Source organism: Chionomys nivalis, chromosome 8 (genome assembly GCF_950005125.1).
Source record: "Chionomys nivalis chromosome 8, mChiNiv1.1, whole genome shotgun sequence".
Classification (NCBI taxonomy): Eukaryota; Metazoa; Chordata; class Mammalia; order Rodentia; family Cricetidae; genus Chionomys; species Chionomys nivalis.
The window spans coordinates 15969329-16111533 of NC_080093.1; the positions used below are offsets into that span (position 1 = coordinate 15969329).

Consider the following 142205-nt stretch of genomic DNA (forward strand, 5'->3'; position numbering starts at 1 on the left):
CTCACACTGCACGCCCCCAAGGAGGAGTGTTTTCTGGCCCCTCCACAGAGCTGCTGATATTTGATGGCCTCAGGAAGGAAGCCCTGCTCTGACTTCCTCACGGGCAGAGGCCTGGCTCACTCCTCCACCTTCCTGGCTATTCAACTCCAGCTCAGCTCTTGTTGGCTCCCAAGACCATGAACCGCCCCTTAAGTTACATTCCCTTAAGCACTGTGGATTTGGTTCTCCTCATCTCTGCACATAGGGATTTCTGCGTACTGCTTTAGAATGTGGCTGTGTATTTTCCAGTTGTTACATTGGATAGATTTAAAGCTGTTCTAGGTACAATCATTACTCCATAATGTTTCTATTTCAAAGGCAAGATGTCACCCTAGTTACCTGCCGTCCCCTCAGACTTCCACTAGTTTATGAAATCCTATAGGGGCTGAACATACTCTTATCTCATTCAAGTACCTAGCCCCATTCTCTGCAGTGACTGGATCCAGCAGTAAATAGTCACCATGGTTCACATTGCTATTGTTTTATTATTTTAAGCCCTAGTGTTCGGGGTGACAGATAATCTGATTGTCTGGTCTGCTATGAGCACTCGAAGTGCACAGTCAGGCAGCTGCACGATGGCATCACTCATCCGAGTTCCATTATTCACGAACGGCACCTTCCTCAATCACCTCCAAGGACAAATCATCTATTAGACCAACGCTTCTTAAAGTACAGGTTGCAATCCATTAGCAGTCATGAAATCAATTTAATGAAAGAGAATCAAATAGAAAAATCAAATACCAAGGTGCATCATGGAGGTAGCAAGGGACCGCTTAACAAAACTTTTGGGGTGTGCGTGAGTTTGCTCAGTCGCCATGCAACATGTACTTCACAGTACAGCCAGGACTTCCTGCGTATCCAATAGTCTCCTTTTCTCTGAAGTCCTCATCCAACCCATCATCCGTTTTTATCTAGAAGGCCCATTTTTAGGATCAAAGAAATACACAAAGCCAGTCAGGAAAACTCACAGCCTATAGTTTCTTAAAAGGCATTCAAGCCCCAAGGTGGGTGAAGGCTCCCACGAAGGTCCACACAGGCCTAAATTAGAAAGATCACGCATGGTCAAGGATACTCAGACCTGTAATTCACACATGTTCCCTGTGCTCTGGACTCCCAAACTATTATTCTGTCTTCCAGACCTTGGATGAGTCTTAATTTTTTTTTTTTTTAAAGACAAAGAACAACCAAACCCTCCAAACCAGGGTCTTACATATCCCAGCTGGCCTTGACCTGTCTGAGGATGATCTTAGACCTCTGGTCCTCCTGTGCTGGCATTACAGGTGTGCCGCACCACAAGAGTTTAAATAATGCTGAGAATCAAACCCAGAACGTTATGAGTGCTCGGTAAGCGCTCTACTGACAAAGCTGCAACCCTACCCCTGGCATAACCGGTCCACGGATGTTTAACAAGCCTCTGAGATCTATAAACGCTGCTTCCAGAGGTTTTTGTCCTCACAGGCTGCTCTCAAGGCCACCATATGATGTCCATTGGGAGGACACCTGGAATGACACCCTTGCACTCAGCTCCCAAGCAGTTGCTATCTGTAGAACTCCCTACACAGACTAGAAGGAAGAAGTGCCAGGCGTAAATGCTTCAGGTTGAGCAAGAGCCCCGTAGCCAAGAACTCCAGCCCTCACCCCTCTCAGCACCACTGCAAGCTGCGCAGGGACGCAACCCATTTCACATACAATGAACCCTGTTATGAAGGGATTTGAGCCTCATTTAACTCCTACTTTCAGTGTATCCCACACTGCCAAAACATGAGGAAGCCTATTTTCTCTCTTTAAACATGGAAATGCCCTGATATTTGTTGGGTTCCTACTATGCATTGGATACACTAATCTCCATGGTCCCATCTGACTGTCGCAGCCACCCCATGAGTTAGTGTGAGCAACCCATTTTACACCTGAGGGCATCAAAGAGGTTTAGCAGCTTGGTTGGAGTCACCTGACTGGATTTGCCAAGCTGGGCTCTAAACGCCTGTTCTACAACCTTTTAGCCAAAGCGGTTAAACGGTGTCTCGTACAGTCCTTCGCTAAAGTGCTTCACTTCCAGCAAGGACCTGGACTCTAGGCCTCAGCCACGAGGAGCTAGTGTGTCCTCTCCATGACTGGTCTTGGAAGTGCGGTCAGAATGTAAATGCACAGCACTTGGGAGGCAGAGGCAGGCGGATCTCTGTGAGTTCGAGACCAACCTGGTCTACAAGAGCTAGTTCCAGGACAGGCTCCAAAACCACAGAGAAACCCTGTCTCGAAAAACCAAAAAAAAAAGCACTGTGAAATCTTGGGCAAGTTATTTACATCTCTGAACCTCAGATTACCCATCTGTATCAATAGGACTTTGTCACCCAGAGGGCTGCTGCAGGAGAGGCATAAAGTGACACTGGGAAGATAATTTATAAAGTGCCACATGATGGGACAGCTTAGGCTACAAAGCCGTGTAACTGACCAGCTGACTGAGACTGCATTTTCTGTCAGATTAGCAACCCCCTCTGCTCTTAGGGAAAAACTCGAAATGTCAACTTGACCTTGTGCGTCAGCATGATGTGGCTTTTGTTCATTCTGGGTCTTCACAGTGTCCCCACCTCCTGGTTCCCGTGCTCTTGGTGTTCTTAGTCAGAGCATTTGCATGTGCTGTTTTCTGCTCCTGGACTGTTCTTTCATCTGTAGCTACAGCCCCACCCCCACACTCTCCAACCCCACTTTGCACACTAATTTGCTCATTCTGTGGGTAGCAGATTAGTTTTGTGAGATCGGCCACACTGGAGTAGGTTTCTACCGTATTTCACACTCTGATAGCACGGGCTCTGTCCCTTCTACGGCATGAAGAACGCAGTTACTTTCTGTGCTTCACAGGAGTGGTTGTTATGGTTTAATATGTGTCTTCGCTGCCCCCAACAGCGGGCAGAAAACATGATATAAAGTAAGGGCTGCCCAGGTATTTGCTGAACACGCTTTAAGAATCCAGTAAATATTTTTGGTTTTAAGCCTAGACTTTAGCAGTTGTCATAAGCATTATCAACAAGACACACACATATACATATCATATCATATCATGTGTATGTGTGCATGTATGTGCATGTGTGTGGGTGTGTATGGATGGGAAAAAAGAGAATCCAGGAAATAGCTAGATGGTGGCACATGCCTTTAATTCCAGCACTCAAGAGTCAGAGGCAGGTAGATCTCTATGGTGCGAAACCCAGCCTGGTCTTCAGAGCTAGTTTCAGAACAGTCAGAGCTACACAGAGAAGCCATGTCTTAAGGAACCAGAAAAAGAAAAAAAGAATTCAATAAATATGAACAGAAACTACTTTGTTCCTATTATCCCCTCTTACAGACATCATGTATTGTATTGAATATGCAGCAAAAACTATTACCTTGTTTCCAATCCTATGTTGAAGCAGTCTCAGAAGCTGGGTCCTTGGGTGGGGTGATTACATCATGGGGGCAATCACTGATCTAGTGTCCTAATGACAAGGGAAAGGAGGAACTGCTGCCAAGCCTCCTGCCACACAACGTGACAACACAGCACCAAGTCACCACCTCTGTTTTTGTTGTTGTTGTTCTAGTTTTTAACACAGGGTCTCCTGCAGCTCCGACCGGCCTTGAACTCCTGATCTTCCGGCCTCAAACTCCTGAGTACTGGGGTTCAGATTCACCACCATGCCTGGCACAAGGCACTACTATTGACACACAGAGAGAGCAGCAGGCCCTCATCAGACAGGGAAGCTGCAGGCAGCCTGACCTTGGACTCTGTAGCTTCCGGAACTGTGAGCAATAAGTTTCTATTGTTTATAAACAGTTCAGGCTTGGGGGTGGCCTGACAGCAGGCTGGATAGACCAACCAGAACCGGCCTTCTGGACAAGAGAAAAGGCCTCTATGCCCAAAGACTTCATTAAAAAGATGATGGAACAGGTATAGACAGGTTTTAAATTTTTTTTTTCTTGCTGATTTTTTTTATTAATTAATTAATTTAATTATTAAAGATTTCTGCCTCTTCCCCGCCTCCACCTCCCATTCCCTCCCCCTCCCCCAATCAAGTCTTCCTTCCTCCTCAGCCCAAAGAGCAAGCAGGTTTCTCTGCCCTGTGGGAGGTCCAAGGACCACCCACCTCCATCCAGGTCTATTAAGGTGAGCATCCAAACTACCTGGGCTCCCACAAAGCCATTACATGCAATAGGATCAAGAACCCATTGCCATTGTTCTTCAGTTCTCAGTAGTCCTCATTGTCCAGGGTTTTAAATTTTTTATTGAATTTAAAATATACTTATTCTTTGACAATTTCATACATGTGTACAATGTATCCTGATCATTACCCACCCCACACTCCACCCAGACCCCTCCATCACCTCCTCTCAGCCTTTTTTCTTCTAATTCATTGAGTTCTCTTAGTGCTGCCCAAATAGGCATGAGTGAGGGACCACCCACTGAGCGTGGGCAACCTACCAGCAGACACACTCCCAAAGGAAATTGACCTATCAACTGCTAACAGTGAAGCCAGCTGGGGGTGGGACCTCATTGGCCCGGCACCCATCTGTGTTGGAGAGTTTGATCTTATGCAAGTAAGCTGAGCTGTTGAATTGACAGGAAGGCCAGCCTGTCCCGGAGACAACCTCTCAGAGCAGCTTTCTGTCTGCCTCCTCTTTCTCAATGTCGCCTGAGCCTTGAGGAGGAGGTGATATCCATGTCCCAGGGCTGAGCATGCACAGTCACTGATTCTCAGCAGTTTGATCAGTTACAAGCTTTGGCATTAACCACTGACCGTTTAAAAACTAAAAGCTTCTTAGACCAAGTTTGATAGCAGTACCAGTCATAAGCATCAATATTAAGAAGTCAGTCTGTCTTCACATGGCCACCACGGACAAAGAACATTTTCATAGTGGGAAATCTATGGAAACAAGAAGCCAGGAGATCTCTGGGAACCATGAAGGATGTGCCCATGGAGAGCACTGAGGAAACGGGTGGCAGGGTGGCAGCAGCTGTTTATCCACAAGAGTCAACCTGCTCTACACGCAACGCGGGGGAAAGACCCTCCATCTACAGTGGATGAAATGCTCTGGTTAATAGCTTAGGCCTCCCAAACCCAAAGAGGCTCAGTCACTGATTGACTAATAATAGGAAAGAGCATTTGCTTACATAGCAAACCGCTCTAGGTGCTGACGACACTGTGGTGAGCAGACACTGGAGCTAGTACCACCGCCAGGCCCAGGGCAGACAGAACTTACCCAAACCTTAGCCAGCTGGAAGCCCAGCTCTCCCAGACACGGGGCTTGGACCGCAACCAGGTGTCAGGTCATATGGCCTAACAGGGCAGGAAGAAATGGGCCCAGGAGGGAACGCAGCCTCGAGTGCAGTGACTGTCCTCTGATAGGAGGGCGGAGGGGTTGCACACCAAGAGGATGCGCCAGGCCCTGATGTCGTCTTCCTGGGAGTCTAGGACAGGGCGGCAGCAGCTCTGAGGTGGGAGGGGGGTTAGCTGCCTAGAGGGTGCATACTCAGCAAAGACAGTTCAAAAGGAAGCTTTGATGGGGCTTGCTGGTACAGCTAGGATGCCAGGCTAAAATTGCTGTACCTGGTCTACTCTGCTGGTTGGGCACCAATTCGTTGTGTGAGGTCGCTTGTTTGTTTCCCGCTGCTCAGCCCTGAGATAATCACACAGAAACCATATTATTAGCAATACTGTTTGGCCAATAGCTTAAGAGTATTTCTGACTAACTCACATCTTAAATTAACCCATCTCCATTAATCTGTCTATCGCCACATGGCTGTGGCTTACCGGGTAAAGTTCTGGCATCTGTCTCTGGTGGGGCTACCTGGTTTCTTCCAGACTCCACCCTCTTTCTCCCAGCATTCAGCCTAGCTTTCCCCGCCTAGCTCTACTCTGTCCTATCCAAAGGCCAAGGCAGTTTCTTTATTAACCAATGGTATTCACAGCCTGCAGAGGGGACTCCCATATCAAGTGTGCAAAGGCACTTGCTGCCAGTGACAACCTGAGTTCAACCCACAGGGACCCATATGGCAGAGGGCAAAAAGAACTGCCTACTTGCCCTCCAACTTCCATATGTGTACAGGGAACAGGCCACACACACCCAATAAAATCAGCAAGTGTAACAACCACCACCACAACAAAAGTTCCAGCCTGATCCTATTGAAATAAAAGCAGACAGAATTGAACTAAAGGAGGCCACTGCTGACTGAGCGCAGACTGTGCTGACGCGACCCAGCGCCAGTGTGGGCCTCCTCTAGCTCTTGCTCCAGGACTTCTGCAGCCTCTAAGGACATCAAGACCTCTCCTTCACACTACTCAAAATCAGGAGTGTGAAGTGTCTTTCGGGACACTTCCCTGACTGTGGGAAGCTGTCCCCCGACTTCCAGCTCTTCCCCGCCCTCTGCATTCCTTTTTTCACACTAGGAAGAAACAATGCTGTGAGTAAAAGTGCAGCTTGAAGTCAGACAGAAACCTGAGATGTGAGAAGGGTGAATCTCCCCTGAGCCCCCCATTTCTTATCTATAAAATGGGGCCAAGGAGACCTTCTTCAGTAATTAATTGAGACGTGTATAGAAGCGCCTAGCAGGGAGCCTGGAAGAGAGTAGCCTTCAATGTTTTAGTCAGCTGGGCGGTGGTGGCGCACGCCTTTAATCCCAGCACTAGGGAGGCAGAGGCAGGCGGATCTCTGTGAGTTTGAGTCCAGCCTGATCTACAAGAGCTAATTCCAGGACAGGAACCAAAAGCTACGGAGAAACCCTGTCTCGAAAAATCCAAAAAAAAAAAAAAAAAAAAAAAAAGTTTTACTCATTATTACTGATATCAAGACAACTTTGAGGACAACCTGTACTTACCTGGCTCACTGGCTTAAGTGACACCATCCATCCTGTGTAGAACATACCGCCTACACTCATGGCTCATCAAACGCTCACAGCCAGGACGCTGTGCGCCATGCTCCCCTCGTTTGGTTGAACTGCATGCTCACCAAGACTCATTTGTTTTTACCTCAGCCTGTTTATGCCAGCTGCACATATTATTCTTAGATAATTTAACTAAATGCTACAGAAGCCAATAAAATATGCGGGAAAAACTAACATTGCTGCTTCCAAAGATTTCACAACAGTGGGTTGCTTAGAGTTTGTATCAAATCACGATTGCACACTGGCGAGATGGCAGGGAAATAAGTGGGAGAGCAGAGAAGACCCAGGGCGCTGCACTCACACTGCTCCCTTAGCCCTTCCCAGCTTTCAGTTCCTGCTGACCAAGTCAAAGCTGAAAACCGGGGAAGGAGGTGGGGAGCTTTCTAAAATTAAAATGTGTATTTTTAAAGACAGTAAAACATTTAAATTTCTTATGTGAGATCAACAAGTACAAAGCTGTTTTATTTTTATTTTTTGAAGCTGAAGGTATTAGTCAAGGCATTGTGGATGTACACCATGGACCAGGGATGATGGTGTTGACAGTATAGACATGTCCAAAGTCTGAAAAGTGAGGAGAATTTTTGCTTTATTTTATTTCTATTTTAAGCTAAAATAAAACATTTGTGAAATTTGATGGTCAACTAGAAAGTGATCCCAGCCTTTAAGAACAGAGGGAGACAGACAAGCTGCCAATCACTGTGGGCCAGCGTGGAAGTTAACAGGGCAGGTGGGAATGGGTGCTCAACTCAGACATCTGTAGAAGCCTGCTGGGTGGACTGGTCCTGAGCTGGCTCTGCCTTCCCTCACCTCCCTCTCTCAGTTCCTTCCCAACCCTCCTCCATCATAAACAGGCAATCACTACAGACGTTGTACACATCAAATGAACTGCCAAGGTGCGAGCGTGGTGGTCAGTGGACAACCACAGGAGTCGGTTCTTTCCTCCCACTGTGTGGGTCTTAGGGACTCAAACTCAGGTCTCCAGCCTTGCTGGCAAGCACCGTCACCCACAGAGCCACCTTGCCAGTCCTGTATGTAACGTTTTCACACTATTGCCTTATGTATTAGAGCCATAGTCCGATTCATCCCTAACGTCGGCAGCTTGCATCTTCTTCTATCAGTGTTGTGAGAGGATTGTCAATTTTACTGATTTTTTTGTGTGTTACTGATTTTCTCTACTGTCATCGTTTCCAATTTCACTCATTTTTCTGTTCTTGTCTTTATTATTTCTTTCTTCTGCTTACTTTGGAATTATTTTGCTCCCTCCACCAAGCCACTACCCAATTCTTGAAACAAGAGCTTAGATCGTTGATTTGAAAGTTTCCTGCTCTCCAGTATGTGAGTTCAGTGTATACACTGCCCCATCCACCACTGTTGAGGTTTGTGGCCCCCAAGCTTTGACATATTGTATTATTATTTTATTTAATTCAGTTAACTGTGAGTGTGTCTGCATCCTTGCATGTGTGTATACATGTGCGTGTGTCCGTCCACACATGTGGAGGCTAGAGGTTGACATCAGGTGGCTTCCCTAGTCACCTTCCACTTTATTTTTTAAAAAACCTTAAAGATCTATCATTTCATTTCATATTATGAGTGTTTCTCCTGCATGTATGTCTGTGTACCACATGCATGGCTGGTGCCCACAGAGGGCAGAAACTGGAGTTACAGATGGCCGTGAGCTGCCATGTGGTTGCTGGGAAGTACCTGGGTCCTCTGAAAGAGAAGCCAGTGCCACCTCTCCGACCCCCACTTTATTTTTTGAGACAGGATTGCTGTCACTGAACCTAGAGCTTGTCAGTCAACTGCACTGACTGGCCAGCCAGGCCTGGGCTCCTCCTACCTCCAGCTCTCCAGCTCCCCAGGCTGGGGTTACAGACACTCCTACTCCACCGGCTATGTAACCGGGGTGCTGGGGAGCAAGCTCAGGGCTTCACGCTTATCAACAGGCACGCTGCTGACAGAGCCATCTCCATGGCCCCTAACTTAGCATATTTTAAATTTCCCTGGTGACTTTCTCTTTGACGTCTGAATTATTTACAAATGTGTTGTTTTGTTTCCAGTGTTCAAAGATTTCCCTGTTATCCTCTGATAGCAGTTTCTAAAAATAATTTCTGTTTTGTTTTGGTTTTTGAGACAGGGTCTCACTATGTCAGCCTGGCTAGCTTGGAACTTGCTGTGTAGACCAGGCTGGCCTCGAACTCATAGAGACCTGCCTGCCTCTGCTTCCTGAGTGATGGGTTAAAGGTCTGTACCACCAAACATGACTAAAGTTAAATATTTAAAAATTCCACATGTAATTGAAAAATGCATTCTATATGTTTTTAAATGAATTTAAAAGTTGTTTAGGAGTCGGGGTACAGGCCTTTTGGAACTGAGGCAGAAGGATCACAGGTTCAGCACAGGCATGGAAGGACAATTTAATGAGATGATGTCTCAATGACTTCTAAAGGGGTTAGTGGTGTATGCTTGCTTGCCTAGCATGTGTGAGACCCTGGGTTCAATCTTCAATACTGGGTAAAGAAAAGTTCAGTTTGCGTAATGGCCCAGGATATGGTCTATCGTGGTGTATGTCCAGGAGGAAAAAAAAAATGTTCATGGGGTGGGGGCAAGTGGGTTTGTGTGTTACAACTGACTTGCGGAAACCAGAAGACAACTCTGTGGCTGTAGCTCTCCTCCTCCATCTCTATGTGGGTTCTGGGATCAAACCCAAGTCAGGCTTGACCAGAAACAGAAAGCGCCATCCCGCCAGTCCTACCTATAGGGGATGGGAAGGATGCGAATTTAGCTCTTGCTGGGTCAGTCCTTAGGTCAGTCCTGTTGGCTGCAGGCATTGCTCAGCTCTGGTTTTCCATCCTCCTGAGTGGGGGCTGCTGAAGTCTTCAGTGGCTAGCGTTTTCCTGCTTCTTCCAGATCTGTCAGGTTCTGCTTCCCACCCCACAGTTCTGCAGCTCGCTCCACAGACATTTAGGATTCTTGGGTCTTCCTGCTGGGTTGACCCTCATTATTCCACAATATCCGCTCTGTCTCTGATAACTTTGCTCGACCGCCTGCTTTGCCTGATGTTGATGGAGCCATTCCTGCCTTTGTGATTGACACTTAGGAGATGTACTTTCTTCCATCCTTTTGCCGTCAACCTGGCTTGTTGTGTCCTTATATGTGAAGTGAGTTTCTCATACAAGCTATGGTTGGATTGTTATTTTATTTTCCTTTTTTGTTCTGCTAGGAGTTTAATCCAAGCCTTGTATATATTAAACAAGTGTTCTGCCTATGAGCTATGTCCCCAACTATGGGACAGAATTTTTAATTCTGATTTTTTTCTTTTTCTTTTCACTCTTCTTCTTCTTCTTCTTCTTCTTCTTCTTCTTCTTCTTCTTCTTCTTCTTCTTCTTCTTCTTCTTCTTCTTCTTCCTCTTCCTCTTCCTCTTCCTCTCCTCCTCCTCCTCCTCCTCCTTCTCCTCCTTTTCCTCCTCTTCTTTTTGAAACAGAACCTCACTGTGTATCCTTGGCTGTCTTGAACTCACAGAGATCTGCCTGTCCCTACCTCTCAAGTGTTGAGATAAAGGTGTGTGCCATCATGCTCAGATTTTAATCATGATTTTTATTCAGTTGTGCTAAACTCTGCCTTTATGGATATAAATTACTTATATTTAAAGTAATTGTTGACATCTAAGGGCCTAAATTTGTCATTATTTATTCATGTGTGTGTGCATGCTTATGTTTGGAGGGGTGTGCACATGTGTGTGTATATGCTTGTGTGTTGGTTATATGGATGTATATGGTTATATGCTTGTATGGGGTATAGATACACATGTGTGTGCATGCTTTATGGGAAGATACATGTGTGTGTATGCTTGTATGTAGGGTATATGTACATGTGTGTCTACTTGTGTGGAGGTATATGCACATGTGTGTGTGCCTGCTTGTGTGGATGTATATGCACATGTGTGTGCATGTTTGTGTAGGGGTATATGCACATGTGTGTGCATACTTGTGTGAAGGTATACGCACATGTGTGTGCATGCTTGTGTGTGGTGTGTATGCATGTGTGCATATGTGCTATATGGAGGTATATGCATGTGTGTGCATGTTTGTGTAGGGGTGCACATGTGTGTGCATACTTGTGTGAAGGTATATGCACATGTGTGTGTGTGCATGCTTGTGTGGGGTGTATATGCATGTGTGCATGCATGCTTGTGTGGAGGTATATGCATGTGTGCATACTTGTGTGGTGTGTACATGCACATGTGTGTACATGGAGGCCAAAGGCCGGTGTCAGGTGTCTTCCTCTATTACTCTCCACCTCACACTTTTGAGCAAAAGTCTCTCACTGAACCTAAAGTTTGGCTAAGCTCGCTGGCTAGGGGGCTCTTGGGATCTTCCTGTCTCTGCCCCTCAATGCTAGGGTGATAGGCATGTTTGGCCACACATGGCTTTTTAATGTGAGTGCCAGAACTTTGAACTTGGGTCCTCATGCTTGGACAGCAAGACTCTAACCTGCTGAGCCGTGTCTCCAGCCAGTGTTTTACCTTTTGCTTGTGTGTGCTTCATTTTCTGTGAGTAACCTGAACACTTTTAAGAGTTTTGCTTTCATTTTTTTTATAGTTGTTTTGGGCAGACTCACTTGGTATAAGTTTTTAAGTTTAAATATCTCACCTTGTACACAGAGCCCACAGGTCACCATAAATTATCAGCACAAATGAATCTTTCTCCCTTTAATTTCCGTTATTCTGCTTCTTTGGAGCGTGGTTATCTTAAGTGTGGCTTCTACATCCACCAGAGAGTATTTCAGCTTTTGAGTCAACAGTTAAAAGTAATTTGGAATATCTAAGAGGCAAAGAAGAATCTCTGTACTTCTACAGAGTTTCGCTCACTGTGTCTTTCTTCTTCCTGTTCCAAACGGTCCTTCTGTGTGTGTGGTGTGTGCATGTGTGCACACGTGTACAAGTGCCCGTGGAGACCAGAGGTCATTGTCAGGTGTCTTTCTCTATTGCTTTCTAATCTTTTGAGTCAGGGTTTCTAGTTGAAGCTGGAGCTCATTGATCCTAGACTAATTGGCCAGTATCCTCCAGTATCCTTCCGGGATCCTCCTGTCTCCACTTCCCCAGGGCTAAGACAACACCCCCTCTTTTCTTTTTTCTTTCTGTTTTTTTGCTTGTTTGTTTTAATTTGTTTTTTGTTTGTTTGCTTGTTTGTTTTGTTTTGTTGATACAGGGCTTCTTTGTATAGCCCTGGCTGTCCTGGAACTATCTCTGTAGATCAGGCTCGCCTCAAACTCACAGAGATCGCCTGCCTTTGCCTCCCGAGTGCTGGGATTAAAGGTGTGTGCCACCACGGCCCAGTCACTGTACCCAGTTTTATAGGTGGGTGCTGGGGATCTGACCTCAGGTCCTCATGCTTGCAAGGCAGGCACTTTAACAGCGGAGGCATCTTCCCAACCCCCACGTTTCCTTCTTTGACCATTTTCTTTTCACTTAAAGAACTCCCTTTAGCCACTCTTTCCGCAGAGGTCACCATCTGCTTTTCCTTCATCTTGATAGCATCCTCATTCAATTCACCTCTCTCTCTCTTCCCTCCCCTCCCTTTCACTGATGAACCTGCATTAGGCACCATTACCAACTAAAGTCTGACATTTACTGGAGGGCTCATTCTTGATGTTGTACATTCTACGGGCTTAGGCCAATGGATACTAGCATGCATCTGCCAGGATAGCTCCATATAGAGCATTTTCACTATCCAAAGAATCCTGTGCACCGCCTACTCACCCTCCCCTCCGCATATCTCCAGGAAACCAATGATATTTTTTTCTATTTCCAGCTTTGCCCTTGCCAGATCATCATATGGCTGGAAGCTGATGGTACACAACCTTCCCACAGTTCCTTTTGTCACATCACAAAACCTACAGCAAATCTTCACAGTGACTTTGTTCGTATCACCAAAACTTAGAAGTAATTAAGATAGTCTTTAGGCGGTAAGAGGAATAACCTGTGCAGCAGATGGAGAACTAGTCCGCACTAAACAGTCAGCTACTAAAGCACGTATGTCGCCTCCATGCTTCCTGTGGCTTTAGTAGCTGACTGTTTGGTGTGGTTATAATGTTCACTGCTCCCCCTCCCCCGCCCCCTCACCCCCCATCCCCTCACCGGACAAATGGAAAGGAATGTATGGTAAGAGTATGCTGATTCTGTAAGAATTACATTCCAAAGTGACTCTCTCTTCTTCATTTCTTATGGTGATCTGAATGAGAATGGCACCCATGGCCCATGGCTTGGCCCACAGTTTGAGTGCTTGGTCCCTAGCCTAGTTGGTGGGCGGATTAGAAAGGATTAGGAGGTATGGCCTTGTTGGAGAAGGTGTGCCATTGGAGTGGACTTTGTGGTTTCAAAAGCCCAAGCCAGCCCCAGACTCCTCTCTCTCTCTCTCTCTCTCTCTCTCTCTCTCTCTCTCTCTCTCTCTCTCTCTCCCCTGATCACGGTGTCTCCTCAAAGCAACACAACAGTGACTAAGACATTTCTGAAAAAAGATTTTTGATGGATTTTCTGCACTAACAGTCCTTTACTGTCAAAGTGAAGCCACTTCCTTCTGGCCTCTATGGTTTCCTTCCTCCCTCCCTCCCTTTCTCCCTCCCTTTCTCCCTCCCTTTCTCCCTCCCTTTCTCCCTCCCTCCCTCCACTCCCTCCCTCCTTCCTTCCTTCCTTTCGATGTTGGCGTTTGAACCCAGAACCTCACACAAGCCAGGCAGGAGCTTCATGGCTAAACTGCATCCCAGCATTTTAACTTCCCCAGTGCGGGAGGTCCAGCCCAGGCTCCGCCATGGAGTCCCATCCCCAGCACCTCTGAAACATTTTTCTGCCTGTTTCAGCTGCTTTAAAGTCTTCGTTGGATAATCCTAACATTTTTCCCACTTCTCCGTTGACACCTATTGACTGTCTTTTTAAATTCAGTTTGAGATTTTCCTGGTTCTTTGTATGAAGAGTGATTTTCAGTTGAAACTCAGACATTTCGGGTATGAGATAACTCTCCATCTTATTAAACTCTCCCTTTTAGCTGAGCACTTCTAACAAGGCTGCACAGTTAGGGAGGTAAGATCATCATCTCTTGTAACTGCAAAGTGGGGGAGACATGGATTTCTCATCTGCCCTCCAATGACCGCTACCCGAGAGTTCGAGAGTTCGAGCCCCTCCTAGGCCCCCAGCGACATCATCCTGGCAGCAAGGGCTGTTAGCCAAGCCTCCCCTACTAGCTCTCCAATGCAGAGAGGGAAGAAGGGAGGGGTGTCTCGCTGCTGCTGGGCCTCCACATACCTCCAGGGAGGGTTTTGCTACCACTGGGGAGATGAGCACCCAGCCTCCCCAGTTGCCTTCTCTAACTGTCTCATGTAGTAAGGACTAAAGTGCAGGCTTGCTTCCCCATCTTTTGTGGACTTGGGTAGGGAGTGGGCTACAGTGTTTCCTGGGGAATTTGCTGGAGTGGAACTTTTATTGTCCAAAAGGTGTCTCCTTATGTTATCCATTTCCTAACCCTTTAATTAGAGAGAAAAGGAAAGAAGGGGCAGAAGTATTTGTTTGTTTGATTGATTGATTGTTCATTCGTTCGTTCGTTCATTCATTCATTCATTCATTCAAGTTTTCTGCACATTGCTGGTTTCTTTAGCTTTGAGCCTAGGATATTGGTGTGAGACAAAAAGAAAACTTGGACAATTTACCAGCAAGATTTCCCTCAGATTCTGTGGCCTCTGGCGGATCTGCCTTCACGTCACGTTTCAGAGTCTTTTGTTTGCTTTATTTGGAATATGCACCAGCATTAATCAGTTTGTGGAGAAATTGAAGTGTGTCTATCTTCCCAGGAGAGACAGCTTCCTTTTGATCGTTCTGATGCTAAACATTCTGTGGAGACTTCCGGATACAGAGGAGACTTCTAGATACAGTGTGTAGGTTCTGTGGAGTGAGCAGAAATAAACCAATCACGGCTCCTGAATGCCAGGTCCACGACACTTTGTAAGAAAGACAGCATGTCTCAGCCAGCCTAACTTGAAGTTAAGGACACGTCTTGGAATCAGGACAGATTCCCAATTCTATCTCTGCCTCTTCCAAGTTCGTTCCATGACCTTGGACAACTTAGTTAACCTCTTCGGATCTCGGTCTCATTTTTAACATAGGGGGCAGGTACCACCAACCTCGTGGGCTGCTGGGAGCTTTGATGAAATCGTGTGTGTAAATCACTTTGCATCGTGTCAGCACATAGCAAGTGCTTAGTAAATATTAGTTGTTGTTGTTCTTACAAGGCAGCCTGTGCCAAGTGTAATAATTCTCCCTTAGCCTTGTCCTTTCTAGACAGAGGCAGCCTCTTGCCTTTGTGCATGTGCCTCTCTCTTCTCTGCTCTCAGCTATGGAAACCTTCTTAACCTGCAGTCTCCTTGGAAGGGTGAGACGGATGGATGCACAGGACGGAATGTTCTGCGTGTTTTCATTCCTGCACCCATCCACGCGTCACTTCAGCAAATCCCCACTGAACACTAACCCTGTGCTGGTCACTTTTAGTCACGTTTCCAGTGTGGCGAGGAAAGCATCTAAGCAGTGGGCAGAGTCTAGGTGCTAAGGAGACAACCAAGATACTCTCACATTAGCAAGAGGAAAAAAGTCGCATTTGGTTTGCAGAGTCAGCAGAGGGTTAGTGGCAGCGAGGGCATTGGAGTCTGATGTCAATCAGTAAGAAGCGAAGAAAGCACACACTATGTGTCTATGCATTAGCTTTAAACAACAGGAGGTAAAGAGTTTAAAATATTACCACTTACAACAGCACAGAATTAGCAATGTCAAATACTAGAGATTAGTCAGATCTGAAGTATGTAAGATCTATGCTCCCAAACCCACCAACCAGGGATACAGCTCAATGGTCTCATACTTGTCTAACACGAACTAGTCCCTGGGTTTAAGTCTCAGCTGGGGAGGGGGTGACATTGCTGAGGCTGAGGAGGTTCAGCTGGCATAAAGTGCTTGTTGCACAAGCATGAAAACCTGAGTTCAATCCCTGGCACACACAGTCTTAGTGCTGTGTTCCTGTAAACACGGCACTGGGAAAGCAGAGATAGGAGGAGCCATTAACTGGTGAGCCCTGGGTCCCAGTGAAAAACTGTCTCAATAAGCAAGGCAGACAGCTCCTGAGGAACATTTGCAGTTAACCTGTGGCCTGCACATGCACATGTGTACTCATCCTACACACACACACACGCATGTGCACACATGTGCGTGCGCGAGAAACAAGCTAATTCCAATACAAGAAGAACATGGTTGAAAGAAGACCCAAATAGCCTGAGAATAATCGTATGTCTATTCATTGTAAGACTCATTAGTGTTAAAATAGTCATAATTTACAAATTTATATATAGAACCAATGCAATCTCACAATCTCAGCAGATTTTTTATTTTTAGAATTTGATACACAGAGTCTAAAACACATATTGAAATCCTCAAATAGAAAAAAAAAAAAAAAAACCAAGGGCTGGAGAGATGGTTCAGTGGTTAAGAGCATTGCCTCATCTTCCAAAGGTCCTGAGTTCAGTTCCCAGCAACTACATGGTGGCTCACAACCATCTGTAATGAAGCCTGGTGCCCTCTTCTGGCCTGTAGGCATACACGCAGACAGAAGATTGTATACATAATAAATAAATAAACAAATAAATATTTAAAAAAACAACTTTGGGAAGGAACGAAGTTGAAAGGCTTTCACTACCTGATTTCAAGCCATATATACCTGATATCAGTATAAAGACAAATAAATCAATGGAAGAGAATACAGTCTTGAAATAGAAACTGCATAAATGGTCAATTGATTCTTGACAAAAGTGGGGGTAATTCAGTGGGAGAAGGATAATCTTTTCAACAAATGACACTGGGACAACTGATGGCCACTTGCAACAAGAAGAAAGATGCAACAAAGCCGGGCGGTGGTGGCGCACACCTTTAATCCCAGCACTTGGGAGGCAGAGGCAGGTGGATCTCTGTGAGTTCGAGGCCAGCCTGGTCTATAAGAGATAGTGCCAGGACAGGCTTCAAAGTTTAGAGAAACCCTGTCTCAAAAACAAAACAAAACAAAACAAAACAAACATAAGATGCATCAATTGTGAGCTGAAGGTGGACCTCAGGCGGTAGGCACAGTGCATGTCTGGCATGCATGAAGCTCTGGCTTTGCTCTCCAATGCCGCATGCACCAGGTGGTGTGGTAGCACATGCCTGTCGCTTCAGAACTCAGGAAGAGGAACTGGGAGGGTCAGAAGTTCAAAGCCATCCTCCTCATACCAGTGTGGGTCCAGACTGAAACACATGAGACCTTATCTAAAAAACAAAAACCACCACAACAACAAAAGCCTTCCATAAGAAGGCAAGAGAAAAACCTTAGTGCTCAAGTTTGGTAAAGATTTCCTAATTAAGACCAAAATATAAACTAAAATCAATGAATTGAATTTAATCTGATTAAAAACGTTTGTTCTTCAGAAAATACTGCTTTTAAAAACGGTTATTGTGGCATGGTGGTGCACACTTATAACGTCAGCACTTGGGAGATGGAAGCAGAGGCTTGAGTTGGAGCACAATTGTACTGCATAGTCAGACCCTGTCACAAACAAAACAGGGGTGAAATAAAACTGAAAAGCTGAGCCACATAAAGGAAAAAATTCTTTGCAAATACACACCCAGAAAACAGTTGTTAGTACAGGAACACAGTGAGGAACTGAGAAGACGGCTCAGTCAATAAAGTTCTGCTGTGCGAGCAAGGGGCCCTGAGTTCAGATCTTCCATGACCACAGAAAAACCTGGGCGCAACACAGTATAGCTAACCCTACTGCTGGGGTCGGGGTGGGCGGTGGATATCTGCAGCTCACTGGCCAGCCAGTCTGGACTGAATCAGTGAGCTCCTGGCTTGGTGAGACGCTCTGTATCAAAAACTAAGGTGGAAAAGAATCTAGGAAGATTCACAGTGGTACCCGGGGCATCCACGTACATGTGTGCACAACTGTGCAAGCACATATGCACACACCCATATACACAAATAGATACATATGCCCCCCCACACACTTAAGATGCACACACACACACACACACACAAAGAGAGAAGACAGTAAAATAGCAAGACAACTCGTTTTTATTATTGTTCTGAAGCAGGGTTTCATGTATCCTAGGTTGGCTTCAAATCCTCTACATAGTCAGAGAAAAGACTATGAACGGGAGCAAGGAGAGCTGCCTGTGGGGTGAGGATGTTCTTCATCTTGCCTGCAGTGTTGGTCTCCTGGGTGTGTTCACACCTCAAAACATCCAACTGCGAACTCAGCAGTCTCTTGTAGGCCAGTTCTTTCTGCCACTTTGGGAATCAAGCCTAGGACTTTGTGCCTCCAAGACCTTGTGCCTCTACTAAGTGAACCATGCCCCTATCCCCGGCCAGGAGGATATGAACAGGGGTCCCTGATAAACCTGGAGGAGAGGAATAGAAGGGCAAGAGACATGAGAAATAACAGCAAGACAGGCTTTCTGATCAAGCTACACTTTATTATTTATTCCTCAGAAGCTGTTATATAGCAAAGGGGCAAGGGAGAGAGAAGGGTGTCAGTTCTGCTGGAATTCAGGTTCGGAGACGTCCCTAGCTGATAAGGAAACACTGAGGGTCTGTGATTGTTCACTAACAAAGGAAATGCTAATTGTTTCTAAAGCCTGGGGCCTGCAGGTCTCACTAGGCTAATTTCTTAGGTCTTGAACTTGCCCTGCAAAGGTGAATAACTTACTTGTGAACTTAAGATGGCTGTAAACAAAATACAGATGTCAAAATACACGCAGGTCTTCCTCTGCTTCCCACACTAGCACACTAAGCACAGCAGGACACGCAGGTAGACACGCAATGCCTAGATAGACAACACAGCCTGCAGGTAAGCCTGGCAGGTAAGTGTGGCATCCCTACCTCCACTTGTGCATGTTGATATTTAGGCAAGTTCCTCAAACAGTTTTCATCCCTTTTTTCAAAATGAGGACAAATTCACTCACTCACAGAATAGAATCCTTATGACCCATAATACCGCCCCCTACCTTCCTTGCTGTCTGCGGCATGGAAGCTGTGCTGGATGGTACCTCTCCTTCTCGCCCTGGTGTCTGTGTCAGCAGCAGGTCTGTTTCCTCCTCTCCCTGGCATCTCTTCTATCTCCCTTGCCCGCTCCATGGAATGATGGCACCGGCCACAGTTCCCTACTTCTCACACCCCCTGGGGATCACACCCAGGTTCACAGCTGCCCTGTACCCCCAGATACAAACACATTTCTTCTTGCAGAGCTCAGAAGTGAACAGTGAACCGGCACTCCCTCAAGAGGTGCCTCAAAAACCCCAGCTTCATCTCCCACAGGTGAACTTGACCCTTCACCCTTCCTGGTCTCAGTCACCCAAGAGAGGCGAACTAGGGGTCACTATAAGTGCCATCCTTCCCATCACAGCCTTCATCCAAGCTATCACCAAGTCCTGCCATTTGGGTCTCTTAAAGGTTTTTAAACTGACCCTTGCTGATTCTTCTGCCCTTACCACATCTTTCTCCAGTGCCTGTTGCCACCAGCTGTGCCCTGACGTCTCACAGTCCAGTCTGGGATGGTGTTGGCTTTGTATATGAAGTCTCTCCCCCAAAGGCTCATGTACTGAAGGCTTAATCCACAACACAGCACTCACAGGTAGAGCTTTAAGGAAGTCTTTGCATTATGGAGCTTCACTCTACTCCATCAATAGAGTCATAATTAGGCTCAATTACTATTGGGAGATGGTAGAAGTCAGGCGGTGGGACCTTGCTGGAGGAAGTAGATAACCAGCAAAAGTGCCTTGAAGGGTGCACCCTGTCCCTCCTTCTCTGCTGCTTACTGTGTTTGTCTTCATGCTATGATGTCTTGCAGAAACATTGGCATTATCTCTATTTTATAGAGAAGGGAACTGAGGCAGAGTATGGTTGAATAACCTGGAAAATAGCCACAGAAACTATTCTAACGCACAACTTGCAGTTACAATATCATGCTTCTCCTAAAACCCCCTTAATCAGAGACACAAGCTCTTCGGTAGAGCAGAGCAGCAGACCTTTGTACCCAGCTGCGCCCCTCTTCTGTGACACCTGGGCGTCTGAGTTTTAGCACATGCTGTCCTTTCATTGGAAAGGTCTGTTCCCTGCGTGTGCTGCTCCTTCCTTGGAAGTAAGCCCAGGCAGTGTCTCAGATGGAGATCTCCTTGCATCTGCCCTGTTCCAGCCAGTTTTGAAAGGCGATAGTGAGAAACGCTAACAGCTCTCCCAGATGCCCGTCCTGATGGTTCTTAGCCCTGGTTATTGGGAGCAGCAGGACAATGGTGCTCCCACAGAGAATAGCTTCAGCTAAAGAGAGATGACCTTGCCCAAGATGACTCATGTTTCTGTGGCTACCACATCCCATCATCCCTCTGTGTGGGATACAAAAGTGAGCCTTCCAGCCCCAATTTGAGAAACAGCCGGGAGGTTGTTCTGACTCCACCGCGCCAGGGCTCGGTCCTGATTCCTTCCTTTCCCTTCCACAGCTTTTTACCCAGGGTTTCCTTCATATTAATCTCCATCTAGCAGCTGACCCTGGAGGGCCATCAGGGCCTGTATCTCCCCAGATGGGCTCTGAGCTCTCCAAATACTCAGAGACTCCGGACTGGGCATTCCTGAGAAAGGCAATAGTCCTCATGGGATCGGAAGGCAGGTATTCCTGGGAGCCCCAGCCCCAGGGGCACAGTGTGGTAATAAACCACAAAACCCCGGCTCCATTGATTCACCCGGTCATGGCTTCTTAACCAGATAATTCATCTCCAGGTGGCCCTGGACTTCCTGACCCCAGGTGAGTCATTAATTTGGTGATTGTTGTTCTCCTGTACTCAACTGAACCCCTCCCTCTGCAGCCCCCAAACCACACTGTGAGGTCAGGGGATTGATTTCAGCTGATGGGAGGCAGGGTGCGCGGCGCTGGGATTTCAGCACCCTGTCTGTCAAAGGCCTGTGACCGCTCAGAGAACACGTTACTCATGCTCAAATGGCTTTTAGCCAAGGCAACTTCACACCTGAGTCACAATGTCCAAACGCCAGGTCCCAGTCCTTCAGCCAGAAGGGCAGTGCCGGGCCTGGAACCAGAGCAGACACAGCTCAATCCGACATCTACTTCCTGTCCCTTCGGCTACCAAAGGTTTTTCTCTCTCTCCTGGGTTTCCCAGTGACACCACAGAAGGATCCTTAGCACAAAAGAGCCACTCAGTACCAATGGCTCCCTTCTCTGAATGTGAGATCCTGACTTTGCAGACTAGAACGCAACAGAAAAGCAGCTAACTTTCACATTAGAGGCTGTCTGCCAGGTTGTTCTAAGCACCCCACTTACACTTCTTCCCCACAATTCTGTAAAGGTTGCACAATCAGTAATCTCGTTTTGGCAGATGAGGAAACGGGGCCTGGAGAAGTCACACAGCAAGGTAGAAGTGGGGTAAAGCTAGCCTGACAGCTGTGGGGGTGGAAACAGCAGAGCTGGCCCGTGCTGGGCAGAGCTTGAATGCCACACTGATCCACACTGACCTTACTGGAACACTATAGGAAGAAACACCAGCCAGCAGAATGGGGCAAAGATGAGGCCTGAGGCTCTCACGGGAGGACATGCAGGGTGTCTTCTGCCTGCATTCTTGTGAAGTCTCCTCCGCCACTCCCTGCCCCTGACAGGCCTGTTATCCTGTGACGAGAACCAGGGGACCTGAGAATCATCTTGGGATGGCCTCCTGAGATGGCCCTGGGAAGTAGCCTGCTTAAAACACCAGTTCTCTCTCTCTTTTTTTTTTTTTTTAACACCAGTTCTCTTGATGCCTGCAGTAGGATCTAGAAGCTGTTAACTCTGGCAGCTAGAGGGAGGATTAGGGAGGACTGAGGAGCTTGGCGGCATGGAGATTTCTGCATGAACATTCCGTGACAGATTATCTAAGAGAAGCGGAAATACCCCAAGCAGGATCCATGTAGAGAAGAGGAGGAACCCTCCAGAAGAAATGGGACTCAACTGGTTTGTCCTCAGAGCACCAGCTGGTCCCTGGTGTGCACCGGGCCTCAAATAGCTCATTACTGAATTACAGACTTGGAGGACACTCACAAAATGCTCAGGAACTGAGGTAGGCACAAACAGGGAGGGGCAGGCTTAGATGGGGAGGGTGCACAAATATAGAGGTGGCGGGCTTAGGTGGGGAGGGCACACAAATATGGGGCGGCAGCAGCAGCAGGCTCAAGTGGGGAGGGTGGTGGGCCCGTCTCTGCTGCTTACAGCACTGGCTTGCAACCACTTCCCTGTGACCAAGATGCTAGACTGAGCATGCTCCCAGTTCAGTTCCGTGTCCCGGAGTTGAACGGACACAAAGGCAACATCAGGAATCTAATCTCAGGTTCTTGGACTCTTGGCAGGAGAAGGTAGGAGAGGCAATCAGGAGGAGAACCATGGGCTGAGACTTAGTTTCCAGGTGGAGAGGACGACCTGGGGTGGCCAGAAGGGGGCCAGGGGGTAGACAGATGCTCCCTCCCACGCAACTCAGCATCTCACGCTCAGGCCCTGCTCAGAGGCTGCGCTTGTCACTGGGCAGCAAGCATGCTATCTGAGTGCTGGGGGAGGCAAGGTTTGAGCCATGGCATGGGGACACTTAGAGACATATGAGGACAGGGAATGGGGGAGAGGTGACCAGAGGAGAAGAGAGAGGCAGGAAAGAAATTTGGAATAGACAGAGGAGCTAGAATGATGTTTTTCCAAACAAGAAAATGCCATGGTTAATAGAAATCTTCAATAGGCGATACACCTGAGCATTGGGATCTGTGGGTTCTGGCGAGCCTTCCAGCCCTCAGCTCCTTGGTTTCTCTCTCTACCCATGTGTGAGTCCATACAGTCACGTGTCCTTGTCTCTCCTCTTGCTTTTTAATTGGTCTAACTAGCCACATATCTACAGTGGCCAGTTTGACTCTGTGCCTCCCTTTGTCCATCTGCCCACTTATTCTCCTACCTGTTCTCAGGTCTACTTAACCATGTGGCTGGACACCCATCCACCCATCCATATACATCTGCCTGCCTGTTAGTGATCTATGCATCTATATTCATCCTCCCACATCATGCTTGATTTATCTGTAAACAGATCATCCTGTTTCTTCATCTGCCCCTATAAAATTGACATGTAGGTACCTACATGGTCTAGCATCAATCTACCTCCCTGGTGGTCTGCCAACTTCCCCGCCAAAGTATCTGTTCATCCGCTGCTCTCTAGAGCATTCTGTTCATGTTCCCATTGCTTGGCCTTCCCTCCCTCCTTTCCTGCAGCCCCTCTTCCCTATAGCTACAATCCTTCGTTCCCAAAATGAGCGAGCGCTTCATAAATTGGGAGATTTCTATCCTCAAGGAACCTGTGGTGGTTTGAAAGAAAATGGCCCCCAAAGGGAAAGGCACTACCAGGGGGTGTGGCCTTGTTGGAGGGAATATGTCACTGTGAGGATGGGCTTTGAGGTCTCTTTTGCTCAAGCTTCCCTCGGTGTGACAGCCAGTTGACTTCCTGCTGCCTTCCAGTCAAGATATAGCACTCTCAGTTCCAACATCATGTCTGCCTGTATGCCACCGTGCTCCCTGTCATGATGATAACAGACTGAACCTCTAACACTGGAAGCCAGGACCCCAGTTAAATGTTTTCTTTCTAAGAGTTGCTGTGGTCATGGCGTCTCTTCACAGCAATAGAAACCCAAACTAAGGCAGAACCTATCATGGAACAGAAAGGCAGTGATTAGGGACAGACGTAGGAGTGTGGACAGGTGCGCACAGGTGCATGCAGGAGAGTCCTCTCAGACTGAAGGCTTCCAGGAGGCAGTGGCAGTGCCCGGATGGCTACCCATGCCCCCCATAGGTCAGTCCTTCCATTATGCGCAAGTTCCAGTCCACATTGTGATTCCTCTGATACACCGTGGCTTCTCCACCCAGAATCCCTCTATTTGCTGTCTCTCTGTCGGGCCTGCTTCTATGTTTTGTGGTCCGTCTCCTTACTAGTCTACCGTTGGTCATCTTCCTCCATGTGTCTTTCCCTAGCCTCATTCACCTCTCCATTTTCAGTTCTCTGCCAAACTGTTGGTGTGGGCACGGGGACACGGGCATGCTACAGCGCACATGTAGTAGTCGGAGGGCAACCTTGGGCCATGGTCTTTATCCTCCACATTGTTTGCCGCTGTGTGCCAGGTAGCTGTCCTGTGAGCTTCCAGGGGGTGTTCCAATCTCTGTCTCCTATCTTGAACTAAGAGCGCTGGGATTTCTGATGAACACTACCACTTTGTGGTTCTAGGACTCCAGACTCAGGTCTTCACACTTATGCAAAGTACTTGACCCCAGCCCTAGAACATGGACATTCTGAAAACTGAGGTAGAGCTTCTCAACAGACTCCTAAATTGACACCCTCCCAGGAGCCACAAGTCAGTAGTCAGAAGTTTATCATTTCACTTTTTTTTTTTTTTTTTTTTTTTTTGCCGGGCGGTGGTGGCACACGCCTTTAATCCCAGCACTTGGGAGGCAGAGGTAGGTGGATCTCTGTGAGTTCGAGACCAGCCTGGTCTACAAGAGCTAGTTCCAGGACAGGCTCCAAAGCCACAGAGAAACCCTGTCTCGAAAAACCAAAAAAAAAAAAAAAAAAAAAAAAAAATTTCATTTCACTTTTATTTATGTATTTTTGTTTGTTTTGGAGCACAAGGTTTCACTATATAGCCCTGGTGTCAACCGCCTTGGTGGGTCATTTAGTCTAGAGATTGTAACCCGCCTGGCTGGTCAGTTATTCCAGGGTCATGGAGAGGTACTACCTGAAAGACATGGGCTGGTGAGAAGGAGGAGGCTAGGCAGATTTGTCGAAGCCTCCGTTTATTAGAGTCATGGTTACAGCTTATATAGCCCCTGGATGAGGAGCTTGGGGGGCTGGGGCACAGGATCTTGCCACGTGGTCCATGCCGGTCACGTAGGCCAAGAGGTTACGATCAGTCAGGTCACGATTCCTCTGCCAGGAGTTCACAAGTTGACACACCTAGTTCTCTAGATAGTTAGAGTGTGAGGAGGGTTCCGCTAACAGATAGCTCTCTATTAACAATTTGGGTGTGGGATAGGCTTTGTCAATAAAACAATTCTCAATACAATTGGGAAGTGGAGCCCTCTGTAAACTTCTCAAGGCAATGATCCTTATAATAATTTTGGGGAGGGGGGGACATGGCTCCTGACACCCTGGTTGTCCAGGAACTAATAGACCAGGTTGGCCTTGAACTCACAGAGATCTGCCTGACTCCTTCTCCCAAGTGCTGGGATTAAAGGTATGCCCCTACCTTGCCAGACTTATTATCCTATTCTTAATCCCTAGCAAAAGAAACAGAATTATAAAGATACTCCAGTGAGCTGTTAGGATTCATCTTTGGGACAAGGGAAGAGTTCAACCTTCTGCTAAGTACTTGGACTCCAAACACCAAGTGAAAGTGGGTTCCATCGGCAGAGAGATGCTGGGAAGTGAGGCAGAGCAGTTGGGCAGGCCACTAGTACGGCCTGCTCCGTTCTGTATACCAAGTTGTATATTCACTCTCTGGGAAATCAGCTGTCCATCTATCTATCTGTCGATTGATTAGTCTGCCTTGTCAGTTGTCCAATCTGTCAGTCAGTCTTCAGAACTGTCTCCCTGCCTACCTACCCATGTCAGTCTGTGTGTCCATCTGCACATCTGTTTGTGTCTCTATCTTTTGGTCCTATCTAGAAATAAATGCACTCATCAGTTTGTGTTTAGTCAGTGTGCCCATCTATCTGCTTGTGTTTCTGGCCACTATTGCCCTTCTTTCTTCTTCCTGCCCCACATTTAACATATAGACAGCTCTTTTTTGTTAATATTTATTTATTTATTTATTATGTATACAATATTCTGTCTGTGTGTGTTTGCAGACCAGAAGAGGGCAGCAGACCTCGTTACAGATGGTTGTGAGCCACCATGTGGTTGCCGGGAATTGAACTCATGACCTTTGGAAGAGCAGGCAATGCTCTTAACCACTGAGCCATCTCTCCAGCCCTAGACAGCTCTTTTGTTTCTTTTTTTCCCAGGGAACATTTTAACTCACAAAACTCATTACCCTGGACAGACCACAGGGCCCAAGCAAGAAGGACAGCAATGGGTAGAGGCAAGGTGCCATAGTTATCTCCCTACCAAGGAGCCATCACTCCCTTCTGGTTTTGCCAGAAGCTGAGCTTTTGTGGTCTGGCCATGTCCTCCCAGGCTGAAGTCCCTTCTTCCTTCTTTCCTTCCTTCCTTCCTTCCTTCCTTCCTTCCTTCCTTCCTTCCTTCCTTCCTTCCTTCCTTTCTTGTTTTTTGTTTTGTTTTGTTTTGCTTTGTTTTGTTTTGTTTTTTGAGACAGGGTTTCTCTGTAGCTTTGGAGCCTGTCCTGGAACTCACTCTGTAGAACAGGCCTCAAACTCAAAGAGATCCACCTGCCTCTGCCTCACAAGTGCTGGGATTAAAGGTCTGGGCCACCACCACCCAGCTCTTTCATTTTTTTTTTTAAATGGGAAGGGGGATCTGGAATTATTTATTTTATTCATTTTTAATTACTTTTCCCCCAAATAATGAGTTTCATCATGACACTCATTTATTCTTTTTTTTAAGCCTGCACCACTAGTGCCTGCTTGTTTTTTTTTTTTTTTTAATTTATTTATTAGGTATATAGTGTTCTGGGCACCAGATCTCATTATAGATGGGTGTGAACCATCATGTGGTTGCTGGGAATTTAAACTCAGGACCTCTGGAGCAGCAGTCAGTTCTCTTAACCCCTGAGCCATCTCTCCAGCCCCCTCCACTCATTTATTCTTAAGTAAATATTTATTGGGTGCCTACTGTGTGCCAGGCCTTTGTTAGACGATGAGGACGCAGATGTGAGCAGAAGGGTACACGCCTACTTCTCTGAGCCTCAGAGTCTATACATAGATGCAACCCCACTTCCACAATCTTATGACTGTCTTTTGAGGCAGGATCTGTATAGTCTAGAACTTCCTATATAGCCCAGGCTGGGCTTGGAGTTATGATCCTCCGTGTGCTATGGTTAGTATGATTAGTTTGGTTCTTACACAGCTTTACATATCAGCTTTTCAGATATACACTTATACATAGACAGTTGTATCCACTCTGTAGCAGCCTCTGCCAACATTCATGGGGCTTCATATATGGATGGCATTTTAATGCTAATCTGAAGCAGCATATCTTCACACACACACACACACACACACACACACCATTCACTTCCATGGGACCCCTCCCAAACAGGGTATGGTGATATTCTTTATTTCTCTTCCCACCCCTCTATGACCTTGAAGAGCCATTCCTGACCACGTAGTGTTTCTGGTATAAACATGGCACAGAGATGGTCAGAAACACACCCCCTTCTATTCACATCCCTTTCTGGCACAGGAGTTACTTCCCATCTGTCTCTCGCTGTGCCTGCGTCTTTCTTCTTCCTCCTGTCTCTGGCCGCCTGCTCCACATGTCCCTAGTGACTCTTCTGAGTTTTGTTTCCATGGAGGGGAGGGAGTGTGTGGATCTAAGAACGGCTCTCTGTTGATGTGGGGTGTTTTAGTATTAGGGTGAAGTGCTTGGGGTCATGTCAGGATGTACATTTGAACTGCTGTGTGTTTGTATGTCTGTCTGCTGTGGAACTCTGTGTGTTTTTATTCAAGTGCACATGCACACACACACTCACACATATATACATACACGCACGCACATGCCTGGCTCCCCTAATATGCTGAACGGGCCATTACACCTCTTGCATGCGGGGCTGAGGGTGGGTGGGGGACAGAGGGAGGCAGCAGGATTCTGTAAGAACATTAAATCCCAAATAAAGTAGAAAATATTTTTTAAAATTACCGACTTCCCGTTTTCTCCGAAATGGAGTGAAACGAGGCTGGTCCCGAGGCAGGGGCTCCGCAGGGCCAGCCACTGGAAAGGGGCAGTGCTTTATTTTTTATTTTTGTAATAAGAGGAACTGAATTAGAAAAAACGGGGAAGGAAGAGCAGAGTCAGATTGTTAAAGGATTCAATGAGCTGTGGCCAATGTATTCGAAAGGTGCTTAAGGCAGCAGAGCCGTTCACCAAACACACGCTCGAGCTCGCACACGCACACACACTGTCACATCCACAGGCACACACAGCCACACCAAGCACCACACACGGCCATCACACTCACACGACGGAGACAAAGGCACATTCGGCCAGATTCACACTGGGATGTACAGCCAGGGACACAAAGACACACTGTCTCACACCTGCCCTGAATGGCCAACATATCCTCTGAGGTGTGCATGTCCATCGAAGGCTCCAGAGCATTCAGATGTACCCCAGGAGACGCAAAGGAATCTCACAAACACACACCCACGGTGACAAGTGACGCACACTTCTAGTCACATACACTCACCACCCACACACGCTCACCACACACCCACCCACCTACCCACCCCCCCACACACACATGCTCTCACCACCCACACACCCTCACCACACACACACACACACACGCTCATCACCCACACACGCTCACCACCCTCACCACACACACACACGCTCACCACACACGCTCACCACTCTGGATCTTCCCAAATCTGTTCACACAACCCACAACAGCCATAATATGAACATCTACACACCTGTACCCCCTCACAGACTCACCCCAAAGAGCCCACAGCCCCATACCTCCTTATTCTCTTGGTCAGGTGCCCCTGTGACTGAGCCACAAAGACCCCAGACCTCCAAGCCCTCCAACACCATCACTCACGGTGACCCACACACCCCACATGTGATTATTAGTGATGATGCTGGGGGGACAGGGGTGGGGTTCAGCGGTAGCGTTCTTGCCAAGCATGTTCAAGACCAGTACGTTCATAGTGAGTTTCCATCGGACATCCATTTAAGCCCAAGTCTCCTGTGAAACAATCATTTCATCTCTACCCTAGAGATGAAGCAACGGAGCTCAAGTGGGCTAAATAACCTGCCCAGGGCCGCCCATGAGCAGCAGGCCAAGCCGAGACCCGGAGTGGTTTCAAATTTTAAATTCCAACCTGCAGTGACATGTGTGGTTTTGCTCACACATCCTCATGAACTCAGCCTGCTGGGCATTTGTCTACTCAGGTTCCGATACATCCACAGACAGTAACCTGCAAGCGTGTCCCCACGCCCTCCACAGAGCCCTCTGCACTCTGCTTCTCCTTTTCTCCAGACAGAGCAGCCCAGTGAAGTCTCAGCGGGGGTGGGGGTGGGAGCAGGGGCACGAACAGGGCTCTTCCACCTCCAGCCAGCAGCCTTCTTCTCGCCCCGCCAAAATCGCACCTCCTGGGGCCTGGGAAAGGTGAGCCCCAGCTTCTCTGCCCCGCCCCTCCTTCACATCCTCACCGAGGGGACATTAAAAAGTGCTGACAGCGCAGGGGAGAGGCCACCTGCCTACCCGCCAGCCAGGCCACTTTCATCTTCTGGGCCTCCTGCCTGCCATAGCCACAGCCGCCTGCCCCGCCTTTCCCTCCTCCAGGTCCTTTATTAATCTGTCCCATCTGACCAGCCAGACCCACCCCTTTACCCCCATCTTACCTCCTCCCCAAGTGTCCAAGAGGAAGTTCCCTCTCCTCAACATCTCAGAACTGCTAGGCAGAGGCTCCTCTGCCTCCATCAGTCACCTCCCTGGGAGCTCACACTCTTCTGGAGTGACAGCAGAGTGTGACACAAGGACACATCACCCAGACACACTGACACAGTACAGCTAAACACACACCTAGCCACTCCTTGAGCTACTATCAATATCACATGAAGTTACAACACATCACAACACTTGTAGAGCAACATGTTCACACACAATAACATAGAACACTACCACCGCATGGAAACACAATTACCAGAGATGCTGGCTGACTATGTAATGTAAACGTGTCTGGCTCATATTCACAGAGTAGATAATAGCAGCCACATATCTGCACACAATGATACGCACATTATGGTAGGCAAGTGTGATGACCATTACAGTATGCAAACACTCAATATGCATGTTAGGAATCACATATATCCTAGAACCAATATACATATCCCACAAACATCTAGACAAGTCCAGCTAAGAATGCCCTAAACAGCATGTTACTGAGGGCAGAAAAACAAGAGACTAGAAATAGAAATAATGGTACTTATCTGGGGCGGTGGTGGTCCTTGACTTTAATCCCAGCACTTGGGAGGCAGAGGCAGGTGGATCTCTGGGTTTAAGGCCAGCCTGGTCTACAGAGCGAGTTCCAGGACAGCCAAGGCTACACAAAGAAACACTGTCTTGAAAAATCAGCCTCACTTCCTTGCTTCACCCCACCTCCAGGGGAGGGAGGAAGCCTAGCCTAGACAAGATATTTAGTTATCTTTGCCAACGACTTTTTTGTTTTGTTTTTGCTTTGTTTTGTTTTTGTTTGATTTTTCAAGATGGGATTTCTTTGTGTAATAGCCCTGGCTGTCCTGGAATTCACTCTGTAGACCAGGCAGGCCTCAAACTCAGAGAGATCTGCCTGCTTCTGCCTCCCAAGTGCTGGGATTAAAGGTGTGAGCCACCACTACCCAGCCTACCAACATCTTTTTGAAACATAAACTTAATACTAAAATAAAACCCCCTGACTGTCATAGCTCCCAAGCTCCAGACTCAGTGAATAGGCACATGTTTTTCTTTTCTGCTCTCCTAATTTACCCTTAGTTGTGAGTCACTTCCTAGCCAGGTGAGATCCACCCCCACAAGGCTTCTCTAACACATACTCAGCTTCCCTCAATGCTGCTTCTCACAGACATAGCTTTCCTAATGTCCCCAAGCACAACACACTGACCAAAAATGCCATGGGGTCCCAGAGTCTGCCTTTGCTTCTCATTAGTTGTCGGAATGGCACCAGGTATTCCTAAGAGAGCACACTGTCTATTGGAACACAGCAGGTCCTTGAAGACTCTGTTAGCTGCATGAATGGCAAACACAATGCACATAAAAGAACAGTAGAAACTGGGCAGTGGTGGCACATGCCTTTAATCCCAGCACTAGGGAGGCAGAGGCAGGTGAATCTCTGTGAGTTTGAGGTTAGCCTGGTCTACAAGATCTAGTTCCAGGACAGGTTCCACACAGAGAAACCCTGTCTCAAAAAACAAACAGAGAGAGAGAGACAGACAGAGAGACAGACAGAGAGAGAGAGAGAGAGAGAGAGAGAGAGAGAGAGAGAGAGAGAGCGCGCAGTAGAGTGCTTGACCGCAGGCTAAGTCCTAGGATGCTAGAATCTGACAGTTTAGTGAAATCCCATATTTGCTCTTGGTGCTCTTAAGCAAAACCCTTCACTTTTGCAGGCTTCAGTTTCCTTGCCCATCTGCAAAGCACTTGGCTTCTGGCGGTGCTCTGCGATGCTCTAGGGGTCTCTCTCAGAGCAGAGCGGTGCATGCAAGGATGGGGCAAGGGTGAGCACGCTTCAGCCACGGCACTTCTGTTATTACCACCATTTATTATTGTATAGTCTTGAGCCTTCTGCCTCCTCCTCCCAAGTGCTGGGATCAGGCCCCGACACAGGCAGCCCTTCCGCTATCATGTGTCTGTATGTTGATGCATTCAAAACTACACAGAAGGCTCCAAAGTTAAACGTAGCTCTGGAGCCTGTCGACTAGGTGATCTCTAGTTCCCCCCTCTGGGGTGCTGCCATGCAGTGGAAAGAGTGGGTCAAATACAGACTCTTACCCTCTCAGTTCTCTAAGTGGACCCCAATCTGCAGACTCAGCAGAGGAAACGAGAAGTAAGCACGGCATGAGGCCAGTTAGAGGAGGATTCCTAGGAGTTTTCAACATCCCATGCAGATTCCTAACTCTCATGGCAGACTCGAAGAGACCAGAGACCTGATAGGCAGAGGAGGTAGGTCACTACTTACCGGAAGGGACAGTGATCAAAGCAACAGCTAAAAAAAGCAAGCAGGACTGAACAGGAGCTGCAGAGGATGGGGAGGGGTGGGAGCTGTGAACTATTTGAAAAGCCCACACACACTGAAGATGACAGACAGGACACACTCTTAAGATCATGCACCTTAGGGAACTGAACTTTATCCTGGAAAGGCAAGGAAACATCAGGAAAGCCAGATAAATGAGGGTGGCCACAGGACGCTGGCTGCTTTCTCGGAGTTTCTTGAGGCTGGGGCAAAAGAAGTAGCCTCAAGCTGGGTCTGAAGTGTGCTTGGGGTAGGAGGACCCTTGTATTTTTCTCCTCTAGCCTCAGCATCTACTACTCAAACATCTGCCTTCTGGGTTACAATTCTGTCCTGCTTATCAAGCTACTCTGCAGCCCCCATCCATCTTCTCCCACTGCTTCCTCCCCTCATTGGCTCAGCTCCACTGTTGGCAGCACCATTCTCTCAAGTCACCGGCTCTAATGGCAGTCAGTTCCTATGCCCGTCCTGCAGCAAGCAGGCTGGTGACAGGGAGCTGCTGGTAGAGCCACAGGAGCCCTTCTTGAGCCTCTGAATGAAGAAGCGTAGGCTCAGTCTGAAGGTTTTCAGCTCTCCTATAGCCAGCTCCTCGACAAGCAGGACTTCAAACTCAACTATCAACTTCACCATAGGAACAGTCTTCAAAGGGGCCCTATTTCAAAAGTCTATTGAGCATGGGGTACTCGATGAATGTGGATTGATGATTCCCAAATTGGTACTTCGGTCCTGGCTTCCAACCAGGAGCGTCTGCTCCCCACTGGACATCTCCCCCTCCCCCCCAGGGGACTTTTCATCCTTTAAATTCAATATGATCACCTTGAGTCCCAAACTAGCTCATCTCTCTCTAGCCACACTCCCTTACCTTCCCACCATGCACCTGACAGATCTCGCCCTGATCCCACCCCCATTCCTTTGTGCTCACACTGGCCACCTTCCTTCAAGTGTCTCTATTGTTGTTTCTCTGCACATGGATCCAAACCCCAGACCAACTCAGGAGTCCTTGCTACTTCTTCTCTATGAATGGGTGCCGGATCCACCCCTTTAATCTGTCCTCTTCCCCAGCTGCCTGAGTCCTCACCTAGAACCCTGGGCTTTCCACTTCTGTTCAGTGACTAAAGCCTGACCTTCTTGGACCTGACTTACCTTCATTGTTTTGTTCTTTCTACAGCTGGGTACCATTTTTCCTAGTCTCTCTTGGATCCCAAGTTCATGTTAATGGGGACCTTTACCCAGGCAACCCCAGTCACTGGGGTTGGTACTCTTCCAGGTGGCTAATCCCAGCAGCCTTCTCATGTGCATCTCAACTGCTCACTAGCAGTCCTGGTTCCCACCCTTCACAGGCTCCTCCTGGACACTGTGACACAAAAACGTCCTTGGTTGATAACACCAGTGGGTGGCTCTCTTCACCTTTCCCGTGACCCTCTTTTCACCTGCCTCTACAGCCAGGGGTGAGATCATACACAATTGGTGGCAGTCCCTGGAACAGGAGCTTATTGCTGCCATCTTTCTTTCAGAGGAGGAAGTGGAGGGAGAATTTAAGCAACCTGCCTAAGGTCATGTATAGACTTATCAAGTGTTGGAAAAACCTTGAGTATCGGTTCTGTGTGATCTTGGCCGGGCTACCTCCTGAACTTCGCCTTCCTTATTTGTAAACTGGTCAGAATAGGATGCCATCTGGGTCATGGGTGTTAGAATTAGTGACACAGGACAGCACTCAGCATGAAGCAGGGGGTCCCCTCTGCACCGCTCCTTTTCTTCTGTACCCCAAGCTGCTCTAGGCTATACACCCTGGCCCTACCTTCCTGCTAGTGAGGGACCAACTCAGACCATATACATCCAACTACATTCCACTCCACAGTCCCCCAATCCTGCTGGCAATGAGGCCCACATCAGGGTTACTTCTCTGTCTCCCAACCAGCAGTTCTGGCGCTTCCTCCATAACCCTCTAGCCTCAACCTGGGCTACCTACCTCTTAACTGCCGAGTGTCTGCAGCTGCAGGAGCCTTCTTCTGTAGAGCGAATGGCTCGCCTCTCACTTTTGTCAGCAGACTCGTGACTTCTCTACCTGACTACTGTGCCTCCCTTTTCTGTGGGTAACGTGTGCATCTCACCTCCCACGCTAGGCTGTGGGATCCCACAATGCTGTGCATCTTACCTCCCACACCAGGCTGTGAGATGCCCACAGGTGTACAACGCTGTGTCTCACCTCCCATACCAGGCTGTGGGATCCCACAATGCCGTGTGTCTGCACGGGCATCTACTGCTAGGACTAAGCCGGAGTGACTGTGTAGGCGGTACACAAGTCTACTACTCGGCGACTCGGAAATCGAGAGTTCTTTCCGGGATGTTCCCCTGCAGAGGTCTTCGGAGTTTCTTGAAGGTAGTGTCAGTTTGCAGATGTGTGTTCATGAGCTGCTCACAACAGTGCTCTTCTTTCAGAGTGCTGAGCCCCACAAGAAACTAGAAGAGTTAAATGACCTGGGGGTGGTGGGCAGAGGTGATGGGAGCGCCCTGGAAACCAATTCATTTGCCTGGAATCCATCAGGAAATCCAGAAAGAGGCTTTTGGAAATCTCACATAAGCCAGCCTTCTTGTACACACACACAGTAGCTTCACTTACACTCCCAGGGAACCAGGGGAGTTCTCCTAGATGCTCTTAAGGAGCTTCTCTGCCCCCTCTTAATTCAGAACATCAAATAGTATCTTGGGGCTCAGGGCCTCAGCACAAATCACAACGAATGGCTGCCCCCATGGGGCAGGATATAGCAAGCCTTCCTCTCCAGTCCTCCCACGGACTCCTCACTTCCAGTCCTGCTCTTCCCTCTTCTCACCTAACGCACCCTGACCGCACTTCTTCCAGGAACTCATTACTCAACACTAGCACCATCACTACCGAGTGTCCCCCACTCTGAGCTGTCAACAGTCAAGTCCCTCTACGGCTGCTTCCTCGGGGCTCAAACATCCCTTGGGAGGTTACTGTGTCCCCACCCCGCAGACTTACCTTCCTCCCCACCTTCTGGCTAGTTACTTGGAATGCAAGCCTGTGTTCCTTTTGCCAGCCCAGACCCCTGATGGCCACACTGTTCCCAGCTGGGCTCTCAGAAAACATAGTCAGAGGACATCAGGATCAGCTGGGGAACTTGGGAGGCGTTGAGACTCCTAGGCCCTAGGCGGAACTAAGTGTTTTCATCTCCAGCCCCGGGCCTCGCCCTAGGTGAAGACTGTCAGCTTCTCAGCAGTGTTAGCCAACTTCCATGATTAAAGACTCCAGGACATAACAGAGCTGAGGTAAACTAGTGCCAGCCACATGGCCTGTGAATGACCAAAAAGACGGCCTTTCATGACCCCACCACTGTGGTGCTTCCGATCTCTGGACTCTTGTGTCAGAAGAGTGGCCCTGGCATGCTGGGCTCTCCAGAACAGAAAACAGGCCACGAGAAATGTAGCTCAGACTGAGAAGCATGGCGCCAGCAGGTGCCACAGCCAGAGTCCATGAGTGTCCGGGCTGTGAATTCATCTCCAGACTTTTGTCTTCCTGTCACACAGAAGCTGGCCTGTGCAGTGTGGAGCTCGAAGGCTCCCCGCAGTGGGCAGTGTGGGTAGCACAGTTCTACCCAAGTTGGCCTGGATCCCTGCATGGAGCAAGCACGCCACGCTGTGGCCACAGCAGGCGGCTCGGCCCATGGGAGCACGCTGGAGATGTCCAGATTCCCTCCTACTGCCTTATGGCCTCCCACACTCCCCTCTGATTCCTAACCCTGACGCGTCTACTCAAAGGAAGTAAGGGAATGTAGGCTTGCACTATTTCCCTGAATCTCAGGAAGGAGCTTCAGTGCCTTTGAGAGACTCGGAATAGACTCGTGTCCATTTCCCAAACCTCAGCACCCAGAGCTTCAGGCAAGCTTCTGACGGTGTCCATGCCCACCATCCTGCTGCCTACCTATCAACTCAATCCCTTCATTTGTGCCCACTCTTTAAGAATGATCCTAAAACTGGACTCTGTATTCCAGAGGTGGCCTGACCATCCCAGCAAGCAGTGGCACACACCTCCACTGTTGTTGGTTAATGCTGCACATGACTATATTAGGGTGTTAGTAATCACATCACACAGTTGACTCATATTGAGCTTTCAGTCAGCTAAACCCCCCCAGGTCTTTTCTCCAAGAACTGCTGTCAAGCCGGGTCCACCCCCCATCTAGTACTTATACCATTGATTTTGTTTTAACCTAAGTGCAGGCCTCTACATTTATCCCTGTTAAATTTAATCTTGTTGGTTCCAGCCCAGTGTTCCGGCCTGTTGAAATCGTTTTGAATCCTGACTCTTTCATGCAAAGTATTAACTGTGTCCCCACCCCCACCCAACTCCTGGCTCTATCACCTGCAAATCTGATGACCCTGATGCCTCAGTCAGTTGTCAATAAAAACGTCAGACAGGACACAGGCCTAGACTGAGCCCTAAGGTGTACTTCTGGAGACTTCCCCCATATCCAGACTGATGTGGCTCCATTAATCAACTCCCAGAGAATCTGCCAAAAGAATCTTCACCGAAGTTTCATGGCCATTTAGTCCAGATGTATCTGCCCCATCTGCAGACAACATGAGGCTTCTGTCAGTTGCTCTGGAGACATTTCCTGCCCTCTTCATGTCCTCAGAGGAATATCTATTCAGTCATAACTTCAGGGGATTATAGACTTCCAATGGTGCCCCCTCCTGCATGATCAAAGCTTCAAGATGTCCCTGGGAGTATCTGCTATTTTTATATCCTTCTGAGCATCAGACTTTCTGTGTGTCTGATATTTCATACTCTATCACTCTGCACCTCTGGAGACTCCTCTACTTACAGCTGCGCAGGGGCCTCCCTTGCCTACAAACTGAAGAGCTCTCTGCTAGCTGCCCTTACATGGTGGTCGGCATCTACCAAACCCTTCCAAACCCACTCCTAAGGCTTCGGTGGCTGGCCTGCCTTCTAAACTGGGTAGGACAGTGGAATGTGATGACAGAAACAGAGACTGGAGATTCACAAGCCTGGAAAGACCAGGTAGGTCCAGGAGCTTCGTGAAGTGAGGGTCTGTTACCGCTCAGTTCAGTCCGGCTGCATCAAACTCAGCAGGTGAAGAGAAGTCCACTGGAATGGGACAAGGTCAGGGACGGCAAAGTACCTGGTCATAGACTGGAACAGCACGAGTCTAAACAGGATTTTCTCACGTTTCCTATATGGACTGGAGGCGAGAGGTGAAGTGAAGACAGCCTGGCTGGAGACAGAGAGTGGAGAGGAGTGCAGGGCTTGTTCTCCTCCTGGGCCCTTATCCGCAGCTACACGGTATCAGCTATTAGGAAGCCCAGAAAGCCTCAGGTTCAGAGGTCACACCCTCAAGCGTCCACATGGGCACACAGGTCACATGCGACAAACCAGGTGCTAAGGCCTGATAATGAAGAACGGAGACTGACCATGGGAATGAACACAAACGGGGGGGGGGGGGGAGGACAGCAGCGTTTTAGCTCCAGCCAACTGCTGTCGTGTAGGAAAGCTGACTTTATTGTTATTAGATTGGCTGATTTTCCAGTGAAGTCAGAAATCTCTTTAGATGGGGATTTCAACCTCTAATGCTATCAATTTTGAAAGACGTTTAAAGCAGTTATTGGCCAAACAAATCACCTGTGTTCTGACTGACCATGATGGTCCCCTTAGCTGACAGCTGCCTGGTACTTGGAGAGGCCAGGTGACGTGGGCTGAAATCTTGCTGTGAGTTGTTTTTAATGCCATGGGGATTATTCTTCTGCTCTACAGAAACTACTCAGAAATTAACTCAAACCCTGTTCTTCTATAAGCTTTTAAGTTTAGCTCACAAGTCTCTGAATTTCTTTGCTTTTTGGACAGAGTATCCCAATTACATTTCAACTCCTTTAAGGATGAAAATGGCAAATATATTTGATGTCTTTTCTTTCTGTTTGTTTGAGACAAGGTCTTGTTATAGCCCAGGGGGCCTCAAACTTTCTGCAAAGCCCAAATGCTGGGGGCACAGGTATGTGCCACCACACCCATATCTGATTGAAGTACTTCATTTATCTGACCCAAACTTTCATAAGGATTTAAGGCAAATCTTAGTCATTTTAAGCACCCCCAAACTACACAGAAACAAGTAAGATTTCAGCTTAAAAATCAATTTAAATATTCAGTACTTTTTAAATGTTGTATTACATGGCAAACCTACTTATCTTAACAAACTCTCTTCCATACGTCAAGGACTTAAAACACAAATTGAGAGAGCGTGTGACAATGCACGCCTTTCATCCAGGACTTAAAGGCTGAGGCAGTAGAGCGGACAGTGAGTTCAAAGTCAGCCAGAGTTACATTGTAAGACAATTTCAAAGAAAAACACAAGTCAAAACAAAAAAGATCTCCAGACCTACAGATTATTAGAAGCAAACAGTAGTGATATGGCTCTGATACACCTTTATTCTAAGGCCTCCGTCACAAGATGCTTACCTAGCAAGGAAGCAATGAAGTCGCCCCATGAACTTGGGGCTACTGTGTGAGATGCCTGAGATTACAAAATAGCCAGAAACTTTGGTTAGGCACCAACAGGATTCTGAAGGAGCCCAGAAACTCCTATTTATGGGTGTGTAAAGCAGTCACAGAGTTCCTGCCACAAATCAAAGTGTCAGTCAGTCTACATGCTGGGTTGATTTTTCTGCACCTAGTTGTACCTGATCGCTTAAGTCTAGAACCCAGCTTAGATGATTCGGTGCCCAACTTGACTGGGTGGTACATTTTCTTGGCTCTAGAAAAATTAAAACCTCTTTCCACTTTGATAACATCTGCTTTCTAGTTCTTCTCTTAGTGGAGACACTCCAAGAACTCTTCAATGAAGCCAGCTGGCTGTAGGATCTCCCTCGACTGTGACCTGTGGTCCCAAATTCCTAGGGTTCTGCTGACAGTTCTCACTCCTCACTCTTCGCTGTGTTCCAGATTTACCTGACTTTCCCCTACAGCACTCAGTGGTACCCTCTTTCCTAAGACTTCACCGCTAGGTCTACTATATGCACCCTATCCCCACGAGGACTTGATCAAAGAACCCCATGTTCAATACCATGGAGTTCCACCCCAGCTCCCCATGGCTCTATTCCCTTGGGACCATAGAGTTCCCCAGAAGAGAGAGACAATTTTGGCATTGTTCATGCTAAGACAGAGACAACCAAGCCTTCCCTCTCCTGCAGGACAAACAAGCCGTCTCCAGAGGAGGGAAGGAAACTAATGTTTGGTGAACACTGAGTCAAAAATCTCACTTGTCTCATTCACTCCTGGTAGCCACATGCTGGCACCTGTTAAAGGAATCAAACACAGAGATAGTAACTTGACAGACAATGAAAGGCAAAGGTAAAACCAAGATTCAAACCTAGTCTACACAACTCCAAAAGGCTCTCTTGTACACACTGCTTTTAGTTCTTAAAGACAAGTCCAGCCCGTCAAACGTGGCAGAAAGACAGTATTTTGATGGAAATGTGGCCCACCTCTCTATCAAAGTTCTCAGGAAGAGCTCAGGATCAAGTGTTTGCAGTGTTCGTGTTCTCTAACGCTTTCACCAGCAAAGGCCGTGGTCGTGTTCATGACTGTACAGATGAGGGACTAAGGCACAGCAAGACTGGAGTCACCCACTCTGTGCTTTAGTCTGTCCCTGAAACTTAAGTTCTTCCCACTCACACACACTGACCCTCTTGCCCCTCTTCCTTTGTTCGGGGGCTGCCTGGCAACACAGGCTAGGCCTTCATTCCTACTCCTTAAGGTCTTGTCCTAGCAGAACCATCTATGACCCCAAAAGGCCCTGTCTTTTGGATTTCGGTCCCCTCCACCCCTTATCTTTTCCATTTCGCTTCTTCCCCTCTTCTGTGAGTTCTTTGAGAATTGTACCTGGAGAATCAGGGTAGAGCAGTTACGGAGAGGTCACGTATAGGCAGTTCATCCAAAGTCTGGCAGAACGGCAGACCCAGTATGTACTCTTCACTCTCACCTCCGCTGCCCTACACACTATATACTCAAATGGATAAAAACCTAGCCCCCCCTGCCCCCCACACACACTGATTTTGGGTTAATGTACAGAGCTTCCCCAAAGACAGGATTGACCTTAATGATCAAGCGAATAGGGCTTAAGCAAACAGAATAAGCCAATAAAATTTGGCTGGTGCAATAGAGAGCCAAGGCCCAGGGCCAGAGTTACATAGAAAGTGGTGACTGCAAGGTGACTCTAAATGCCCTGCAGCCCAGAGGGATGGCTTGGCATCAAGCATCTTCCCCTATGGGGCCAGTGCCAGAGCCTTGGGAAGGGGAACTGCCGAAGTTTGGCACCATGAGATAAAGCGGGGGTAGAAGCTGGGGGATGATGCAGAGAATCCCACCCAGTCAAGTGTATCTCAGGCTGAAGTTTGAGTAGCCTGGTTCAACACCTTCTCCACAAGGTCTGCTTCAGAGGCTGGACTGTGAGGACAGTGGAGCCCTCGATATCTATCTGCCCTTCACAACAAATGTGGGCCCAGCAACCAAACATATTTTCAGATTCCCAAAGCTAACCAAAGGGTTTTGTTCTTTTGTGTTCCAACACCCAGCCTTTCTCTGGAAGGATTCAAGGCAAACCCTCTGGATTATGCAAGAGAAACCCAGACAGAAACATGCCGTCTACTTTTCCTGCAAGCCCTGGGTAGCTACTCTCTTCCAGTCATCAGCTCAGGCTGGATCACTTCCTGCAGAAGGCCTACCCTACTGTGAGTATCCAAGTGGAGTGAGGAGCTTGTCCTTGTACATCCCTAACTCCCCTACTGAACTGAGAGCACTCAGTCCAAGAAACTAGCACAGTGCCTGGGACAAGAGCACTTAACAAATAGAACCCATTTTTCTCCATTTTAATTCCTTTTGCCACTTAACACACTTGTAATTTAAACACACTAAATGGCATAAAAGTAAACCAAAAGGGCCTTAGCTGCGATACATTCTTACTGAGTTTAGATGAGAGTGGTGTCAGGTTCTTATGACAGCCAGATGTGACCAACAAGGGGGAGGGACTGATATGAGCAGGGGTGGGTGCCAGTGCCTCAGTTATGCGAGGGACGATTCTCCAGGTGGAACGAGGAGCCATGGTGAGATGCTCAGAGATGACAGCACCTCCCCAGGCCCAGGCTGCTACGAGCAGGAGTCTGGCCAACCAGGCTGAAGAGGAAGCAGAGCTAGGTACCGGGAAGACGAGTCACTAGAAACCTGTCACACACCACTGAAGCAGTAAGTCGCATACTATGAACCACCACAGCCGTTTATTTAGTGCTCGCCAGCACCGTGCTAAAGCTTTACAGACATCATTTCAGTTAATCCAGCAACCCTGAGGTAGATATTTTCAAACCCCCACCCCCACATATTATTATAATAAAGGAAACTGAGACTCAGAGAGGTTAAAGGAATCAACCAAAGTCAAACCCAGCTGGTAAGTAGCAAGCTAGAAATGTGTACTGAAGGTATCAGAGCCCAAAACGCATGCTTTTAAACACTAGAATGTTTCCCCTTGAAAGTTAAAGGACACACATTCCTTCCCCAAACAAGGCTCTACGGAGGAGGGAGGGCAGTTTTAACTGACTTCTTGAATCAGTCCTTGTACTTATTCTTTTGGAGGAATAGAGTGCCATCCCATGAGAAGCTGACCACTGGGTCCCTTTCTCTTGTTCCCATACCATTCCAGTCCTCCTCACGGGAGGCCTCCGCTCCTGACACCAGCCTACTATGCTGCTTCCTTCTAGCAACCTCTGGCACACAGGGGTCTGTCAAACTTGGTGACACTGAACCAAAGACCTGAGAGAAATTAGGAAACATTCAGAAAATGTCCCTCATCCCTGAACTGCTGGACCCTAAGGCACAAGAACACATTCAGATGGAAACACCAAGTTCACTCTTCCAGCCTGGCTCCCAAGCCTGGCCTCTTTCTAGCAGTCTCTCCTCACCAAGTTCTTTGCCTCTCTAGGTCCCTCCCCAATTGTCTCCAAGGTGTCACTACTCACAGGCTATGGGCATTGCGGACACCAGTTTCTGAGCCTTTGCTCCTCCAGAAATGTCCCCAAAGTGCTCAGCTGGGCTCCAATCAGGACCCCCTGGATCTTTAATTACACAGAGTTGACTGAGGACAAGCAGAAAGGCCCACCAGCCTGAGACAAGCTGACCAGCATGTAAAGAGGTAATGGCAAGAGGACAGAGCAGACAGAACACAGACTAACCAGGAACATGTCAACAGAGCTACCTGAGGTCAGAAACTAAGAGGGAACAGGGAGAACCCTGTGGAGAGGGACCCTAAGCTAAGCTGTCCAGCACTTGTAACCAGAGAGCTTCTTCAAGGAAAAGAGCCTTGGTAAAGAGGCCACTAAAAGCCTGGGAAGGAGCAAGCTCAAAGACCCACCAGAGGTACATTAAGAGGACACCAAGAGCAATTGTGGGGAAACTGGAAAGGCCTGGGACTCTAGAACCTCTGAGCTACTTCTATCCACACCTACCCCATCTAGGCAAAACTGGTCAGAGAGTCACTGCTGGTAGCCCTTGCTAAATTCTGCACCAAGTTTTGAAGGATGAAAGACAACAGAGGTAGGGAACTTAGCAAGGAGTGAGATAGCACCATCCTTGAGAAGTTCACATCATGGAAGCAGACAGAAACCCATCCCAACCCTTGAGGGGGCCTGGGACCTAAGAGATACTCGAATGACAGGGATTTACTTCTTGGTGCAGATTGATATTGTCTTAGGCATTTGAAGGGACAGAATGTTGAGGTAAAATCAAGGACACTGGAAGATCTAAGGTGTATTTTCCACACCTTATTAACAGTTAGCTGGGTCACTGTCACTAGTCTGAGCCAGAACCTCGATGTCCACATAGCCACCACTGCACTGATCCAGAGAGGCTTGAAGGGTGAGTGTCTTCCTCAGGGAGCCCAGTGCTGCGCATCCTCTTCCTCACAACAGCGCCCACCTTGCACGGATCTGAGCTCTGCTACTTTCTGGGAGTTTCCTCTGCAATTTCCAGTCGTTCCTGGGGTTTGGTAAAGATCAGGTTTCCTGCCCAACCTGAAGTGCCGGAATGTGACAAACACTTGTCACAGCTGGGAGACCAACAGTGTTGGCTATTAGAGAAACATTGCCCATAACAGTAAGCACACACCAAACTCCCGCATTGTTATTCTTCGCCCTAGGGCTTGTATTTAGTACTCACTCATCTATCTTCAACTTTGTTGGTTCGTGCAGGAAAATCTGTTTCTAAAGCCACCTCAAGCTGGGTTGGACTCTTAGTCTGTGAAGGCACGCATGCTCCACCCACACTTGTGGGAACTCCAAAGGTACTGGCTCAGAAGACTCTGAGGGTCAGAGACAGGGAGTGTCTCCTCATACGGGGTCGGCCCACTAGTAAGGCTCCTTCCCTCTCCGTCTCCTAACAGATTCAGATTAATGATGGCTCATTCCTAATTGTCAAATTTCTTTTCCTTCATCCTGTGTCTAATCACCAGTGACAGAAACCATTACGCAAATGAGAGCAGACGACTTCCCCCAACTGTTCGCGTTGGTAAAAACCTTGTAATTTAGAGCTCTGATTTGTAGGGAAGCTGGTCTCCCCCAGGCATCCTGGGCATCTGCTCCACTGATGCCCAGGACAGCCCCTCCTCCACCCCACAACTCCAACCCCCCAGCAAATATTTGACTTCACAAAACAGTAGTTTTCACTGTACTGCTGGTACGAAAACAGAGTCTGCAGCGTGGCTGACCCCTAGACAAGCCCAAGTCTCCACCTTCCTTGGCACATCTGACTCCCACGCTGCTGGTTAGAACGGTAAACTCTGTAGCAGCAATGCTTCCTGCGTTCCAAGTAGAATCTCAACCTGAGCAGCCCCAACCTAGATGAGGGAAGGACGTGCATCTCCTCCCCAGAAGGAGGTGACCCAGCAGAAGAGGACCCCAGTGGTCTAGAACTCCTTCAGCTCTGAAGCAGAGGCATGCTGACAGGAGCTATGGGACCTCCACTGAAGGGTACACAGTACCCTATCTCCAGCAGAGCTAGAACTCACTCCTCTACAGTTGCTTCCAGGCAGTTTCTGGATGTCTCTAGCTAGAGCCCCCACACCCTCTTGCCTGAGTCTGCCTGCACACTGCCTAGGAAACAAGACCTGAGGGCAGGCAGAGAACTGAGAGTTTGGAAGAAACGGAGGAGGAGCAGGAAGAGGGGATAGGCTTATAGCCAAACAGACTAGGTTTGATCTTGACTGCCACCCTTCATCTACTCTTTGAGCTGTGTGAAGTGAGAAGCTTCCATGCAGGACTGGGAGGGACAGAGCTAAAGGCAACAGCACACATCAAGTGTCTAAGACCAGGAGTGGCTATTACATCATACCAGCATCAAGACCAATCCTGTGACGGTCCCAAAGTTTACCTTCTCTCTCCTTGCCCCCAGTCACCCTAGGTCAGACCTGTATGAGGCACAGTATTCTGAAGGATAAACCAAGAAGACCCAGATTCCCTCCTACACATCCCAACACCTTTGAGGGCAGTGGCAGGACATTCTACTGAGAATGAAGACAATCTGCCACGATGGCCAATCTAATCCTGCTTTGCCCTGCTCTCTTGCTGTACTCCTCTTTCCCAAAGGAGATGGAGGCCATGCAGTTTACTGCAGCCACACCACCCAGCGCTGGCTGTATTTGAAGAGCTATACCTGCGAAGGTACCAGTTCTGCATACCCACATTGCATCAAAACCCCAGAACGGGGTACTAAAGACCCCTCCCCAAAACATGTACACAGGTGCACGCAAGCATCGGCATGCATCTTCTCAGTCCACGGGGTACTGTAAGCTGAGCTTCGGGGCAAAGAGCCACAGCTCAGAACTAGAGGTCAAACTTAAGAGGGTGGAATTAAAAAAGTGGAAGAGAAGGAAATAAAATTATATTTCCAACTCAGATTTTAGAGAAAAAGATGATGGAGCAAGGACTTGAGGTAAGTGGACACAGGGTCACCACTCTGCCAAACTACAGGGGCCCCTTCCCTCCAAGCAGATGTGAATGATGGCACTCTGAGGTGTGTAACACTGAGCTGCCCAGCCATGAGCTGCTGCCCTCAGGAGGTCCCACACATAGCTACCAACAGAAAAGTAAATTCTATCTCCACTCGCTACCAGTTGTCCTACTCTAGTTATGTGACGTATGTTGGGTCTGGCAGAGGCGCTGGCTCGAAGAGGCAAGAGGACACGTTTGTCCTTGCCCTGAGGTGGATGAAAGGTATTGAGTTAGCTGCCTAAGTCTGATCCCATTTCATCTACTCAGCCAGGAAGCTCAGCAGAAGCAGGGGATGTGGCCTGGACAGGGAAAGACATGGGACCCAGAGGCTCAAGGTGTCAGCTTTAGGTAGGCTGCAGTGAGATCTGATCAAGATAGGATGGCTAAAATCCGAGTTTGAAAGCTATAGGCTAAATCAGGCAGTATCTGGGGTTCACACTGTACTGTCACATTGGACAAGGTAAGCAGTAGAGAACCTTGGTAAGCAAGAAGATGGCAAGTGTGTACACACACATGCAGAGGTTTATACCCCTGGAGCCCAAAGAAGTCAGAGCTAGGAGAACTCCCTCAATACCTAGCGCAGGGGCAAGAGCTGGTACTGATAGAATAGCTGCATGTGTCTGTAATTTGGAACATACGCACAATCCTCTATTCCTTGGTTCCCAAGGTTTCCTTCAATGTATGGCTTGAGTTTGTAGTTCTCAACCAGAACCCTATCTAATCTTCTTCTACTAGAAGGCTATCTAGGCTCCCAAAGACAAGCCTCCTTCTCAATGTCCACATTAGGGACCCAGCAGCTATTGCTATCGGCCTATAGCCTGACTATGCTGCAAAAACTGGCAGAAGGCAGACTGATGAGCACATCCACTCTGGCACCACAACCCAGATGTCACAGGGATACAGGAGCATCTCCTCTCTCAGGCTGAGGCACTGAGGCTTCAGGAGACAACAGCTGAGAGCCAGAAGTGATATCCTGACCCAGGAAGAGGGAACAAGGAACAGATACATGCATGTGTGTATGTACATATGCATATGCACACATGTACACACACACACACACACACCCTGAGGTTGACAGACTAACACAGACATGATGACAACCAGAAGCTGGGACTCCACACACTGAATGCAGGATTTTAGGGGAGCAAAGAGGGAAGGTTCTGGTGCTCAAAAGGCAAGGGTGAGAAATCTTTCCAAATGGGAGTGGAATCAACTACCCTGCCTTGCCCCAACACCTGCCTCCAGGGCCACAGCAAGAGTCCAGTCCATTAAGTGCAGCGTGCAATACTAGTGCTTGGAGTGTCCTGTCCTCATCAACGAAGCATGTGGACGAGAGAGCAGTCACCTGGCAGGAGGCCTGGACCTCTGGCAGGTTAGTTGTAACGGCCTTTAATCATGGTGTTCAACAAAGGCCCCACCTGTAAAGAGAGAGGAGGAGCCCATCAGATCTGCCTGTCTCCTGATCCTGGAGACATTCAATATTCAGCCATGGACAAGGATAAGTGATCACTGAACCTTGTTAATGTTCTAATCAAGTTTCCTGAATGTCAACTTAGTATTCTAGGGCATGACCTTTTGGCGGTCCAGTTTATTTTTCCTTCCTTTTTACGATTCCCTGTCTATCTACAAGCATCACCCATCAGACAGAAGATGATCTGAGGAGCCAATAAGCCCCACACACTTGAAAGTGTGTCTACATGTTTCTCCAATGTGCCTCAAGAATTTTAAATGCTGGGGCTGGAGAGATGGCTCAGAGGTTAAGAACATTGCCTGCTCTTCCAAAGGTCCTGAGTTCAATTCCCAGCAACCACATGGTGGATCACAACCATCTGTAATGGGGTCTGGTGCCCTCTTGTGGCCTGCAGGCATACACACAGACAGAATATTGTATACATAATAAATAAATAAACAAACAAATAAATAAATATTTTTTAAAAAAGAATTTTAAATGCTTCTCCATTCTAACAAAAGGCCACCTGCAGTTAGTCTTGGTGCTCTCAACCCCACAGGCATCTCTGATGCTGAGGCTGGCCACAGGAAGGAGGTAAGGCAACTAAAATTCAAACCTCCTTCTTTCACCCCCTTGGGACTAGTGATATACCTGAGTGAGAAGCAGGACTAACACTACCTAGAGCAGCCCTGGCCCAGCTGGGAGAGCATGAGGAGAAGCTTTATTACGCACTTCCTATTCCAGAAGAATCCTCTCAGGGGTCCCCAGATGGCACAGATGCCCCGAGGCAGACATTACTACTAGCATGGAACGGATTATAATAGCTCCGCCAGTCAAGCCCAGTTCTCATCAGAAAACAAGATTTCCTAAATATACAAATAAAGTCTATGGAGAGGACAGTAGCTGCCGAAACAAGAGGAGCTGCAGAGAATGTCACCAACCCTTACCTCTTGTGGATTCCCCAAGGCCTCTCCAAGCATCTTCTCAATATTTCTCATGATGGCTACTTTCTGGTGAGCTTTGAGAGGGTACTCAATTCTCTTAGGGGTAGGAGCCCCCTACAAAGGAAGCAGTAGCTCAGGAAATACCTTTAACACAGGCTTTCAGTTCTAGCTGCATATTCCCTTCTAAAACACAGTTTAATTGTATTCTTTTCCATCTCCCTGAGAATCACTTCCAGGGATAATCAATAACCCCATCCCAGCCAAAACCACTTATGCCTCCTTCACTCCAGCCCCGGTTCCATATGGACACATGTACAAATAAAATAAAAATGTATGTGTGTGTGTAAACATATATATATATATATATATATATATATATATATATATATATATAAACAACCACAAAAACAAAACTCCACCAATATTCACCTTGTACCAGAAGTTCACAGTGATGGTAATTCCCCCATTTAGTAATGACTCTATGTGGTGCCACCTAGTAAAAAGAAAAGAGAGAAGGGGGGGGCTCTGTTTACTCTCCAGAGACGAGGATGGGAAACTAGTATAGTCCAGCTAAGGAAACAGTGAAGACAGGAGTTGAAGCTCATCCTGTAAAACACACAGAGGCTAGAGGCTGTGGTGTTCAGTCTCCAGGTACTGAAGAGGTAGATACAGGAACACAGATCTCTTCTTAAGAGACAGAGCTGTCCTCTATGCTCAGTATGCTCATGTCTGGACATGTTCATCTTCCTGCAGGTTAACCCTGCCGCAACTCAGAAGGGACACAGATAAAGCTTTCTGGGAACAGAAAAGAAAGCATTCCGAACAGGCCCCCATCCCTAGCCTCCTCACCAGTACATTGGGATGTAAAGAACATCACCGGGGCCAACCACTGTTTCATAACCAACCACATTTCGGAAATTGGGGAAACTTTCGTAGTCAGGATTGTCAAAGTCCACCTAAGGGTCAAGAAAAAGAAAAAAGATCAGTACAGTGATTGCTTGCTGTGGCAGCTTTTAAAAAAAAGAGAAAGAGAAAGAGAAAGAGGGACTTAAAAATGATTTCAGAGTTTGTATCCAGAAGATACAATGGATGTGAACTGTTCCTGCTCAGAGAACAACTTAAGGAAGTCCATGCTCATTTGTTACACAATAACTACTTCTAGACTTCAGTGCCCCCGAGCTCTGAAGAACTCCTCAAAAGCCCGACGATACAAGGAATTAGGATTCATCCATCACCCAAACCTTTCCCAGTGTTTTCTCCCAAAGTCTAACCAGAAGACTCCTATATGAAGTAGCAAGGCATCTTTCTCCTCAAGAAGAGGATGTCAGAAGCTGGAGAGATGGCTCAGCAGTTAAGAGCACTTGTTGCTTTTGCAGAGGACCCAGGTTTGATTGCCAGCACCTACATGGTGGCCTCACAGCCATCTGTAACTCCAGTTCCAGGGGATCCAACGTCCTCTTTTGACCTCCACAGGCACCAGGCATGCACATGGTGCATATATATGCATGCAGGCAAAACACTCATACACAGAAAATATTTTATTTACCTATCTCCCTATCAAAAAGAAGTAGCATACATGATAAAAGAAAACAATTATTAATGTCAGTGGAGGCAGTCATATTTTAATGAAACTGAGTCAAAAAAGAATCAAGCTAAGTAATCTGAGTCTACCAACATTAACGATATTGTTCCCCAACAATTAGCTCTGTTTATACTACAGATATCTGGGGTTCATCACTGGAGCCTGGAACATGTAGGCTACACTGTGACATTATTCTCTGAACTTGTTTGTAAGGCAAGACCAGCCAATAATGCAGACCTGATAAACCCCCAAAGGGAAGGGCAACTGTATTCCAGCCTCTGATCTCAAAGGCATTCTTAGAACCTGGAGTTCTGCACCCTCTTCAGATCACATAAGCTCACCTGGCTCTGCCTGTCACAGGGATGGTGGACAGGGTATGGATAGAGGCACTCAAACTGATCTGGAGGAAATAAGATGCATCGCTTATGGCCTTTTATCTGGGCAAAGAAGTTCTGTTGCTCATCATAGTGAGCAGGAGTCACATTTCCTGTAAGAAAAGACATTTTCTTAGCTGAGATAGCACAGGTGAAATGCAGGCAGAGCCTCGTGCTGGAATGAAGTCTAGCTGTCCCCTCAGCTAAAAGTTAAATCTGAAACAGGATCAGGACATTACAATTACAACTCTTAGTAAATCAGGTGTTATCGATTTTCTGAGCAGCAAACTCTAGCAACCACCACTGTACGGTAGGCATCAGCTAGCAGACGGCCCTCAGTGTTGGCTGATGCCCTTACTGGCAGGAAGAGCTCATTAAACAAGCCTGGCAGGCAACAAGCTTGCACTCTTCCTGACTATGGCAAGAATCCAAGGGCAGCAGAACAACGAGAAACGGCTGACATGACTGGTGCCACCAGTGCACGCGATCTCCTCTGAGCTGCTAACTAGTCACTCTGGATTCTAGGAATATGCCCTTGCTTCAGGGGAGCTCTTCTGGAGCCCAAAGGTTCTCAACTGCTGTTCTCACTTCACCAACACCTACGGGATGCAGCATTGCTCAGAGCAACACTGGGGCTCACTGAGGCTGCTGACTCCTGATGAGAGAAAGATTACTAAACTACTGTAGAAAGAGTTGTAGAATTTAAGAGAGACTGCTTAGAATGTCACCTTGGCAAGGCCTTGGAGTGCAGGCCTGTAATTCCCACTACTTAAGAGTCTTAAGCAGGGATATCATAATTTCAAGGACAGCATGGACAATTTAGTGAGACTCTGATTCAACATGAAAATGTTTTTAAAATGGCCGGGACAGCTCAGTGGTACAGCACTTGCCCAGCAAGCACAGGCCTACGTCCAACGCCAGGAACCACAAGTTTAAATGTGTACACACACGTACATATATTGCTACCTTGAATTAGTTTTATCCTAATGCACATTCCATCTATTCCTGTATAACTAGGGTCACATCTGTATCTTGTATAATCTCTGAGTTTAGAGAACATTCCCAGATGGACATGGTGGTACACACCATAATCCTAGCACCAGGGAGCTGTGGCTGTGAGCTACCCTGAGCTACACAAAGTTCACAGTACACCTGGGGTATATAACCTGACACAAACAACACAAGCATCCTGGAGGACAGCCAAATAAGCCAAAGCAGCTGTCTCCCACTGCTGACAATCCACCTACGTCCTCAAACAAAAGCCTCACATCTCTACAAGAGGCATCCGCTTCCCTGCACCTGGCCCCAGGAAAGGAAAGCAATGAGATTAGCCCAGTATCAAGGAAACCGAAACTGTATTCCTTCTGCAAAGCCAAAACTTGGTTTTAAAGAAGCAGATAAGTGTCAATTCATCAGCTGCATGTGGGGAACCTGGTTACCATGTTAGCAGCCATCCAAACCTGAGGAAACAGCAACGAAGGAAGACCGAGGGGCTCATTTTAGGTCAATGATATCAAATAGTTATTCTTTGTTCAACGAAGTTCACCCACCCCTTATGACACAGCTGTTGATGGTGCTGGAAATAAATAATAACCCTGCCCTGCAAGCAGGGTTCCTTCTCCTGAACAGCACTTAGACACTTCTTTCTACTGAAAACAAAAAACAAGGGGGCTGGAGAGGTGGCTCAGCGGTCTGGAGCACTTGTTGCTTTGGCAGAGGTCCAGGGTTCGATTTCCAGCGACCCACGTGATGGTCTACAACCATCCTCACTTCAGTTCAAGGTGACCCATTGCCCCCTTCTGATGTCCACCTGCACCAGGTACACAAATGGTATACATACATGCACACACATGCATGTAAGCAAAACATTCATACACATAAAATTAAAAATTTAAAAACCATTAAAAAACTCAGAACACATTTAGTTATGTGCATATAAAATTCCCCATGAAGTATACCATGAAGTGCCTCTAGGGAGGGAACCTGAGAAACTGGGAATAAAGGAAAGACTGATGGCAAAAACCTATTTATAGTCTTCCAACCTTGAACCCATAAAAGTGTATTTAAGAGATAAGGTTTTACTATATTAGAAAAGTTTCTGCCAGGCATGGTGGCACATGTCTTTAATCCCAGAATTCAGGAGGCAAAAGCAGGTGAATCTCTGTGAGCTAGAGACCAGCCTGGTCTACAGAGTGAGTTCCAGGACAGCCAGAGCTACACAGTGAGACCCCGTCTTTAAAAAAAAAGTTTCCATTTTTACAGGGAAAAAAAAATCTCTTCATTATACTGTAGAGCAAAGGAACACAGTGACATTTCAAGGAGACCTCACTAGCTTAGTGTCTGTGCTCACACAGCAACTAAGAAAAAAATTTTTTTTCCTAGACAGGGCTTCTCTGTGTAACAGTCCTGGCAGTCCTGGAACTCGCTCTGTAGACCAGGCTAGCCAGAACTCAGAGATCTGCCTGCCTCTGCTTCCAAGTGTTGGGATTCAAGGCATTTGCCAAAACCACCTGGCGAGAAAGGAAAAGAACTTACTTAAGATTGTTTGACACTACCCAAGAGACTTAAAATTATCTCATTTAATCATGGTAGCCATTTATAAGACCTTGTTCCTCAACAGATGAAAAAGTTCAGTGACATGTTCACCGTCATGGAGCTGGTAAGTGGAGGGTCAGCACTCACACCTGCACGATGTGACACCATGCTTTCAGAAGCACTCTTACCTTCCATGCCAATGAGCAGCAGGTTAGAGGTCAGCTGCCCCCAGCCACGCTTCCCCTGTTGCTTATTAATCCAGTTCCAGTTAAAACCCAAGAAGTCCATAACGATCTTCCTCCCCACAGTGTCATTGAGCGTTTGCTGCAGATACAACCTACATTCCCCAAGGAAAGAAATTCCATCAGTCCATGAGCTCGATCCCTAGTATGACCCCCACGTCTGGGAACCCAGTCTGTCACTAGATTCTCCAAAGAGAACAGCTGCAGTCATGCAGGACTTTAATGCAGATTCACAGACAGGAATTCTTTCTCCCTATCTGAGCTCTGCTCCACAAGTTCTTTAGAGTTGAGAGTCTTAAAACCTGGGTCACAGTACGGATTCATTTAAGAATGTGCACACACAGGGAAAGTCACACGATTTAGCTTCCTGGAAGCCCATCCACACAGTCCATGATGAATCGGCCTTCCTCCAGACTCTCCTTGATGGTCACTGTGGCTGATCCTAACTCACCAGGCCTTCCTTGAGGAAAGTTAACTCTTGGTGTCCACTTATTGGTGCCCACAGTCTTATTTAACTTGCTTTGACCAATGAAATGTCCACAGAGGAACTTGTGCTGCTTGCAAGTATAATTCAAGAAACACTCCACACTACCAACGGCAAAATTTCAGATTGTAACTACTGGGACAATTTGTGTCCAAGACGCAAGGAGATGGCGCGACCCTTGACAAACATGTCTGAGAGTGAGAAATAAGGACTTCACCGCCTTAAATCCTACCTAACAATTAAGGTGAAATTCATTAGAAATTTCAGGAACTTGGAAAAGCTAGCTACAAGGAACCTTCAAGACTCTCTCACAATTACAGAGCCTGGCCTTTAATTCCTTATTTTTCTGCCTCCACCTCCTGAGTGCTGTGATTATTACATGGACCACCATGCCTGGCTATAACACACATACCTACAAAACAGAAAGAGCTAGAGAGCTAGAGACACTCCCAGAAATGAATATAAACAACATTCCTATTACAATTTAATAATAAAAGCTCAAATATCTCCCAGCATACATGTGGAGGTCAGAGGACACTTTGTGGGACTTAGTTCTCGTCTTCCACCATGCTGGTCTTGGGAATAAACTCAAGCTGACAGGCTTGGAAGCAAGCACCTTTACTCACTGGCCCAGACATTTAAAATCTACTCACTTAGGTACATACTGCTGACAGGAAGTCAGGAAAGAACCAAGATAGGGGACTCTTTAGAACTCCAGACATGGCCAAATGTAGGATAGTCATGCACTATCAAGTACTCCACAAAAGAAATTCTCCAGGGACTGACTGGAAGCTACATAACTGGGCTGTCCTCAGAAGTGAAAATAAAAACAAAGAGGAAGAAAGAAGCACTCCAAGTGATGATCTGATCGATCTTCCCAATGCTAAAAGATCTTGATACCCCTTAACCCCAATCCATACCAAACACTGAACTGCAGACAGTATGCTAGAACCGAGACTGCAAACTGTCAATTTCAGGCGAAATCTAACAAAAAATTATTGTTTCTCTCTCTCTCTCTTTCTGAATATGTGTGTGTGTGTGTGTATGTGTGTGTTAAAAGTCAGAAGTGGGGCAGGAGAGATGGCTCAGTGGTTCAGAGCACTGAGTTCAATTCCCAGCACCCATATGGTGGCTCACACCCATCTCTAATAGGACCTGATGCTCTCTTCTGGCTGCAGGTATACAGGCAGAGCACTCATACATAAAATATAAATAAATAAAGTTAAAAAAAAAAGTCAGAAGGGGCTGGAGACATGGCTCAGCAGGTAAGAGCTCCTGCAGAGAGGTCTGGGGTTCGGTTCCCAGAACCCTCATGACAGTTAACAATTGTCTGTTATTCTATTTGCAGAGAATAGGGTACCTTCTTCTGGCCTCCATGGGTACTGAATATACACAGGGCACAAGACATACATATGTGCAAACACCCATACACGCCTTTAATCCCAGCAGTCAAGGCAGAGGCAGAAGAATCTTGATGAGTTTGAGGTCAGTCTGGTCTGTATGGCAAGTTCCAGGCCAACCAGAGATACAGAGTGAGAGCCTGCCCCACCCCCCAAAACTAAACCAAAACCCCAAACAACTAAAAACAAAGACCCATACAATGACTTCTTACTTCCAACAGGACATATACACCTTCAGCCTTTTTAAACTTTCTGCCTAGACATAGTCAAGCCTTTCTTTCACAAGGCATAACTGTCACTCTCACTACCCAAGATAGGAAATTAGATTCACAGTTCATGGCTAACGCTATTCTCATTCCTCAAGCTTCTAGAAAGAACCACCAAAAACTCAAGGCCCTTACAGGATAGTAAAGAGGGATATTCATTCGTTAGTAATGGAACACAGACGCTGGCGATACCAATCTCTTCTTACCCAATTCCACCACACCTTCAAACCACTACAGGAAAGTGGATGCCCTAATTCTACCAACTGGGCAACTTACCGCTCTTCTCCTCCCCGCTGCTGTATGTCCTGAAGTTTCTCAACGAACTCATGGAATTTAATTTCCTCCCTGTTGGACCTTGGCTTAAAGTTCTGGAAATTAGCCATCTTCTTTTCATCATAGTATAAGAATTTATGGGTGCTGGCGCTGTACACAGAGAAATCCCCGTTGCCTATATTCTCTTGCAGGTAGTCTAGGTCCCACTTTAGAGCGGGATACACAAGGTTTGTGTCGGTCAGCACCACAGGCTCCTAAGTAAAAACACCCGAAAAAGATCAACCAAGTGATACCAAGGAGCTAATCATTTCTTTTCGACGATATTTGTACTTGTCAAATTCCCAACAATTTCTCCTGTCGAGCACTCCTGACACACCATCTCTCCTTCCCGCCCCATAAGTCTCAGTCCACAACCCGGCCAGTTTCCCAGCGCACCCCCTAACTGGGTCCCTTCCTCCACCCCTTCAGCAGCAGCCCCGCCCCCCACCTCATTTTCGATGAGCTCTTCCGCCCGAGGGTCACTCTGGCTCAGACGTGGGATAGGCCGGGTCGGGAAGCTGTAACTTCGCAGTTGGGACTCATCCCAGGCGGGGCCCGGAGCTCCCGCCTCTTCCCGGGGCTCTCCAGATCCAGAGGCCGCATCTTCGGCCGCCGTCGCCGCCATCTCTGCTCTAGGGACGGCCCCGCCGGAAGCGGAAGTTCCACCCTTTCCGGAAGCAACCACAGCGTACACCACTAGAGATGAACTGCAAGAGAAACCGGTACAGACCCTTTAAGAAGGTGGGGACCTAGGTTGAAGGAGCACCCCCTAATGGTGACCGGCAGCACTACAGTCTAGGCTCCACTCTGCCGTTCTCCTCAGTCCTCCAGAAAAGGAACAAACAAATAATTATCAAAATATTAAAAATAGTACAAAATGTCGCTGCCTAGGCATGCTCAAGCTTACAGAGGCAAATATAATTGCGCTTTAAACTTTGCTCTCATGAGTACCGAGAGAAGCCAACGTTAGACCCACTTAAGGAATCACTAGAAAAATCAATTTTCACATATGGGTAGAGCCATCCTGGAAGCTTAGGCATATGATAAATGGCAAGCTGAATTCATTCAGAATCAAGGGAAGACCAAGGGCTTATAGTTCCAGCTACTCCAGAGGCTGCAGCAGGAAAGAAGATCACTTGAATTCAAGAGTTCAGAACCAGTCTGGACAACAAGGCAAGTCACCATCTCTTTAAAAAAAAAAAAAAAAAGTAAAATAAAATCAAATCAATGGAAGAATTCTTTTGTTTAGTACCACCTGAGTTTTCTGAATCTGTAACCATCTCTCCTACTTAAATCTATCCTTGCAATGAGACCAGTGTGATGGAGATCCTTCCCAGTAAGCCACCACCTCATGGAGCTACACAGATTATTAGAAATGGGTTAATCAAGATGTGAGCGTTAGCCAGTAAGAGGCTAGAGCTAATGGGCCAAGCAGTGTTTAAAAGAATACAATTTGGGGCTGGAGAGATGGCTCAGAGGTTAAGAGCATTGCCTGCCCTTCCAAAGGTCCCGAGTTCAATTCTCAGCAACCACATGGTGGCTCACAACCATCTGTAATGGTCTGGTGCCCTCTTCTGGCCTGCAGGCATACACACAGACAGAATATTGCACACATAATAAATAAATAAATATTAAAAAAAAAGAATACAATTTGTGTGTTGTTATTTCGGATATAAAGCTAGCCGTGCAGGAGCTGGGCGGAATGCAGCCCGCCGCTCATCACTACAACTTAGCCTTAAAAATGAAATATTAACACATACTATGCTGTATTCACATTATGTGGAAGAAGATAGACACAAAAGCCACGTATTGTATGATTGTGTTTCTATAAATATAGGCAGAAGCGTAGAAACAAAAAATAGGTTCGTGGTTGCCAGTGTGTGGTGGTAGAAGAGATAAGTTAACAGGGGTGAGGGTTCTGGGGAGCGACAAAGCGCTGTAGAATTGGACAGAAGAGATGGTTGCACACCTTTGTGAGTGCGTTAAAAGTCATCACACACCTTTGTTTTTGAGACACAGTATAGTGTAGCCCAGATTTGCCTTCAGTTCATTATGGAGCTCAGGCTAGGTTTGAACTCCTGACTGTTCTGCCTTTACTTCTCAAGTGGTAATATTGCCAAAGTCTTACACCATCAGGTGAGGTTTGTTGTGGTTTCTGTTTGTTTGTTTTTTGTTTTGTTTTTTCTTTTCTTTCGAGACAAGGTTTCTCTGTAGCTTTGGGGCCTGTCCTGGAACTAGCTCTTGTAGACCATCCTGGCCTCAAACTCACAGAGATCTGCCTGCCTCTGCATCCCAAGTGCTGGGATTAAAGGCGTGCACCACCTTCGCTGGGCGCTTGTTGTGTTCTTTAGAAGAATACTTTGTCTCTCTTGGAACTGGAGGGGGCTTGGAGGAGCCGGAGGGAAGTAGGAGAAGGGGAGGAAGTGGAAATTTTGATTGGTATTATTTATAATGTAATAAAAAATCTGCTGGAAAATATGAAAAAAATTAGAGTACTTTATGGGGCTGGAGAGATGTCTCAGAGGTTAAATATACTGACTGCTCTTCCAGATAACCAAGGACGCAGGACCAGTGTTCAATTCCCAGCACCCACAGGAGAGCCAGCCATCCACTGTTTAAGTCTGGATCCCTTCTAACTCCAGTTCTAGGGGTATCTGATGCCCTTTCTGACCTCCTCCAGCATGTGGTGCACAAATACACGTGGAAGCAAAACACCCATACACTTAACTTTCTTTTAAAAAAGAATAAATTATATTATATACAAATGATATCCTAAACAAATAAATAATTTAGATCAGTTTTGTTTCTTTTTTTTTTTTTTTTTTTTTTTTTTTGGTTTTTTCGAGACAGGGTTTCTCTGTGGTTTTGGAGCCTGTCCTGGAACTAGCTCTTGTAGACCAGGCTGGTCTCGAACTCACAGAGATCCGCCTGCCTCTGCCTCCCGAGTGCTGGGATTAAAGGCGTGCGCCACCATCGCCCGGCTTTTCAGTTTTGTTTCTTGAACCACATGACATCAGGGCTTGCTATGTATGAGTTAAATGCAGACGTTATCAAATTAATTCTGGTGATGTCTAGCAATTCTACAAGAGGACAAAATGCACTACATTAATCCTTCCCAAGTTTATACATTGGATACTACACTGTCTGTATTTGTTGCTCTAGTATACAGTTAAGAACAGATTCTAGTCCAGTGATTTTATCCTAAGAGTCGATAGAAATATGTGCGTCCTCATAATGTGTAAGATATCCAAACCCTACTTGTGTAAGTAAAATGAAAACTCAATAATATGCAAACTTGTCTCCCAGTCTATTGTGTTAAGCGTTTGTTAACTGTTTGAAATCCGGTTTTCCCGGCAAACGGGAGCGTTTGGGCAGTGTCCGGAGAGCTGCCTCTGGGACGTTTAGATGAGTTGAGACTAAGGAGCTAACTCCGAGTATCTAAGGAAAGACGTCAACCGATTTGGAGGCTCAAACAAAATTAAGAACTAAATTTGAAAAACGACTACGTGTGATAATGACCTGTGATGACAGAAAGCGAAACGTCAGTCGGGGGAGTGGTGGGAGGCAAGCAATTTGAGGAAAGAGTATCTGATTTTATTTCGGTCAGTTGTCTGAGATGTTCGGTGGGATGTCTGAAACGACATCAATCACCTGAAGGCGAAAAGAAACACCATGACTTGAAATACCAAAGAAGAAATAGCTTTGATTTCTCTCCTTGACATCCGCTCCCCGCCCAGGTAGAACCAGTGTTTTTAAAGCCCGCTCAGCTTGACCCTGGAGACCTCTGCGCCGGTTTCAGCGGTCGCGTTTGGCCCCGCTCAGCCACCGTGACTCGCCTTTGCGCATGTGCAGGGTGAACGGCAGAGAAGGTGAAGATGGCGGCGCCCGGGGCTGCAGCCCTGGGAGTCCGGTGGCTGCAAAGGGCAACCCGCGGCATGGTGCCACTGGGGTCATGGAGAGGTCCGCAAGAACGCTCGAGACGCTGGTGTGGGAAGGGGGTGCCTGATGTTTGCTGTCCCGGGAGGGGGCATCCTTGGGACGGTGGCGGTGGTGTGCCGGCCCGGGGTGGGGGGAGGTCAGGTGAATTAGTGTGTCCAGGAGAGGTGATCCGGAGGGTTGCGGTGGTCCGGCAGAGTGCGGAGCTCCGACCTCTGCAGTCATTTCTGGGTGGCTAGAGCACCGTGTCCCTCTGACATGCATCCCTCTGCGTTCAGCCTTCCATATGACCAAGGACATGCTGCCGGGGCGGTATCCTAGGACCCCAGAGGAACGCGCCGCGGCCGCCAAGAAGTATAATATGCGCGTGGAAGACTACGAGCCGTACCCGGATGATGGCATGGGGTGAGGTAGAGGGAGGTCTACTCGCTTTAGGGACAGTGATGGGTGAAGACCTTTGGATTGGGTGGTGCGACTCTGACGTTTTCTCTTGAACCCCCGTCAGAGTCATGGGCGTGGGTGCTTTCCTTGGTGGGGGAAGGTGGGAGTGGGTGAGTGAGCAGCTGCAGCCGAGAGGACTGCAATATTTTCCTTGGCTCAGGCTGCTTCTTCAAATGAGAAAGCCGAGGTTTTAATACCTCCCTCGAGGACTCCAGAATAGCAGAATTCTTCCTGGGCTCCATCCAGAGCACTGGGTTTCATTTAGATTGCGCATCTGCTGTGTTCAGGTGCTGTCAGCTAGGCACGTGATCAGGCTGAAGCTGTACTCCTGTCACAAGAACCTTATCCTGGATGGAGTACTCTGTATATGTCTCATCAAAAATGTGTGTACCACCCCTTTTGACGTTAGAGATGTGAAAATCGCATCAACTGTTAAGCAAATTAAACGTCAGCCTTCATTCTCCAGTTGATGTTAGTCTCTTCTGCCCGCGTTCATGTAGCGTGGTTAATTATGTATAGTGGTTAAACATCACCACTATACATAATTAGAATTTCTATGCAGAATTAGAAGTTCTTCTTTTAGCACCTCTTGTTCTTGTTTCCCTGTCAGTTTCTTTGACACGTGTCCAGTTACCATCATTTCTTTCTTTCTTCTTCTTCTTCTCTCTTTTTTTTTTAAAACTGTGTTGTGGACAGGAACAGCCTGACTAGTAGTCTGTGAACATGGATTTGTAGAACCCAGCTAAACAAGACCTCCTATGAGGCTTTTGAAGCATAAGGCTGTATATCAACTTGTGATTAAGAAACATAGTAGTGCCGGGCGGTGGTGGCGCACGCCTTTAATCCCAGCACTCGGGAGGCAGAGGCAGGCGGATCTCTGTGAGTTCGAGACCAGCCTGGTCTACAAGAGCTAGTTCCAGGACAGACTCCAAAACCACAGAGAAACCCTGTCTCAAAAAACCAAAAAAAAAAAAAAAAAAAAAAAAAAAGAAACATAGTAGTGTCGGGCGGTGGTGGGAGGCAGAGGCAGGCGGATCTCTGTGAGTTTGAGGCCAGCCTGGTCTACAAGAACTAGTTCCAGGACAGGCTCCAAATCTACAGAAAAACCAAGTCAAAAAAAAAGAAAAAAGAAAAAAGAAGAAGAAGAAAAGAAAAAAAGAAACACAGTAACTATGGAGAAAAAAGGCTTTTCTAATGCATACCCTTTTTAGTTTTTATTCCAACAAATGTGGAATGTGATGGCTTTGTATTTAGAGCCTGTCTGATGAAGGAGTGGAATAATTGATTGCTAAAATTCTCTTTTAATCCTAATTATAGAGTTGTGTGGCTTTTCTCTGTAAAAGAGAATAAGGCCATGTCATTTCAGAGTTTAACATAACCTCTAATTGTAGCTTGGACCTTTTTTTGTTCTTTTATTAGTACTAGAACTTGAGATCTTGAGTCAGGGTGTGCTTTTCTATCCTTAAGTGAAGTAGTTATAGCCATTGCTTTGTTTCTGATCTTTGAGATGAGGGCTCTGAATTGTCAGTGACTGCTCACAGCCCTTTCCAGAAGTTCTTGCTGTCTGTCCCTCAGGTATGGCGACTACCCGAAGCTCCCTGACCGCTCACAGCAGGAGAGGGATCCATGGTATGAATGGGACCACCCAGACCTGCGGTTGAACTGGGGTGAAACGGTGAGAAAACCATTGCCCATTTCGCTTTCTCTCCGTGTCCTTAGGTTTGCCAGGACCCTCTTTAGTTCATGTAGTACTTTTTTGCTAAGCTTTTCTGCTCAAGGAAGCAACATCCGGGGATGTGAGACCCGAAGTTCTACGTATGGCATGTGGGATGGAACAGACAGGAAATCCCAGAGTCCTGTGTACTGTGAACATTGCACATGCCGTGCTCGAGCCACCTTTGATGAAGCCAGCATTCATCTTTGCTGGCTCTGTGTCTTGGACCTGGCTCTCAGAATATTGCTCCCAGGAAGTAGAATGGTTCTGTTAAGCCTTGTGACGGACTCTGGCCATTTTAGATTGCCTGCTGTCTTCGTTAGGGTTTCTATTGCTATGATGAAACACCATAACCAAAAAGCAACCTGGGAAGGAAAAGGTTCATTTGACTTATACTTCCTCAGCACTGTTCATCATCAAAGTAAGTCAGGACAGGAACTCAAAACAGTATCCCAGATGCAGGAGCTGATGCAGAGGCCTTGGAGGGGTGCTGCTTACTGACTTGCTCCCCATGACTTCCTTGGCCTGCTTTCTCACAGAACCCAGGACCACCAGCCCAGGGATGGTCCCACCTACAATGGGCTGGGCCCTCCTCCATCAATTACTAATTAATTCCATCTAGATCTTATGGAAGCATTGTTTCATATGAGATTCCCATCTTTTAGATAACTCTGGGTTGTGTCAAGTTGACATAAGACTAGCCAGCACACCTGTCTTGCAGGAAGAGTAGTTTGTGATGGTTCAATGCCTTTCTGCCACAGATCCACTGGGACCTAGACATGTATATCAGGAATCGTGTGGACACATCCCCTACACCTGTTTCTTGGGATGTCATGTGTAAACATCTCTTCGGCTTCGTGGCCTTCATGGTTTTCATGTTCTGGGTTGGGGAGACTTTCCCTTCCTACCAGCCTGTGGTGAGTATTTTATGGATTCCCCAAAACACATCTGCTTTTCCTCCTTTGCTGAGGGCGTCTCTGGAGTAGGAAACGAGCCAATACCAAGTTTGGCTTCCTCGAGTTTTAGAAAATAGGAAGATGAAGGGCAGCAGCCCCGGCAGGCAGCAAAGCACTGCTCTCCCTCCACTCGCCGTGGACCAGTCGAATTGAAAGACAGACGTTAGCACTAAATAGTGAATGAGAAAGTGGAAGCTAATCTTCAGAATTCCATTTGACAATGGGAGTTATCCTTATATTTTAGTGAATGGCCTTTCAAAGCAGAGTCAAAGACTCTAGAACTGAAGCCTTATCCTGTCTTGGACACATGAAGGGCACTTTCTGCAGGCTACTAGAAATAGTTGTCGATGGTCAGCATAGACAGTTATGTCTCAAAGAATTCAATGGACATAGAGAATATACCTTCCAGCTTAAAAGAAGTTTTAAGAAATTTTAGCTAAATGACATGATGAGCACCATTTGAACACGTATGTGAGAGCCTGGCATGTTTTGTCTGTGTATGCCCTATAGAAGATGCACAGAGTGGGAGCCTGGCATGTTTTGTCTGTGTATGCCCTATAGAAGATGCACAGAATGGGAGCCTGGCATGTTTTGTCTGTGTATGCCTATAGAAGATGCAGAGTGGGAGAGATGCTGCGAGGGAGTAGGAGTAGAACTGGAGGCTGAAAACAAAACACAACAACAACAAAAATGGGATTTGGGTGGTGGGGAAGTCAGAGAAACCATGAGAGGTAAGCGAGAACAGTCGGAGGAGGAAGGATGGTGAGTTAGGTGTTATATAGAAACAGGGCCAATGAAATGGCACATGGGTAAAGGCACCAGGCTCCAAGCCTGTTGACCTGAGTTCAATCCCTGGGACCCACATAGTAAAAGAGAGAGAATTAACTCCTGTGAGTTGCCCTCTGACTTCTGTGTGAGTGCCATGGCAAGAGTGTACCCACATACCTACATATTAAATAATTAAATGTAATTTGAAATACTCAAAAATTTAAACCAGCCATTATAAAAAGAAATAGTTCCTAAATTACCAGCTGTGTGGGTTTCCTAGAGAACTACAATACATTCATATTCCTCCGGCCTGGTTCTTGGAAGTTCTAATTCTTTGGCTTCACAATAGGGTTCTAGAATCAACATTTTCAACAATCTTTAGGTAATTATAAAATGCATTTAGAATTGAAGATCACTATGCTAAAAACACTGTGAAGTGAATTGATTAGTTCCATTGGGCAGCTTTTATTGCATAGCTGAGGATTTAAACTTGATGACATAGTGGTGTATTAACTGAACAAATATTTATGCAACCTCTGCTATGTACTGGATGTAGACTGTGCCAGGAGATGGGGTGCAGGGATGTCTTGGGCCGCCTCTAGTACCAGGAAGCTGCTTTTAGGTTTTGACCGGAAGACTGACATGATGAGGGCTGGGTTCTTAGGAAGACTAACCTGGGAGTAGTCTCCAGGGTATGTTGGAAAGAGAGACACAGGCAGGGAAGCTGCCGTGTGTGCAGTCGGCCGCCCGGTGCTACCTCCACAGAGATAATGTCCTGAAGGTAGCTGGGATGGCTGTGCGCACTGACACGAGCCTTCTTGCCGAGCCCCAGGGACTCCTTGCTGGAGAGCATGTGGGGCTGTGGTGAACACTAACTTCACTTCAGGAGAGCGCGGAACAGCGTGGCTCTTCCATTTTTCAGTTCTGTAAGCACGTCACCCTTTTCTCCTCCCTTTGAGCTGTGTTCTCTGGCAGCTGTTTGTTGGTAAAGCCAGCAGCTCCTAAAGCATGTCCCAGCCGTGTCTCCTCTGCGCTTTCCCCCACCGCGGCTCCTGCACGCCTCATTTGCTAGGCCACTTTAGTGGTGGAACCATTAGAGGCTGAGTGACTTAAAGGAGATTGAGTCTGTCTCAACCCCGAGAGAGAATAGGATGGATGGATGCGTCCTCTCATTTGGAAAGCATTGGCTCGGACTCCCTCCCCCCCCCCCCTTCCCACCTCTCACTTGCAGGGCAGGCACCACTTCTCTTACAGTTTAGATTCTTTCTCTGCTGTGGGTTGAGCAGGGGTGGGGAAGCATTGCTTCTGCCATTTTAGCTCAGCTGGATCTGACCAGAGGCTACTGTATACCCATTTGCTCGGCATGATCGTTAACTAGATTAGGATGTAGTCAGGTATTAACTGGCTGACTGTTGTTCTTGCTGACCTGTGTGGTTTTTGGTTTTTGTTTTCTTCCTTAGGGGCCGAAGCAATACCCTTACAATAATCTGTACCTGGAAAAAGGCGGTGATCCTACCAAAGAACCTGAGCCGGTGGTTCACTATGAGATTTGAGGAGGCTTCATGGGCTTTCGTGCCCTCTGACTAGGACTCCCTCATTCCTAGAGGTTTAACCTTAATGAGATCCCTAATAAAACTCAGTACCGTGGTCCCTGTGCCTCATTTCCCCAGGAACAGTCACTGCTGTCGGAGCCTCCCCTGTGCTGCTGGCCTGCTCCGAACTTGGAAGGTTGGGAAATAAGCATAAGAAGACATTAGTTCGCTCCACTGGGGCTCTGAAGGTGGGTGGGAACGGCAGGCTGCACAGCAGGTAGTAAAGGACCAGTCCTTTTCTCATTTACTGGGTCAAAGAAGAAAGGACTTCCCAATTTGGGACAAGATTTACCTTTAAAAACCATTTTTGTGGACCATATCTATAATCCTAGAACAAAGAAAGGTGAGGCAGAATTATGCAAGTTTGAGGCCAGCCTGGGCTACATAGTGAGGCTATGAAAATCAAAAGAACCCGTAACTTATTCGTTGTTTTAGATGTGTGGTGCGTGCCTCTAACCCCAGCACTTGGGAGGATGAGACAGGAGGATCTCCATGAGTTCAGGACTAATCTAGGCTTTGTAGTGAGTTTGAGGCTATCCTGAACTGTATAATAGTAAGACTGTTTTAAAATAAACAGTTTATTTAAACTTTTCAGTAATAATTTGATTTTAAAAGAAAGTAATGTGTTTCAAGTAGGTGATGACGGTCTGGGAGGACTGCTCTAATGCGGTGGCATCTCTGCATTCCTTTTTTCAAAGCAAAGAATCCAAGCTCCTATGACAGCCTGAGAAGAAAATCATGTTTTTGAGAGTCTATAATAATTCATCTCTGTTCTTAAAAAAATTTCTAAAGCATGCCTTGTCAACCACAGATAAAAATTCTATGCAGATGTCACCAGACTATGCAAGGTCACCATGGCCATTTTGCCCAAAAGGAACTTGTGTTACTGAGAACTATTCCAACCCTGATTTCTAGATGTCATGTTTGGAGGTGACACAGTCTAAAGTTCTCAGATCTATAGTGATTGGTTACATGACTTTAATCCCAGCACTCAGGAGGCAGAAGCAGGCAGATCTTTTGAGCTCTGGGCCAGCCAGGGCGATATCTTCGGGCCTCCAGGGACACTAGGTGTGTTCATATTTCAGGCAAACACTCGTTTAAAAAACAAAACCAAAGATAGGGTGTGGTGGCACACATTTTTAATTCCAGCACATGGGGACCAGAGGCAGGTAGATCTCTGAGTTGGAGGCCAGCCTTGTCAATGTGGTGAGTTTCAGGCCAACCAAGGCTACATAGTAAGACCCTATCAAAAAAACAAATTCAAAAGAAGGACTAAAAAGCATAGTGACCAGACTAAAACTGATAAGCAAGCAGTAACATGCATCAGGGTGGTCATTGAATAATCTACAAAGTAGCCACATTGCCAGTCTTGTGGACTAAGCAGTGAGGCACTTGGAGTAACTGGTGGCCACTGAAGAGGCTGGGTGGTCTGGGCTTCAAGGCAATCCAAGTACTCATTTGTTAAACTTCCAGGAAGGAGGTAACAGTTGGCAGAAGGAAATGTGGTTCATGCTTGAAACTTCAGCAAATAAAAGAAATGCCGTGTCATCTCTGGGTTTTAGAAAATTACGGGTGTGTTAGGAGGGACATCCAAAGATGAGATGAGCACAGTGCCTGTCAAGGAGCTTTCCCAGTTCCAGTGACCCCCTTGTCAATGCAGCTTCTTCAGGTGAGCCAACAGACGGTTTAGGGGTTTGTCTTTTTTTTTTTTTTTTTTTTTTTTTTTTTTTTTTTTACAGAGCCTAAGTATACAGCCCTGGTTGAGATTAAAAGTAGAATATTTCAGCCGGACAGTGGTGGCGCACACCTTTAGTTCCAGCACTTGGACAGAGGCAGGTGGATCTCTGCAAGTTCAAGGTCAACCTCGTCTAAGGACAGGCTCCAAAGTTACAGAGAAACCCCTATTAAGAGAAAAAAAAAAGTAGAATATTTTCTTAACCTTATTTCACTTGGAAGCCTGACCCATAAGAAAGCCTGTGTCTCCTGTGATCTGTACTAATAAAGCCTTTGACTTAGTCACTGTTCTGCTGTGAGGAGACACCATGACCCAGGGAACTCATAAAAGAAAGCATTTAGTTGGGGCTTGCTTACAGCTTCAGAAGGTTAGTCTATCATCATGGTGGGGAGCATGGTAGCAGGCTAGGAGCTACATTCTGATCTACAGAGAGGAGAAAGACTGACAGGACCTGTCATGCACTTTTGAAACCTCAAAACCTTAATTGACACGTCTTATTTTCGGTTTCTATTGCTATGAAGATGAAAGACCTCCGGAGCGGAGAAACTCTCTCAAGTCTTGGGATAACACGACCCCCCAGGAACTCATGAGAGACCGTCCTTGCTGCAATCACACGAGGTTTATTGACAGGACAGGGACCAGTGTCACTGGGACCGAAACTCATTTCCCACGCAGGGGTAGAGAGTTTGACCCTGAGTAGCTGGGATAAAGGGTATTTAAGGGAAGAAAACACAACCCAAAGGGGGTAGGGAGGGCGTCATTGGAAAATTCAGAAAATACCAGTGATAATCACAAGGGGGTAACTCTCTGTTTCTGAAGATTATTCTCAAGATTATAATCTAACTTTAGATTCAGCTAGTTCCTGAAACAGAGTCACTGAACCGGCTAACCTAGATTTTTGGCTCTATTTTTCCTGCTAGAGGGGTCTAGATTTATTGAGGTCTTTCAAAGAGACCATGACCACAGCAACTCTTTTTTTTTTTTTTTTTTTTAAGATTTATTTACTTATTATGTATACAGTGTTCTGTCTATCTGTATGTTTGCTGGCCAGAAGAGGGCACCAGATCTCACTACAGATGGCTGTGAGCCACCATGTGGTTGCTGGGAATTGAACTCAAGACCTCTAGAAGAGCAGTCAGTGCTCTTAACCTCTGAGCCATCTCTCCAGCCCCGACCACAGCAACTCTTAAAGGAAAACATTGAATTGGGGCTGGCTCACAGTTCAGAGCTTTAGTCCATTATCGTCACGGAGGGAAGCACGGGAGCGTGCAGGCGCACATGGTGCTGGAGAGGCAGCTGAGAGTTCTACATCTGGATCTGCAGGAAGTGAACTGTGTACCACACTGAACAAAACTTGAGCATTTGAGATCTCAAAGCCTGCCCATACAATGATACGTCCTCCAAAAGGCCACACCCAATAGCGCCACTTTCTGTGGGCAAAGCATTCAAACACACGAGTCTGTGGGAGTGGTATACCTACTCAAAGGACTACAACATATTTCCAACAAGACCATACTTCCTAATCCTTTCCAAGAGTTCCACTCTGTAATGACTAAGCATTTGAATCTATGAGCCTACGGGAGCCATTCTTATTCAAACCACCACACCATTCAAGTTAGATGTGAGCTCTGTTAGTGCTGTCTGGGTAGTTAAAGAGAACATTGAAGTTGGGGAGTGGTGCTTTACTGAAAATGTCACTTTTTGAAGAATTGTAGATGTATTGAGGATTTCTGAGATGGCTCAGTGGGTAAAGGTGTTTGCTGACAACCAAGCCTGACAACCTGAGTTCAATCTCCAGGCCATATATCGCTAGAGGAGAAAATCAATTCCTGCATGTTGTCCTCTGACCCCCACAGTTTGTGCTATAGCATCTGTGCATCTACATACATGCATGCAGAATAAGTGTCATCTTAAAAAGACTTTTTAGAAAAATTTACTCTTTAATCGTGTCTTAGTAATTTTCATTTATTTATTTTTATGTATATGGTTTGCTGCACATACATGACTGTGTACCACCAGAAGATGGCGCTGGATACTCTGAGACTAGAGACAGAAAGTTAGAAGCTGCAGTGTGGGTGCTGGTAATTGAACCTCATGGCTTTACTTCAGATGTCTTTTGTAGTTTTCCTTCAGTGTGGTTGATACTTCTGATTTATCTCCTAATTTTAGGGTATTGGCCACCAAGGTTCAGCTGTGTGTGTGTGTGTTTGTACGTGTGTGCATGTGCGTGTGTGCATGTGAGAGAGAGAGGGGTCGTCTCATGTAGTCCAGGTGACTTTGAACTTGCGGTGTAGCTGAAGATGACCTTGAACTTTTGACCCTTCTTCTACCTCCTGAGAACTGGGATTACAAGGTAGCCACTACCACAACTGGTATATGTGGTGCTGGGAAATAAAGCCAGCGTTTCAAACATATGGGGTACGCAGTCTACCGGCTGACCCACACCCCAGCCCCTAAGGTTCAGCCAGCCATTGACCTTGTTCACTTCCCACTCCACCACGGGTCTTACCTGTTTCTGTGCTAGGACATAAAAAAAAAAGTATGCTAAATGCTTGCTATGTAGCAAGAATGGTCCTGGCACACAGTGCCATGTGTAGGTTTCTGTGTGATCTCGGAACTGCTGAGTATGACATCAGATACTGGGTCAGGAAGAGAGTCGGTCAGGAAGGGGTCACCCTACAATTCATGAATCAAGAGGACCTTTTGAATTATCTTAGCTGGTTATCTTCACCTGCCACAATTTCCCCAACTTGAAGAGCATATGTGGTATCTTCACGTACTCTTTTCTCTTCCTCAGTATCTCCAGCTCTGTTAACAGTGCAGGTTTCCCTGACTCTAGGGCAGTGCTTCTCAACCTTCCTAACGCTGAGACCCTTTCATACAGTTCCTCATGTTGTGGTGACCCCAACCATAAAATTGCTTTCGTTGCTGCCTCATAACTGTAATTTTGCTACTGTTATGAATCATGGTGTAAATATCTGTATTTTCTGATGGTCTCAGGTGACCCCCGTGAAAGACTTGTTCTGCCACAGCTCTAGTCTTGAGTCCTTGTCTTTGTCAGTCAGCAGAGCAGGTGCAGGTTTCCTTCAGTCTCCACTATGAATCCAGACTTTCTTCACCGGTTACTGGACTGTTCTATTCCTCTTGTAATTGGATCTCTGCCTCCAGCTCGTCTCTCTCCAAGGGGATTCATACTGTCAGATGCAAAATGCAATCGTCACTGGAGCCTCTGGCCCAAAATTTTCAGTAATTCCTGTGAACCACAGAATTAGTTGGTATTCTACAATCTCTGGCACCCATTCTTGTCCAGTCTCTTTGATTTATGGGGTGGGAAATGCCAGGATGCCTAGCCATTTTGCCCGCTTCTGTTGACCTGATGGTCTTTCAGCGCCGAGGAGAAATATTGGTTGGTGTGCCTGAACTCTCTCCCATGAAGCCCCTGGTCTACAGTCATCTCTCTTTCCACACACAGCCCTTAGCAGTTCTTGGACACGGTTTCTGTGGGCTTCAGTGTGTATCACAGCTTTTTACTGCTTCGATTGCTTTTTATCTTTTTATGCATAATAAATCGAGTTAGTGTTTTCCCTTTCCATTCATTGGCTATCCGCGGAGCCCGGTTGAAATAGAAGAGACTAGAATGTACTGATCTTGGGCGCCAGAACTGTGCAATCATTGTGCAAGTCAGGCAGCCCGGCTAGGAAACCTCTGCACTGTCGGTGCGTATTTGGTGCGTATTCATTTAACCAAGCTTCGCCGAGCGAGCGGAGGGAGCGGGTCGCGGGTCGCTGCCAAAGCAAGTTTACTTTTGGCCCTCTGCAGCCGCCGTCCGCAGTGCGAGGCGCCCTAAAGCCCTTGGCTTGGCCGTGACCCGTGACCCGGGCGCTCGGCACAGGTGGGTTTCCCCGCGGGTCTGGGGCCCCGGAGCACGCTCTTCCCGTGGACGGACCGGGGAGCTCGCCAGTCGCCGTGACCCCGAGCACCCAGCACGAATCCCTCCGACTGGACCCGGTCCCGCACCCCAGCCCCGCCGAGGTCCAAAAGCGCCGCGCGCGTTCTCCTCCACCCTGGGCCCCATAGTCCTGGCCATTCGTAACCGACCGCCAAGTGCCTCACGGGCGAGAAGCTGTGTTGACCTTCTCCCTAGGGACTGGACTGCCAAGGGTAGCTGGCGCCAGGATCCTAGTTCCCCGACCCCGTTCCACCACTCCACTGCCACAGCCGTTCCGACCCTAACGGGGGCTTTTATAAACTGATACTTCCGCGCAAACTGTATGGAAATCGCATTTCCCCTGTTCTTTCTGCCAATGGTTTAAGCACGCCATGGAGTTTTGCTTAAATTAATATAATGGTTAAAAGCACGGTGTTTACCTTGCGGCTTAGCCGGTTGTTTCGTGTGCTGAATGGGGATGACAGTTTATAGAATTCTTGAGGGAACTAATGAGTTTGCCCTGTCAAATGCGCTGTTGTTCGCTGCTCTTCTGCACTGGATGGCTCTGACCAGCAGGTGGCACTGGTGACGGAATGGTATAGCTGGATGGTCAAAAGGCAAAAGAAACAGAGCTTCAAGTATTTAAAAGTTCCCAGAAAAAAAAAAAATCTTAGCTTAACCGACAGCTTTAGGCCTTCTTCAAGCTAGAAAGTACAGTAGACATTAAGTAATATCTCCCGTTTTTATAAGTGAGACTGCCCTGACTGACTTGCTCAAGCAGATCACAGTAGGCTCTAAGTTCTCCCCTTTTCCTTTCTGCCCCTATCGAACCTGTGAGGATGAGACCCTAAATGCACATTAGAGGTGGAAATCACAGGGTTAAACAAATGCGGTGTGGTGGTTCACACCTGTAATCCCAGCACCTGGGAATTAGAGACAGGAGGATTGATACTTCAAGATTATTCTCAGCAAGTTTGAGGTGAGTCTGGGCTACAGGAAACCATCCCCACACCAAAGGAAAGAAAAGATGGCGCTGTGGGTAGGGGCCGCAGCATACCGCTCTTGCAGAAGGTTAGGGGTGGATTCCCAACACCTACATTGTAGCTCACAACTGTGTGTAACTCGTGTCCCAGAGAATCCAGCACTCTTCTGACCTCTGAAGGCATTAGTCACCTATATGGTGCACAGACATACAAACAGGCAAAACACTCATACACATAAAATAAACATAAATATTTAAAAGATGAAGCAAAACAAAAGGTAAAATGAGGATTTACATTCATTCATTTATTCACTCAGCAGCCACCAAGTGCTTACTCTATCAGTCATAGGTGTGGGCAGTAGTTAGAACATCGTGAGACGAGAAGCTGGCTTTTATGAAGCTTACATGTTAACGGGAGAGACTCACAGTGTGACTAAACAAATTCTTAGAAAACCAGTGAGACTGTTTTGGGTTGGGCAGGCCACCTCTGAAGACGTTGGATGCTCACCCAGAAAGACGTGAAGAGCTGGCCATGCAGAGAGCTAAGCGGAGAATGTACAGTATGTGGGAAGCAGTGTTTGCAAAGGCTCCAGTGTGGGCAAAAGCCACAAGATGGAAAAAAGACTTGTGCGGCTGGTGTACAGAGCCTAAGAGGAAAACCAGATAAGGTCTTACTGTGTGTGTAGCCCAGGTTTGCCTGAACTTATGATCCTAATGCCTCAGCCCCTTGAGTGCTAGGATTATAGGTGTGCATCGCAAGTAGAAATATTTAATTAGCAGCTTCATATAGAAATTGGGCTCTGAGGACAAGCTGTGTGTCAGTAATGTAAATATGGGGTTCATTGGCTCATAAACAATATTTAAAGCCAAGGAAATCAGGCAAAGTCCCTGAGAAACTATCTAGTTTGGTGGTTATTATCATTAGGCCTGTGGTAACCAGTGTGATTGAATACCTTGGGAGTTTAGAGAATTCCAGTTTAGCAACTGTATAAATGAACCGTCCTTAACTCCACAGGCGATCTTGTTATTCTCACCCTGCATTTTGTCCGAATACTTCATCTTGTGGAGAAGAGATACAATATCTGTGTCCGCAGATGCTCCCCGGATCTCTGGCCCTAAGAATTTTGGCTTCTATTTCCAGTGAACCAAGGGCCGTCTATGTTTTCTGCAACCTACAGGACAGACCATGAAGCTGAAGGAACTTGAGAGGCCAGCTGTCCAGGCATGGAGCCCGGCCAGCCAGTACCCTGTGTATCTGGCCACAGGTATGATGATAATTCAGATCAGGAGTTACTGGAAGTCGTATGTCAAAGGAAAACTTAGTATCTGAACCTCTAATGAACATAAGAGGAAACTGTAGGATTGGGTAGCTGGTAACCACATTGGACCATGGCTTAAGGGTGGCCTTGCATACTTTCCTTGGGGTTGCCTCTCGAGGAAGGATACCCCTAACTCTCCTGTTGTTTGCTTTCCACTCCCCACAGTATTTATGAACTAAATCCATGCAGATATTGTTGTTCATTTACTGCCTTTTCCTTACTTTTCCTATGACTAGGAACATCTGCCCAGCAACTAGATGCTTCCTTTAGCACAAATGCCACATTGGAAATATTTGAGATTGATTTCAGGGACTCTTCTCTGGACTTGAAACACAAAGAGATTCTTTCTGTCTCAAGCAGGTACTATGTTGGGACTATGCATGGGTTTGCAGGTCAGACCCTGGTGGATATAGAGGGTCCAGGGGGTGGTGTGTACAACTCAGGGATCACGATGCGATGTGGATGGAAAATAGTTCTGTTAAGTCTCAGAGGAGCTAACTCTGTGCAAAAGGATTTGGAAACCAACCCCTTTCATGTTATCAGGCAGCAGCAGCAGTATTAGGTAGGATGCAGGTAATAGAACTGCCTTACACTAGCCAGGACATGCGCACCAGGTCTCTTTTTGTTTTTTTTTTGTTTTTTTTTTTTTTTTTTTTTTTCGAGACAGGGTTTCTCTGTAGCTTTGGTGCCCGTCCCGGAACTAGCTCTTGTAGACCAGGCTGGCCTTGAACTCCCAGAGATCCGCCTGCCTCTGCCTCCCGAGTGCTGGGATTAAAGGCGTGCGCCACCACCGCCCGGCTACCAGGTCTCTTTTTGAACCCAGGGATCTTGACTCCTTCCTCCCTTGGCTTTTGTGAAGACAGCAGCCTTACACCATGTCATACTCTGCCAACAAGGAGAATGAATGATCTCTCCTCGTGGCTCTTAGGTGCTGGTTGGGTATGCATTAGATTTCATGGCTCTGGCAAGCTGGATGCCCATGGATTTCTTGGGTATATTGTGTAACAGCAATGAAAAGGGGATCAGTCACTGTCTCCTTTATTGGCAGAAATGTCTAAGAAAGTCCTTGTAGAGCTCAGTATGCAAGGCAGAATCATTGGGACCCTGTGTATTTTACTCATTCCTCAGATTAAGCCTAAACTATAAACGCCATCATTTCCATTTTACATGGGTGTAGAAGCCGTGAGAAGCTGGGCTTGGAATTTAAGTATGTTCCTTTCTGAGTACTAAGTCTACTTCCTATTATTTTGCCACTCTTATTTTTTAGACAAGGTCTTGCTAAGGCTAGCTTTGAACTCAAAATCTTCCCAGCTCAACCTTCTGAGCAGCTGATGTTCCAGGTGTGTGCTATTGTACCTGACTCTTCATTGCTGTTTTAAGGGTTTTGTGAAGATGGTGCTTATAGTCTGATATAATAATCTGTAAGTTTTTATACCATCAGAAAATATGTCAAATTCATTACAGTCCACCTCATATTTAGTATAAGTAATATACATAAGTAATTACCGTACTACTGATAATATAAACACACATATATTTAGACAAAGTATGTAAATTTTTTTCTTACAGTGCAGTAAATTTTCTTGCCCACTCTAACTTAGAGATTTCTGGTCTTGAATCACTTTAGAGAATCTGCTAAAATGTAGGTTCTGCTGGCCTGTCTCTTCTCTGGACTCTCAGTTTCCAGGCCTTTTGTAGGAATAGTGAACCGTGTATTCTTTAGACATAGCTCATCATTATCCCAGGAACACCTTTATCAGAGAATTCCACATGTTCTCATATTATAGTCTGTTTCCCTATACAAACTTGTCTTCTATTTTCATGATAAATTCTATCACTTTTACCTTTACCTGCATTTCCTTTTTAAAAACCACATGGGGACAGTGGTGGTTCCTCTGCTCTGTACTTTTGTCTTAGATCTCTGGATACTTGGAGAACAAAGCTCTTTGGGTGCTAAGGGACAATAAACACGAAGCTGTAAGAAAGTCATTCTGTGTGCTTGGTGGTTCTGTTCTCAAGACTCACCTTCTAGCTGCATCGAAATCATATGGTAGAAAGCTTGTGGCCTTCATTGTGTCATACATGCAGGTTTAGCCTCAGCTCTGCTGTTTACTGTCTTCTTGGGCATGGAATCCAACTTTTCTGAGCATTTTCCCCACTATTAATTCAGGATATAAAGTAGAAACACAGTAATGCCTGTTCACACCAGGCATTGAGAAGAACGTTGCCTTTCCAGCGGCCCCGTCCATCCCATGGCCACTCTCTAGCTAGAGCCTGCTTTCTCCATTCTGCCTCCTAAGGAGACTGAATTCTCCTGCTCTTTTGCCCCAGATGTGGATAGACTTTAGTTAACTGTTATGAAGTTGGGATTTTCCAAAAGGAACTCAGTGAAATGAAAGCAAAACCTAGAATGAAGAAGTGAATCAAGCCACGGGAGGATTTATCTAGCAAGTGTTTGTAATCATGAGGTGCTGAATTCTGGTCTCAGAAAGCTTAGCTAGTTCAGCCTCCTGATAATGTAGGCTTCAGTTTATTCTTATCTCTCTCTCTCTCTCTCTCTCTCTCTCTCTCTCTCTCTCTCTCTCTCTCTCAGAAATGTGATCTGGCTGCTAGGGTTGTGCCTACCTATGAATTCTAGCATCTCCTCGGCAGGGGCCCACAGACTGAAGGTTTGAGAGTTTAAGCCTACTCTTGCCCTTTCAAGGTTATTGACAAGAAGCTTGACTTAAGGTGTGGCTACACACAAGATTTCTTGACTTAGGGTCTGGTTACTTGGTGTTTTGGGTATTGAAATGGCCCACAGAGGTGGGTCCATTCCACCTTGACCAAAGGTGAATGAATTCGGGCCTATTCCTGTTCCTTCAAGGATATGACAGGAGTTTTGACCCAGGGAGTGGCTGCCTACAGGATGCTTGGTCTAAGGTGTGGTCACTGCACATCTTTTGTCTTCTCCCCGCCCCCCATTCCCCTTTGGATTGTGGTCTATAAGCATATGGAAAATAAATTCAGGTGAATTCAGTATTCCCTGGATTGCCCTCCTGGCTCTATTCTGCATCTCTGTTCCTTCTGCCTAATATTTCTAATCCTCACACCCCTATCCCGGAATGTGCAGCCCCATCAAGACTGGACCCCGACACTTCTATGCTGATATCCTGTCCATTGACTCTCACCCTGGCTGCTTCTTTGAATCACTTTAGAGAATCTGCTAAAATGTAGGTTCTGCTGGCCTGTCGCTTCTCTGGACTCTTGGTTTCCAGGCCTTTTGTAGGAATAGTGAACCATGTATTCTTTAGATATAGCTCATCATTATCCCAGGAACACCTTTATCAGAGAATTCCACATAGTCTCATATTATAGTCTGTTTCCCTATACAAACTTGTCTTCTATTTTCATTTCAAAACTTAATTTCAAAATTCTATAATTTTTACTTTTAACTGCATTTCCTTTTTAAAAAAGATTTATTTTTAGTTGCACATCTGTGTTTATATGTGGGTGTGTACATGTGAGTGGTTGGTGGGGCCTAAAATGGCCAGAGGTGTAGGATCCCCTGGTCCGAGTTTGGAGTTACAGGCAGCTTTGAGCCACCTTACTTGGGTACTTGGATCTGAACTTGGATCTAAACTTGGATCCTTTGCAAGAGCAGTAAGTGCTCTTAACCACTAAGCCATCTCTCCAGCCTTTAGCTTTCTTTTCTTTTTTTGTTTTTGTTTTTTTGAGACAGGGTCTCACTGTGTAGCTGTCCTGAAACTCATTCTGTAAACCAGGTTGGCCTTGAACTCACAGAGAGCCACCTGTCTCTGCCTCCTGGGTGTTGGGATCAAACATAAATGCCACCACAGCCCAGCTATCTTCTAAAAATTCCAAATGTACAGGAAGATTATGGAAGTTATAACAAATAATCCATAACTTTAACTTAAATATATTAGCTGCTAACATTTTATCATATGTGCTCCCTGTTTCCCTGTGCCCCATGATTATCTAATTCCCTGTCCACTTAGAGACTAGTGACAGTCCTCCAGGCCATGTGTAACAATCTCCTTGTGTGATTAGCTGACCATGCGTCCCCATTCTCCGAGCTGCTCTCCAGCACAGCCTCTCCAGGAGCTAGTTTCACCTCCCTAACAAGGCAGCCAACAACAGCAATGTATGTGCTGTCTGCAGAAAGAACTACTATGTCATAGTCTGTGTTCTGCCTCTCTCAAGTCATTCCCCTCTTTCCTGCCATACGGTGATTTCTTCCTGAGGCTCAGGTCCTTTGACTCTTATCCACCTTCTCATCTCTGGTTCCTGTGTGACCTGTGTCTGCCAACCCTGACGGTTTACCCGTAGAGTCCCAGTTCCTGGATGACATGACACCCTCTGAGTCCATATGAACTCATTCTTCTGTCCCATGAAGTTTGGTGTCACTTTAGAACCTGCTCGCTGTCTGGTGGCAGCTGCAGAGCCATTGGAGTTGTGTCATCTTCCTGTTCCTCAGATGTGGGCCCAACCCGGACCAGTGCTCAGCTTCATGCCTTTGCCAAGCTGGCTCTGCTCAAAGGCCTGGAAAAGAGTTCTTGCTCTGTCAATTCTTGTTCACTCAGTTCCATTGCACTTAGGAATCTTGTGACATTTGATGTGAAATCTTCTCTTGTGGCTTAGCCACAGTGAAAGTGAGAGACAGACAATCCCCCACATACACACACACTCAGGCCTTCTGGTTTTCAAATGTTTTCCTGTGGGGCTTTGTATAAGACCCAAGATTTTTGTAGGAGACCCAGGGTTTGACTTTTTCTTTTATGCAAAACTCCGGCACTAGTTTTTTGTTTTTGTTTTTATTTTATAAGCATCCTAAGAAGGCCAGAAAAATGTTTCCTACTTGGGGTATTTAGTATTTGTGCCTCTGTGTCTCAAAGCTGGTCCATTGCAATTACATGCTCATTCCAGTGGGCCAGCAGCATGGGAAAGACAGGGTGATAGGAGACCCTAAGGCTTTCTCATTCCCAGTTTGAGATGCGGCAACAGTTGTTCTGGGGAGCCCAGTTGTAGTTCATACAGGGTGGGCTCTGGGGTGAGATGGGCTGGACACTAAACCTTGCCTCACTTAGCTTCGTGAAGATGAGCTGATGTACAGCTCTGCATACGGAAGCTTATAACTTCTCCAAGCTTCCTTTCCTTAACTTGAAATTGGATATAATAGAACCTCCTCATAGAACTGCTTGTAGCATGAATAATAAAAACCAGAGACAGATATTGGGGTTCAAGCTGAAGATCAGAAAAGCAAAGCAGCCAGCCACTAGCTCTTACCTCTACCTTAAACTGAAATGGTGATACTGCCTCCACGATCCTCAGAATGAGACTGAGCTGAGACCTCCTCCTGTTTTATATTCCTCTTTAGTGCTGGGATTAAAGGCCACCACCACCTGGTCTCTGCGGCTAACTAGTGTGGCTGCTGGGATTAAAGGTGTATGCCTTCCCTGCCTGGTCTGTAAGGCTGATCAATGTGGCTGTTTTACTCTCTGATCTTTAGGCAAGCTTTATTTATTAAAACACAAATGAAATATCACTACACCTGCTAAACGTTGTTAGTGAGCACGTGTGAAGCACTTACAGGACTGCCTGTTACAGACCAGGAGTCAGTGACTGAGGCTGACTTTTTCTTTTTTTGATTTTTCGAGACAGGGTTTTTCTGTGTAGCTTTGGAACCTATTCTGGAACTTTCTCTGTAAAGGCTGGCTTCAAACTCACAGAGATCTGCCTGCCTCTGCCTCCTAAATGCTGGGATTAAAGGTGTGCACCATCACTGTCCAGCTTGACTTTTTTTTTTTTTTTTGAGACAGGTTTTTTTCACGCAGTCCAGGCTGGCCTTGAACTTGCTTATATAGATAAGGATAGTTTTGAATTTCTGATCCTCCTGCCTCTAACTCCCAAATGCTGGGATCACAGGCAGGAGACACCATGCCTGGTCAGGTTGTATTGTTTTACTGTTTGAGCTGTGAGGACCAAGTGATGTACTCTATATGAAGTAGTTATCATGGTGTTTATGTAGTTCCTGTTACCTTAAAAACAAGTTGGGCATGGTGGCACACGCCTATAATCCCAGCACTCGGGAGACAGGCAGGTAGAGCCCTGTGAGTTCGAGAACAGCCTGGTCTAGAGAGCAAGTTCCAGAACAGCCAGGGATACACAGAAAAACCCAAACCATAACAAACAAACAAACAAATAAATAAATAAAACAAAAAACAAATGCCCAGCATGATGGCACACACCTTTAATCCTAGCACTCAGGAGACGAGGAAGGTGGATACTCTATTTTTTGAGACTAGACTGATCTGCAGAGCAAGTTCCAGGACAGCTAGGGCTACACAGAGAAACCAGTCTCAGAAAATCAAACCAATCAAACCAACAACACAAAACCTTTTTTTTTTTTTTTTTTTTTTTTTTTTTTTTTTTTGGTTTTTTCGAGGCAGGGTTTCTCTGTGGTTTTGGAGCCTGTCCTGGAACTAGCTCTTGTAGACCAGGCTGGTCTCGAACTCACAGAGATCCGCCTGCCTCTGCCTCCCGAGTGCTGGGATTAAAGGCGTGCGCCACCACCGCCCGGCTCACAAAACCAAAATAAACAAATACTCCCATATTACCCAAGTAGTGGCTTTCTGGATTCTAGTTTAACATAGACAAAATATTTTTTTCTAAAGAAAGGGCAAGTCCGGGCAGAGGAGACTTCCCTTCTGGGTTTGGAGAATAAGGAAAACAAACAAACAGATACAGGCTTGGGCTGGGGAAGTCTTCAGGATAGTAGATGTCTGTACTCTGCATACTGTCATGTAACTAAATTATTTTCCTTTGTAGGTTTCACAAGTTAATCTGGGGAAGCTTTGGCCATGGGCTTCAGGAGAGTGCTGGGGTTATTGCCGGTGGTGGAGACAATGGCTTGCTTACTCTGTACAATGTGACCCACATCCTTTCTTCAGGACAGGAGCCCTTGATTGCCCAGAGACAGAAACACACAGGGGCCGTCAGGGCCCTGGACTTCAATCCTTTCCAGGTACTGTGTTCTAGTTGATCTGGTCAAGGTACGGTGTGGCTTGTCTGAATGGACGCATTCTCTTATGGCCTCCAGGCTGGAGCTGTGGGGGAGGCTGTGTTCCCCAAATGTGGGTCTCCTCCTCTTTCTGAGATGGGAGGGGAGTCTTTAGAAATATCTTTTATATTTATCCGTATACAGGGCAATATCCTGGCTTCAGGAGCCAGTGATTCTGAAATCTTCATTTGGGATTTGAACAACCTGAGTGTTCCAATGACCCCTGGATCCAAGTCACAGGTGAGGAGGCTCCCACCAGCCTCGGGCTGTGGATGGCTTTGTGTGTGTAGCTGGTTTTCTCAGGTAAAATTTTGAATTCTGGAGCCTGCAGAGTACCAGAGATTTCAGGCTTTACCACTGGAGGGCAATAAAACTCCACAGATAGACACAGACACTCTGCTAGCCACCGAAGAGTCAGGAGAGAGGGTGTGCCTAGAAGTTGGTCCATGGTGGTCACTAGCTGTTCAGAGAATTCCTGGAGGAGAGTGAAGGGCAGGTGTGCCTCTGGGCAGGCCTCTCGGTCAGCCCGGAGCTGGCTTGTCTTCTTGCATTCCTCTGCCTTTGCTTTATTGCGAAGTGATGTCAGTTGGCTATCACTTGGTGGCCTGAGAGATTCGCATATTTTTCTCTGCTTCACTTTTTCTGGGGCTCTTCGTGTTTGTTTTTCTCCTCCTCTCCTCTGTCCTAGAGAGGGGGGTTATTTTTCAATCTTGACGCTATACTTTTAAGAGAACTCATGGAGTAGAGATAAACCCAGGTGTGCCAGCTGGTCCCTCTCACTTCCATAGCATTATCTTTTTTAAAATAATTTTTTATTTTGCATCCTAGTCACAGTTCCTTTCCCTTCTCACCTCTCAGTCTCTCCCTCTCTCCCCACTCCTTGTTCCTACACCCTCAATCCACTCCTCCTCCATTTCTGTTTAGAAAAGAGCAAGTCCCCCACGAGTGTCAACAAAACATGGCATGTCAAGTTGTAGTAAGACTTGTATTAAGATTGTATTAAAGTGGAGCATGTATTAAGGTGGAACAAGGTGATCCAGCATGTAGAAGAATGCAAATAATCCAAATCTATCACCCTGCACAAAACTCAAGTCCAAGTGGATCAAAGACCTCAACATAAATCCAGATACACTGAACCTGATAGAAGAGAAAGTGGGAAATAATTTTGAACACATTAGCACAGGAGACAACTTCCTGAACAGACCACCAATAGCACAGGCACTAAGGTCGAAAATTAATAAATGGGACCTCAGGGCTGGGGAGATAGCTCAGTGGTTAAGAGCACTGACTGCTCTTCCAGAGTTCTTGAGTTCAATTCCCAGCAACCACTTGGTGGCTCACAGTCATCTATAATGAGGTCTGGTGCTCCCTGCTGGCTCGCAGGCATACATGGAAGGAATGTTGTATACATAATAAAAATAAATAAATAAATCTTAAAATGAAAGGGCCAAGTATAAATGGGACCTCATAAAATTGAAAAGTTTCTGTAAAGCAAAGGATGCTATCAATAGAATAAAATGGCACCCTACAGAATGGAAAAAGAGTACTGTACCAATATCTTAAAGCATCTTTCTGGGAAAATGTACCCTCAGCTCCTGAGGCTGTCTTAGTGGGAGGAACCTCTTGTCTCCCTTGGGCTTTGTGTTGAGAGGAATAGAATGGTAGTTGTTACTTAATCGGGTTATGACAGGTTGTATCTTCACTATCTTGTCTCAGAACCCCCCAGAAGACATCAAAGCACTGTCATGGAACCGCCAAGTCCAGCACATTTTGTCTTCCGCTCACCCCAGTGGCAAGGCAGTTGTGTGGGATCTCAGGAAGAATGAGCCCATCATCAAAGTCAGTGACCACAGCAGCAGGGTGAGCAGTGGTCAGAACACAGGCCTGGACCCTGGCTCCTCTCTGTGCCAGACAGTTGGAGCTGCTCTTGCCCAGGCCATGGATCCATTTTCAAGTGTTGGGAGTGTGGATTCAGCCCCAAAGCAGAGTTCCTATTAGAGTGACTGCTTGGGAAGCTAACCAGATGACCTGGAGTCCCATAGCATGCCTTGCTTGATCATGTTGTTACTTATACTCTGATGGCGGGGTTGTTTCCAGCCAGATAGAAGAGACCAAGGTCCCCTGGAGTAGTCTCATTGCTGCTGGGCAGAACGGGTTCATAGTCTGAGAGGTTAGGTTATATCAGACATCAAGGTCTACTTTGTCCACAGATGAACTGCTCAGGCCTGGCTTGGCACCCAGACATAGCCACCCAGTTAGTGCTGTGTTCAGAAGATGACCGGCTTCCGGTGATCCAGCTGTGGGACCTGCGTTTTGCTTCCTCACCCCTGACGGTGCTGGAAAGCCACAGCAGGTAGATGTAGGAGGAGGCCACTTGTTTGTCCTGGCCACCCAGAACCAAAATAACCACACAGCAACTATATTATTTAAAACACCGTTTGGTCCGATAGCTCTAACTTCTTATTGGCTAACTCTTACATCTTAATTTAACCCATTTCTAGTAATCTGTGAATCACCACATGGCTGTGCCTTACCAGCTAAAGTTCTGTCTGGCTCCAGCAGAGGCTACATGGCTTCTCTCTCACTCGGCCCTCCTTTCTCCCAGCATTCAGTTTAGTTTTCCCCACCTAGCTCTATTCCCTGTGCAGGCCCAAGACAATTTCTTTATTATCCAATGGTCTTTACAGCATGCAGAGGGGAATCCCACATCAGGTACATCTCCAACTCATGCACACACTTGGGCCTCATCTTAGCTATTAATGTCTTCCATGTCTTCAAAGCCTTTGCAGAGAGCACCGCCAATACTAGCTTTATCTCTAAGAGGAATTCCTTTGGAGCTTGCGGTCATACATGCTTGCATGAGGTCAACCTCAGGTGTTCCTTAGTAGATGTCTACTTGTTTTTTTGAGACAGGGTCTCTCACTGAGTCTAGGTTCTCCAACTGGGAAATGTCAGATGGTCAGTGAACCCCAGGGATCCTTGTGATTCTGCCTGCCCAGTGCTGGGATTATATGTATTACCTTGTCAAGCTTGGTTACATGGGTGCTAGGGATTAATCTCAAGTCCTCATGCCTACATCTGGCAGATACTCACTTTTCACAGTGCTGTTTTCATATTTTAAAAATTAATAGTTCATTTGTTTTGGAGATCTGAGCATTATCTAAGATGTATAAGGAACCTACTCAGCTGGTTTTCATTTTTAGGGGGATCTTGTCGATGTCATGGAGCCAGGCTGACGCTGAACTGCTGCTTAGCAGTGCCAAAGACAACCAGATCTTTTGTTGGAATCTGGCAAGCAGTGAGGTAGGCTGGTCCTTCTATGGACACGCTGTGATGGAGATGTGGCAGTAGAGGGACCCCAGCTATGCATTTCCTGGACTGCTGCTAATGGCTTTGCTCTCACGGCAGGTGGTGTACAAGCTACCCACACAGAACAGCTGGTGCTTTGATGTTCAGTGGTGCCCTCAGAACCCTCCTGTGTTCTCTGCTGTCTCCTTCGATGGCTGGATCAGTTTGTACTCTGTGATGGGTAGGAGCTGGGAGGTCCAGCACAGGCAGGCCAACAAGGTTTGAAGGGCTTGGTAGAGAGTGCTGGAGGGAGGCGCTGTCTGTGTTTTAGGGGAAAGAGGACACATAGCTTGGGAAGAAATGGGAGCTATTGAAGAGAGGGAGACCAGGCTGTGGGTTTTAGAGGGCTATAGCTTGCATTAATATTCGACTTCCTGGGAGGAAGTCAGTTTTTGCCACAATATAAAGAAAGTCATTGGCTTAACGCTTGTTATTCATTCTGAACCACTATTTTGGATCTGTTATCTCATAGTATGGGCTGGTATAACTCTTTCTATGTTGTACACCCGCTTTATGTCACAGTCCAGTGCTGACTTTAAATATAGCTTTCCAAGAGGCTCACACATCTGAGTCCCCCATTCGCTTCCACTCTAATCCCCGTCTCCTAGACTATGACAGTCTTCATTTCTGGAGCAAACTGGGCACCACAGGGATTCATCCCAAACTGAGGTTGGAGGTAGAGTTCCTCACGAAGATGCCTCTCAGGTTGGTGACACAGGTGTCCTTTCCCTCTAGACTTCCTCCTCTTTTAGCAAAGGCCAGCCTCTCCCAGTGCTGCAGGTGCCTGAGCCAGTGGCCCAAGCCTCGTTAATACCTCCTTTGAAGAAGCCTCCCAAGTGGATGAGGAGGCCAGCCGGCGTTTCTTTTGCTGTAAGTGTTGCTCATGTGTGCTGTGTGTGTGCAGTGCCTCTCCGGTGCTCATCAAGGAGCTAACTTCAGATTTGTTCTCGGTGTCTGTCTCGCTCCACCTCTCAAGCAGAGGGTTAATCTAGCTTCTCCCTTGAATGTCACCATTCTGCAACTTGATTGACCTGCCAATCCTATCTAAAAAAAAAAAAAAAAAAAAAAAAAATCTGCTGCTTTAGACACTCTGCTTATTTCAGCCCGAGATTCTACCCGAGATTTCCATAACTCTTAAATATCTGGACTTGTGGCAAGGAATGCAAGGAAGGAAAGAAAAAAAAGGTAGATTTTATCCTGTCATTCCTGTACTTAAAAGTTTTAAGTCCCCCCCCCCCCGCCCGCCGCCTTATAGGCTTAAGGTTATGCAACCATGGGGCTCCATCGACCTTCCCAGTTTCTTTTCCTCTCTCATTCCCATGAGTTCCTTGTGTTTCAGTTACATATGACTCATTTCTGCCGTATGAACAACTCATCTCTCGTGTGTCTGATCCTTCATCTTCTCTCCTGTGCCCACTAAATGCCATAGTGGACTTTGAGGACCTCCTACTTAAATGCCACATCCTCCATGATACTTGTTCTTAATCTTAGTTAATAGCCTCATATATACATGGAGTCCCTGCTAAGTAATAGATTCCGCAAGGCTAGGAAGTGCCTTGTTGATTTTCATATCCCCAGAGGAGAGCCCTCTGGTGTGAATAAAGGTCACTTGAGGATCTTACTAAAACTCAAGTTCTGGTTCAGTGGATCTGATATAGGGCTCAAGATTTCCAGTTTTCCAGAAAGTTCCCAGATGTTATGTTTGTTTATAGTTTGAGGACTAGCAGTTTGAGTAGCAAGGAGGCCCTGAAGCACCCAACACTCTACCTACTACTATAGTAGGTTTGATTTGAAAAAAAGATGTATAGGAGGAGACGTTCATGTTTAGAGTCAGCAGTTTAGTATGAAGGTGTGACTTAGGAATGTCTTTATAAAAGAAGAAGAGTAGGCATGGGGATCTAACATGCTTAGCATGTCCACGGCCCTGGGTTTAAATGCCTCACACCACCACCACCAACAGAAAGGGCAGGGACAGTAAGGTGAAGAGCTCTTGTCATAGCTCTGAGGCCAATTAGACGACTCTGAAGAAGTCATTTAATCCCTCAGGACTTCAGGATTTTATTTGTAAGACAGAAGTAGTGGTGCCTGCCCAGCATGCTGTAACCGTCAGCTACTGTGCCAAGTACAATCATTTAAACGGCTTTGTTGAGCACCAAGTTGTGCTCTAAAGTTTGTTCTGTAAGTGATATAATTATGACTAGAAAAGTCACTAAGCGAGTGGGGTGTAGGAAGGGAAATAATGGTGTCATTGTCTGGGATGTGGCCTGGTGACTGGAGAACCTTCCAGGAGCTGAACTGTGTGGCCGAGATTGAGAATGGTTGGAGAAAGTATTGCTAAACCTTTGATTTTGTGCCATCTTCTTGATAAAAAGTGTCAGATTTGACTGATTGGATACCTCCAGTGGAGTGGTGGTGTAGGTAAAGGCACAGGAGCGGGGATGAACCAGTCATTTCTGGAATGTGGAGCAGTCACATTAATGACCAAGAAGAAAGATGCTGGGGTAGACATGTTTGTCCCTAACTTTTTGGAGTTTTTTTTGTGCATGCCAGAGGAGTGCAAGTGTTCTCCTGTGGTCTGTCAAACAGACAGCCTGGGGGCAGCAACAGGGCTGTGTGAGCAATAGGACAGGCTCTAAGCTTTGGATTGGAAGAGTGGAAAAAGACAAAGGCTAGCAAGCACTTTGGGCAATGTGGATGTGCTAGCAAAGGGTATGGGAAAGAGAGTGTCTGCATCGGAGACACTGAGCAATAAGCTTGGCGGTGGTGGTGTATAGAGGTATATAGCCTGTGATGGTACCACCTTGTTTGTGCTAGGTGCCTGAGAAATGGTCGTGAGAAGTGGGAGAGAGTACCATGTGGTGACATTTTAAGCTTGTGATAGTAAGATTGCTATTATAATAATTGAGATTATAATGAGGACTCATTTGGCACTCAATTCCTGGTCCTGTTCCATCCTAGCAATTTTCTGTTAGTTTTCCATCTGTCTTGGTTGCTGTTTTGTTACTGTGAACAAACCCATGATCAAGCCAACTCTTATTTTTTTTTTTTAAAAAAAAAAGCATTTTAATTGAAGTTTGCTTACAGTTTCAGAGGGTTAGTCCATTATTATCAAGGTGGAGGAGCACGGCAGGATGAGGAGCAAGCATGGCAGGATGCAGGCAGACATAGTAGCTGAGAGATCTACACCTGGATCTGTAGGCAGCAGGAAGAGAGAAAGCCACTGGGCCTGGCTTGGGCCCTTGAAACCTCAAAACCCACCCTCAGTGACACACTTCCTCCAACAAGGTCACACCTACTCCAACAAGGCCATCCCTTCCAACCCTTCCCACTCATTGATGTACAAGCATTCAAATATCTGAGCTAATGGGGGCTATTCGCATTCAAACCACTACACTATCCAAGGCTTGCCCAACAGCTAGTCTTCTCTCTCAGAATCCAAGGCTTGCCAATCTTAAGTGGGTGTTAGCTATTGGCTTGAAATTGTAACCTTTTCCTTTTTTACATTTCCTCACCAGTTTGGTGGAAAGCTGATTACCTTTGGCCTTCCCAGCAACCCTGTCCAGCAGATGCCACAGCCTTGTCCCCACCCTGTCTACATCAGTCAAGTCATCACAGAATCAGAATTCCTGACGCGGTCAGCTGTGCTGCAGGAGGCCTTGGGATCCGGGAATCTCCTTAGTTATTGTCAGAGCAAGATCCAGCAAGCTTCCCCGCCCTGTGAGAAGATGCTCTGGCAGTTCCTGAAGGTGGGAGGCTGAAGGCTGTGTGCTCTCCCTAAAGTCCCAGAACTCTAGCCTTGTCACTCCAGGAGATGTAGTCAGCATCCCATTCAAGACTGACACGTTCAAGAAGCCCATCCCCTGACTCGATGCTTTTTTTATGTTTTCTGGACACAGGGTCTTTATCCTTTACCTTTATTTTTTCAGAGACTCAAAGGCCACTTGAAAAGATGGCAGAGGGCGGGGGTTACTGCTATTGTTGGTGTCCTGGATATTTTACCTCCCAAGGCAAATGCTTTCACAGTATCATGCCAAAGGGAAGATTCACTGGAGGGATACATGGACATAAGGAGTTTGGGGTTTGTTTGATGTAACCCAGGGCAGGTCCCTGTTGGTCCACTCTACTTTAGCACCAGGGATGTAGTTCTAGTCTTTGCTGTGTCAAGTTATAACATGGAGGAGTTTGTGCTTGTCAGCAGATGTGAGAACTAGCTGTGGCAGAGTGCTGGCCTAGTGCGTGAGGCTTGGTACTACAACTCTCCCTCCCTCTCTTTCTCTTTCTCTCTCTCTCTCTTTCTCTCTCTCTCTCACACACACACACACACGAACACATACAAAAACACATGTACATATACTCATCCACACGTGACTATACACACACCCTCACAAAATAAGTGAATAAATGTAAACTAAGATATCCAAACTGTGCATCGTGATGGTTTCTGAAGCTGGGCGTAGAGGGCCATTTCCGAAGAAAAGCATGGTGTAGCAAGACCTCTAAGTGATCCTCAGATTGAGAGAGAGCGAGTTCCTGTATCATCCTGGTTTATATTCCTCTCTAGTGCTGGGATTAAAGATGTGTGACTTCCTAATACTGGGATTAAAGGTGTGAGCCACCACCACCTGGATCTGTTTCTGCATTGATCTTGTGTAACCCAGGGTGGCCTTGAACTCACAGAGATCCATCTGCCTGTGTCTCTCAAATCCTAGGATTTAAAGATATATGACACCGCTACCCGGCCTCTAGTGGCTTAGTTTTACCTTCTGGTCTTCAGGCAAACTTTATTTATAAAACATAAATAATGTATCACTATAGCATGGAAGGAGGGGGAAGTCAAGAGATTGTCAGATTATATTCAGAATCTCTTATTCCTTGTGGAAGAAACCAAGAATGGAGGTCAGCTGACCCAGCTTCTTGACCCTTGGCGTCTGGGATTCTGAGTGGGATGCTGACTTTATGCATTGTACCTATGTGTGCATCTGCCAGTGTCTTCTCAACTCTGTGTTTAGATTCCCAAGACCACTGTAGTTACACATGGTATCTATCAGGCTCCTTGGAGGGTTTGGAGACCAGAGCACAGTTTATCCCAGGGCAGTGCCAGTGGCACCCTCTACAGTCTTTTCAGTAGTTCATGCAGCAATTCAAAGTTGCCTGTCGTTCCCCACACAGACCAAGATGCAAGATGACCCAGCTGGACACAAGCAGATGTCTAAGGTGCCCTCACTTAGAACTGCTCAGGCAGGAAGGCCAAGGGTCAGTTTCAGAGTCCCCAGAGGGATATGTCCGGTAACAGAGTCCGTGAAGGCAAAAAAACCTGACATGGTGTCCATGTCAGGCACAGTTCCAGGCCAGATGCACTAACCAATCACAAGCAGTAGTGCCTCCAGACAGCCATCAGGTTACCAGGGTAACTGGGTTAGAGAGTCAACTGAAGTTACAATTCTCATGTAGACATGGCAAAGTGTTGTGATAATTCTGTCCACAACCCAGCAACCAGATGTGAGGAAGAACAGTAAGGGGACATCACTGTAGTGAGGGTACGCTTGGTGGCACGTATTTGAGGGTACACTCGTATAGCTGTCCATCGTGGTACAGGGAAAGGGTCATTCACACTCATTTAATGAAAATGTTTCTGTATTTTTCGGTCCTTAGGTGACCTCAGAGCATGACTCTAGGCTGCAGTTCCTCAGGCTATTGGGGTTCAGCAAAGATGAGCTTCAGAGGAAGGTAAGCCTTTCGCGTCTGAAGCACGGCACAGAGAGCAAATAACCCTGCTGGCAGACTGCCCCAGGTCACCTGGCCATAATTCACCACAGATGTGTATTTACTTCCTTGAAATAGCCTTTTCTGCAGGAAAGTTAGCGAAGAATCTTGGAGAGTGTAGTGGGTGGGGATGGGGGAGGGGCAGAGACCTGTGGGAGCCTGCCCTGAAAGGGTGGCATTCACAAGGCTCTCCTTGCAGGTGGACGCATGCTTGAAGAGAGACTTGAAGTTGGGGGGAAGCCCTTCTCAGTTTGAGGCAGTTGACCTCAAAAGTGACGGACCCCACACCTTTTGCCACAAGGTATGGTAGGAGGCCAGGCCACCTGACTTGAGGTGGCAGAGCAGACCTGCCTTTTAGGGAACGCGCTCCTTGCTGGCCCTTTCACTTGTTCTTGGTAAGCTTCTGGAGAAGTCTGTTCTCTCTTGGAGTCAGACGAGCACACAGAGTCACAGGGTACTTCCCAAACCTCCTTGTCTGTTCTTTAGTTTTATCCGCTAGGGCTCAGATAGTCGAGCTTTGGTGAGAGCGTGCGCTGTTTTCTGGTTTCGGTTCCTACAGTCACATCTGTCCTCCTATGTGCAGGCCTCCAAACACACCGCCGAGGAAGCCTCTGCATCCTCAGCCTTCTTTGATGAGCTGGTTCCTCAGAACATGACTCCATGGGAGATCCCCACAACAGAAGGTACCCTGGTCTGGGAAGCAGGTGGGCCCAGAGTTTTTGGTTTTAGGAGTCCCTTATTGTCTCCTGCCTCCCACCTAAAACCTCAACTATAGGTAGCTCTTTTACCAACTAGAGCACTCTCTAGTCAGAGTGTAGATGGGGGCTGCCTATGGATGGCCTTCTGCTGTGGTCTTTTTCCAGACCCTAGTTTTCTTGTTAAAATGACTGCAGCCTTCCCCATGCTAAGCAAGCACACATCATGCTTGGGATCCTGCACACGAGGCCCTCTCTGTTTTGAATCCTATTTTAGAAAGTTACAGTTGGACCAGGGACCCTGGGACACTGTTTTGTTGCCAGAAATGAAACATGGGAGTTTCGTGGAGCCAGGCAGACTGAATCAGAGATAGAGTTTGAAGACAGGCCTCCAAACACATCCTCAGCCTTCTTTGAAAAGTTGGAACCAAAGGGGGAGGTAATGCGGGCTGGGGGACAAGACGTGAGGGTGTGAGGTCCGGCTAATGGGGGTGGGGGCTCTGTGTGCAGACTCTGAAGGACTCCTGAGCCAGGCCCTGCTGCTCGGGGAGCTTTGGCCTGCGGTGGAGCTGTGTATGAAGGAAGAACGCTTTGCTGATGCCATCATCCTGGCTCAGGCTGGGGGTGCGGAGCTGCTGAAGTGGACACAAGAACACTACTTGGCCAAGAGGAGAACCAAAATCTCTCCGGTACTGCCCATCACGCAGGAGAGGAAGGGATGGGATTGCTTGGGTCTGGACAAGTGGAGGCCCATGCCTTGGGCCTGGTGTTTGGAGTCTGCCTCCCTATGCTAACAGCCTCTGCTTCATTGCCAGCCCTGCTGAGGGCTCTGACATGAGTGACTTTCTTACAACATCCCTGCGTGTGACAGCTACTGACTGTGCTGGATGGAAGGCTGAGGGTCTCTCTCTGCCCACTACAGCTTCTGGCCTGTGTTATAAAGAAGAACTGGAGAGACCTGGTATGTGCCTGCAGCCTGAAGAACTGGAAAGAAGCACTGGCCTTACTACTGACATACTCAGGACCAGAGAATTTCCCTGAGCTCTGTGGTAGGTGTGATTCCTACACATGGCAACAGACTTATGCAAGGAGGAGGCAAGGGTCCATCAGCCTGGACCCTGGAGGTGGGGCTCAGTCAGGAGACAGGGATGGTCGCCTCTCATTTCCTGGAGTGTCGCGGTGTTCTCTATTCCGCTGTCATATCTGTGGCAAGTCCTTTGCCTTTCTCTGTAGAGCAAGGTTAATCTGAGTTAGCTTTTCTTTAAAAGATTTCGTGTTTATTTTTATTTATGTGTATGAATATTTTGCTTACATGTATATAAGTGAATGTGTACGCCTGGTCTCTATGGAGGATGGAAGTAGACAGATCCCCTAGAACTGGAGTTGTAGGGAGTTGTGAGCTGCTGTGTGGGCTCTGGGAATTGAAGCCTCACCCTGTAGAAGAGCAGTGTGTGCTCCTCACCACGGAGCCATCTCTTTGTCCCCCTGAGTCATCTGGAAGCCATTCTAGACTCTCGCATCAGAGCTCACAGAAGCCCACTTGTTTCCAGTCAAGTGAAGAAAGAATAGCACAGGAAAGCTGTGCTGTTAATTGAGTCTGCATCTCTCCACAGACATGCTTGGAACTCGAATGGAGCTGGAGGGAGGCAGGGCACTCACCTCTGAAGCCAGACTCTGCCACGTGTGCTCAGGAAGTGTGGAGCGGCTGGTAGAGAACTGGGAAAAAGTCCAGCCAGCCTCCTGCCCCCTGGCTCTGCAGGTACCTCTTCTCTGCAGGGCTCTCATCACTCCAGGCTCTTCGGGGAGACATATCCCTGGTGGTAGCGATGTGCAAATAAGAGAAGAGAGCCATCTGGAACCGAGTGTTAGGAAGACAGAGCCCTTCATGGCAGATGCCTTCTCCAAGGATGGACTCCCCGCCTTATTCCTTCGGGATGCTGAGCTTGGGCATGAGCCTTTATAAGCCTTTCCCATCCAAGGGTTCGTCATACAAGTCAATTTAATATTTGATTAATACTTTCTGTGAGACATTCTATAGATCTGAACGGTAGTGCTCTGTGGGCAAGCAGAGAAGGTGAAATCATAGCCATGTGAGGAGACCAGAGACTCACAGGAAACAATTAGTTTAGCAGAGTCTGGTTGATGACACACTAGCAAAAAGGGATCAAAAGTGGCAAGAAGAGACAAAGAGGCGTAAGAATCCAAGGCCTGGATGCAGCCCATCAATCCCAGTCTTAACAGGCTAGGAAGTGAGGCCTTCCTATCATGTCTCTTACACGTGATCGTCTGCTGCCTTCACCATGGCGTGTCCAGGTGCTCTCCTTTCCATGGTATGATCTTCCTGGGTGAGCCACCTGGACAGAGCAAGATGTACTTGGAAGATGTTTTGATCACCTTCATCCTTGTCCCTGTAGGACCTGATGGAGAAGGTGATGGTCCTCATCAGGAGCTTGGAGCTACTGCAAGGTTCTGACAAAATGAGCCCAGGTCCTGCCACAACCTACAGGCTCACCCAGTATGCCAATCTCCTGGCAGCCCAGGGTAGCCTGGCCATTGCCATGAGCTACCTACCCAGTGACTGCACCCAGGTAAGAGTGGCCATGAAAAAGGTCAAATCTTATTCCTTCATCGAACACTGAGCACATCCATGCTGTAGGCACTGTGCTAACACGGCAGCTCTTGGAGAAATAAGGTTCCTTAGGCAGCCCGCAGTCTGGTGGGAGAGATCAGGTCAGTGACTTACAGAGTCATAACAGAAGATTACACTAAGCTCTGTGGCACTTCAGGGAAGAGGCATGAGACTCTTAATCTCAGGGTCATGCGTTCGAGCCCCACGTTGGGCGCCAAAATGTAAGGGCGTAAACGAATGCAGACAGATTGTAAAAATATATACAGCTTTAATGGGGAAATAGACTTACAGAACCACCATTCCAGTGGAGACCAGGAAAGCAGAAGCAAGCGCTGCAAGCACGCTCGCCAGATTTATAGGTAAGCATTAGCCCTAGGTGAACACGCCCCCTAAGGCGGGACTTATCCCTACAGAAGTGAAGGAAGGCATTCTGTGGTTAAACAGTTGAGCTGGACCTTCTAGAGAAGTGCCCTACAGGCACTCCTGGCCAGAGAATAGCTAGGAGGGAGGCATGCAAGTGTGGGGCAGGGATTAGGGAACCTTGGGTCTCTTGAGGTTACTGAGGAATAGAGAGAGTAATCCAAAGCTTGTTGACTGAGGCCAAGCTTGTAAGATGTGTGCTTGTTTTAATTTCCTAATTGCACTTCCTTATCACAACTTTAGCCTGCAGTTCAGCAGCTGAGAGATCGGCTTTTTCATGCCCAAGGTTCTGCTGTCCTGGGCCAACAGGCTCCAACTTTCCCTTTTCCCCGGGTTGCTGTAGGAACTACCCTCCACCCAAAAGAGACGTTATCATCCAGACTGGGATCCCAGCCTCCTCACCAGGTAAGAACTTATTTGTTAATTCATTTATTCATCCGTTCAGAAGTGTTTATGTACCAGGCATGGTTATAGACACTTGGAATATTTTAGTGAACAAAACCAGCTGAAAATTCCTAGGTTTCAATTACTTTCCTAGTAACTGTTTATTGAACAAACACTAGGTTCTTAGAACATAAGAGATACAAACTATAATCTTTGCCCTCAAGTAGTTCATCTAGTGGAAAGATAGAGGTTGTCTTAGTTAGGGTTTCTATTGCTGTGAAGAAACACCATGACCAAAGAAACTCTTATAAAGGAAAACATTTAATTAAAGTGGCTTACAGTTTCAGAGGTTTAGTCCGTTATCATCATGTTGGGACATGGAAGCATGCAGGCAGACAGTGATACTGGAGAAGGAGCTGAGAGTTCTATATCTGAATCCACAGGCAACAGGAAGTAAACTGTGTACTGCTCTGAGAGCAGCTTGAGCAAAAGAGACCTCAAAGACAAGCCCTACAGTGACACACTTCCTCCAACAAGGCCACCCTACTCCAACAAAGCCATACCTCCTAATAATGCCATTCCCTTTGGGGACCATTTTCTTTCAAACCACCACAAATGTATTTAAAAAATGCAGTAGGATTCAGAATAGTCATGATTCAGTATGGCACAGTGTTATGGGACTATATAGAAGAAAAAGAAATTTCCTCTGTGTGTATGTATATATGCCATATGCATGTGTAGGAGTCAGAGGACAAACTGGGAACCAGCTCTCTCCTTCCCTACCATGTGTATCAAGCTATCTCGCCAGCCCTTGATTAGATACTAAAGATTAATTTGTTTAGACAAGGGAGTGGGCACATTAAGTTTGTTTCAGGCACAGGGGACAGATGTGCAAACATACCAAAAAAAAAAAAAAAAAAGAGGAAACAACAGCTCTTTTTTTTTTTGTTTTTCGAGACAGGATTTCTCTGTGGTTTTGGAGCCTGTCCTGGAAGTAGCTCTTGTAGACCAGGCTGTCTTGAACTCACAGAGATCCACCTGCCTCTGTCTCCCAAGTGCTGGGATTAAAGGCGTGCGCCACCACCGCCCGGCGAAACAACAGCTTTTTGAGGAACCGCTAAAACTTCAATGGGTTGTAGTCTTGGGATGGAGTTAAATAGAGGAATAACAGGTGGGAAGTAGAGGCCTGAGAATCTGGCATTTTGTCCAGAAGAACTTAGGCTTGACCCTGGTGTTGCTCCAGAGAGGGTGCCTGGAAGAAACGTCCATACCGCACCAGCTCCCTGGCCCTTTCCTCTCTTCACAGGTCCCAGCCCCATCTGGAGGGCCAAGGGCCACAGCTCAGCCATCACTCGTGATGCCCTTCACACCCTCCTATCCCAGCCCTTCTCAGGGTTCACAGTTACCATCTACAGGTGACTACAGGGTACCTGGGCCCCAGGCAACCGTTCCTCTGCCTTTTGGCCCTGGAATAAGGTCCGGTGAGTAAGCAAAGCTCTCTTCTGGCAGACTAAGGAGGTTTCGGGAAAGACAGACAGACTGCCTCCTTAGTCCATGCTGACAGTGCCTAGAGAGAACACTGTTTGGTTTGGGAACAGGGTCTTATGTAGCCCAGGCTAGCCTCAAAATTGCTGTGTAGCTAAGGATGACCTCAAACTGGTCCTTCTGCTTCTCCCAAGTGCTGGAATTACAGGACTATACCCAGCTTGTTTTGTCTTTTTAATAACTTTTTACAATTCTTATTTGAGGAAATTGCTTTGAGATTGAAGTCTGAATTCCTAATAGTGTCTTTACTGAATCCCTCTCATATTGTCTTTCTCCGTGTGTGTCTCTCTCTGTGTCTGTTTTTCTCTCTGGTCAATATATCAAAGTAGTTACATCAGTCATATTATTTTGAGGGTCAAATAAGGACTACAGTTAAAAGCACTTTGAGAACTGTAGATTTCTCTCTGCATGTGCTAGCCATTCCTTGTTATTATCAGCTGTGGGTTTACAACATGTTTTGGGATGGATTCTTCCTTGGTTTCAGACTGGTCTCAAAGGCCCTTGCCTCAGCCCCCGGGGTCACTACAGCTGTGCCATCACACCTGCTCTTTTATTTTGTGGTGCTGACCTGTTCCTGCATGATATGCTGGGAGTCTCTCCCGAAATCAGTCTGATGATGAACTATCCATTTCTACCCTCCTTCAGCTTTATCCCAGCCGCAGCTATTAGGAGGACCCAGTGTTCAAGCTGCAAACCCGGCTGGATTCTCTGGAGCATGGCCTCTTCCTTGTCCCCTTCCGCTCATGGCATCCCCAGACACCGTGCAGCCCGGCTCCCCCCTGCTGCCCGAGGCTGCTAGACTTCTCCCTCCACCTCCTATGGGACCACCAGGTCCCAGCCCGCTGGGCTCCCTGCCCTCAGCCTGTCCTGTCAGGTTCTCCACGGCTTATCCTCCTGGAGGGCCAGGGGCTTCGTGCTCCACTACCCTCCCGAGCACTGGCATCTTGCCTCCTCATCCAGGTCAGTCTTTCCATAGCTTCTTCTTGTGGGGGGGGGAGGGGGTCATTGCATCCTCTCCTCCTGTTCCTACCCCTGCTTTGGGAGTCTTTCTTCCTCTAAGGCCCCTGTCAGCTATGAGTGTGACTGATTTACAGAGGGAGGTATGGCAAACTCTGAAATAACTTTTCCAGCTTTTAGATAAACATTTCTAAGGTCCTTAACCATGTCACTAAGATCCCCCATATTTTTGTTCTTTAGGACCCCAGGATGCCTGGCAAGTTGCTCCAGCCACCAGGGAAAACCTCCAGAGGAAAAAGGTCACCGCATCTTTCCCTACCTAGTGACCCACTTTCTAGTTCATTAGGATTTCAGGGCCACCCTTCCTGTTTTTACTCTTCTCCGAGTTTGACCTCTCAGCAGCTCCCTCTTCTCCTCCCACACACATCTTTCTGTTTCCCAGTTCCCTACTCACCATGCTGTCTCTTGTTCAAAATCAGAGCTGTAGTTTCTCCTGGTTCCCTCATATGCTTCTCTTTATCTCGCTAGTTGCCTGAGACAGTTGTGCCTCCAGCACCAATTACAGCTCCAGTCAGGAGCCTTGGCCCTCAGCCACGGCAGGTCTCTAGTGTAAGCTGGTCTCCTCCAGGAGCCCCTAGAGAAGGCAGCCTGCAGGTGAGTCCCCTCCGCTGAGATGCTTTCCAGCACTACTTGGTCAAGAAAAGTGAGATCCTAGAAACTGGATTCCTTGTTCAAGGTAGAAGTAACCTTTGAGCCTGAGGATGTCCTTCCTGCAGAGAAGGCAAGAGGTGGCTCTCATCTCTGCCTTGATGGGAAGCATGGCCTTCAGTCACAGGGGACTAAGCCTTAGGGAAGATGTGAGGACAACTTGCCTCCAGTTCTTCCCCACAGTTTCTTCATTAACAGCTTCAGCAGCTGCCTCCTGGGAAGACAGAAAGGAAGACGCTGCCCCCAGAACACCAGTGCTTGAAGGACAGTTTTGAGGCCCTTCTTCAGCGCTGTTCCCTGTCTGCCACGGACCTGGTGAGTCTGACCTTCCTACAGCACCTCCTCGCATGCTTAGTAGGCTCCCAGGACCGCAGAGGGAGGTCAGTTTCCTTACTGTCCCCACATGAGGATTCTATCTTGTACTTCTTTGATGTCCAAATGAAGTAGGGGAGGGCGTGAAGTCTGCCGTAAGTCCCATTTCTCAATAGCAGGGCCAAAGAGCATGGGGATTTACAGTAGCATGGCGTATTAGCAAATGGGTGGAGTTGGCAGAGAAAACTGCCATTCACTCACTAGCTGTATCAGCTGAGCAAGTCTCTTGCCATCTTTGGGCCTCTACTTCGTCTGTGAAATAAAGGAAATGGCACTGTGCCACCCGTCCTAGCTGTTGTATCTCGTGGGTGTTTATAGTGCGGTACAGTGTGTGCCTCGGGGGAGGGTCAGAGACGAGTGTTTATAGTGCGAGCCTCAGGGAAGGGTCAGAGATGAGTGTTTATAGTGCGATACAGGTGTGAGCCTTAGGGGGAGGGTCAGAGTTCATTTTTTCTCCCTGCAGAAAACAAAAAGGAAGTTGGAGGAGGCAGCCCAACGTCTAGAATGTCTATATGAAAAACTCTGTGAGGGGACGGTAAGTACCTGACTGACTGCCTCTGCCACCCACAGTCAGAGGAGGTCCAGTGCCCCTTCCTTGAGGCTCAGAGCCATCTTCCTGAACGTGGGTCTGGGACTCGAGTTCTCTGATACTTTCCACGCTGTCAGGGTCGGGGCTGGACTGGACGCATCTAATCTAAGAGTCAATCCCTCCACAGCTCTCACCGCACGTCCTGGCCGGGCTCCATGAAGTTGCCCGATGTGTGGATGCAGGCCACTTTGAACAGGGCCTGGCAGTGCATGCGCAGGTGGCGGGCTGCAGCAGCTTCAGCGAGGTATCCAGCTTCATGCCTGTCCTGAAGGCTGTCCTCACCATCGCACACAAGCTGCAGGGCTGAGCCAGCAGCTTCCCTACCAGGAGGCCATTTCTGCTCTTCTTGAGCTCCTGGCGGCAAGGGGGAGTTTCTCAGCAGACTGTGTTTAGCTCCCAGTCCTCTTCCCTTGCTGCCAGGTATGTGAGGCTGAGGGCTTGGCTCCAACTAGCTGAGTGCCTGTTTCTTACCCTTTGCCTGCCTACCTGGGACTTTCTCTGGGCCTTTCAGCCTGAGAGGTAGAGTAGAGTCAGGTGTTACTTTCCTAATGGCAGTCCTGCAGGGCCTGTACCAGAGGGTCTCACACGGGCATGTTCTGTTCGGATGGCTTCAGAGAGGGTAATGTGTCATTAGTTCAGTCTATCTCTGCCATGACTCACCTGATAGCTCTTTTTTTGTTCTTTCTCTAACTGTACTTCCCCCTGCCTCTGTCTTTATATTTTAAGGTTCACATTTATTGCAGCCTCAGGGATCTGGAGAGAACTGGTTAATGTTCACTTTTTCAACAAGTCATGGACATGAGGATTGGGTGTGGGTGTTGAGCAAAATCGAGAGAAGAAACTGGCCCTTTAAAAAATGGAACTTCCGCCGGGCGGTGGTGGCGCACGCCTTTAATCCCAGCACTTGGGAGGCAGAGGCAGGCGGATCTCTGTGAGTTCGAGACCAGCCTGGTCTACAAGAGCTAGTTCCAGGATAGGCTCCAAAACCACAGAGAAACCCTGTCTCGAAAAACAAAACAAAAAAAAAACAAACAAACAAAAAAAAAATGGAACTTCCCATGTCTTAGCATTCCTCAGAGCTGGCAGGTTGGGTGGCAAGGGGAAGAGGTACAGTGAGACTGTGAGGGAGAAGCCTGTGGAGCAGCAGCTCTCACCTGTGGGTCACGACCCCTTTGGGAGCTGAGTAACTCTTTCACAGGAATCCCTAAGACCATGGGAAAACACAGATATTTACATTACAATTCATAACAGTAGCAAAAGTAGTTATGAAGTAGCAGCAAAATAATCTTATGGTTAAAGCATTACACTGAGGAGCTGCACTAATGGTGCTGCATTAGGAAGGTTGAGAACCACTGCTGTAGAGAATGACCCTTGACCCTAGGCTTGAGCCTTGCCCAAGGCCTTAAACTATCCAGTCTGATTTTTAAGCCCAGTTCTGAAATCAGAGCCCGGCTTCCCCTCCGCTGCCTTATGTCTCCAAACTGCTTTCTCTGCCACGTTTTCATGCTGACCTCTTAAACAGTGCAATAAACTGATCTGCTTTCCAAAGTCCTTTCCCAATCCTTGTCTCCTCCCGGTCCTCCTTTGCTGATGTTTCCCTTTCTAAAACGGAGAGGTCTTGCTTCCTGTACTAAGGTCTGGGGAGAGATAAGAACTAAAATGTGGAGGAAAAGAACTTTTAAAAATTTATGTGTATGAAAGTTTAACCTGCATATATGTCTGTGTACTATGGTTAGTATTTGGTGCCTACAAAAACCAGAAGAGGTCACTTAGTGGGTGCTGGGAATTGAACCCAAGTCCTTTGGAAGAGCAGCCATCTCTCCAGCCCAAGAAAATAATTTTTTTAGCTTGTAGTCTTATGGACTTGTACTGCAGGCCTTTCCTGGCAATGTCTGTAGGCACACTGCTGCGTGTGTGTCTGTCTGTCTGTCTATCAGTCTGTTCTTCTGACTGTCTGTCTCCATCTGTGCCTGACAGTTAGCTGCAGAGTTTCCCCCACACCACTTCAGGGCTGAGCTCAGCTGCACAAAGGGCCTGGGTGTGAAGCCAGGGGGTAGCAGCCCTAATCCTGTTGTCGATCCCATCATGTCTGCAGGCTAGATGTGTGTGTTTGGGAGGGAGGGATTGTTAGGCAGTATTTGTTTGTAAAGCCACTTGCTCTTCAGATAATACTTGTGCTAACTTCTATTGATGAAGCAGTGTGAGCCCCAGCAAAGTCCTTTCCCAAAGTGTCTTTGAAGCCAAGAGCCCATTGAAGGGAAGAAAGGCCGGGAGAGGGGATTAGTTTGTTCAGCAGCTGTGAATTTCAGTGGGAGGTTGATGAACTCTGAAGTCTTTGTTTAAATTAAAGGGGTGGGGGCTGCTGCTGGAGCAAGAGCCCCACTTGGGGCCCTGAACTAACACAAGGAGAAGTCTGAGCTGCAGGGAGCTGTGTACTGACTGCGGAGACTTTTCCCAAACACTTTCGGAAAAGGTGTTGTGAGGAGAGAAGGGGGCGGAGTGGCGGATTAACATGTGAAATGAAGTTTTCATTGACTTCAGCGGGGGTAGAAGGCTGTTTTAATGGCATTTTGTTCCCCTATTTTCTCTTCCTGAGCTCTTTAGAGATATTGTTTTGCTAAGACAGGCTTTCTTCCCTCTTCTTTCCAGTCTGAGGATTGCCTCTATGGGAGCCAACATAAATATTTCTCCTCCAGGAATGTGGGTTAATTAAAAGGAAACGAATGACTGGAAGCATCCAATCCAGACCGACAATAGGCGAGTGCCCTGGCCTGCCCTCCCCTCCCACCACCACCCGCGCTACCAGCTTGCCAAGGACGACCCTTTCTCTCTTTGCACTGACCTGCTCCTAAGGCCAAGTGAGGCTGGGATTCTTTTAAAGAAAAGAAAGCCCGCTTATGTGTAGGTTCACAGGCCAGGGGCAGGAAGGAGACAGTGTTTTGCTCACCCCACCCAGTGTTCTCTCAAGGCCTCCTCTACTCCTGTCCTCAGACAGAGACAGATGGGCTCCTTGAGAGCACAGAGGAGGGAAGGGGCCTGGGTGACTGTGCCACCCCACACTAATTTACAAGCCTGCTGGGCTTCTCACTGTCAGTTCAAATGTGTAGAGGAAAATTTGACTAGCTGACTTCAGAGCTGCCTCGCCTTCCCAGTGGCAGTCTAGAGTTGTCTGCAGAGCCACAGAGATTTGGTGAAGCCAAGAAGCCTTGAACTGAGGGATGCTGATGGTGTTGTTAGCTGTCTCCACTCCAGTGCATGAACAGTGCATGAAGGTGGAGTGTATGGGGAGCAGTATTTCTTTATAGAACTGAATGACCTGGATATCAGTCATACCCGCTTGCGAATACAAAGCAACCAATGAAAGAAATGAGTGTTTAGAGTTTAGAGTCTGACTTTTAAGTTCTGAACTTTGAAGCACAGTGCTTCTACTTCATGCTGAGCGCTCTGGAAAATGCAGATTCACTTTCCAGCACCGTATCTTTATAGTTTTCAGTTGCATTGCCAGTTTTCTTCTTTACGAGTAACTGTTGGGTGAGACAGTGGGATTAACGATACTGTTGCTTGATTTGGGACAAGAAAGGATAACTTGGGAGACTAAGAAGGCACAGATAAAAACTGAGGGAGAAAAAAAAGGGCCTTTTACTGATAGAGCTACAAGAGAAGTGGATCCCCTGTTAAAGAAGAGAAAAACGCCCCCAATTAAGTGTTGATAGGACCAGAAGTTGGTCAGTGCCAGAGGCAGGCTCTACTCTTCTGCGCTTTGGCGCTGCGAGCTCTGTGCTTCCTTTAGGAGAAGGGGATGAAGTAAGAATGTGGCTGGCTCTGCTCCAGAAATGTTGTGGCTGCCCACACCCAGGACTAGCCTAGGGTGGGAGCAGCTATGTGGAAGGTCTGGGCTGAACTGGCTCTCCTGTTGCCAAGTCCCTATCTCATAAACAAGCCCCTGCTAGACTGCCCTTCTCCGAGAAAAGAACCTCAGATCCAGAAGCAGCAAGCTCATGGCTTCCAAGTGAATGCATTAGTGGAAGGTTTACGTGGGTGATTTACTAATCCCTGGCAGATTAACCTCACTCAAATCAAGCTAACTACTTAGGCCATCAGGGGAGGCTCCAGGGAGATGGTATCCTGCCAAAGTGGGAGGGAGGAGAGAGAGCTGAGAAGTTAAGTTTCAACTTTGCCTTCCCCTCACCATTCCAGCGAGTTCAGGATTTGGGGGGAGGGGCACATATCAGAGACTGAAATAAATTAAAAGGTCAAGGGCTCTGAACATCCTATTAGCAACAGTTTCATAGCAGGGGGATTACTTATCCAGGAAAGCATCCAAGGTTCTGAATCCTGCCCATTTGAGAACCAGGTTATGGGGCAGGGCTCCTCCTCCCTAGGCCCTGCCTTTCCAGGTACAGACCCAAAGGGTGTCTTGGCTCCTTTGGAGGAGGAGACAAGACACAGATGACTGCTGTGGCCAGGAAAGTTTCGTCAACCTGCCTGGAGCTTCTTTGGTGTTTAGGAAGGTCACTGCTCAGCTGATGAAGTCCATCAGTGACGGGGAGGGGGGGGGCCCTCTGGGGTTCCCTCGTCCCCATATTCAAATGCTTTCTTGTTCCCAGCTTTTTTGTTTGTTTTGGTTTTTGTTTTTTGTTTTTTTTCCCCAGGCAAGTAGGGAAATGGGAAGACAAAGTGTTAGATTTCTGAGGCGTCAACCTCAGGGGATCTACGTCTAGACTGTAGGCCCTAGAGGCTCTGGCTCCTGGGAGGGAGGTGCAGCTGAGGTGGGCAGAAGGGCCATTGTCTTTACCTGGACTCTTCGTGTCTGAGAGGGTTCTTTCCTCGGCCCGGCCCGGTAAACTAGGTCCAGCATTAAGACAGCTCGGGTCCGGGGTAGGGTAGGGTGAGGTGACGAGAATCGCCTGTTTTCGCCCTTTTCTCAGGAACTGTGCAGAATTTTAGAACAGTTTTGAGACCTAAGAGTGAGCTACGAAGACCATACAGAGGAATCCGGGAAACAGTTTAGAAGTGGCACTCGGTGGAGACCGCGGCCTCTGCCTGTCAGGATCGCTGGGCTAGGGAGTGCGAGGTCCCCAGTCTGGGTCCCTCTATTTCCGGGGACGAACAGGGAAAGAGGCAGGAGGAGACCCTTAGGGTTTCTTCCCAGGTTTGTGCGCAGCGCCTCTCGGCGGCCTCTCGGCACGGCTGCAGAAGTACTTGGTGACCCGCCGGCGGCACTGCTCGCAGCGGACCGCGCAGCACCAGTGAAACTTGCAGTTGCAGCTGGACACCGTCTCGGTGCGGCGCTCCTCCACCGCCAGCCCGCAGTCTCCGCACAGCCGGCGACAGCTGCGCCGCTCCCAGCGGCCCAGGGCACGCCCGCGCCGCAGACACTCTCGGCCCTCGGTGCCTTGCAGCCCCAGGGTCTTGTTCTCCAGGCAGTAGTCGGGGGAGTCCTCTAGGTGCACCAGCTCGCGCGTGGAGATGGAGCGGAAGGTGTCGGCGATGGCGCCACGGCCCGCCGCGCTGTTGCCCGCGCCCTGGAGCAGGTCCACCTTGAGCGCCGCGTGATACTTCTCCTTCAGGTGCGCGCCTACCTCCCGGAACTCCGGCAGCTGCAACCAGCAGGTCTGCGTGGTGCAGCTGCCAGACACGCCGTGGCACTTGCACGTGCGTTTCATGGTGCCCTTGACCGCCTGGGGAAAGAGCTGCGCGTAAGCCGTCCCAGCCCGGAGGAATTGCAAAGCGCCTAGCTAGGGAGTAGCCGGCTGGTTGGGTAGAGTCTGTTAAAGAACCGAGGTGTTGGAGCTGGTAGAGAATGGAGCCAGCTGTCTAGTAAAGGGCTGCGGGACTTACCTTGCGGCCAGCCTCATTGTTGTGTAGATTCATGGCTGCCCGGGCATCCTGTCCTGTCTCCAGGGCATCCACAAACTGCTTGGAAATTGCCTCTCCGAAGCCCACGTTGTCACTGCAGCCTCCCCAGAGCCAGCCTTGCCCTCCTGAAAAGGCAGGGGCAGGAAAGCCATTAAGTCTACAACTTCTGGGGCTCCTGTTTCTAATGGGGTGGGGTGGTGGGATCTGTGGAGGAGACTCTGGAATAGGAACGGGTTGAGGTTGGTTGAGTGCCCTGTTTCTGGATTAGTTTTAGTCTTGATTCGTTTTTGCCACCTTTTCTGTCCTCTTTCAGCCTGAGCCAATCCCCTCTCAGGCCTACTCGACAGAACTAGTTGGCACATGGATTCTGCCTGCACGCTTCTCCGCAGGAGAGTGCACGTGTCTGGTGGGTAGGCGGTTGGAGTCTGGGAAGGGACAAGAGTTCAACCTTTGAGAGAGGAAGAGGAACCAAACAGAAGTAATAATAGGGAGTCGTGAAGCCGGAAATGGAATGAAAGGGCACAGAGGATGGGGAAGGCCATGGAAAATCGTGGAATGAGGGATGAACAGAGGACAAGGCAACAGGAAAGGAAGTCCCCCTGTGAGTCTACATATGATTCCCTTATTATTGTGTTTAAGGAAAATTTAGGGGGAGAGCAGACCTTAAACTGCTCAGGTAGAGTTGTCACTGCAGTGTGTGGGAGCTGGAACTGGCTCGCCCTGCTCTGGCAGAATTTCCCTCATGTTTAGAAGAATACAGTTGTATTCCTCCAAGTCCCCACCATGCTTTTTGTTGTGTAAGTGAACTTCCCCTCCTGCCTGCGCTCCCCATTCCCACGTTTCTACTCACCCAGTTGTCCATTTCGGGAGTCATCACAGCCACAGTTGTCAAAATCTCCAAGGCTGCAGTTTCTCGTCAGGGTGTACATGACTCCAGCAGAGCTGATGGCGTGTACAAACGCTGTCTCCCGGTTAGCTGGGGAGCCAAAGTCCCTCGAGGGTTAGAAGAAGAGGTTGCAGCCCAAAGAAACACTAATGTGCTACTTTCTCTTAATGCCTCCATCACAGGCACCCTCCCCAGCTCTACAGATTTCTCCTGAATCTTGTAGCCTGCCCCCTTTCAGGATCCATCCCCTCCCTGCGCTCAGTCCTAGCCTCCCTCCCTCCCACTTTCCAAGTCACACATTTTGTGAGTGGTCGGCTGGACGGCGGATGACATGCTCATGAAGGATTTAGGTTGGAAAGAACCCAGCCCATTTCCTCCTGGAAAGTCCAGAAAGCGTGTGTCAGTCTTGAAAAGCTCCTCCAATGGGCTACCTTCTCAATACTACTTATCACCTCTATGGTAACCTGGTCTCCACACTTTCCTGGCTCAACACCTCTAAGCCTGCTGAAAGGACAGACTAAGCAGTGTGAGGGTTTATGACCCTACCCTACATCTCTTTTTTTGTTTTGTTTTTTGTTTTTGTTTTTCAAGACAGGGTTTCTCTGTGGTTTTGGAGCCTGTCCTGGAACTAGCTCTTGTAGACCAGACTGGTCTTGAACTCACAGAGATTCGCCTGCCTCTGCCTCCCGAGTGCTGGGATTAAAGGCATGTGCCACCACCACCCAGCCCTACCCTACATCTTGGTATTGCTTAGAGTGTGAGGAAACCTTTGGCCAGCTGGGCAGCCAAGGGCAGTACAGGACAGGAGATGAAGCAAAGGGTATTAGACAGTGAGGGATAAAGAGATAGATAGATAGATAGATAGATAGATAGATAGATAGATAGATAGATAGATAGATAGATAGATAGAGGAGAGAAAGGGAGAGGAAGGAAGGAAGAAAGGAAGAGAAAGAAAAGGAGGAGAGTAGGAAACAAATGGGGCAGAGAAGGAAAAGAGATCGCAGAAGAGTGTGATGTACTGAGTCAAAAGACTGGGTAAAAATTAAGGATGTAGAAGAGGAGGGGGCCCAATCCATGACCAGGGGTTCCTGGAGCAGAGGCCAAGGCTTTCCTTACCACTACGGAGTCCGCCGTGGCTGGACAGCTGCAGAGCTCTCTCAGGGCAGTTCCAGCGGTCCCAAGCAAACTGGTATTTACATTCTTCAATACCACTCTGGGCGCCAGCTGCCACGCTGCTGGAGTAGACGAGGTAAGCCTACAGGAATATGGGCTCGAACTTTAGCTTCAACTTAGGAGACCCTTGTCCCGAGCAACTCTCTGACTCTCTTCCACTCCCAGTTCCCTAAAGCGTGGGCTGAGAAAGCAGGCTGTAGGTGCTATCTCATTTCATAGCGCCCATGTCCTTGTGGGTAGGGAGCATTGCAAAGTCAAGATGCCAAGGCTCAGAGAGAAGTGCTTTGCCCAGAGCCTCGCAGTTGGCAGAAGGCCAAAGGAGGGGTTGAATCTGATGTCTATCAAGCCCTACTTCCCACCAGTCTTTGCTCATCATACTAAACCATCTCCCTACAATGAGCCCAGTCACACAGTTCTTGAAATCTCAGGTCTCTTTACCCCACTACTAGGTAAGGATTGGTATTTCGGGAATACTTCCACGCAGTGCAGTTTCCAAACATTAGGGGGTCACTGCACCTGTCAAAGCCAGTGCCTTTTTTGGTTCTGGAGATTTCCAGCCATCCATTCAGTAACAATCCACCCAAGTTCGCATCTGAGCTCTGAAGTTTGCTGAGGCTGCAGGCAAGTAAGTCCCTGCCTGTGCTGTGCGCTACAACATGATGGAAGTTGTAGGTGTAATGAAACCACCTGTGTTATCCTCAGCCAACAAGTTTTTTTTTTGGTTTTTCGAGACAGGGTTTCTCTGTGGCTTTGGAGCCTGTCCTGGAACTAGCTCTGTAGACCAGGCTGGTCTCCAACTCACAGAGATCCGCCTGCCTCTGCCTCCCGAGTGCTGGGATTAAAGGCGTGCGCCACCATCGCCCGGCATAGCCAACAAGTTTTTAAAACTAGAGACACCTGAGTTTGTCAAAGATGTCTTACCTTTGGGCCGGTCATCAGAAAATTGTTCACTGACCTAGAAGAAGGAGAAAGCAGAGCACAGTGGAGAGATATGCCAGTTTGTTTCCGCTTCCAAGAGCCACAGAGATCATTACCACAATATCATTGAGAGAAGGGAAGGGCAACTAGCTTTCATAAGACATGTTTATGAGCAGTTAATAAAGATAGCCTTCTCAGGACCAGCAAGATGGCTCAGCAGGTAAATGTGCCTGCTGCCAAGCCCGACAACCTGAGTTTGACCCCGGGAACCCACAGGTAGGTTGGTAGGAGAGAGCCAACCCCTGCAAGGGTTTCTGACCCCCACTCATGCGCTATAGCATGCATGCTGACTCCACGTGCACATCCAAAATAAATTTTAAAATAATTTTAAAAATTAAAAATATAACACATTTAGTTAAAAATATAAATTGAGAGTATATATTTCTTTAGATAAAAAGGTTTATTTTTAAGTATATGAGTGCTTGCCTATGTGTGCAGATTATATCACATGCCTGAGGAGCCCAGAAGAGGCTGTCAGAGCCCCTAGATCTGAGTTACAGGTGGTTGGGAGCTGCCATGTGGGTGCTTGGAATTAAACACTGGTCCTTTGGAAGAATAGTCAGTGCTCTTAACCACTACACCATCTCTGCAGCCCCATTTCTTTGGATTTTTAAAGTCAGCTATAATTTCCTATACCATAAACAATTTAAAATTACAGCTTCCAGTACCATGAAAACTGAAAATAATGTTTGATTATTGTTTTGCCACAGTCTGGGGACAGAGCTAGCATTAAGTCACAACTCAGTATTTCACATGTAGCTCTTTTAAATCATTTCTGTCCCATACATTTTTTTATCTTGATTTTGTGCGTGTGGATCTAAGGAAAAACAGCTTACTACATGTTTAGGCTCACTCAACTACTAAGGGCGAATGACGGATCTGATCAGGTTTATCTGACTTCACTGAACTGTAGAAGGACACCTGCCTAGTTAGGAAGAGTAAACAGCGGAAAAACTGTCCAGGGTCTCAATAATTTAATCCAAAAATCAAGCTGAATCTGAAAAGTAGTTTGGTGTCTACTTGAAAACTAAGTGGCTTCGCTCGTAGGACTTTATCTCAGAGAAATGAAAACTGTTTAACCTAGGAATTCATATGTGTCTGAACTTCTGAGTGTGAAATTAAAGCCGTAGCCTTTGCTGGACTTGATGGTGCTTGCTTATAACCCTAGCAGCTGGGGGCGTTGGCAGCCGGAGAATCAGGAGTTCAAGGCCAGCCCCATCTGCAGAGCTAATTCCAAACCAGTTTGGACTACTTGAGACTCTGTCTCAAACTAACAAAACAAGCAAACGATAGCCTTGCTTATCATACACAAGTCCACTGAATTCAAGCCTTAACACTGCAACAATAAAAATCCTTATAATAACAAAAATCACCATGTATTTAAAAAACAAACTGTCACATCCACACCATGGAATACTACTCAGCAATAAAGAAAAGGAACTATTAATACCACAAATTATTTGGATGAGCCTCAAGGAAATTAAAGTCAATCCCAGGCTGGGGTGATGGCTTAGCCATCTGTGTGATTACGGAGACAGGATCCCAGAGCGAGCTGACTAGCTGGCTAGCTGAATCAGTGAACTCTGGGTTCAATGACAGACCCTGCCTCCCTCACTATGAAATGGAGAGGGATCCAGGAGACATTCAGTGTCAACCTCTGGCCTTTATATGCATGCGCACATGGAGCGCCACACAGATAAACACACCCCCAAACAAATCAATATCAAAAGAATATGTATTTCTGGGTCTAGTCCTGTAATTGTTACCACTTGGGAGGCTGAGGCAGGAGGATCTCGGGTTAAAGGTGTTCATGAGCTACAGAGCAAGTTCAAGCCCAGAATGGTCAATTTATGAGACTTTTTCTCAGAGTGAAAAAGAGAAACTGCAGTTATAATTTAGTGAAACACTCACCAAACATGCAATTCTCATCACCACGAAAGAGGGATGTCTACATAACAGTGCTGGAGTACTGCGATTATAGAGCTAAAGCAGAGCAGTGTCTGTAGTCAGTAAGAGGCTGGTGATTTGCCAGGAGTTTGGAATGGAAAGATGGATGCTGCTATTAAGAGTCATGGGCCTTAGTGATGGTAAGGGTCTTAACTAGGGTTATGGTTACACAAGGGTACAGCATGGCAAATTTGCATCAGAATTTCTCACACACACACACCTACACACTATATATTAGCATAGGGATGCAATAAAATAGTGTCTGGATAAATTCTAGGGTTACTGGATAATAATTGTAAGATGGAAACATCAAGGAAGGCTGTGAAAAGGGTACAGAAACTTTATAAAAATGTAAAGTTAACGCCTTTAATCCCAGCACTCGGGAGGCAGAGGCAGGCGGATCTCTGTGAGTTCGAGGCCAGCCTGGTCTACAAGAGCTAGTTCCAGGACAGGCACCAAAGCTACAGAGAAACCCTGTCTCGAAAAACCAAAAAAAAAAAAAAAAAAAAAAAAAAAAAAGTAAAGTTAAAGTTAGCCGGGAGGTGGTGGCGCACACCTTTAATCCCAGCACTCGGGAGGCAGAGGCAGGCGGATCTCTGTGAGTTTGAGGCCAGCCTGGTCTACAAGAGCTAGTTCCAGGACAGGAATCAAAAGCTACGGAGAAACCCTGTCTCAAAAATCCAAAAAAAAAAAAAAAAAGTAAAGTTAAACACATATAAGATCTGAAGTCTTGGACATTTGGGGGAATGACTTCAAAATAGACATTTTATATCAATCAAAATGTATTATCTGTTAGCTTTCCATCATAGGCTGTACCCCAAAGATTCATATCCCCTTGCAATTTTGAAGCCTGGAAAGGTGGTTAGCATCAGAAAGGGAATTAGAAACAAAATAGATAAAGTCATTCTCTCTTATTGGTGACCAATGTGCTTGGTGGACTCTCCACATGAAACACAACATCCACAATGTGGGGAGTTTTGGAGAAGCGATATTAGCAGGTTGGAAGGCTTCCATATGAAAGAGATTTTTGAAAGAGGAACAAAAACATAGAAAAGCACAGAAATCCACAGAATCAGCAAAAGGAAGGCCTGCCTATGAGAGCCTGGCAGACAGTTAAATCAACTAAGACAAAGCTGTGCTCTCCCGGAATCTGTACCAAAGAGTTCACACAGAAATTTTAGATTCAAGATGATTTAGGTGAATTCATGATTGTCAAAGCCGTTCTAGGTTCAGAGCTAAATTTCTGATCCTTAAAAGACTGGTGCCAAAGTATCAGGAAAGTCGAGGCACTAACCCTGACTCAAAAGAGCAGTCTTTATATTTGGAATAGCTTGTAAGCTAGACAGTACCAGACCAGACAGAATAGTTAGTGTTTTACAGGACAGACATTATTGGGAACGAAGACAGAATGAGACAAAACATGGATGACAAAGGATGAAGCTTTGCCAAGGCTAAGCCTGGGTCAAGAGTCTCTCCATAAAAGAATCTAAGTTAGGAAGGCAGGCTAGTAAGGGACGGAGTACCTGGAGGGTTTCCCCCTCCTACAACCTATAGTAAGAAGACGAGTGTAACATGCTTCTCAGCTGAGCCAATTAAAGTGACAAGTTTAGTGTCCATCATGGGACAAGACTTGGGCCTTATTTGGACAATATTCCCATGCTTATGTCGTTATTTGTAAATATACTTGGTCCATGTGACGGCTTCACTTGGATGCAAAACATCCAACATCAAGAAAAGACTCTGTGTCCGCGTGGTGAGCACCAGAGGACAGAGCTAGTTTTGGTTAACAAGACAGTGGTATGATGTCCTTTGAACCAATAAAAATATTGTGGAAGGCATAGTGGATGGGTGCTGTGGTAAGATGGAGAGGATGAAGAGGCAAGTCATTTAAGTGTGGTTAAGGGCTCGACGCCATCTGGAGACAGTCACATGATTGAAGGGAAGGCACTGCTAACAAACATGGTGGTCATAGTATGGTGTACTCTCAGATGGAGGTTCCCATTCCCCATGAGGATGTACAGTTGCCGCTGCCCCTGCCCACACTGAATTCCATTCAAAGGGGCCTTTGTCTTCCTGGACCTCCCTAACTATTCTCAGACCTTTTTGTTCAATCTCCAGACTTGTACGTTCAACAATATTCTTGATTTGGTAGACATTCGAATTCACTTGCCTCAGAATGAACTCTTGCCCAGTTGTCACCTCAACCTGCTCCATCTGTGGTCACTCCACCACAAAACCAGAAAGTCCCTCCTTGCTCAGATAAAAGTCATCTTTGATCCTTCTTTTCTTATTCTATATTTAATATGTCCTTAAATCTTGTTGACTGCAGCTCATGATGTAGCCAGTTTTCAACATCTCGCCTAACTCTACTCTGCTTCAAACCATCACCACCTTTGGTCTGGATTATTGGGAAAGCCTGTTAATTGGTTGGCTGTGGGGCTGTACATCGGTAATCCCAGCACTGGGGAGGGTGTATCTGGAGGATTTTGAGTTCAAGTTTATATAAAAAGTTCCTTAAGATCAGCCATGACAAATAACCCAGTTTACCAACAGGCACATGACTTGCATATAGACCTTTTCCCGAAGAAGATGCTCCCTTGAACCCGTGGAAAGATGTTCAGTCCACTCGCCATCTAAGGACAAAATCACAGGAATCATGCCCACTGAGGCCGCTAGACGAAAAGAACACTGGATGTGTGTGTACCCCTTTAGACCCACTCAGGAGCACTCGGGAGGCAGAGGATCTTTCCGAGTTAGACGGCAGCCTGCTCTCCATAGTGAGTTCCAGGACAGCCAGGGGGGCTATATAGAGAGACTCTGTCAAAACAAAAAAAAAAAGGAAGGAAGGAAGAAGGAAGGAAGGAAAGGAAAGAAAGAAGGAAGGAAGGAAGGAAGGAAGGAAGGAAGGAAGGAAGGAAGGAAGGAAGAAAGAAAGAAAGAAAGAAAGAAAGAAAGAAAGAAAGAAAGAAAGAAAGAAAGAAAGAAAAATACTGATGAAAACTCAAAGCATCCAGATTCCTCAGAGTAGCCTGGCTGTCCTGTCCTGGAACTCACTCTGTAGACCAAGCTGGCCTGGAATTCAGAGAGATCCCCCTGCCTCTGCCTCCCAAGTGCTGGGACAAAAGGCCTGTGCCACCACTGCCCCGTGAGTACATGCACTTTTGAAAATTGTTTAGTAAGTCCTCTCCATAGGTTAAATATAACACAGCAGTTCTACTCCTAGGCAGACATAGATTCAACAAATCATATAAACTGTGCTCATAGAAATATTGTATATATAGAGAGATATATATTCATAGCAGACTAGCCGAAACTAACACTGACCACATGTCTAGCATCTGATGAATGGGTGCAAGCGATCTGGTATATCCACAGTAGACTATTATTTGAACATGAAAATAAATGATGTACTGGTATATACTCCAACACAGATGAACATTACTCTAAGTGGAAGAACCCAGACACAAAAGATCAAGAGCTATATGAACTCTTGCTCTTGATTTTATGAGAAACTTCTAGAAAAGACCATTAAATAGCTACTGAAAATAGATTGGCAGTTATCAAGGACACAGGGGAGAACACGGGGCATAACTGTGAATGGAAAGGGAATTTTTTTCAGGGTTGGTGAAAACGTTCAGAAATGGATTATGCTGAGGACTGCACAGGCATGTGGATTTACTAAGGTGAATTTTATGTGTGGAATCTATGCCAATCAAGCCATCAATTATAAGCCTTTCTTATTCTTGGTAAATATCTAGTTCAAATATTTACTTCTTTTAAATTTTTTATGTGCTTATTTTTATCTGCGTGCCTTTGTGTTTGCCTGCATGACTTTGTGTGCATGATATCATGACATGCATGCAGGAGCCCATGGAAGCCAGAGGAGGATACTGGATCCCCTGGAACTAGAGTTAACAGACAGGTGTGAACTGCCATGTGGGTGCTGACAATTGAACCCAAGTCCTCTCCAAGATCAGTGAACATTCTGGAGAATCTCTCCAGTCTCCACAGCCAGTACTTCCTGAAGCCTCACTGCAGGTGTTTGGGGAAGTGGGGTGGATAGGCCTCACCCTAACTAGACAAGTTCCTAATGCCAATAATCCAGAGCAGCTGCTCGGCCACAAACTACACCCCAGCCCTTGCTTGCTTTTTCTTTTGTAAGATAGGGTTTCACTATAGTCCAGGCTGGCCTTGAACTCACAATCCTGCTTTGGCCTCCGAAGGGCTGGGATAATAGGTGTGTACCTATTTGATACCACCATAGTTGGTATCAAAGTGACCCCCCACCTCCTACCAAGTCTCACTGTTTAGCCCAGACTGGCCTTGGTTTCCTTTTATTGCCTTGTTTCTGATCAAAAGTATGGCTTGCCTGAGGTATCTGTTGCCTTCTGCCCAGCTTCCCTTCTCTGACCATAGAAAGTGTTCTCTGTAAGTGCATTGGATTAGCAAGTTAGGAAAAGGAAGGTAATGAAGGGCTCCTTAGAGACAATGGGGAATTCGAGAAGGAAGGGGTTACAAAAAGATTTATGGCCGGGCGGTGTTGGCACACACCTTTAATCCCAGCACTTGGGAGGCAGAGGCAGATGGATCTCTGTGAGTTCAAGGCCAGCCTGGTCTACAAGAGCTAGTTCCAGGATAGGCTCCAAAGCTACAGAGAAACCCTGTCTCGAAAAACAAAACAAAAACAAACAAACAAACAAACAAAAAAGATTTATGGGGAAAGAAGAGACAGAGAGGAACCCACAGATTGCAAACCCAGGGCTCCTTTTCCATGCCTTCTAAAACCTTTCCAAGGCTGGAGAGATGGCTCAGTGGTTAAGAGCACTGGCTGCTCTTCCAGAGGTCCTGAGTTCAATTCCCAGCAACCACATGGTGGCTCACAACCATCTGTAATGAGATCTGGTGCCCTCTTCTGGCATGCGTGCATACATAGAGACAGAATGTTATATACATAATAAATAAATCTTTTAAAAAAAGTAAAAATAAATAAAACCTTTCCATACTCAGTCTGGAAGGCAATGCCCCCCAGAACCTACAAACCGAGAAGTGTGCGTGGCCCAGATCTTGGATCCTAGTAATTAGAAACGGGATAAGCAGTTTGCACAAATAACTGTAGTTTTTCTTTTATATTGCCAAGTAAATATTTTGTTTCTTTTCCTTTTGTTACTCTTATACATGATATATAATCTATATACATATGCGTGTGTGATGTCACAGTCCCAGGGGTGGTGGCACAATCCTTTAACCCCAGCACTTGGGAGGGGCAATGACAGGCAGATCTCTGTGAGTTTGAGGCCAGCCTGCTCTGTAGAGTGAATCCTAGTCAAGGGTCAGAATGAGACTTTGTCCCAGAAGAGGATGCTGTCATGTATTTAGTTCGTGTCCCATTCTAACAGCGGGTACCGTCAGATGTGCCAGGGCAGTGTTCTTTGCCTGTTACGTTATGAATCTTCATAAGAACCCAACACAGTGTTTATGTTGTGCACAGCAAATCTATTTAAGTATTTTAATGCTTGAAGCTCATGCGATTGCCACAACAATTATAGGATCTGTTCTCCACAGATACACAAACTGCACTGTGGTGTGTCAAGGCAGTGCAACACACCAGGTCAGGGGTGGGTCTGGAACCTACAGTCTCATTCTAGCACAGTGGTTCTCAGCCTTCCTACCACCGTGGTCCTTTAATACAGTTCCTCATGCTGTGGGGACCCCCAACCATGAAAGTATCTTGTTGCTACTTCCTAACAGTAGTGTTACTTCTATTATGAATTGTAATGTCAATATCTGATATGCCACCCCTGTCTGTGAAAGGATCACTCGGCCCCCGAAAGAGTCATGACCCATAGGTTGAGAACCACTGGTCTAGACCATGCATGGCTGAAAATGGGACTCCTATCTCCTCTGCTCCAGTCCCTCTGCTGATCCAGGACTCTTAATTTCTAAAGTCATAATGGATAGTTTGGAAGTGTTGGTGACGTTCTACTGTGTGATGGATGCCTGTACTCAGTAAGGAAGTCCAGATGGTGATCACATGGTCTTGGCTACATTTTTTTCTTTTTGCAATGCTCCAGTACTCCCTTCTAAGCTCCATGCCCATAGGAGGAAGGGTTCTGGGAACTACCAGATCCCCCCGTAACTGATGCTGCTCATACTGACTCTTGTGTAGACAGTGTAGAAATGAACAAGGGGTTTATGGGAGGAGATAGGGAGATAATATGGAAACTCCACACTTCTTGCTTAGTTTTTCTCTACAAACACAAAGCTGCTTTTTAAAAAATGTATATTGAGCCAAGTGGTGGTGCATGCCTTTAATCCCAGCACTAGGGAGGCAGAGGCGGGCGGATCTCTGTGAGTTCAAGGCCAGCCTGATGATCTACAGAGCAAGTTCCAGGACAGCCAAGGCTATACAGAGAAACCATGTCGCAAAACAACAACAACAACAAAAAATGTGTATTGACTTTTTTTAAGGCAGGGACAAATGTCTTTTATCCCCTTGGAGTTTAACCTTCCTGTGTGGGTTTCTACATTGTCATTTCTGCAGAAGGGAGTGGTGAGGTTTGCTCAGTTCCTTTTAGTTTTGTTTAGTGCCCCCACCCCCATGACTCTCCAAGCCCTTCAATGGCTGAGTAGCTGCGAAGAAAATCATGTAAGCCCTTCATGCTGTCTCCTTCCTTCTCCCCATTAGACCAAAGGCGTTCATAGCAAGCCTCAGTCCCTGGTTTTGATCTGTGCCTGCAGCCCCACGTGTGCCCAGATGTGCCAAATCCAAGTAGTACCCACCTCAGAGCCCTTGGCAAGGGCGGTCCATTCAAAGAGTGCCATTCTTGCAAAGAAAAGAGTTCAGAAGATGTTGTAAAGGGAGTCTCTGGTTTCTGGCCTGCACTTCCTGGGTCTGCCTTTGGAGACTACAGAGGTCTGCTTAGCCTTGGCACAGGGTCTATTTTCAGCTCATCTACACTCTTCCTACCCTCCGTTGGCACTGGAGAACCACTCCAAGACTTGCTGATTACAGAAGTCTCTGAGGCTTGGGGGTCAGCAGTTTCCACAGACTTCAAAGTGATCCCATGGATAGACAGACACCAGGGTCTCCCAGATTAACATGATAATTCCTCAGTACATTCCAGCTCTGTCAATGTCCCAGGTGTCTGAGGTGGCTTTGGTGACAGCATCTTTCCCAGATAGCCATCAGGTCTCACTGCACCCCACAGCGGGAGAGCATAAGCAAGCAATTGCTCTCCACCAAACTCCCGCAGGCTGCTTGGGAGGCTGAGGTAGGACTGGATGTCTGCGCAAGTGCACGTCTACGCAGGCACCTCTCGCTCTTGGCTTCTGTCTCTCCTTGCACTCCAGGTGGCTTCCTCACGTTGTGACTGACTCATGGCCTCTTCCCCAAAGCACAGCAAAATGTTTGCTGAGCTGGACTATGCTATGAGGGATTCGAGCCTGTCAAAACCCATCCATCCCTCTTTTGGTCCTCTGCTCACGGCCTCGGCTTGGGGACGTCTCTAACGTCATAGGCTACTCATGTGTGCCCCTAGACCATCTCTCTGCTCCAGTTACCGTTCCTGGGATGAACCTTCAACACACGATCTGCTCTTTTATCTTTTCTTAGACTCTTCTAAGGCCACCCTGTTTTGTTTTGTTTTTCTTTGCAAGTTTATTTACAACGAGGATTAGGGAGAACAGTCAGACCTCCGTCTCTGGTCCTCCACAGTTCTGCTGTCACGGGCTCCCAGCCAAGTTGCTTAGCCAGGCCCGGTCGTCTTGTCCTTGACCTCAGCCCCTGCAGCCACAGCTCCCCTGCCGCAGGCAGTGGTGAAGAGGTTCTTTTCTATTAGCTTCCTGAGTATCTAAGTCCTCGCAGTGCTTGTCATGTTAATTATCCTTCCCATCATTTAAGCTGGATCTGGGATCCAGCTACAAGCCCTGACTGCACGGCTCCCTTGAGGCTGTGTGGGTGGTCTTCCCAGCAGAGCCGTGCTGTGTTTACCTCCCTTCCCATTGCTTCTCTACTCAGGGACCTTCTCACGTGGAGAAACCTCAGAGACTAGACAATCTTGCTTGATTCACACGGCTTTTCTCTACAGCACGAGGCTTGTGAGCTGGTTTATCCACTGGACCTGAGTCCACAATCAGCCTAACCCCAGTGGAAAGTTTTCCTCAGGGAGGTGGAACAGGAGAGGAGGGACCTCAGAACAATTCAAATACAAATGACGCTGCTGCTCGGTCAATGTCTGGAAAGTCTCGAAGTTTCTTTTCCTAAGGATGTATGTTTCTCCTCTAATATTTATTTATTACACAAGGCAACACACACACACACACACTGAAAATCCTTCTCTACCTGACGCTTGTTGAAAAAGTATGTACTGTTTATCCAACTAAGGGATTTACGAGACAACCGCCAGCCCCTGTCTCTGCCAGTTGGAACTAATAATGAGCTGGGTTAGTGGGGGTCGAAGTCACTAGTCCTCACCCACAGTTTGGGGATGAGTCCCCACATGAGCAGAGTCTTCAAAGTAGTTTGTGTAATGTCAGGAGCCATGTCCCCCCAAAATTGTTATAGGAATCACCGCCGTGAGGAGTTTTGCAGAGAGCCCCACTTCCCAATTGTATTGAGAATAGTCTTATTGACAAAGCCTATCCCACACCCAAATTAACTGTTAATAGAGAGCTATCTGTTAACGGAACCCGCCTCACATTCCAAACTATCTAGAGAACTAGGTGTGTCAACTTGTGAAATATGCTTAGCCTCATACCTCTTATCAGCCCATGTCTTTCAGGTGGTACCTCTCCGTGACCCTGGAATAACTGACCAGCCAGACGGGTTACAGACCCTAGACAGAGTAACCCGTCAAGGGGGTCGACAGTGTAACATCACTTTCTGGTTAGCAGGTTCTCTGCCATGGTCAGAATCCTGCCTCCCTGTGGGACTGATGGCCTGGACCAGAAATGTGTTTGCATTGTCTCTTAGCATGACAAGGACCATGTATCTGGGCTAATTTCAGGCACTTGGCTCCCTCTCCCCTTCCTGCCTGGGCCTCCACCCAGAAGGCCACTCTATCTCGTTCAGTGAGCTCCCCTCAGGCAGCTTCCCTGAGGCTGTTGTGCCAGGCCGGCTTCTAGTCCAGTGGTTGAGGCAGCTTAGACAAGAGACCAGATCCCTTAGCTCTGTCCAGTTGTGCTTTGTAAAGACAAAGGTTTCTGTGTGAATTGCTAGAATTTCATGTCTTCTATCCAGAATCCACAACTTTCATCCGAATCCCTCCTGCCCCACTTTGGTCCAGCCTTCCTTCGCTTTCCTCACAGGCCTTTGAGAGTCTGTCTCCCTTTGTTTTCCCTTATAGGCCTTTAATATTTTTAGCGGCTCCCCCATCTTTTAGCATCTCTTAGCACCCACAAAAGGTATGGAGCTCCCATTGGTCAGACCATGGGGTTCTATTAAAGTCGGGTGGCAGGCTAAGGGGGGAGGTGTGATGGACAGGGATGAACAGCTGTTCTCACCCAGAGCTACACAGAGACACCTCCAGGAGGAGGGCCAGAGGCTCCAGAGCTGGAAGCTGCCTGGGGCTCCAGCTAGAAAGGTTTCCCTCACAACTTTTCTTTCGGAATGGAGTTCACATCTTGCCCGGGGATGGGGAAAGTGGAGTCTTCAACACCTTCTGGGCCGGGCGGTGGTGGCGCACGCCTTTAATCCCAGCACTTGGGAGGCAGAGGCAGGCAGATCTCTGTGAGTTCGAGACCAGCCTGGTCTACAAGAGCTAGTTCCAGGACAGGCTCCAAAACCACAGAGAAACCCTGTCTCGAAAAACCAAAAAAAAAAAAAAAAAACCAAAAACACCTTCTGGGATTTTCCTGATGGTTCTCTGTATCCCACAACACTCGAGGACACATACACAACCACACACACACAATTACACAGACAAGGGTCTCACTAATAACTGTGAAACTAGATTCCGGAAGTTTCTTTCACTGCCCTCTGACAACGTCCAGGGGTATTTAAACCAGGAGCCTCCCATTGCACAAGGAGTTAAAAGAGTCAAAGGTTTTCAGAGATCAATTGGGTGACTAATTCTTACGCTCTGTAAACTGTAAATCATGGAGACCCACCCTATGAGGGCTGGGGGAAGGGAACAGACAGGAGGAGGACAGATAATCTGAAGTCTTAGAGGTAAGAAGCAGGTAGAATTCCAAAGATCAATTTTCTCCCACTTTCAAATGTGTCAAAAAGCTAGAAATACAGTCATAAGGAAGCCAGGGATAGAGCTCACTGGGGGAGCACTCGCCTAGTGTAGAAGCAGAGGGGGAAGGAGGGTGAGAGGGAGCTCATATGGACCAGGTCTTGCTCAGGGTACGGAACACAAGCTAGATTCTGGGAATGGAGTTCTTAAGCAGGAAAAGCAGCCAATGTGGCCTCAAGGGAGGAGGGGGCACCGGAAGAGCTGAGAGAAAGCAGACAGAATTGTGCAGCCACTGTGGCCAAATGAAGGGTTTATTGTTGTTTTCACGATGGCTTTAAAGGCAAAACTCAGGAGTTCATGGCTTCGGGTTTTGTTCTCATAACTGCTTCATGGCTTAAAATGCTCTTCAAGCACACTTCAGTCCTACAAATAAGTCTAAAAAAATTTATGAATGGAAATTTTCTATGCAGTACCGAGACATACTGTTTATGAAAGTTAGTCTCATAAGCCAGTTGGTTAAAATAAAATGTTAAACAGGAGTCTCCATTTCAAAGGTTATCCTTACATTATATATATGCCTTAAAATGCCACATCAGTTCAAATCCAGCCATTGCCAAATAATTATTGGCAGAGACCAATGGCCAGCCTTTGGGACAGCTTCAAGCCATGAAACTCTGCCAATCAGGTGTGGAAGGGTTTCTTTCTCCCTCTCCCCCAACTGAGGAAATCACCAGTTTTCAAGGCTAGTCTTTTCCCTGCCAAGGGACGTGCCGTTAGTCCAGGGGATCTTACAGAGCCAGGACTGTCTTTCGTCCCCATTTCCACCCTTTGTGCATTGCTGCAAGCTCTGCCAAGAAAGCCAAAAGCCTAGCTGCAGGAAAGCCCTCGGCCCTTGGCATTTGAATGAGGGGGGAAGGGATGCAGCAGTTGCCCTCTCCCTGGCCTCCAAGTGAAGGTCACTGAGGGGGAGTCCAGGCCACTGTCCTAGAAGCCTGACATCGTGGCAGCTTCTGGCCCTGGCCCTGTGCAGCCAGCTCCTGTTTCCCGACCTCGTCGTCTGGATCTCTGTGGTTTAGACTTGAAAGCAGTCCTACTTGTTGCACAGACGGACACAAACCACTGATTTCCAAAGCAGAAACCTCGGGTATTCGTAGGGATTACCCATCCCCTCCCCGAACCAGCAGGTGATCGGCTCGAGGCAGCAGAAGACACCGCATTTTAGGATCATTTTCACTACCCTAAAGGAACTAAATTCAGCGGAGAGGGAAACCTCCCTCCTCTTCCAGTCTGCCCTGGCCACTCATTTTGTTACCTTTGCTGCCAGAAGCACAAATAAACCAAAGCCTGTATCTGCATGGCTTCCCTCCTTGCCTTAGTGACTATTCTGGGCTGCTCTAAGGACAATCAGCTGTATACTGTTCCCCAAGATTCTTTCTGCTTGCTGACCCCATGTCTCTCAGGTGTAAGACAAAAGATTCCTTTCCGTGCCCTTCCTCTTCCTGGTAAGGGAACTCTATGTAGCTGGAAATGCTACTGAATGTAGCTACAAGCCTTGGCCGGAGCTGACACTGGGAGAAGCTCACTTGTAGGGGTTTCTTACATATCCACTCTCTCTGCTTTTATGGCAGAGGAAGCCGAGGAGGAGAAGAGTCCAGGATACAAACTTACAGTTAAACAGATCTAGGCACCGCAGACACCTGGATGCAGCTGAAGAAATGCCAGACAGCACAGTGGGAACCGCCTGTTGGTGTGCTGTTATCATGAACTGGCAGGGTAGCGAACGCAGGGTCTGAGTGTATGGACACAGCCTGGGGTGTAGCATGGCAGACGGCCATCACACTGCCCATGGAGGGAAGTTCTTCCTTCTGTGGAATGAACTGAGTCTGGCCTGGCGACCATAAGAAAGTCTCATCCCCAGAGGCTGACTGAAAGACTGATGGCTCCCTTTTTACGGAGTCTTACTGGGATGGAGGATGGGGACCTGGAAACACAAACTTTTCAAAACAATGAATTTGGGAGTGGTTAGATAGTGCTGGGTTTAAGTGCCCTCTTATGGTCTGATTTTTTTTTTTTTTCTGAGAGAAAACTCGAACCTCAGAAGCATAGAAAGAAATGGTATGATCAATACCAGGGGCTTGCAGAAAAGATTGAGGAAAAACGAGCCATAAAAGGCTGACTCTTAACGAGGCTGCGGGCCTGTCGACAGTGGATGGCCATTTCTTTCAAGAGGCCTCAGGGTTCAGGCACGTTTCAAATGGGAGCAATGGGGACTGTATTGATAGGAACCAAGCACACCATTCCCCCCAGCTGTTAACCCAGCCTGATCTTTTGCTTAGTAAGAAAAAAAAAATCCACTTTCAGAAATAAAAGGGTTTATCCTAAACAATATTGCCTTAACCTCATTCCCTAAGCTGTAAGATTTCTGTCTTCTGATGGAAATAGGAGAGGGTCCTCGGAGCTCATGAAAAAGGAACTTTATTAATTGAACTGTGAGAGAAAGCCCCGCTGCCGACAGCAGAATCAAACCAGCCATCCAGCCCAGGAAAAGAAACAACAATCTCTTCGCATGGAAGGGAGCGGGTATGGATGAAAAGGCCTTTGTTTCCGGTCCTTTCTTTGGTCCTCTTTATCTCTATATAATGTTCCAAAACAGAGATCCCTCTGTGCCATATTATCCTCAACACACACACAGACACACACACACACACGCACACAGACACACACACGCACACACACAGACACACACACAGACACACACACGCACACACACAGACACACACAGAGACACGCACACACACACAAACACACACGCACACAGACACACATGCACGCACACACACGCACACAGACACACACACGCACACAGACACACACAAGCACACAGACACACACGTACACACAGACACACACACACAGAGACACACACACACCACAGACCTCAGAGCATCCTCCTCATCACAAGAAAAACAACAGTCCTGTCTCTTCTCAGGCCCTCCTGAGTTTCGTCACTGTTATTGTAATAGTAATAGCATTGTTGCCATCTATGATGGGAGAGGTCGAGATGCTGAAGGAAGGCTCAGGCTCCCATTGTTGGGGAAACGAAGGGTTAGTGGGAGCTGACCTTTGCTGGTCCTGTCTCCGGCTGGAGGCCGGCCATGCAGCTGCATGGCTAGGCTGCCTCCCAGCTGTCTTGGCTGGTTTTAAACCGTGTACTTGTCGATAGTCCAGGGTTGCTACTGGCAAGGGCGTGTTTCACACTAGCAGGCTCTTGCCTAGATTCCAAAGCAGCTCCTCACATCCCACTTCTTTTTGTCACTTCAGAGACCTGCAGGCTCTCTGAGGAAGAGAGGGCCTTGCTGATGGGACCAGCTTTAGTGGACCTGTCTTAGACTGAATTCCTCTTTTTATTCATGCTAGTGGGAAAACTCACTCATGAGTTCAATAGTTTTAAGTAAGTTTGTGTTTTTTTGTTTAGATTTTTATTTTGGGGAGATTTTGGCTTAAGACAGAGTCTCTTTCTGTAGCCCTGGCTCCTGGAACTACATAGACCAGGCTAGGCTCAAACTCACAGATGTCCACCTGCCTCTACCTCCTGAGTGCTGGGATTAAAGGCGTGCAATACTACGCCTAGTATGAATTTGTATTTTACTTTCTAAAACACCCATTTGGAAATAGTGGCGATGCCTTCAGAGAGCACACTCTTGGCTAGATCCAATGCCTGGTGAGACTGTGGGTACAGATCCCGACAGTAGCTGACTCGTGTTCCAAGCCCTCGTTCAGGAGTAGACTCGCTCGCCAATGCCAAAGGACACTGGGCTTCACCCCCAGCATCACCAAAACCAAACCCCAAGCCAAGTCCTTTCCTAATCAGGGCTCTAGCTCCTTAATATCAGAGGCAAATTCAATATCCACTCAAAAGTTACTGTAAAAACCCAAATACTGAGACCCCAAGGGGTAATGCTTTTCAAATATTGTCTTACAACACAATAATTTCATAGAAATTCTTGTCCTGTTGCAGAATAGAAAAGGGAACCTGGTCACACACTGCTGTATGGGGTGTTAGCTTGAGTGAAGTGGGGTGAATGGTTAAACAAAAACCTTTCGTGCCTGTTTCTTCCCAATGAGAAAGTGCATCAGGATGGAGCCCTCATTTCACTTCTGGCCCCGCTGAAGCTGTCATTATCTCTCTCCTTGTCTGTTTTGTGGCTATTATCGATTTTAAGGAGCCATAAAGATTAAGAAAAAACATTTCTAAAGTCACTGAGGAATAACGCTCCCCAGAAACCTCCCACCATCGAGGAATGTTGGCAAATCCTCTTTTTTAAAAATCCCTCTTCTGCTGCTCTCTCGGTAAAGCTGGACCTTGTAGGGAAAATCAGCGGTATTCTCTTCTTTTCACGCCAGGGAACGCTTGTTACCGGACTCTTTTTGACAGTAATTTCAAGCGGCCCGACAATTGAACAGCCAAGCAGAAATTGTGGTTCTCTGTTTGTCAAATGCTTTTGAGGTCCTTACATAAAAGGGTGATAATGAAGTATTAAGAGAAACATGTCAAAGGCTATAGTTGGTCAAATTTCTCCGCCTGGCTCAATGGGGATGATGACCCTGTACAAAACCCGGAGTGTTTCGTTAGAGGGACAACCAATATTTAAAACGTTAAATTTTAAAAATCACTTTTCAAATGTTACCTAAAAGCAGAATCTTGGCAAAGTATACATTTTTAATTCCAAGTGAAACTTACAGGAGAAAGGAATTGAAGTTTAAGTACGTTGCACTGGAGAGCCAGGCATTTCCCTCTAAGTCAGGCCAGGCAAGGAGGGGTTCTCAAACCCTGGGCTTAAATTAGAATGAACTCTCGCATTTCTTTTCTCTTGTTTTCTTTTTGAATCCAGACACTTGAATTTGGACAGACAAGCAGCCCAGCCACCCTTCAGTGTGGCTGTGTCAGTGTCGGGCTGAAGTGCACATGACCCCCTTCAGCGGGGAAGGTGCTTGTTATGGAACAATTCTTCCCACTGCCCTGGTGACAAGGGAGGGGCAGCTCGTGTTTCTCTTTTGCTGATATTGAAGCGGCGGAAGACCACGTTGGGCACCAGTAGAAACGCCCTGAAATAGTCTCCCGGTCCCTTTGTCGTTTTGTTCTCACGAGGCAGAGATGGCTTTTTTCCCCCTCCCCCCTTTTCATGTTGAAATATTCAATTAAAAAGCCAATTAAAACTGACCAATTATTTGGCGGTTTTCCTCATAATCAGGAATGTTGCAAATCATTACGCTTAGCAGCGAGTACTTGTGCTAAGTTGGCGAACTTTGAAATCAACACTTTAATAGAGATTGCTAGGCTCATTTACGATAAGAATACACTCTCAATTAGCACAGGAAGCGGGTTCCAGCAAAGGCATTTCTATTCTGGCTTGCTGGGTAGGATGTGGAGCAGTTGGATTTGTATCTTAAGTAGATGGTTGACGTGAGAACTGACAGGGGTGGGGGGCGTTGATTGAGATGGCATCTGAATTGAGGAGAAAGCCAAATTGCCTAACTACATGCAATCCTCGTATTATCATATTCTTGCTTATTAACAATTACATGTGCTGATGCTTTTCATGGTCCCCGAGACCAAGGCTAATGTCACCTAGCATTTGTCCCAGAGTAGGCAAAGCACTTTCACACGTTACCGGATTTTCGGGGCGATTTAGGAATTTCTGTACAGTGAGCAAGTTAAAAACATCTGTAGAAATGCTCAGGTTTCTAGACTACTGATCCAGTGCCAGCAGCTCCGACAGACTTGTAATGTCTAGGGAATGATAGCAGGAGTCGCTTCTTACAGTATTCTGAAGAAAAGACAGAAAGCACAGAAACAGATCCTGTCCATTCTGTCTCCAGAGGTGTGATGTGCCCGGAGCCTGTGCCCTCTGGGGTCACAGCAGGGTCCGCTCCAGACTACTGTCTGTGTCTCCCCAAATCACTCAAAATTTGTAGTATAGTCATTTATAAAACGATACAAAGTCCCTTGTTTATAAATCCAATCTTTTACAGGCAAGAATCCTAAAGATTTGCTGAGACCAGTCACACACTCAGGGCAAGTCCTACTGCGTAGAATGGCTTTTCCCAAGAGAGATCTCAAGGCCTCTTACTTGTCCAGACATGAAGGCTAACATTCTGCAACATATCACACACCCTTACACATCCCACATCCAAGCAGGTTACTTACCAGGCATGGCTAAGGTGGAAGGCACAAGCGAGAAGAAATACGCACACCGGCTTCATGAGGAGCATAGTCTTCTGAGAAACAGAGATTCTCAAAAATTGGGAGACAGGGAGAGGGGAGTATTCTTCCTCGGAGGCAGAGGGATGGGATTCTCCTCAGAGCTCGACTTCCTTGGTGTGTAAGCGATCCCAGCAGAGTTAAGGGGAGGTGAAATGGAGCTACCTAACATCCAAAGAAGAGATTATCTACTTAATTAAAGTTTTTCCCCCTCTAAGTCCATCAGCCAATCAGAACTCAAGTGCCAGAGAAAGATTGAGTCGATCAAAAGAACACTCCAGGATCCTCCCAGACAAACGCAGAAGGGGACAGGAGAATGGGGACAAAGAAGGGAGGGAGAAAGAGACATAGCAAATCCCCTCCACGTAATTACTGCGTGGAGTTGCTTTTCTCTGCCCACCGCACCACAACTGTCCCCCTACCCAAGCATATGTATATACAGACACATCCACACATGGAGAGCCTGGTCCCCAAGAGGGATTTAGAGCGGATTGTGCTTTCCTGGTTGGTCTTTGTAGCACTTTCGGGCTGAATTTGCATTTGTGATAGCTTTCCTCATGCCCAGGGAGCCACAGGCCCTCTCATCTGGGGTTGCTGGCTGTGTATCTTTCTAGATGAAAAAAAAAGTTTGGGAATTTGGGGAAGTTGATGTCCTGACAGCTTTTCCATCAATAACAGTGCGCCTGCTACATTCTCAGCCCATTACAAGACACTGTGAAAGTTGCACCCACATCCCCGCAAACACACACACACACACACACACACACACACAATTGAATGAAGTATCACACAGCAACAGACTGTAAATCTCACTGGAAGAGTCAGGGAAAGTTTTCTAAGGGACATAAAACATGAGCTTCAAAGAAGGGTTGAGATTTCAAGTAGATGGGAGTGGTCCCAGATTCCTGAGCTTCTCAACTCAGGTTTTGGGGGTAGGACAGTTGCTCTAGCTCACACTGCTCAGCCATCTTCTGTCTAAGCATTCCTGCCACCTTGCTTCCAGGCTTCCCAGAGTCCGTGTTCCTCTTCTTGCTTCCCAACTCTCTGGCCTGACTGACGCCAACAAGCCAAAGAATTACTGAGCTGAATTGTTACCTGCATTGCCCAGGCCAGATGAGTTAGAGGTCTAACCCTTGGTATTCTGGTAAATTTTTTGTCCGCTTAGAAACCTCTAGAACAGGTCTTCATTTGAGATCACTGTGAGCTCAGCCACATTAACTGCTTTGGGTCTGTCCATCTGTCCCCATGGAAAAAGGCAGCAACATATTTCCTGAGGGTTAATATCTGTTTCTCTCTTTCCTTTTGTGGGCTTGTTTTCCATACTGGGATAGTATGAATGGCCCAACTTGCAAGGGATCTTACTTTGTTTTTGAGATAGAGTCTCCCACGATAGTTTAGGCTACCCTTGAGCTCACAGCAATCCTCCTGTCTCAGTCTCCTCGCAATGGGATACAGGTTCAAGCCACCATACCAGGCAGATAATCTTATTTTGCTGAGTATCTGAGCTCAGTCTTTGTGCGCACGTGTTTTAAGATTGGGGTCATGTGAGCTGTCAGGTGTATATATAATAAGAAACCTTGCTTTGCTGAATATTTGGCTTGTTTTCATTCTAATAAAGGACTTAATAACTCCCAAATTCATTTCAGTTTTAAGTGTTGCTACTTCAATTAGTTTGGCATAGAATAAAAGACCCTGATTTATTGAGATAAAGCTCCCATCTCAGTGGATTAGATACAATAGATTATCAGTATAGATATGAGACCTACTGTGTCCTTTTGTTCGAACTTTATAGCCCCTTGAATTTCCCTTCATCATTTCCAGGTCCTGGAGATCCTTCCTGATACTTCAAATAAGAGGCCTCATACCACAGTGAATTACATTCATTTGCATAATTCATCAACAATTTTCTCATTTGATTGTTTTTACCATTATAGAGACAAACATTAGATTTTTTTTTTTTTTTTTTGAGACAGTGTTTCTCTGTGTAACAGCCCTGGCTGTCCTGGAACTCACTTTGCCCCAATTGACTGGCCTCGAACTCACAGCAATCCACCTGCCTCTGTCTCCTGCGCATTGAAACAGTTTACAATCCAATCTTTACTGAGGCATTGATATTGTTGTGTGTTAATTGTACCAAATAGGCTTCACTTTGACATTCCCACACATGTGCATCCCATTCTTCACCCTACTCTCAGCTGTTGCCCTCTTTCTCAATCTTTGTCTTTCATTTAGTTTACTTTCCGTGGGTGTTTTCTTGGAAATATTTTAAACCTAAAAATATGACAATGAAGGTAAACAACCCAAGAAGCAAAACACTGACCACACCTAGTAACATCGCAGTTTAAATTATTAATACTGACTCTATACTATATTGTTTAGTTTCTACTTTTTTTTTTTTTTTTAGATAGGATCTTACTGTGTAAGACATTACAGGCTCTCCTGGAACTCACTCTGTAGATCAGGCTGACCTCAAAGTCACAGAGATCCACTTGCCTTTGCCCCCTGAATGTCAGGATTCTTTAATCTTGGCATGAACCACCATACCTAACTCTACTTATTTGTTTAGATTTATTTTATTTTATTTTTATTTTTTTTTTTCATTTTTCGAGACAGGGTTTCTCTGTAGCTTTGGTGCCTGGCCTAGAACTAGCTCTTGTAAACCAGGCTGGCCTCGAACTCACAGAGATCCGCCTGCCTCTGCCTCCCGAGTGCTGGGATTAAAGGCGTGCGCCACCTTTAATCTAAACTGCCTGGCTGTTTAGATTTATTTTATTTCTTCACGTGTGCGTGTGTGTGTCTGTGTATGTGTGTGTTCGTGTGTGTGTGAGAGAGAGAGACAAAAGAGGATGCCACATTCTTGGAGCTGGAACTACAGGTGTTTGCAGGTCTCTGGGCTTTTATGTGTGTGCTGAGATCCAAACTCTGGTTTCCCTGATTGCTCAGCAAGCACTCTTAACCACGGAGCAGTCAGGGAGCTGAAGCAAGGGAACTCGAGTTCAAGACCAGCTCAGCACACATAGACTCTATCTCAACAATAGAAAGAAAAAACGAACAAATGGAAAACCAAAGGGAAGATTACATGGAGGGTAAGGGATAAAATCTGTGAAACAGCAGTGCTCTTCGGGGGAGCCGCATGGGTCATTGTGACGGAAGTATGTGCAGCAGAGGACTAGGCCAGAACATAAGGTAGGGTGTAGGTGTAGAAGGGCCCTGTGATAAGGAGTTTGGAGTCCATCTGAAAACTAGGAGAAATACATGCACACATGCACGCATGCGTACACACACATGCACACACACGCATTCATTCTATTATTTATTCATGGATAATTGGAGTGTCTTTGCACATGCTTAGGGGTGCTAGCAGAGACCAGAAGAGGGTGTCAGATCCCCCAAACTGGAATTATAGGTTGCTAAAAGCCATCAGATAGGAATTCTGGAAACCAAACCGGGCCTCTGGCAGAGCAGGCATTGTTCTTGGCCTCTGAGTCATCCCTCAGCTCCCATCGGAAGTTTTAAGCAATATACAATTATTGTGGCTTAGAGACTTTTTCGGCATCAATGAGAGAGGGATAGAACAGAGTGGAACCAGGGGCCAAGACAATTTAGCCCAATTTCAGAAATCCAGGTGAAGAAAGACAAAGACTGATGTGTGGCAGTGAACAGGAGGTACCCGGTTTGGGTCCCCAGCTGAGACAACAGAGGCTTCTAGGCCCAGGAGTAGCTTGGCACATACTTAAATAAAAGTGTCCTTTAAAATTTAACCAGGAATTAAAACTCTCCCAAAACAAAAACCTCTTCTTACAAACCAAATAGAAAGACTGACAGAAATGGAAATATTTTCAACACACTGTGTTCAAAAGAGATATGAAATACCAGGAGCTTTTGAAAGCCGCTAGGATAGGCCATGAAGATGACTGAATAGATAGAAGTGCTCGCTGTGTGGGCCTGGAGACCTGACTTCAAGCTCCGGAGATCACGTAAAGGTGGAGGGAAAGAACTCTCCCATGATGTTATCTGGGTCAGGTGCCATGGCTGGGAGGGGCAGAGTTCTGACTACCTTGGCCTTCCTTAACTATCACTCTTGTTAGGTTTTCCACATAGTAAGAATCTTAAAATACAACACATTTATAACAGAGGCATAAAAATACTTGCATGCACTATCCAGCTCCATCAAATTCAAACACTCACCTAAAAGTTAATAAACAAATGTCCCAGACTTGCTGGCCATTCCCCTCTCCCCAGAGGCTTTACCATCTTGATTTGATGCTATAATTCCCATGCATGCTCCATGTTTACATAAGTACTTACAATCAATTTACAGCACTGTTTTGTACGTTTCTGAAACACACACAGATGTAGTCATACTCCTGTCTAGCCCTGCATCTTCAGTTTCTCATATTATGCCCAAGTTTCACTAAATACTTTCTGATTTTAATCCCCCATCTACGTGCCTGAGTGTGTATGCATATGTGTGCTCATGCATACTTGTACCGATTCCGCAGAGGCCAAAAAAAAAGGGGGGGGGGTTCAGATCATCAGGAGCTGGAGCTGTGAGCAGCCTGCTGTGGGCGCTGGGAACCGAACACGGAAAGAGCAGGAAGCACTCCCAGCTGCTCAGCCCTCTCTCCAGCCCCAGCTCCTCTATTTAGACTGCTCAGCATTCCTTTTGTGTGAATGATGTATTCATTCTCTTTTGGTGACTATTTAGGTTTTCTTTTACTCAGACAGTCTTGTCAGTGGAACCGAAGCCTTGGAGTTTCTGCAGAATACCTAATTACAAATGAAATTCTTGATCTAAAACATGGTCTTCCGTCTTACCAGGTTTAGCCGAATTTTTCACCAAAGTGTTCGTTTGCTCCTGGATGGTCTGAGAATTCTTGCTTATCTGTCCATGCTCAGGCTTTGAAGACAGGCGGGACTGTGAGTCAGGGACATAGCTCTCAGAGTAGGTAGAGGCAAGAAAACAGGTTTCCCTCAAGCGCCTCTGGAGGGACTGTTGTCCTGTGGTCACTTTAGCTTTGGTCCATTGAAGCTGATCTCACTGATGTAAGAAGACGCATGTGTGCTGTTCTAAGCTTTCATGTCTATGGTCGTTTGTTCCAGCCCTCCATCTATCAGACTTGCCTTCTGTCAAGTGGGGAAAAGGAAAGCACATACTCTTTCTTCTGTCCGTCTCCTTCTCTTGTTTTATTTTACCAGCGAAGGCTGCTAGTTGAGTGTTGGATAGAAATGGTGATAGCGATAACTTTTGACTCCTTGGTGAAATGAAATGGGGAATTTTTCCTGTTTCGCCATGAAATAAGATACTCTGTATTGAGGTGGAGAGATGGCTCAGCAGTGAAGACCATGGGTCATTCTTGAAGAAGGTCCGAGTTCAATTCAAGACATCCACACCAGGCAGCTCATAGTCATTTGTGACTCCAGCTCCGGCAGGGGGGATCTGTCACCTCTGGCCGTCAGTGGCACCAACACTGATATACCCACACATACACATAATTATGTAGAAAATATATTTGATGTGTGTGGTAGTTTGAATAGGTATGACCCCCATGGACTCATGTGTTTGATTGCTGGGCCCATCGGGAGTGGCACTAAATAGGAGGTGTGGCCTTGTTGGAGGAAGTATGTCACTATGGAGGTGGTCTTTGAGGTCTCATATGCTCAAGCTACACTCAGTGATGCAGTCTCCTTCTGCTACTTGTGAATCAAGATGTAGAACTCTCAAATCTTTCTCGAGCATCATGTCTGCCTGCACGCTGCCATGTCCCACCATGATGTTAGTGGACTAAACCTCTGAAGCTAGCCCCAATAAAATGTTTTCCTTCCATTATAAGAGTTGCTGTGGTCATGGCATCTCTTCAGAGCAATAAACTCAAACTAAGACAATTTTGCAGTATTGATCTTTGCATGATATTCATATCCCAAACCAGAACAAAGTTATACTGTAGAAATAATCACACGTGACTTCTGAGGCTGGGTGTAACAAATGTGCTGTTTCTACCTGACTTTCTTGGCTCATTTGCTCTAAGAAGGCTATGCTGGGAATGTCAGTAGGACACTCAAGCACCCTTTTGAAGACACCAGTGCAGCCAGGATGCCCCTGCCAGCAGCCAGCACCAACATATAACACCAAATGTAAGTCACCTTGGGGCCAGCCTCAGCCAAGCCTGCAGGTGACTGCAATACTGTCTAACATTCTTGACCTGACTTCATGAGAAACTCTGAGCTAAGGCCACCCTAGACTGCCCTACTTCCCAGCCCATAGAAACTGGGACAGAACACAGATGCTTATCATGGAGTTATTCTGTTAAGTTTCAGACTGGTTTGTCATGCACACCAATGGGCAGCTGGTACAAGGAGGTTTGCAGACTGTATCAGATTAAAGACAGTCATGGCTATGTCTAGTCTTGTATAATTTTTTTTAATGAATGGAGGGCTAGAGAGATTGCTCAGTGGTTGAAAGTACTTGCTGCTTTTGCAGAGGACCGGGGTTCAATTCCCAGCATCAATATGAAATTCCACAACCATTTGAAATTCCAGTTCCAAGGGATCTGATGTCCTCTAGAGGCACAAACCTACATACATAGCATAAAATAATAACTGAAAAATTAAAATAAAAGGTGAATTGATTTTTTATATGCAGTTTACCCATGCAGTGGATTATCTATCTTTAGTATGCAAGTGTGCTGAATTATATTGGACTTTTCCAATGAGAAAGCAAGTATTACTGGGATTAAAAGCATTTTATATCATCAGGGCAGTCCTCAAGTCTCTCCCCACTGAGCCATCTTGTCATCCCTCGACTATCTAAATTTCCTAAGAGTCTTTTTATCATTCTACTTTCCTAGCTCCCATTTAAGTCAGTCTGTTTCCTTTGTGTTTGGGTGTTTTTAACATCCACTTACGTGTCAGTCAGCTTTCTGTCATTCTCAGAAAATGCTGGAGAGAAACTGCCTTAAAGGGAATGGATTTATTTTGGTCCATGGCTTCAGTGCCCTTGAGTACTTGTCTCTCGGCCTCATGGCTGAGGTGAGGCTAAGTGTCACGGCAGAGAGGAAGTAAGAAACAGAGCCCCTGGGAAGTGGAGGGATGTGGAGGTCAATGTGGGATCAGAATACATTTGTCAACACCTTTCCACACTGGCCTACCAGCCTCTGCCGGTCTTCTTCTTTTAATTAAGGCTCAGTGGTTAAGAGCATTGCCTGCTCTTCCAAAGGTCCTGAGTTCAATTCCCAGCAACCACATGGTGGCTCACAACCATCTGTAATGAGGTCTGGTGCCCTCTTCTGGCCTTCAGGCATATATACAAACAGAATATTGTATACATAATAAGTAAATAAATATATATTAAAAAAATAAAAATAAAATAAAAATATTTAAGCCAGGCAGTGGTGATGCAAGCCTTTAATCCCAGCCCTCGGGAGGCAGAGGCAGGCAGATCTCTGTGGATTTAAGACCAGCCTGGTCGGTCTACAAGAGCTAGTTCCAAGATAGGCTCTAAAGCTACAGAGAAACCCTGTCTCGAAAAACCAAAAAAAAATTTGTTTATTTATTTTGTGTGTATTGATCTTTTGCTTGTATGTATATCTGTAATACCATGTGTGTCTAATGCCTGCAGACATGGGAAGACGACATCAGATCCCCTGAGACTAGAGTTGGCTGCCACGCTGGTGCTGGTAATTGAACCTGAGTCCTCTGGAAAAGCAGTCAGTGTATTAACCTCTGAGCCATTTCCCCAACTTTTCCTAAAAAAAAAAAAAAAAAGTGTGTGTGTGTGTGTGTGTGTGTGTGTGTGTGTGTGTGTGTGAAGGCCAGAGGAATTCCCTGGAGCTGGAATCACAGATGGTTGTGAGCTGCCTAAAGCAGAAACTGAACTCTTGAAAAGCAGTAAGCGCTCTTAACTGCTGAGCCCTCCCTCCAGCCTTTAGCTTTCAATTACATTTATTTGTTTATTGAGGAGGTGTGCCACAACACACATGTGTAGAGGTCAGAAGACCTCCTGTGGGAGTTAATTCTCTTCTTACATCACATGGAGCCCAGAAATGTACTTCAGGTTGCCAAGTTCAGAGGCAAGTACCTTTATCTGCTGAGCCATCTATAGCCCAAAGCCTGGTTTTAAACTCAACGTCCCTGCTGTGGGATAATGCTCTTGTATCCTGTAAAGATTTGTCACTTGTACTGGTTTAATAAAATACTGATTGTCCAGTAGCCAGGCAAAGTATAGGTGGGGTGACCAGACTAGAAGAATTCTGGGAAGAGGAAAGGCTCAGTCTGTACCAGCCAGATGCAGAAAAAACAAGATAGGAATGCCTCACTGAGTAAGGTACAAGTCATGTGGCTAAACATAGATAAGAATCATGGGCTAATTTAAGTTGTAAGAGCTAGTTAATAATAAGTCTGAACTAATAGGCCAACCAGTTTATAATTAATATAAGCTTCTGTGTGTTTTGTTGGGACTGAACAGCTACAGGACTGGGCAGAACAGAAACTTCTGTCTGCACTTCCTCTCTTTACATTACTCTTTAGAGTACTCATTTAATTATGCATTGGTCTTACAGTGTTCGTTATTATTTTATCATCTCATTGGCTTCATAAGAAGATGTAAATATTTTATCCAGCATTTCCAGATGCTCTCAATGGGAGAGCTGTAGGTTAGTGTTTTGCCATGTGCTGGAAATGACAGTCAGGTCAGGCTTCTTGACTGTATTATTGCATTTCTGATCTTCTATGCTATGCACTTTCATGTCTGTAATACTTTTGCTTTTAAAGATTTACTTATTTTTCTATTTTTACGTACAGAGTGTTTTGCCTGCATTGGTGTATGTGTATACAGAGACCTGGGAGACCAGAAGAGTGCATCAGAGCCTCTGGAACTGGAGTTACAGACAGTTGTTAGCCACTATGTAGGTGCTGGGAACTGAACCCAGGTCCTCTGGAAGAGCAGCCAGTGCTCTTAACCACTGATCCACCCCTCCAGTTCCACATATGTCCTTTGCTTTTAAAAATAGATTTTAATTTTAGGACAGATTTAGGTTTATAGAAGAAATGTAGAGGAAATATGGAGCTCTCACAGGCCCCACATTCACCCAACCCCATTGCCAACATTTTAGGTTAATATGGTGCATCTAACCCGTCAATGACAGTGCGATATTATCAGATGAAGTCTACGATATACTCCTATTTACTTAGCTTTAGTTTAAATATCTTTTTTCTATTTTAGGATCCGTCCAGCTTATCGCATTACATTGCATGGGAATGTCTCCTTATGGTCCTTTTGGCTCTGATAGCTCCTCAGACTTTCCTTGGTTTTGATGACTGTGGCAGTTCCCAGAAGTATTGTTCAATATTTTGTCTCATGTCCTTCAGTTGGCAATTTCCTGATGTCTGTCATGTGATCAAAAAAATTGCTTGCCAACCTGAGGGAGGGGGGGATGGGAGAGAGGAAGAGACAGAGGAAAGAGAGAGAGAAAAACCAAACTTATAAACTTAGTGATGATTTAAAAAAAAAAAAAAAAGGATACTACAATCAATTCTAATAAAACCCAAAGGTTCATTAGGGAATATTTTGAAAGCAGAAAAAAACAAGCATTTAGAAGAAATGGATAAACTCCTAGACGCATACGACCTACATACCTAAGTCAGGAGGAGTAAACGGTGGTGGAAACAAGGGAGGTTGAAAGCAGTCTCCTAAAAAAAGAAAGCCCAGGACTAAATGGACTCATGGTCTATTTCTACCAGAATCTCTTGTCATAAAATAGGAAGGATGCTATCACACTCCAGAGCCAAGGAAGAAGGAAGGAGATAGAAAGCCATGGGCCAGCAAGCAGTAGATACCAACAGAGTTCAAACTTGGCGATGTTGCAGACTTTTGGTCACATATGGCTTTCCTTGGGATTTCTTTTTCTTTTCTTTTTTTTCTTTTTTTTTTTTTTTTGTCTTATTGGTTTTTTGCTTGTATATTAATGGTCTCCAATGTAGTATTTCTGAATTTTTTGTTTCATTTTCTTGTTTGTTTTTTGGCTTTGTTTTTTTGTTGTGTGTGGGGGGTGTGAGGGTGGGTGGTTGGGTGAGAGAGAGAGAGAGAGAGAGAGAGAGAGAGAGAGAGAGAGAGAGAAAGTTTTCTGTGGATTCTGGGGGGTTGTTTTATCTTAATTGTGTGTTTGTGGTTTTGGTTTGATTTTGTTTGTTTACCTCTTGGATTGCTTTCTAAAGAGAGAAAGAAAGGCTGTGGTGCTGGGTAAGTGGGGAGGGTGGGAAGATCTGGGAGGAATTGGGGGAGGAGTAAGTGTGACGAGAATGAATTGTGTGGAAATTTTTTTCAATAAAAAATGCAAAAAGTATCTTAACAACACTAAAATGATAAACTACTGCTTTAATCTGAAAAATAAATTATTATACATGTATACATGCGTACACACACATATACATGTATACATACATATCTGCTTACAACCAGCATTATATTAAATGGGAAAAGCAGAAAAGCATTTCCTCTAGAATCAGGAACCACACAAGGTTTCCTGCCTTCTTTGTTCCTAATAGAATGTTTGAAGTCTTGGCTAGAGTTAGCTAGGAAGACAAGATGAGGAATTAAAAGGGATTACAAACAGGAAGGGAAAGGCAGATGACATGATATTCTACTTGACAGACCCTAAAGACTCCACCAGAAAACTTTAGATTTGGTGAACACATTCAGCAAATAGCAGGGTAAAGAAATCAATATACAAAAATCAGTAGCTTTTCTGTATACCAGTAAAACACTTGACAAGGAAGAATTAGGGGGAAAACCTCACAAAAGGGTGATAACAACATCCAGATATTTTTTTTAAAAAATGCAATCTGCAAATAAACATAATCAAGAGAGTAAACGATCTCTACATTAAGATACTAAAAAAAGAAACCAAGGAAGACATTGTAAGCTAGAAAGCCCTCCCATTATCATGGCTTGGCAGAATTAATATTGTAAAGCTGACTGCATTGCAGAAAGTGATCCAGATTCAAAGCAATCCCCACAAAATCCCAATGGCATTTTTCATAGAAGTAACAAAAACAATCCTAAGATTTGCATGGTAGCATAAAACACTAGCATAGCCAAAGCAATCCTAAGCAGAAAGAGCAATGCTAGATGTATCACAATACTTGATCTCAAACTATATTACAAAACCACAGTAACAACACCAGCAAAATCATGGTATTGGCACAAAAATGGGCAGGTAGGCCTGTTGGGGAATATTATTTTAAGGTGTGTTGCTTTTGTTTATGCTGCATTTGTTTAACTCTGTGAAGCTGTGATTCTTTGACTGTCTAAAACACCTGATGGTCCAATAAAGAGCTGAACAGCCAATAGCAAGGCAGGAGCAAGAACTCGCTCTGTAGATCAGGCTGGCCTTAAACTCAGAGATTCCCTTGCCTCTGCCTCCCAAGTACTAGGATGAAGATGAGTGCCCTCACGGTCCAGTCCTATAACCTGTTTTTAGTGGAGTGGTCAAAACACAGGTAGGAAATTATAGGATCTGCATCCTTCAGTACTTTCAAACCTTTTGCTTTATTGAACCTGCTGACTCTTGAGAATATCCAAGTACGTTCACAAAGATTAATACCCATGAACAAAGACGAAGAATGGGATAAGGTTCCAGCATGGTGACGTTTTTGATCCCAGCATCGGGAGGCAGAAACAGGCGTATCTCTGTGAGTTCCAGGCCAGCCTGGTTCCAGGGCAACCAAGAACTCACTACTACAGAGTGAGAACAAAAACAACAAAAAAGTGGTGTTATTTAAAAAAAATAAAATAAAATAAAACTGCTCTCTAAGATGGGTACTTAGGAGTGGAGTCTTCCCACATGGCCATTATTTCAAGCAGGGTATTTGCATGACTGCTGGACTTCATAGAGAACTTTGACAAAAAATGGGAGAGAGCACAGTGCTAGGATCCTGAGAGCCGCACCTGGTGCTGTGAAGGCTAAGGTTTTTGCTGATTGCACAGGGTAACTTGATAGCATCACTGTCAGAAAAACATAGCATCTTCTCTGTAGATGTCAAAGGAGAAAACAGGCTGCTTTCCATCAACATTGCTCAAACGTAGTCCATTCATTCACTCAGCGCGTCCCATGACATGAGAGGTGATGTCTGGGTGCTAGGGAGTCAGCAGTGATGAGCAAAACCCCTCGTTGCATGGAACTGGTGACGTCATGAAGAGGTGGAAAATGAGCCAATGGCAAAGGATTTCGTATGATGCACAGTATGAAGAAAAGATGCTTAACATCGAGTTAACCAAAGGCCTCCTGTAGATGTGTCAAATGGGCTTCCCGGCTGATAGCCAAGGTGAGAAACAGAAAGAACAATCAGGAAGTAGACTTAGGGAAGAGATGCCATGGAGAGCAACTAAAGTACAGAGTTAGGCAAGTCCAGGGGTGGGCGTAAGGGAAAGGTCTGTATGTGAAGCACAGTAACTCAAGAGAAGTGAAGAACCTTCTGGAGGCTTAGGTCTTGTTTTAAGAGCACTTGGAAGCATCAGGAGGTTTTTAAGCAGGGAGGTACGACGCCATGGCTTGTATTCAGACACACGTGCTCTGACTGGATTGCTCTGCAAAGAAAGGATTAAAGGACTCGTGAGACAGGAGCAGGAAGGATCACACAGGCAGGCTCTACAGTGATCCAGGAGCAGGGAGGATCACGCAGGCAGGCTCTACAGTGGTCCAGGAGCAGGGAGGACCACGCAGGCAGGCTCTACAGTGGTCCAGGAGCAGGGAGGACCACGCAGGCAGGCTCTACAGTGGTCCAGGTGCAGTTGTCCAGACGTTTGGATCCATCATTTCCAAAAGAATCGTTGTTTCTATTTTTTTTTTAATTAAAGCAATCAGATGTGTGAGAACTTTGTTTTGCTGTTATTGTTGTTTGCTTGAGACAGGGTCTCTCTATTTAGTCCTGACTGTCCCGGCACTTGGTATGTAGTCCAGGCTGGCTTCAGACACAGAGCTTTCCTCCTGCTTCTGCCTCCTGAGTGCTGGGATTTAAAGGGGCTCCCAACCAGGTCAGGCTTTTGTGAGAGCCATTTGTATCCATGTTGTCCGAATGGTGTGTCCGTCATCTGAGGCTTAGAAAGCCGTCCTTAGAAATGAGAGCCTAGCCAAGGCGGTGTCATTGCGGTGTTAGGGAAAGTCTTGATGGGGATGGTTTTGGTTTACGCTTCTTACATCAGCAATGGCACTTCCTTTTGGTCACACCCTTGAAATCACCCCATGCCTATTGGAAATAGGGTCAGAAGGTTGAGTTAGGGCATGCCAACAGAAGCTTGTGTGCCAGGCTGGTGCATCACTAGGATCTGTTTTTGTGGAATTTGGCATCAAATCCTGGGCCTTGTGCAAGCTAAGCAAGTACTCTACCACCAAGCTATCTGCTGCCCTCTCCTGGCCTCTGTGGACACCAGGCATCCATTTGGCGCATATGCATCCATGTAGGCGAAACACAGACAGAAAATAAAAATAAATCTTTAGCAATAATAATACTTTTAAGCTACTCTGCATGAGAACATGTGTGCCATGCTTACACTGGAACTACAGTCGTGAGCCACTCTGCGGTACTGGGAACAGAACCCAGGTCCTCTGGAAGAGCAGAAAGTGCTTTTAAACACTCTAGCCCCTTGAGACACAGTCATGCCATGTAGCCAAGGCTGGCCTTGTAGGACTGTAGGCTAGGTTGGTATTGAACTTTTGCTCCTCCTGCCTCAGGCTTCTGAGTGCTAAGATTACAGGCAAATCACCATGCCCAGCTTCAGTGAAGGTGTTTATGAACAAAGGAAAGTCAGGATAAAAAGCACTTATCGGCAAAGTTAACTGGAGCTGGGGAGTGTGGATGGATTTTTCTTCGGGCTGCCAGCTCACAAAAAACAACACAAATACTTATTATTAGTTATGAAAGCTTGGCCTTAGCTTAGTCTTGTTTCTAACTAGCGCTTGTAATTTAAATTAACCCATATTTTTTAACCTACGTTCTTTCATGAGTTCATTGCTTCATCTCCATTTCGCCCGTCCTGCTTCCTCCGCATCTGACTGCCCACTCAGCCTTTCCTCCTCCCTGCGCTCTCTCTCACTCAGTCCCCAGAAGTTCTGCCTATACCTCCTGCCTAGCTATTGGCCATTTAGCTTTTAATTAAACCAATTACAATGACACATCTTCACACAGAGTACAGGAATATTCCACCCTGGGTTTTATCCCTGCCATACCTCCCTCCCTGGCCCAGTTAATAAAACAGACTGGAGTGAGAGCCCTTGCAGCAGGGACATCACTGAGAAGACCCTAGCATCAGACAAAGGAGGAGTAATAAAGATCTAGATTAGAATGGCGTTGCAGGCAGGGAACAACGGGATAAACGGTATTCCAGAGGCCGAGGAAACCCACAGAACACCACAGAACCAGTGAGGGTCAGTTTGTGGGATGGAAGTGCTCAGATAGACACTGAGACGTTGAATCCGAATGACAGGCTCCATGGCGAGGAAGTAAGATACTGGAAAACGTTGATCTGGAGGTCAAATAAGTGGGATAGAACTGTTTCACAGCTAAGTGGGTTTACAGTACTTAAAGCGGCCAAGGCTATAAACGGTTTGTTATGTTCCTACTGAAAGCAGACAAAGTAGAAGCAGGATGACGAACTGGGTGGTAACAACAGTCTGCTCGGTTGGCCATCAGCAGGCTGGAGGGAAGAGGGCTGTCCCCACTGCTGGGAAGAGCTAGCACTGGACACCACTGGCAGCCAGGGTGCTCAGGACAGCCGGGATCACATTTGAGGCTTACTGCAGCCTCTGAGGCAGATGACTGTCTCCTGTTGCAGTCAGGATTAGGAAATGTTAGAAGACATTTAAAATCATCCACAGGTAACCAACTTCTAAGTCAGGACTCAAACTCAGGTCTGAATGATGCTGAGGGCAGCCAGGCCCTGACCTGTTTCCCTCCCTAGGGAGCCCCGCACACAGAGGGGGGCGGCGCTGGCTGGTTCTTGTAATCAGGGACGTGGACGGTCCCGAGGTCACTGCCCTAAATGAGCCGCAGGAAACTGAACAGGTTATACTCAGCAAGCAGATCCCTAGGGATACGGTGGGCGTCCTCCACAGCTGTGCGCCTGTCTGCTCCCCGTGGGCAATGAACTGAGAATGGGAGGCTGTGTTCAGAGCCCCACAGGCCCAAGCCCCTTAAAATGGCCTCCGTTCTCGCGTTTCTTTATAAACCACACATCAAGATCATCTGGAGAGATTTTAAAGAGAACTGTCCAGGTGTCTCCCCAGATTTAGGAACCAGAGTTCATTAGGATGCAATCTGGGTGTCTGTAAGACAGTTTCCCTGGCAGTTATGTGGGAAGCCAGGTTTGGGAACTTCTGGAAGCATCCCAGAAGTGGGAGGAGCTTTCGTTAGTAAAAGGGTCAGGTGGGGGAGCTTAAGGAAGCAGAAAACTCATTGGCTTTCTTCCTGGACTTCCCCCCTTCTCCTACTTCCCTGGCATCTTCTTTTATGCCTAATTCCGCAGTCACGAAGTTTTCCTTGCCCTTCGCTGGCAGGACAGTGACTTGGCAGCGCTGCACAGTGGAAATAAAAACAAACAAACAAAACAACGCATCGCAGGACTGTGCTGTAATATGGCCAGGGGCTGCAGGTGACCGGTGTCCTGCAGGGGGCAGCAAGCCCCTACGTCCTTCTAGTGGGCCTCCTGGGTAGATGATTTCCCCTATCCCACCCCACCCGGTGGGTGCACCCGCTGTGCCAGATCAGAAACCAAAACCACCCCGTTCTGAAACTAGAAAAGGTCAGACGAAACGAAGAGGAGAAGCTTGACAAAACCAATGTCTGTAACCTTCCCCTGGTTCGAGTAAAAGCATGGGCTTTCCCCACCTCCTGAGCGCCTGGGCAATGAACTGAGAAAGGGAGGCTGTGTTCAGAGTATCACAGGCCCAAGCCCCTTAAAATGGCCTCTGTTCTCGCGTTTCTTTATAAACCACACATCAAGATCTTCAAAGAGATTTTAGAGACAGATGATCAGGTGTCTCCCTAGATATAGGAACCAGTTTCTTGGGATGCAATTTGGGAGTCTGTGTAAGACAGTTCCCCTGGCAATTGTGTGGAAAACCAAGTTTGGGAACTGTTGGATGCATCCCGCGAGCGGAGGGAGTTTTTCTCATTGAAAGGGTCAGATTGAAAGGGAGCCTAAGGAAGCCCTGTGGGCAGAAAACCAACTAGCTTTCTTCTTCAACCTCCCCCTTTTCTTACCTCTCTGTCATCCCTCTTTATGTTTGGTTACTACAGTCATGAAGTTTTTCCTGCCCCTTGAGAGCAGGACAGTGACATTTGGAACAGCAGCGCCTCACAGTGGAAAGGAGCAAACACTACAGCGCTACGCGCATCGCCGGAGGGCTCTTTAGTAGAGCCAGGGGCTGCAGTTGCCCGTCCGTCCTGCAGGGGGCAGCACGCCCCTACGTATTTAGGCAGTCGTGGGGCTTTCAAGGGAAATGCCTGGAGAGGATGTGAGGTTGAAGGTCTGAAACCGCAATCCTTAACGTTGTGAAACTAGAATAAACTTGGAAGAGACCAAGTGCAGCGACACGAACAAGCCTTGTCTTGAAGTTAAACCTATAGTGTATGACCGTCCTGGTTGGTGTTAAACTGTGGTACCACCACCAACATTTTGATTGGCTTCCTAAATATAAGTCTGAGAAATACCCACTGTCAGACATTTCCTTGGAGAGAATTCCTTTTTGTGTGCACATGAATCAGATATTAATGAACACAATAGGCTTCATTTCTAGTGATATTTTAAGATGACGCATAGATTTCTGTTGATGGGACAGGGTCTGGTGACTTATAGTACTGGTTTTGTTGTTGTGGGGTGGGTCTGTTTAAGGTTTATTTATTGATTTTCTTTATTTGTATATGTGTGAGGATACACGAGTTTATGAATATCACGTGCATGCATGTGCCCTCAGAGGCCAGAGGGCTCTTATTCCCTCAATGGGAATTAGAATTGTGAGCTGCCTCATCTGGGAGTGGAAGCTGAACCCTTCCTCTGCAGAAGCAGGACACACTCTTAACCACTGGGCCATCTCTCCAGCCCAGGGAAAGTTGTTCTAATTATGTTAATTGCTGTTTGTTTGGTTTGTTTTTAGTCTCTGTCTGTCTCTTTCTCTGAGCTCCTTAGCCTCTGCTGGGATTAAAGGCATCTGCCACTACATCTGGCTTAATTAAGCATATTTTGGGAGTTTTGTTGTTTGTTTGTTTGTTTTTCAAGACAGGGTTTTCCTGTGTGTGGTCTTGGATATCCTGGAACTTGCTCTGTATGTAGCCTAGGCTAGCCTCGAACTCAGAGATGCACCTGCCTCTGCCTCCCAAGTACTGGGACATTAAGCTTGTTTTTATCGGTTCCCACCTGGCAAAGTTCTCTCCCTCCCTCTCCCCTCCCCTCCCATTATACATTTCTGATGTCTGTACCTGGGCACACTCCTTCCAACAGCATGCTAAATTAATACACCTGGGGTGATAGTTAATAAAGTGTACATAAATCTGCCAACTGCCTGATTGTTTTCTTTTTGAAAATTAATTACATTTTATGCTGCATTGTATTTGTACATCTTTATAGAGCACAAGTGGTATTTTATAGTAATTCAATAATACAATGTATAATAATCAAATCAGGATAATAAATACTTATTTCTCTTCAAACATGAGTTATTACTTTAAATTTTTATTGCATTAATTTATTTATTTGTGTATGTGTGGGGGCATGCACGAGCCACAGCACACATGTGAAGGTCAGACAACTATTTGTGGGAGTTGGTTCTCACCTTCTATTTTGTGTGATCTGAGGATCAAATTCAGGTCATTAGACATAGTAAGTGTCTTTGCCCACTGAACCATCTGGTCGACCCACACATGATCATTTCTATATGTTGGAAATTTAATCCCTTTTCAGTCAATTTTAAATAGATGGATTTTTTTTTTAGTCTACCATCACCTGTGGTAAAGAAGAACCAGATTGATAAGACTCTCACTCTATCTGTATTTGAAGCTTTCATTGAACTCCTTGTGTCCCTCTTTCCCATTCTCCCCTTCTATTCCAAGCTGCCAGTAATCACCATTCAATTTCATCCTATTAAAAATTAACTTGATAGTTTCCACAAATAAATGTGACTGCAATGTATTTGTAATTTTTTTTTTTTTTTTGGATTTTTCGAGACAGGGTTTCTCTGTAGCTTTTTATTTTTATTTATTTATTTATTTTTTTGGCTCCTGTTCTGGAACTAGCTCTTGCAGACCAGGCTGGCCTCTAACTCACAGAGTGCTGGGATTAAAGGCGTGCGCCACCACCACCCGGCGATGTATTTGTAATTTTGTATCTGTCTTATTTCATTTGACATAATTACCTCCAGTTCCATCCACATTGCTGCAAATCACAGGACTTCATTCTTTCTTGTGGCTGAATAATACTCCA

At 46.6% G+C, this 142205-nt stretch overlaps 4 protein-coding genes across 10 annotated transcripts; 2 read left to right on the forward strand and 2 right to left on the reverse strand.

Moving 5' to 3' along the window:
- Positions 1-38170: 38170 nt before the first annotated feature.
- On the reverse strand, positions 38171-55250 carry Hif1an (hypoxia inducible factor 1 subunit alpha inhibitor). Its single transcript, XM_057777821.1, has 8 exons — positions 55061-55250; positions 54577-54827; positions 52097-52245; positions 49341-49486; positions 48267-48373; positions 47847-47910; positions 47421-47531; positions 38171-46441 (listed from the first exon to the last, which is right to left on the reverse strand). The coding sequence occupies exons 1-8, from the start codon at positions 55235-55237 to the stop codon at positions 46397-46399; spliced, it is 1050 nt and encodes a 349-aa protein (XP_057633804.1). The 5' UTR covers positions 55238-55250; the 3' UTR covers positions 38171-46396.
- Positions 55251-58425: 3175 nt separating this feature from the next.
- Ndufb8 (NADH:ubiquinone oxidoreductase subunit B8) lies at positions 58426-64027 on the forward strand. Its single transcript, XM_057777748.1, has 5 exons — positions 58426-58572; positions 58827-58953; positions 60565-60664; positions 61465-61620; positions 63888-64027. Exons 1-5 carry the CDS (start codon positions 58488-58490, stop codon positions 63978-63980), a joined length of 561 nt encoding a protein of 186 aa, XP_057633731.1. The 5' UTR covers positions 58426-58487; the 3' UTR covers positions 63981-64027.
- Positions 64028-64099: 72 nt separating this feature from the next.
- Sec31b (SEC31 homolog B, COPII coat complex component) lies at positions 64100-99289 on the forward strand. Of its 7 annotated transcripts, none has more exons than XM_057777743.1 (26): positions 64100-64207; positions 71843-71929; positions 72220-72343; positions 78812-79007; positions 79188-79283; positions 80760-80903; positions 81254-81396; positions 82247-82346; positions 82452-82610; positions 83127-83261; positions 85907-86137; positions 88044-88118; positions 88354-88455; positions 88738-88837; positions 89360-89538; positions 89772-89898; positions 90463-90608; positions 91264-91437; positions 92142-92303; positions 93589-93763; positions 94473-94787; positions 95025-95083; positions 95313-95438; positions 95691-95807; positions 96328-96399; positions 96581-98000. In XM_057777743.1, exons 2-26 carry the CDS (start codon positions 71851-71853, stop codon positions 96758-96760), a joined length of 3516 nt encoding a protein of 1171 aa, XP_057633726.1. In that variant the 5' UTR covers positions 64100-64207; positions 71843-71850; the 3' UTR covers positions 96761-98000. The 7 variants fall into 7 exon arrangements, 5 of the variants coding, with proteins under 5 accessions (XP_057633726.1, XP_057633724.1, XP_057633727.1 ...); XM_057777741.1 differs by lacking the exon at positions 64100-64207 and adding an exon at positions 69630-69646 and having other exon boundaries at positions 71806-71929; XM_057777744.1 differs by lacking the exon at positions 64100-64207 and adding an exon at positions 70605-70661.
- Positions 97831-105307, reverse strand: Wnt8b (Wnt family member 8B). The gene is made up of 6 exons (XM_057777747.1): positions 105293-105307; positions 104315-104453; positions 103163-103288; positions 102295-102437; positions 101640-102134; positions 97831-97854 (listed from the first exon to the last, which is right to left on the reverse strand). The coding sequence occupies exons 1-6, from the start codon at positions 105305-105307 to the stop codon at positions 97831-97833; spliced, it is 942 nt and encodes a 313-aa protein (XP_057633730.1).
- Between the last annotated feature and the right edge of the window lie 36898 nt (positions 105308-142205).

What these genes read in the sequence shown, in the direction of transcription:
- Hif1an (XM_057777821.1), bottom strand. Translation starts at nt 55,237, where the DNA reads ATGGCGGCGACGGCGGCCGAAGATGCGGCCTCTGGATCTGGAGAGCCC. An exon ending in CAGCGGGGAGGAGAAGAGCG is followed by an intron (nt 52,246 to 54,576) that starts GTAAGTTGCCCA and finishes TGGGGAATGTAG; the next exon opens with GTTGTATCTGCAGCAAACGC. An exon ending in CCTGTGACAGGCAGAGCCAG is followed by an intron (nt 48,374 to 49,340) that starts GTGAGCTTATGT and finishes CTTGACCCTTAG; the next exon opens with GTGGACTTTGACAATCCTGA.
- Ndufb8 (XM_057777748.1), top strand. Translation starts at nt 58,488, where the DNA reads ATGGCGGCGCCCGGGGCTGCAGCCCTGGGAGTCCGGTGGCTGCAAAGG. An exon ending in GCCACTGGGGTCATGGAGAG is followed by an intron (nt 58,573 to 58,826) that starts GTCCGCAAGAAC and finishes CTCTGCGTTCAG; the next exon opens with CCTTCCATATGACCAAGGAC. An exon ending in TACCCGGATGATGGCATGGG is followed by an intron (nt 58,954 to 60,564) that starts GTGAGGTAGAGG and finishes TCTGTCCCTCAG; the next exon opens with GTATGGCGACTACCCGAAGC.
- Sec31b (XM_057777743.1), top strand. Translation starts at nt 71,851, where the DNA reads ATGAAGCTGAAGGAACTTGAGAGGCCAGCTGTCCAGGCATGGAGCCCG. An exon ending in GGAGATCCCCACAACAGAAG is followed by an intron (nt 88,838 to 89,359) that starts GTACCCTGGTCT and finishes CTCTGTGTGCAG; the next exon opens with ACTCTGAAGGACTCCTGAGC. An exon ending in AAAACCTCCAGAGGAAAAAG is followed by an intron (nt 95,084 to 95,312) that starts GTCACCGCATCT and finishes TTATCTCGCTAG; the next exon opens with TTGCCTGAGACAGTTGTGCC.
- Wnt8b (XM_057777747.1), bottom strand. An exon ending in CTCCCGAAATGGACAACTGG is followed by an intron (nt 102,438 to 103,162) that starts GTGAGTAGAAAC and finishes CTGCCTTTTCAG; the next exon opens with GAGGGCAAGGCTGGCTCTGG. An exon ending in CCAAGTACTTCTGCAGCCGT is followed by an intron (nt 97,855 to 101,639) that starts GCCGAGAGGCCG and finishes GGATAGTTTAAG; the next exon opens with GCCTTGGGCAAGGCTCAAGC.